At 36.2% G+C, this 142,085-nt stretch overlaps 13 protein-coding genes, 2 long non-coding RNA genes and 1 other non-coding gene across 19 annotated transcripts; 6 read left to right on the top strand and 10 right to left on the bottom strand.

Annotated features, from left to right (window-relative positions):
* Nucleotides 1-12,172: 12,172 nt before the first annotated feature.
* LOC137732058 (uncharacterized) lies at nucleotides 12,173-15,104 on the bottom strand. Of its 2 annotated transcripts, XR_011068301.1 has the most exons (5): nucleotides 14,696-15,104; nucleotides 13,958-14,603; nucleotides 13,751-13,865; nucleotides 13,373-13,498; nucleotides 12,173-13,196 (listed from the first exon to the last, which is right to left on the bottom strand). It is a non-coding gene; the product is annotated as an uncharacterized lncRNA (long non-coding RNA). The 2 variants fall into 2 exon arrangements; XR_011068300.1 differs by having other exon boundaries at nucleotides 13,751-14,603.
* An 11,297-nt stretch (nucleotides 15,105-26,401) lies between these two features.
* LOC137731984 (protein TIFY 9-like) lies at nucleotides 26,402-28,809 on the bottom strand. Its single transcript, XM_068471258.1, has 4 exons — nucleotides 28,271-28,809; nucleotides 27,853-27,991; nucleotides 27,520-27,577; nucleotides 26,402-26,901 (listed from the first exon to the last, which is right to left on the bottom strand). The coding sequence occupies exons 1-4, from the start codon at nucleotides 28,676-28,678 to the stop codon at nucleotides 26,865-26,867; spliced, it is 642 nt and encodes a 213-aa protein (XP_068327359.1). The 5' UTR covers nucleotides 28,679-28,809; the 3' UTR covers nucleotides 26,402-26,864.
* A 6,779-nt stretch (nucleotides 28,810-35,588) lies between these two features.
* On the bottom strand, nucleotides 35,589-37,789 carry LOC137732125 (uncharacterized). Its single transcript, XM_068471424.1, has one exon. It carries the CDS (start codon nucleotides 37,742-37,744, stop codon nucleotides 35,816-35,818), a length of 1,929 nt encoding a protein of 642 aa, XP_068327525.1. The 5' UTR covers nucleotides 37,745-37,789; the 3' UTR covers nucleotides 35,589-35,815.
* Nucleotides 37,790-39,995: 2,206 nt separating this feature from the next.
* On the bottom strand, nucleotides 39,996-41,658 carry LOC137733039 (protein CYSTEINE-RICH TRANSMEMBRANE MODULE 13-like). Its single transcript, XM_068472267.1, has 4 exons — nucleotides 41,517-41,658; nucleotides 41,229-41,324; nucleotides 40,830-41,070; nucleotides 39,996-40,204 (listed from the first exon to the last, which is right to left on the bottom strand). Exons 2-4 carry the CDS (start codon nucleotides 41,278-41,280, stop codon nucleotides 40,156-40,158), a joined length of 342 nt encoding a protein of 113 aa, XP_068328368.1. The 5' UTR covers nucleotides 41,281-41,324; nucleotides 41,517-41,658; the 3' UTR covers nucleotides 39,996-40,155.
* Nucleotides 41,659-44,252: 2,594 nt separating this feature from the next.
* Nucleotides 44,253-45,582, top strand: LOC137731454 (GEM-like protein 5). The gene is made up of 2 exons (XM_068470561.1): nucleotides 44,253-45,020; nucleotides 45,162-45,582. The coding sequence occupies exons 1-2, from the start codon at nucleotides 44,427-44,429 to the stop codon at nucleotides 45,378-45,380; spliced, it is 813 nt and encodes a 270-aa protein (XP_068326662.1). The 5' UTR covers nucleotides 44,253-44,426; the 3' UTR covers nucleotides 45,381-45,582.
* A 276-nt stretch (nucleotides 45,583-45,858) lies between these two features.
* Nucleotides 45,859-47,237, bottom strand: LOC137731455 (protein CYSTEINE-RICH TRANSMEMBRANE MODULE 10-like). The gene is made up of 2 exons (XM_068470562.1): nucleotides 46,741-47,237; nucleotides 45,859-46,133 (listed from the first exon to the last, which is right to left on the bottom strand). The coding sequence occupies exons 1-2, from the start codon at nucleotides 47,091-47,093 to the stop codon at nucleotides 46,085-46,087; spliced, it is 402 nt and encodes a 133-aa protein (XP_068326663.1). The 5' UTR covers nucleotides 47,094-47,237; the 3' UTR covers nucleotides 45,859-46,084.
* A 5,236-nt stretch (nucleotides 47,238-52,473) lies between these two features.
* LOC137730461 (protein CURLY FLAG LEAF 1-like) lies at nucleotides 52,474-54,299 on the bottom strand. The gene is made up of 2 exons (XM_068469450.1): nucleotides 53,912-54,299; nucleotides 52,474-53,221 (listed from the first exon to the last, which is right to left on the bottom strand). Exons 1-2 carry the CDS (start codon nucleotides 54,197-54,199, stop codon nucleotides 52,871-52,873), a joined length of 639 nt encoding a protein of 212 aa, XP_068325551.1. The 5' UTR covers nucleotides 54,200-54,299; the 3' UTR covers nucleotides 52,474-52,870.
* A 7,164-nt stretch (nucleotides 54,300-61,463) lies between these two features.
* On the top strand, nucleotides 61,464-62,737 carry LOC137731972 (GSH-induced LITAF domain protein-like). The gene is made up of 3 exons (XM_068471242.1): nucleotides 61,464-61,794; nucleotides 61,923-62,049; nucleotides 62,418-62,737. The coding sequence occupies exons 1-3, from the start codon at nucleotides 61,601-61,603 to the stop codon at nucleotides 62,499-62,501; spliced, it is 405 nt and encodes a 134-aa protein (XP_068327343.1). The 5' UTR covers nucleotides 61,464-61,600; the 3' UTR covers nucleotides 62,502-62,737.
* A 14,492-nt stretch (nucleotides 62,738-77,229) lies between these two features.
* LOC137731953 (zinc finger protein CONSTANS-LIKE 14-like) lies at nucleotides 77,230-80,205 on the top strand. The gene is made up of 4 exons (XM_068471221.1): nucleotides 77,230-78,366; nucleotides 78,947-79,147; nucleotides 79,637-79,893; nucleotides 79,972-80,205. Exons 1-4 carry the CDS (start codon nucleotides 77,479-77,481, stop codon nucleotides 80,075-80,077), a joined length of 1,452 nt encoding a protein of 483 aa, XP_068327322.1. The 5' UTR covers nucleotides 77,230-77,478; the 3' UTR covers nucleotides 80,078-80,205.
* Nucleotides 80,206-87,137: 6,932 nt separating this feature from the next.
* On the top strand, nucleotides 87,138-90,037 carry LOC137732070 (leucine-rich repeat protein 1-like). The gene is made up of 7 exons (XM_068471367.1): nucleotides 87,138-87,418; nucleotides 87,573-87,705; nucleotides 88,102-88,173; nucleotides 88,775-88,918; nucleotides 89,093-89,164; nucleotides 89,541-89,612; nucleotides 89,723-90,037. The coding sequence occupies exons 1-7, from the start codon at nucleotides 87,340-87,342 to the stop codon at nucleotides 89,802-89,804; spliced, it is 654 nt and encodes a 217-aa protein (XP_068327468.1). The 5' UTR covers nucleotides 87,138-87,339; the 3' UTR covers nucleotides 89,805-90,037.
* Nucleotides 90,038-90,232: 195 nt separating this feature from the next.
* Nucleotides 90,233-94,886, bottom strand: LOC137732069 (uncharacterized protein At2g33490-like). 2 transcript variants are annotated; one of them, XM_068471366.1, is made up of 11 exons: nucleotides 94,479-94,882; nucleotides 94,188-94,260; nucleotides 93,866-93,940; nucleotides 93,633-93,694; nucleotides 93,462-93,530; nucleotides 93,243-93,271; nucleotides 92,964-93,174; nucleotides 92,632-92,877; nucleotides 92,184-92,237; nucleotides 90,693-91,680; nucleotides 90,233-90,475 (listed from the first exon to the last, which is right to left on the bottom strand). In XM_068471366.1, exons 1-11 carry the CDS (start codon nucleotides 94,590-94,592, stop codon nucleotides 90,465-90,467), a joined length of 1,932 nt encoding a protein of 643 aa, XP_068327467.1. In that variant the 5' UTR covers nucleotides 94,593-94,882; the 3' UTR covers nucleotides 90,233-90,464. The 2 variants fall into 2 exon arrangements, with proteins under 2 accessions (XP_068327467.1, XP_068327466.1); XM_068471365.1 differs by lacking the exon at nucleotides 90,233-90,475 and having other exon boundaries at nucleotides 90,503-91,680; nucleotides 94,479-94,886.
* A 4,174-nt stretch (nucleotides 94,887-99,060) lies between these two features.
* On the bottom strand, nucleotides 99,061-103,843 carry LOC137731442 (pyruvate dehydrogenase E1 component subunit beta-1, mitochondrial-like). 2 transcript variants are annotated; one of them, XM_068470546.1, is made up of 16 exons: nucleotides 103,707-103,843; nucleotides 103,451-103,527; nucleotides 103,285-103,350; nucleotides 102,975-103,055; nucleotides 102,839-102,865; nucleotides 102,662-102,724; nucleotides 102,372-102,458; nucleotides 102,035-102,160; nucleotides 101,717-101,850; nucleotides 101,558-101,630; nucleotides 101,373-101,438; nucleotides 100,228-100,266; nucleotides 100,028-100,152; nucleotides 99,831-99,945; nucleotides 99,533-99,638; nucleotides 99,061-99,367 (listed from the first exon to the last, which is right to left on the bottom strand). In XM_068470546.1, the coding sequence occupies exons 2-15, from the start codon at nucleotides 103,499-103,501 to the stop codon at nucleotides 99,570-99,572; spliced, it is 1,122 nt and encodes a 373-aa protein (XP_068326647.1). In that variant the 5' UTR covers nucleotides 103,502-103,527; nucleotides 103,707-103,843; the 3' UTR covers nucleotides 99,061-99,367; nucleotides 99,533-99,569. The 2 variants fall into 2 exon arrangements, with proteins under 2 accessions (XP_068326647.1, XP_068326648.1); XM_068470547.1 differs by having other exon boundaries at nucleotides 103,451-103,536; nucleotides 103,708-103,833.
* A 6,998-nt stretch (nucleotides 103,844-110,841) lies between these two features.
* On the top strand, nucleotides 110,842-110,921 carry TRNAL-UAG (transfer RNA leucine (anticodon UAG)). The gene has a single exon. It is a non-coding gene; the product is annotated as a tRNA-Leu (tRNA).
* Nucleotides 110,922-111,560: 639 nt separating this feature from the next.
* On the top strand, nucleotides 111,561-113,360 carry LOC137732137 (uncharacterized). Its single transcript, XR_011068309.1, has 2 exons — nucleotides 111,561-111,761; nucleotides 113,033-113,360. It is a non-coding gene; the product is annotated as an uncharacterized lncRNA (long non-coding RNA).
* Nucleotides 113,361-120,925: 7,565 nt separating this feature from the next.
* LOC137730875 (NAC domain-containing protein 83-like) lies at nucleotides 120,926-122,593 on the bottom strand. The gene is made up of 3 exons (XM_068469866.1): nucleotides 122,270-122,593; nucleotides 121,678-121,964; nucleotides 120,926-121,428 (listed from the first exon to the last, which is right to left on the bottom strand). Exons 1-3 carry the CDS (start codon nucleotides 122,448-122,450, stop codon nucleotides 121,129-121,131), a joined length of 768 nt encoding a protein of 255 aa, XP_068325967.1. The 5' UTR covers nucleotides 122,451-122,593; the 3' UTR covers nucleotides 120,926-121,128.
* Nucleotides 122,594-134,567: 11,974 nt separating this feature from the next.
* LOC137732697 (glycerophosphodiester phosphodiesterase GDPD2-like) lies at nucleotides 134,568-136,733 on the bottom strand. The gene is made up of 8 exons (XM_068471987.1): nucleotides 136,446-136,733; nucleotides 136,139-136,332; nucleotides 135,892-135,951; nucleotides 135,720-135,800; nucleotides 135,425-135,625; nucleotides 135,263-135,358; nucleotides 134,986-135,182; nucleotides 134,568-134,898 (listed from the first exon to the last, which is right to left on the bottom strand). Exons 1-8 carry the CDS (start codon nucleotides 136,543-136,545, stop codon nucleotides 134,802-134,804), a joined length of 1,026 nt encoding a protein of 341 aa, XP_068328088.1. The 5' UTR covers nucleotides 136,546-136,733; the 3' UTR covers nucleotides 134,568-134,801.
* Between the last annotated feature and the right edge of the window lie 5,352 nt (nucleotides 136,734-142,085).

Genomic DNA, 142,085 nt, shown 5'->3' with positions numbered 1-142,085 from the left:
ATGGTTTTGACGGACGCTTGTGTACATCTGCGTAGCGTTTGTAAAGCACGTGGGGTTGAAAATGAGATTGCTAGGGCCAGGGCCATGGCTTGTGGCACCTTCTACAACTCCTGTACATAAATTAATAAGCTTTCTTTTACTATGTAAAACCTCACACTTCCTTTTCCTTCCTTTATTTTCTCTCTTTCATTTTCTGTGAAACTTTCTTTTACTTGCACATCTCTGGGGAAACCCCAGTTTTGCTTCTTCATCAATTAATGTCTTTGGTTTAGGTCTATCTTGCCCCTGTACATAAAACTGGGAAACACGGAGTGAGGGACAAAGGCTGCTGTACGGCTAAGCATAAATGGGAGGAATATTAACTTTGAGAATTTTAAATATGAAATATATGGTAAAAATTATTTGTTGGAAACTTTATAGTTAACAAGAACCCTAAATCACAACATATGCACATGCATCTGAAAAAGAATTTGGCTCAATTTGACACCAAATCAAATAGTTGGAAAAGAAAGAAATAATAGTTTCTCACCTTAGCCTGCTACATGGCTATTGCGGAAAAGAGGAAAATACAATATTGGATCATCATCCATCTCATTTTGTTCAAGAGCAACTGGGCCATGTCGAAGAATTAACACTAAGAAAAGGAACGATCTTCTGCCCACTATCATCCTTTATGTTCTAAAGGTGATAGACCCAGAATGTAGAACGTATTTTTCATGTGAGCATGGACGCTTCTTTTATATACACAAACATAACCAACTCCCACCTATCATGGGAAAGCCAGCCTGCTTAATTCAGCAGCGCAACATCAGACGTTAATAAGGAAGCGTACAGCAGCAATTGTTGTATCCACGTTCAAAACATGAATGTGGTTTGCCATGTTTCTTTTGTGCCTTGGCTGATTATCTTCACCAACATACAAACCCACAGTTGAATAGTTTAAAATACAAGAAATAAAGACACCGAGAAATTTACGAGGTTCGGCAAAAACCTGCCTACGTCCTCGGAGAGATACTGCTCTTCACTATGAGAAAAACAGTACAAGCTACACATGAGTTAAATCGACATAACCCAATCCCATATTCCTTGTACACCTACTCACAGAATTTTCCCAAGAGCCTCACTCTACCCCAAGAGTTCTTTTACAAGAGACCTTTCACTCTAGCTCTCTTGATTTCTCTCACCCTTGCCCATGGTAGAGCCAAATGCTCTCACCATCTCTTTTTAAGCTTTTCTTCATCCCCTTTCTTCTACCCGAAAGCCAATAATTATGGCTTTGAAAAAGCCACAAAACAAGGAACAAATCAAGCCACAAAACAAGGAAACATAATCCTCATCATGATGTTCCCTCATCAATATTGTTTTGTTTCCTAGCCTAATTTGGCCACTATCCAACAATCTCCACCTTGGCCAAATTGTACCAAAGTCCATTGGCCTTACGTACCAGCATGCACACTCTGAATCAACCTCGTTGGTCCTGTTCCGATTCAGTCACTGCCAATGCATGTGCAGCTGCTGCAAGCAAAAAAAAACATTTAGCTTCAGACAGGATCTCGACACATCCTCGTCTCCTCCAGCAGGTTTTCCTCCTCTTCATTGTCTGCAACTTGGAAACTTGTCAGTGCACCCATTTCCAGCAACACCCGTCGAGCCAGACAAACATTCCTCACACTTCTCATTCTTCAGGACCATCTCATCACCTGTGAATCCCATAGCTCCACCTGCTGCAAAACCCCTGCAACACTTGAGACTATACATCACCAGGAGATGTGTTGCTTCGAGTACCTAGAGGGCATACTCGAAGTCTTCCGCCACAAAATTGCTGCTACCTGGACCAAGATCATCCTTTCTTTTTCTCAAAGGACAATTTATCTTTTTATGCCCGAATTCTTTGCAGTCATAGCATTGTGGTCCCTTGCCTTTGGAGCTTGATTTGAACCTGCTGTCTCTCTCAAATCCTCCTCCCAATTTTCTTCCATGATTCCAACCTTGAACAGCTAAAGCAGTCTCGTGCCCACCATCAACAATGGTCTTCCTCTTTTGTGTATCATAAGACACCAAAGAAGCCTGCACCTGCTCCAAACTTACTGTATCTTTTCCATGCAATAAGGTTGTCACAAGATTCTCATACGAATCTGGAAGTGAGGTAAGAAGTAAGAGGGCTTTATCTTCTTCCTCAACCTTAACATCAACTTTCCTCAATTGATCCAAGTATCCATTGAACACATTCATGTGGTCCATGAGATTCCCGCCTTCATCCATCTTCAGCTTGTACAGCTTCCTCTTCAGATGTAACTTGTTGGTCAAACTCTTAGCAATATAGAGTTTTTCCAACTTCTCCCACAGTGCAGGCGCAGAATCTTCATCCATAACATTGTTGATAATGTTATCAGCTATGCAGTGTTGAGTCAAGACATCCTTTACTCTCATCTGCCAGAGAGTAAAACTGCCCTTCTCATTAAACTTCTTAACTGAAAACGACATGTTTGTAGTCATCATGGTGAATAATAAATCTGAACCTTCAATGAACCAAAGCTTCCAACAAAGCTCTGATACCAATTGTTGTGCCTTGGCTGATTATCTTCACCAACATACAAACCCACAGTTGAATAGTTTAAAATACAAGAAATAAAGACACCGAGAAATTTACGAGATTCGGCAAAAACCTGCCTACGTCCTCGGAGAGATATTGCTCTTCACTATGAGAAAAACAGTACAAGTTACACATGAGTTAAATCGACATAACCCAATCTCATATCCCTTGTACACCTACTCACAGAATTTTCCCAAGAGCATCACTCTACCCCAAGAGTTCTTTCACAAGAGACCTTTCACTCTAGCTCTCTTGATTTCTCTCACCCTTGCCCATGGTAGAGCCAAATGCTCTCACCATCTCTTTTTAAGCTTTTCTTCATCCCCTTTCTTCTACCCGAAAGCCAATAATTATGGCTTTGAAAAAGCCACAAAACAAGGAACAAATCAAGCCACAAAACAAGGAAACATAATCCTCATCATGATGTTCCCTCATCAATATTGTTTTGTTTCCTAGCCTAATTTGGCCACTATCCAACAGTTTCCACGTATCTTTTCACATCAACCTGAATGTCCTCAAAATAAGGGTAGTGTTTTATTTTTCATAATAACTCTTATTACTTCTTATTATCTCATTGTATTTATCCTTAAGAGTAGCTCCACCTCTAGGGGTAGGCCGGCTCAAAGCACAAAAAATGGCTCGGCACTCCCCAAAACTCCTCCAGCCCAACCTAATAGGCTGGCACCCAACTCAAGCTCTCCAGGCCGGCCTAGAATGTCTTGAGCCAAAGGACAGGCTATGTGATGTCAGGCAGACGCCAGCCTAACATCATAGCCCGCTGATATTTTTTTTCCGTTAGACGCGTGGGAAACACGCGCGAGTGGGCGCGCGTTCCCGACAAACAAAAGCGGTGTGGCCTGCCGTTGCAATGCACCAATTTCTAACCCATGAGTGGCCATGTGGCTCGTTATGGGCCATTGGATTTCCAACGGTAAAAAAAATTTGAAATTTGTACCCAACGACTAGTTGACGTGGCGCGTTCTGGACTGTCCAATCCCAAGATCAACGGTCCACGATTTTCGTCCAAAAAATGAAAGATAAAAAAACACCAAACGGATAGAATTATGACCATTGGTCACATGTACACATCTGGGTTGTTGGATTTGAATCTTTTTCAAATCCAACGGTCCAGATTAATTAAATTATTAAAAATTATTAAAAAAATGTTTAAAAATACAGAAAAAATTAAAAAAAAAAATTTCTATAAAGACATAATCATCATCTTTCACCTTACACCACATTTCACTATTTTCAACACTTTCAACCAAAGCTTTCGTATACTTTTTTGTGTGGAAAAAATGGTTACGTGGAAGCTCATCGAAGATGTTATGTTGTGTCAATGTTGGGTTCAAATTACTCATGACCCGCTTACGAGTAATGAGATGGAGTTGCGAGAAATGTGGAGTAGAATTACGGAAGCGTTTTGCGATAGGCTTGGAAAAGACACAAGAAGTAAAGGTTTTCAAGGTTGTTGGAAAAAAAACTCAACATATCCTTTACTTGTTGGAAAAATGCTCTCTCTCATGCTTCCACTAATCTGTGTAGTGGGACAAGTTTAACGGATCAGGTGGCAATATTTTTATTTATTTATATGTATTCCACCCGCATCAATATTTTAATTTATTTATTTATGTTACACCGGCATTTTATATTATTGTCTTATCCCACATTTTATAGACACTACAAGCACAAGAATTCTATAATGCAAAAAACCACAACAAATCATTCACCAAATGGGAATGTTGGGAAATTGTCAAAGATTGTTGGTTTAGAAGTTGTCATGCACGACATCCCTCTACACAGTTCGCCAAAAGCAGACCTGGCAGAACAGGAAGGCGGCACATTTGAAGAGACAGAAGGGACGCCTGAAGAAGTGTCCAAGACGCAGCTGACTCGTCGATCCCTAAGGCCTCAAGGTAAAAAAGCTGCAAAGAAAAAAATGAGTTCTTGAAAAAATGACTACACAAAATATATGGACGAACTTGCGCGCCAAGGTGAATTGAACATGGCACGGGAAGCAGCTCAAGATGATGAGGCAAAAGCTACGACTATGGAAGCAATCTTAATCGAGAAAGCCAGCTGCTTAGAGAAGAAATGACGGCTCAAGTAGATCGTGATACTATGAACAAGCCTCCAGAAGGAATGTCCATTTAGGGTTCCTTAGGGTTCCAACATTATAATCATAGCTTACTACATGACAACTTTTAAGTGCTTGCTAGTGATACTCTAGTGGCATGTTACGCCCCCACACAAGTTTTCCACCACATCAAGTGTTTCGGAGATCTTTCACCAAGTATTTCCTCTGGATTCGTTGTCAGCTTTGGATTTTATCAATTGCATCGTAAGTGGAAAACGTCTCACTTGATGAGAAAAAAAAAAAAAAAAAAAAAAGGGAGTTTTAATGAAACACTCTCGGTATTATTCACTTTTAACGAAAACTCATATTTTTACTTTTCCCTGATACTATTCATTACATATTTATTTGTCATTTTTATTAAAACTAAATTTTTTTGGATTTTTCGTTAGTTTTCCCAAAAAAAAAAAATGCTAATAAGACGATAGTGCTTATTTTCTATGGATCACACACTATAACACTAAAAAGGCGATATAATGCTTATTTTCTATTGATCACACACTATATAGTGTGCAAATTTAATTTAAAAGTTAGTCTAAGTAGCATTACTCTTTGATAATCTCTTTTCAACACTTTCTTTTTCTTTTCTTTTTTTTATTTGTTTTCAGACAGTGAATTTTTTCCCGCAACGGATTTGGAATTCCCCGTCAGATATTCCTGCAAACCCACACCGTCAAATTTCTCTGTCTCTCTTTGCATCCCCGCAACGACCCGCCATTCCTTCCACCCCAAGTCACCATCGTTCCCACCCTGAGCGCACACACCCAACCACCCCAAGCCCACTCGCAACCCCCTTTTCAGACCATATTTTTCAATCTCTTGCCCTCACCGTCCGTCCACAATTGAAAGCACCGGCCTAATTTTTAGAAAAATGGAGATGGAGGTATTGCAGAGGCGGCTGGGGTGTCTTTGGATGCAGTTACGTGCGGCGGGATGGATTGGGGGTGGAAGTCGAAGATCACAGCCTGGACCCGGTGGTTATGGAGGAAAGACAAAGGAGGTGGGGTGGATTCGAAGAAGGAAGGGGGAAGGGAGAAAGAGGAGGAAATAAGGAGGGCTTGCTGCTGGGAAGCGGGAGGTTGAAGATGAATAGTTATGTTAAAAAAAAGAGTAATTATTTATACTATGTTTTTATACCACATTTTCATATCATCTTAGATGACATTTGATTGAATTAATCAGATTTTTAAATTTAGTTTATTATTTAATAAACTAATAATTAAGAAAAACTAGTTAATAAAATGATGATTGTGGTATACGATGAATTTTTCTCCTTCTTTTTCTTGGGTTTTGCAAATTTTTCAAATGATATGGTTGTCACATCAGATATCACCTAAGGTGGTATAGAAATGTGGTATAAAAACATGGTATGAATAACATTACTCCAAAAAAAAAAGAGTAATGTTATTCATACTATGCTTTTGTACCACATTTTCATAACATCTTAGGTAGCATTTGATGTGAATAGCCACATCATTTGAATTAATAAAATTTTTAAATTTAGTTCATTATTTAATAAACTAATAATTAAGAAAAAATAGTTAATTAAATAATGATGGTGGTATACGAAAAGTCTTTATCTTTCATTTCCTTGGTTTTTGCAAAATTTTCAAATGATATGACTGTCTATATCAGATATCACCTAAAGTGGTATAAAAATATGATATGAATATTATTACCCTAAAAAAAATTTAGAAGGGGAATGGGGTAACAGGGAAGGGAGAAAGAGGGAAGAAAATGAGGGTGGGTCCTAGAAGCTTTAAACGACGCGCGGCAACACCTCATAAGGCCACATGTTATTTTTATTTTTTCTACAAATTACTAAAAACACAATAAAAATCCTTAATAATTGCTCCACAAGTTTAAAAAATATGCAACCGTGGTGGTTTCATCCTCTATTATTTGATGATGGTTAGATCATATCGTTTGTATTTTTGACATTCGGGGAAGTCACGACGTTGTTGTTGGTGAATCAATCCCTAGATTCAAGCCGACGCTTACAACCCCAATGTCGTTGTTGGTGAATTAATTCCCAAAAGCAATGAATTTTGAAAGGTGGGTAAAGGCCGCCATTGAAATTGCGAAGTTTGCAAAGTGTGATTGGGAGAGAGTGACGAGGATGTTAGTGGTGTTTTAGTCAAAGTACTTTGATAAAAAAAAAAAATCAAGGACTAATAAAATTTTAGTCAAACAATATTGATAGTTATGACCGAATTCTAACTTTCACATACAAAAATTATCCCAAAAAAAAAAAAAAAAAAATTCTATAAGCTAAAGGATTATTAAAAAAAGAAAAAAATCTCGTTTTCTAATAGAAAGTGAAGTCTCATTGAACGAAATAATAATTACAACTCAGTTTATACAATCATCATTATTTGTTAATTAAACATAACCGACTAACCTAAACAAGGATTAGACGAATAAAAAATTTCTAACTATACTTCTAACTGTACTTCTAACTATACTTCTAACTGTACTTCTAACAAACTTCTAAATATACTTCTTGTACTCAGTGACCTACTTCTCTTTAATTTCTTGTCACTTAACATACATGTTTTTTCCGTTAATCATGGTTTGTGTAAGACTTTAAGTTTTCATGCGTGTTTATGTCTTACCAGATTCTTTTTTTCATGTCTTAGTTGTCCTTCTGGAGTGCATCTAACATGAGTTTGGTAAAAGAGTGCCAGTAAATATGAGTCCTGGAGGATGGAGATGGAGTGTCATTTAATATAATTAGGACTCTACAAATCATATTCTCATGGGAAACAATCTCTACTAATCCTATTTCTTCATTGACTACGAGTTTGATGGTCAACCCTAAACATTGATGGAGGTGTTAGAATATGAGTAGAGAATGTGTGTTATAGCCGACTATTTGGATTCAAATTCGTGCGTATAGAATTCTAATATATAGAGGCTTTGAATTATATGTAGGATTGAAACTCGTAGTCTATGTAATTATTATTGTCCTATATATATAAAAGGTCTCTGCTCTCACAAAACAAACGCTCTACATATTGAATCAAGCAACGAGAAGGTTTGTTATCGAAGTTGAGTCATGGCTTCTTTTCTTCGAGTTCTGCAGGTTAGTTAGTTCTTCTCGTGTATATTTATGATTTGTTAACCTAATCTTGATTACTGAGGTTTATATATGGTTACTCTTAAAGGAGATGGTAGATATACGTCTTTTTGTCTCAAATGCAGTTTGTTGAACTTGTGTTGACACTACTATACCTTCTTGTGTTGCCATTGTTTCATTGTTGCAGGAGATCCGTGTTTTATTGTTGGAAGAGCTCCAGGACCATTTTCAGATTCACCGCCGACTCATTACACTCTAAAAATAGTCATTTTCCTTGCTAAAGAATTGGGCGGATGGATTCAAGTCGGAGGAGTTCAGGGCTGGAGGATACGAGTGGTAGATGTTTTCTCTTTTTTTTTTTTTTTCACGATCTGGATAGTGGACTGGGACACTGGCTAAAATGATCCGTTTTAAAAAATCGATTGTTGAAATTTTTTTGTGTGTGTGTCGTTAACAGCTGATCCTTACGTCATCGATATTTAATTATGATCTGTTCGTATTTGAGTGTTTATCTCTGATGATTTCAGACAGTTTCCCTATAATGCATACCTTATGATTTGAAGGAATATATATTCTTTTTAATTTTCACCACATGAATACATTGTCATGTGTGCTCTCACAGGAAACTGGTGCTTTACCCAAATGGAAACAAGAAGAAGAACGTGAAAGATCACATCTCAATGATCTGAGTCTGCTTAAAAATGGCCGGAGCACATTTACTTCAACCTGGTTGGGAAGTACTTGTTGACTTTGGATTGTTTTTGCTTGATCAGAACAAGGCAATCTACTTGGTCCTTATGGGTATATATGTATATTATACATCCATCCATTTGAATTTAATCACTTCTCATGCATCCATATCAGATGTACCGGTTAATTTTGTGTTGCAATATAATACTCATATTTTTCATTTTGGTCTGGCGTTGCATTGTTCATTTTGGTCTGGTGTTTAGACCATACTAAAAAAAAATCTCTCGTACACTTGGATCAAATTAAAAATGTTATGACTTAAATTGATATTTAATGTGATTTGCAATATGCTTTGGTTGTTGCTCAGCATCTCTACAGGAACACATGCATGAAGAATAACAGGACAAAATTAAAAGGACCAAGAGAACTGGAGGAGGGTTGGGAGGTATTGTACACTCTCTAGACAAAGAGATGGGTGCCACATTGTGTAAGAGTCTTTTTGGGGGGGGGGGGGGGGGGGGCGGCACCACATAGTGTACTTTTTTTCTCTAGACACAGAGCTGGGCTTGCAATCTCTCTAGACTGGGCGCCACTATATAATCCCAGCCTCTCTCACATAGAACGACAACCACCACATAATTTCATAATTTTCATTTTAGTCATGGCAACAACACCACCCAACACCGGAGCCAATAGATCATCCATCCCACCTGAAAACCTAGAAATGAACCCCAAGACATTGGCGACTTCTTTCACCACTCTCCTTGCCCTTGGGGGGTTATTGTTCGCTATCGGTACCAGTGCTCCAGGTGCATTTGTGCACAACTAAGCCCACAAAAAGTTGGTCTGGATTGTGGGTTTCATATTTTATGGATTGTTATTTTTATCAGCTAATTAAAATACCCTATGTACATATGGCTTGCGTTATCTGTGACCTGGATAATGTTCTAGTTTGGCGTTAATGAAAACGTCTATCCCAATAAATATTTCGTCAAGATGGTGTTAATCATTAACTCTACTCTCACAGCCCTAATCTTTTTTAAAACACTCTTCCTTGTTGGAGTGTTTAAAAGCTTCCGGTTTCTGAAGAAAAACCTATCTTTCTGGGGTCAAAAAGCTTTTCTCAACCACCTAGAGAAAGCTAATCCATGGCTTGCCAACTGTGTAGATATGATATTTTATATAATTATTTCTGTAAAAATATTTGAAAATTTCTTTTTATATTAAGATTTTTTTTCATTTATACAAAGCTTTGCTTTTCCTGCTCCCCATGCACCCTCTGCTGCCTTCGCACCCCCTGCTGCCGTTGATCTTGTTACCGTTGCTGCTGCTACTATTATTGCTCCTCGTGGTGGTGGAGGTCAAGCAGGTCATGTTTAGGGTAGGGTTTAAATATTCTATATTTAAAGACTTTTTGGTGGATTACTGTTCAAGTTATCAGTGTCCTGAAATCAGCTGACTTGTAAATTTGTAGAAATAATCTATTTATGTTAACTGATTTCAGGACATTGATAACTTGAACAGTAATCCAACAAAAAGTCTTTAAATATAGCATATTTAAACCCTACCCTAAACATGACATGCTTGACCTTCACCACCACAAGGAGCAGCAACAGCGGTAACAAGATTAACAGCAACAGGGGGTGCGGAGTTAGCAGAGGGTGCAAGGGCAGTAGAAGAAGCAAAGGCTAGTATAAATAATAAAATTCTTAATATAAAAAGAAATTTTCTAATCATTTTACAGAAATAATTATATAAAAGATCATACCTAGACAGTTGGCAAGCCAAGGATTAGTTTTCTCCAGGTGGTTGAGAAAACCTCTTGGACCCTAGAAAGATAGGTTTTTCTTTAGAAACCGGAAGCTTTCAAACACTCCAACAAGGAATAGTGTTTTAAAAAAGATCAAGGCTGAAAGAAAAAAGTTAATGATTATCTCCATCTTGACGAAATATTTCTTAGGATGGACGTTTTCATTGACGCCAAACCAGAACATTATCCTGGTCACGGATAACGCAGCCATACGTACAAAGGGTATTTTAATTTGGCTGATAAAAATATCAATCCATAAAATATGAAACCCATTGAGAAACCCACAATCCATACCAACTTTTTGTGAGCTTTGCTATGCACAAATGTACCTGGAGCACTGGTACCGATAGCGAACAATAACCCTCTAAAGGCAAGGACAGTGGTTAAAGAAACCGCCAATGTCTTGGGGTTCATTTCTGGGTTTTTAGGTGGGATGAATAATCTATTGGCTCCGGTGTTAGGTGGTGCTGTTGCCATGGCTGAAATGAAAATTATGAAATTATGTGGTGGTTGTGGCTCTTTACGAGAAAGGGTGGGATTATATAGTGGTGCCCAGTCTAGAGAGAGTGCACTCCCAGCTCTATGCCTATAGAGAAAGTACAATACGCGACGCCCCCCCCCCAACTCTGTCTCTAGAGTGAGTACAAAACGTGGGACCCAACTCTCTGTCTAAAGAGAGTGTACAGTACCTCCATGCCCTTCTACAGTCCTCTTGGTCCTTTTAATTTTGTCCTGTTATTCTTCCTGACTATGTTCTTGTAGAGATGCTGAGCAACAAATATCAATTTAAGTCATAACATTTTTAATTTGATCTAGTGTACGAAAGATTTTTTTAGTATGGTCTAAACACGAAATGACATATCATATGTTTTTGTATAAATAGTGAAATATGTACGTTAAAAAATAAATAAAATAAATAAAAACTTCACCATTTATATAAAAACATATAGTATACTACTCTTGTTCCAATCAAAATAAAAGACCGGTTGGAAAAATCAACTGGGCTCTAGGCGGTGCTAAGCGGCTAGGCAGTTCCTCACCCTCATACATAAAAAATAAAATAAATAAAACAAAAAAAAGGCATGTGTTAAGTCTCTTTATTTTTTCTGTCTGAAATCATCAAATGGACACATATTCAATAATGGTATGGGCAATGTTTACCTCTGTGGGAAGATTGGAGCTTCAATGTGCCACCATTTCCATAGTAGGACTTGCTGGTTTTGGTTTTTGCAGAGAAGATTTGACTATTGTGAGCGGCTAAAGGTGAGTGGGTGTATTGAAATGAGAAAGGATGGTCAAGCATTGAAGCTAAAATGATAGATGAAGAGCGGCTAGGGTTCTTCATTATAGGGAAGTGAGAGCTTTTTTTTTTATTTTTATCTTAATGAGAGGTTTGAGAGAAATGGGAGACGGCCGAGTGAAATGAGAGAGGTCCTGCTATTATTGAGAGATATTTCTCATATTCTAGAGAGAGGTCTAGGGTTTCTAAAAAGCAATCAGAAGTGAGAGAAATGGGGGCATATCTAAGCCCTTATTTTGGAATCTTAAGAAGTTCACCACATGGATGCATGACACGTGTGCATACCATGTCTGTTGAAAAGGACGTTCTGACACGGAGAGACAAACAAAGAGTGTCGCAAATGCGAGGGATTTTTTTTTTTAAATGAACATGTTGCTGCTAAATTAGCATATATTGTAGCTGTTGCTAAAGATTGACACCGATATGGACTTGGTAGTGTTGGTCAACGCATCCTTACAAGTTACCAGATCTCCAGTTCGAACCCTGCGTCCATCATATTTTTCCTTTTTCTTCTTTTCTTTTTGTTTTATTATTTGTTTATTTTAATTTATTTGTTTCTCTTATGCTTTTCCTTTCTTTTAGTTTATTTATCTTAGGCGTTTTTATTAAAGTATGACATAAAATCAATTATCTCAAATTTTTGTTTTACAATAATTAATTGGAATTTGCTTTGCTTAGCCCTATGGAGAACGACCTTGCGAGATTTGTTTATCATACAATACTCGTTACTATGGTTATATAACATATATGCTTAATGTGTTTTTAAATTTTGGATTTGTTGAATACTTTTTTTGCAGTTTATCATTCTTTTATTATCTTATCCATGGATTTCATACAAGTATAATTTTTTGTTAAGTGTCAATATGCACTTATTTACAAGATATACAAGAAATTTACTTAAATCAGCGTAGGCGCCCGTCTTGACCCCGCCTAGCCGCCTAGGTGTCAAGCGCCAGCCTGCTGCCCGACTAGCGCCTAGTATTTTTTAGAACCTTGGTGCGGACACATAAGAAATCAAATGGGGGGCATATAGGTAAAACTGAAATAGAGTTCATTTGTGATCATGAAGGTGCGAAAGAAATTTTTGTTTTGCTCTATTTTCATATGATGTGGTTAATTTCAGGAAGAAACCATATATAAAGGAATCCAGTGCAAACAATGCAACATATAGTGTTAAAAAGCGGATGAGGAATATATAAAGCCTAAGAGCAACAACATACAAATGAGTAACATGTAAGGAATGTTAAAATAGAGAAGACATTGATGTGCAATGTTGTACTGGAGAAGGGCATACATGTAGAATAATATCCTAGAAGATGGTGGACTCAAGAACCAAATTGTCTTACAGCATGCTTCTCGATAGTTTTAGAAATGGATTCCTATATTTCAACGATTGGCACTTTAAGATAAGACAATTTTATTTAAAAATAAATTATCAGATGCATACATATTACTATGTGAGAAGGGTTGAGACTTTTACCTCAGTACTAAACCTGCCTATTGGTAAAAAGAGAATACAAAATACCCGTGCATGATATTTTCTTCGTTGCTTCATTCCAAGGAGGAAGGCTTATCATAAGCTTCAGGAATCTGTAAAAGAAAGGTAAGTATATGAATTCTCAAAATAAAATTGAAATCAAAATTCTTATTTCTAAAAGAAATTGAAGACAAATTAAGATTAAATTATAAATTGAACATATATTAAGAGTATATTCAACATTACTTTCTCAAGAACTAAATTATTGTGTATCAATGCTGCTTCTCACCTAGGATCAGTTCAATAATTTTAACAAAGAAATGTGCTGCAGATCGTTGCTTTTGATCATCTTGCTCATTTTCTTTAGCTCTATATTGTCATGGTCATCTCAATAGCTGGTGCAACGACGTAGGTCCTACAGTAAGAAACAAAAAAGATACAAAATTAACTCTTAAAATGGCTAGAGGCAGCAACATCTGCAAGTCAACGATGGGGAACAATGTCTCCATATCGTGTCAATACTTCCTCAAAACCATTGCAATACCAGAAAGATAATATCGAGATCAAAACTCTAACCAATACCAAAAAGATATTTCTTTTCATTTCAATTTTAAGAAAAGGCCTAAACTTTACGAAATTAAGGGGAAAAAGAAGTTAAGAAAAACACCAATTTGCAACTATCAAAAGTGAAATCTGAGACTCCAACTGTCTTGAAGAACTCTATCGCCTCATTGATTATGACCAGACGGTGGAGATTGAACTCGTGTGTACACCTGGAGCACCTGATTATACATTGAACGTAAAACAAAATTTAAATCAAGTCGAGCAATAATTATGAGAAAATAAACTAAAAGGGATTTGAGCTGAGAGTTACGATTCGAAGTGCGGGCTGTGGAGGGCGCAGGTTAGCGGCAGCGGAGGAGGGGTTGAGTTAGGGCTCAATGAGAGAGAAGGTAGTGCTGCTGTACTTGTGGAGGTGCGCCGGGGGGTGCACTGTGGTTGGGGAGACGTGGCAGGTGACGAGTGGAGGCGGAGGAGGACAAACGGAAAGGAAGCAGAGAGGCACCAACCCTCACTCATCCACAAATTGAATCAACCATGAAAGAAAATTAATTCGACGAATTAGAATCAAACTAATGAAATTGAACTGAACAAAACCCGAACTCAAATTTATTGGACTGGAATCAAACTAATGAGATATAATAGAACAAAACCCTAACTCAATTGATGCCCCTGTTAAAAACCCATCACTGATGTTAAAATTGTATTTGCGTAAATTGGGTATGAGTGAGTGTACTGACCTTCTCCGCATGTCGTGTTCGAAATGGGAAGAGATTAAGATGTGATTTCATGTTAAAATCATGAAAATGGAAACTTTATATGGAAATTGAAGCTACAAACTTAGAATCGAAAATCAGACCGTTGTTTTAAACATACCCAACTCAGTATAATTTGTTTGCCAACAATCTGAAGAGGCAGCATACCATTAGTCACCAATTTCACAAAAAACTTGTCAAAACCTGCAGATCCGCAGCAGACAGAAAAACAAAGACCTTAAATTTGTTAGCCCAGACATCGTCAAATGAGGATAAATCATTAAAAACAAACTTACCTTAAAGCTGCTGCCCCTACGATCGCAAGATGAGAACAAAACGCCGAACAAGAAAGGATTCGATACTGCCAAAAGACTAGAAACTAAATCCCCAAAAAATTAAACCCAGGATCTCTTCTGAGACTATTTTACAAAACAAAGAGCAAGGATTTGAGAGCAAAAGAGGGGCTGGCGAAGAGGGAGAAATTCGCAGCCTAACGAAGGCGAAAAACCAAGAGGAAAGAGAAAGGTAAAACAAAAAAGATGCGGTCGAAGAAAGAGAAAAGAACGATGAAAGACGCGTGGCCAACGGACTTAATACTGTAGCAAAGCATGAACAGTAAGTAAAGCAAAGAAACCAAGGGCATTTCAACCTTTCACTGTTAATGAACACTACTCTATCTCACATGATGAACAGTATGTTTTTGCTGGCTTTTGGTGTGTATACATATAATTTGTATTATTGACATCTGGGGAAGTCACGAAGTTGTTGTTGGTGAATTAATTCCTAGATCCGAGTCGCCGCTTACAACCTCGATGTCATTACTGGAGAATTAATCCCCAAACCAATGGATTTTGATAGGCGGGTAATGGCTGCCATTGAAATGGCGAAGTTTGCAGGGTATGATATAGAGAGAGTGACGAGGGTGTTATTGGTGTTTTAGTCAAAGTACTTTGATAAAAAAATATTAAAAATTAATAAAGTTTTAGTCAAACAACACCATGACCGAATTCTAATTTTTACACACAAAAATTATCAAAAATAAATAAATAAATACTATAGGCTAAAGGATAATTTTAAAAAGAGGATTACTAAAAAAAATCACGTTTTTTAGTAGAAAGTGAAGTTTCATTGAACGAAATAATAATTACAAGTCAGTTTATATAATTATCATTAGCTGTTAATTAAATATAAACCGACTAAACTAAATAAGTCACCTGAGAAAGCTAATTCATGGCTTGCCAAATATCTACGTATGAATTATATAACTATTTCTGTAAACTAATTAGAAATTTTCATTTTATATTAAGAAATTTTTTTTTTATACAAGGCTTTGCTTCCACTGCTCCTGCTGCCGTTGATCCTGTTGCCGCTGCTGCTGTTCTCCTCGTGGTGGTGGAGGTCAAGCAAGTCATGTTTAGGGGTTTAGAGTAGGGTTTAAATATTCTATATTTAAAAACTTTTTGTTGGATTACTGTAATGATGGTATTTGAATACTATTCAAGTTATCAATGTCATGAAATCAGTTGACATAAATAGATTATTCTACAAATTTACAAGTCAATTAGTTTCTTAGGATCCTCTGACCTTGCAAAGCTAGTAGTAAAGATCTGATATGCTGGCTCAAGCTGGTGCTCGTACTCTGTTTTTCCTAGTAGTTGACTTTAGAGGAACACTGTTGTCCAGCCATGTTAAAATTCTGCCAGTTTATTGATATTTTGTTTATCTGTTCAGCTAACATTATTGAATCGGTAACCAATCACCTAACTCTCATGTAAATGCAAAGATCTTGAGCGCAAGAGTCCTCTAAATTTCTTGTTTTTTTTTTTTTTTTTTTTTTTGTTTATGATTTGGACAAGGCTTTTGTGAAGATTCGTCCCAAGAACAACTCCGAGAAGAAACCAGCAACGAAACGGGCATAATCAATTTCCAGATGTATGAAAACCTTTGCCATTTTATCTTTAACATCACCAAGCTCCCTGCTTGTTCTAAAAGTACATTGTGGTTATTTGTCTAGTTGAAATTTTCTTGGTGTTACACTTGGATATTTACATTAATTGAAGACATTATCGGTGACTTTTAATAGGGCGTCGGTTGGGTTGGGGTTGAGTTTCAACCCGTGGCGCAAACCTGTCTTAAATGTATTTTAGATCTCGTATTGAGTTTTAATACAAGCGATATTAAGAGGAGAGAATGTACTTGGATTGTTCTTGGATTACTAGATTAAATTTAATAGTCGAACATAACAAGAACAAAAGTTCCATAATGAAATTAGGTTGGATTGTGGCCGGTTCAGGAAAATAACTTGCATAATACGATTATACTGTCATATGACATTTTGTGTCAACGAATAAGGATATGTGGACGTAGGATTTGACCATGGAGATGAGAATAAAAAGGTTTGCATGAGTAATTAATTTTCGTAGCAGACTTCTATATAAGGAGTTGATGTTCATATTTGTGTTCGATTCCTAATTTTGCAAAAGAGTTTGTTGTAAGCACAAATGTTTTTAAGAATTATGATTCTTTCTAATATAAATGAAATTTCAACAAAAAAACCCCCCAAAATCATAGAAACAAAATTTTGAACAGAAAAATCATTTCGAAATCCAAATTTACACTTCTAAACACATAATATTCAAACCCAAAAATTAAACGAGCCTTGATTAGTTGCATATACATTGTTCATTTAGTTTTAATTATTTTGTTTTTCCATGAATGACAACCACTTGCCAAACGCACACAAAATAAGACAAAAATATTTGAAGAAAACAAAAGAAATAAGACGGGCCTCAAAATCAAAGGTAAAGAAACATAAATAAAAAAATATTTAAAAATGCGTAACGCCGCGATAATAAAAAAGCCTCCCACATGCATGAAAGTATCCGATTACATTTTAAGTTGATCTTGTGGGTTTTTAATCTCGGGTGATTGTATAGTTTGGAGATGGCATGGGCAATAATCGAGGCATGTCCTTGCACGGTATGGTTTTGGCGGACGCTTGTGTACATCTGCGTAGCGTTTGTATAGCACGTGGGATTGAAAAATGAGATGGCTAGGGCTAGGGCCTGTGGCACCTTCTGCAACTCTTGTACATAAATTAATAAGCTTTCTTTTACCATGTAAAACCTCACAGCTCCTTTTCCTTCATTTATTTTCTCTCTTTCCTTTTCTGTGAAACTTTCTTTTACTTACACGTCTCTGGGGAAAACCCAGTTTTGCTTCTTCCTCAATTAATGTCTTTGATTCAGCTCTATTTTGCCCCTCGACGTAAAACTGGGAAACAGGGAGAAAGGCTGCTGTACGGCTAAGCATAAATGGGAGGAATATTAACTTTGAGAAATTTAAATATGAAATATGTGGTAAAATTATGTGTTGGAAACTTTATAGTTAACAAGAACCCTGAATCACATCACTAATACAAAAAACTTCGCGCGATGTAGGTTCTTCATTGCGTAAAGTCAAAAAACGTCACGCAAAAATTTGCCCAACGAACCTTCGTCCCGTGTCAAGATTATGAAAGCAAGGTTTGCGCGACGAAGAAGTGATCTACATCACGCAAAGTGGGTTTATGTGACATAGGTACGTGCGTCACGCAAACCCACTTTGCATGATGTAAGGTTGTGCGTCACGCAAAACCACTTTGCGTGACGCCGTCCCTACATCACGCAAAGTGTCCTTGCGCGACAAAAAAGTTCCATAGGTCATGCAAAGTGGGTTTGCGCGATACATAACCCTACATCACGCAAAGACACTTTGCGTGACCTATGGAACTTCTTCGTCGCGCAAACTCTTTTTTTTTTTTTACAAAAATATTTTTGATTTAATTTTTAATAAATATTGTAATTAAATTCTAAACGATAAATTAATAAATATTGTAATTAAATTCTAAACAATAAATGATAAACCAAGAAATTTTATTTAATTATAAACTATATGAAAATGTACATACAAAATAAGACAACCACTTGCCAAACGCACACAAAATAAGACAAAAATATTTGAAGAAAACAAAAAAAAATAAGACGGGACTCAAAATCAAAGGTAAAGAAACATAAATAAAAAAATATTTAAAAATGCGTAACGCCGCGATAATAAAAAAGCCTCCCACATGCATGAAAGTATCCGATTACATTTTAAGTTGATCTTGTTGGTTTTTGCTCTCGGGTGATTGTATAGTTTGGAGATGGCATGGGCAATACTCGAGGCATGTCCTTGCACGGTATGGTTTTGGCGGACCCTTTTGTACATCTGCGTAGCGTTTGTATAGCACGTGGGGGTGAAAAATGAGATGGCTAGGGCTAGGGCTAGGGCCCGTGGCACCTTCTGCAACTCTTGTCCATAAATTAATAAGCTTTCTTTTACCATGTAAAACCTCGCAGTGCCTTTTCCTTCATTTATTTTCTCCCTTTCCTTTTCTGTGAAACTTTCTTTTACTTACACATCTCTGGGGAAAACCCAGTTTTGCTTCTTCATCAATTAATGTCTTTGATTCAGGTCTATTTTGCCCCTCGACGTAAAACTGGGAAACAGAGCGAGGGAGAAAGGCTGCTGTACGGCTAGCATAAATGGGAGGAATATTAACTTTGAGAAATTTAAATATGAAATATGTGGTAAAAATTATGTGTAGGAAACTTTATAGTTAACAAGAACCCTGAATCACAACATCACTAATACAAAAAACACTTTGCGTGACGTAGGTTTTTCATCGCGCAAAGTTAAAAAACGTCACGCAAAAATTTGCCCAACAAACCTTCATCGCACGCCAAGGCTGTGAAAGCAGGGTTTGCGCAACGAAGAAGTGACCTACATCACGCAAAGTGAGTTTACGTGACGTAGGTACATGAGTCGCACAAACCCAATTTGCATGACGTAGGGTTGTGCATTGTGCCCACTTTGCGTGACGCCGTCCCTACATCACGCAAAGTGTCCTTGCACGACAAAGAAGTTCCATAGGTCACGCAAAATGGGTTTGCACAATGCATAACCCTACATCATGCAAAGACACTTTGCATGACCTATGGAACTTCTTCGTAGCGCAAACTCTTTTTTTTTTTTTTTACAAAAATATTTTTGATTTAAATTTTTATAAATATTATAATTAAATTCTAAACAAGAAAATTTATTTAATTATAAACTATATGAAAATGTACATACAAGATGTTCGAACAAAAAAAGAAAAAAACTACAATAAGTAGTCTTCTAGGTTTGATACATCAGACTACTGGGTATCGGATGAGTGAAGTGGCTAGGAGGTTGAAGGTGGAGCAAGATCATATGCTGGCATCGGGATTTGGAGACCGGACATCGCTAAGGCCCATACAATCATACTCATCTGCTCGCCCTGGGCCCTCATTTGCTTCCCGAGCTGCTTCATGGGCCGCAATCTTATCTTTTAGGGTTTCCACTTCCTCCGTCAGGGCAATGACCTATCATGTAGTCGGTCTGGAAGAGGAGACACCCGTCTCACAAACCCACACCTTCCCCATACCCCGAACAACCTTGCCATGACGATGACCAAGCTTTTGATCCAGGATCTCAACAGAACATCAATCACCTACAATTTATAACTAAACATTTGGTGGAATTGACAAGTAAACAAGGGAGCCAACTTGCACCCAAATGGCATGATTGTAATCTTAAACACCTTAATTCTGAACGAGGTACTTCACGTCTAGCATCTTGAATTTATTCACATTCAAATTTTCTTTTCAATATGGTAGAACCAGAGTATGGGAAGGGTACTACCTGAAGAATGGCAGCACGGACCGCTCGGGAGCATGCAGCATTTGTGCGCATGTAATGTACAATATCCTAGAGTCAGAACCAAAAACATAGTATTCTAATTAAATCCATCAAAAAGTGACACGATGAGTGCTCTCATTAACTTCAGATGCTCAAGTCTAAATGCAATCAACACAAACCTAACAGAAAGCTTAAACATGTAACAAACTAAACTTGATGAAAAGTCCAGGCCAGTCACCATGGATCCTTAAAACATATAGATACAATACAAGTAAAACTAACTGTCTTGCAACTTGCAAGGATATGTTGTTTACCGTACTCTACAAAAAAACACAGGAAACGGTGCACGAATCAAGAACCTATAAAATAAAGCAAGGGATTGGTTGAATAGTTACTTGTTTCAAGCTGGAAGTGCCATATCCAATGTACGAAGATGACAAGAGTGGTTGAACAAGTGACCATTTCTCTTTGTCCAAAGCAATTGCAAGAGGTTCCAAGTATATGTAAATCGCATAAAAGAAAGATATGAAAGGAATAACACATTATCAAAATTTTCTTTAAGCACCTCCCAACATTATGCAGTGAACTTGCGTTTATTAAATGAAGAAAACTACTGTGAGTGAAAATCATACATATGATACAATCTAGTCACACAAACAAGCATTGGTGATGGAAGACAAAATATCACTTCTCTTCAAAAGAAAGTTAACAAGCAGTGTTACATACTCTGTGCCAGAAAACCATCAGACAGTCCACCAATAAAAATGACTTGATGTCGATAATCACCTGTTTTAAATGCTACCTGCATGGGAAGGATAATTCTCAATCATCATCAAGAAAATTATATGTATAAGCATACAAGATAGACTCCTATAGGTGAGCACAATGAAAGTGAATGAACTACACTCGACAACAATAACAAACAGCATGAACTTTATATTAAATGAAAATTGATGATTTTTCGAAAAAAAAAAATGACTTATAAAAGGCATGAGCTGGAAAAAAGAGAACTAGCCTCTACTACGATAGTAACTTTTTTTGTTTGAATGCTGGGCTTTACTCTAAAATCCAAAATACTTAATTCTATGAGCAATTTAAACAGAAATCTAGTTTACAAGTTTAATCTTGCAAAATGTTAACCAAACCACTGCAACCAAAAGGCATGAAACTTGTGTTCTTGATGCGGCTCACTGAACCTTCCAACATTTTTTACAGGGAGCAATGTGTTTTATTGAACAAAAAGGAATAGGTAGAGTCTACAGAGTAGTAGACACAACCGAACCTTCCAACAACAGAACCAGGTAATTTCTCCTCTTAATTTCATAGATAAATAGCATCGAAACAAGTGACTTTGAAAATCCTATCATTCTTGAAATGTTGTTATCCCTCAATAGCTGCCAGTGCACTACTACACATCTATTTTTCGCATGGTACCAAAACCCATCCTAACCATCTAAGTTCTCACCCAAGCTCCAGCATTTCACCTCAAATCCCAATCTCAGTAATTGGCATAAACTTTATCCACCAAATTCAAATCTTCCCAACATCCGAATAACATAATTCAGACTAGCTAACGGTTAAAAATAGCATTTTTCGATAGCAAAATGGCACCAATTATCCCCATTCTTTCAAAATACCAATCTCAGTAATTGGAAACTGCTCAAAAAATACTTTAACCACCAAATTCAAATCTCCCAACTCACCATTAACATAATTCAGACCACCAAACAGTTAAAAATTTGCATTTTTCAACAACGAAATGTCACCAATAGCCCCAATTATTTCAAATTACCATCTTCCAAACAGAGATCGAGCTCTCGAAACTCAATCACTACTCAAATGCAGCATAATCCAGAAACAAAAAGCATAAACTGACATAAGAAACTGACAGACCTGAATAGGTTTGGGGCCGTAGTTGAATAGCACGCCACGGAACTGATTCTTCCTCACAACGGGGCCGGAATTGTCGCCGGAACTGCCCGAAAGGGAGTCTGCTCCCATCTTGACAGACCCGGACCGTTCCGACCAGCCCCTGATGACGCCGGAGAACCACGAACGGGAGAAGAAGACTTGAACTGACTGAGGGAGGACTTGTGGTCTCTGAAGGGAAGAATGAGAACACCTTAGCCTAGGGTTATACAAAACAAAAGGTCGAAATTTAAAAAAAACCACATTTTTTTCAATCCCGCCAAAATTTTAACACTTTACACGACGTACCAATACGTCGCGCTAAACGCTTTTGCGTGACGTATTAACGGGTACGTCACGCAAATAACCTTTGTGTAACGTATTGGTTCTATGTCACGCAAATAACCTTTGCGTGACGAAGATTGACGTCGCGCAAGGGTTTTTTTTTTTTTTTTAAATATTATAAAATTTACTGAAAATGTGACTTTACTGTAACATCCCACATTGCCCAGGGGAGTGATCTTTATATGTATATTCTCATCCATACCTAGCACGAGGCTTTTTGGGAGCTCACTGGTTTCGGGTTCCGTAGGAACTCCGAAGTTAAGCGAGAAGGGGGCTAGAGCAATCCCATGATGGGTGATCCACTGAGAAGTTGCTCGTGAGTTCCTAAAAATAAAACCGTGAGGGAATGGTAAACCCAATATCGTGCTACTTATATAATTTTTGTCTGGCTTAGGCATGTCTTTGTACTGTGTTCTGTTTGAATTTTTTAGAAACTGAAAGCTTGCTTAATTGTATGTTTATCTAAGATGTGCTTCCCATCTCTTCCCATGAAGCTCTAGCCTTTGATAAGGCCCAAGTAACTCTTTCACTGGCTTGAGATTAGGTCCTATTAATTTTTCAAGTACTGTAATTTTGCCATATATAATAGTTGTGCTTAATTTGCTCATATGAATAATTCGTGCCTTTGCTGAGATATTTGGATAGATGAACGTCCTTATTTCTCAAGGGGGCTTATACCTAGTGAAAAAGTGCTTGGGTGATCTGATCTCCCTGGAAACATCATAGATAATATTCTAGTTGTGCCAATTGGGATGGTAGCGCAAAGAAGTAATATATGACTCAAAGTATGTCTCGCAATTCACCTCCAATGTTTCTTTTTCCGACTTCTTCGAGAGCATGAGCTATCACTTCGCCTAAATAAATAAAGAAACCCAGTATTAAAACCCAAAGAGAAAGAAACTAAAAATATCAATGATGCAGGTAATGGCAAATGTTATACAGAAGTACAAGATTCATATATTCTACTAGGAAACACAAAAATGGCCTTGGTCATTCAATAATTTAGTCAAAATACACACTACGGAAAGTTTGAGCCCTCGTATGGCTACTGGAAATTTCCATAACAACAAAACAATTTTCAGTTTTCCACAAATATTGTGGTGCATGGGTTATGCAAAAAATCAAACGTACCATAACTAGAGTAAATACATAATCAAAACTAGTTTTCGACAACAAAAAACGACGATCCTACAACAAGCACAACATAACAGTGTCAATGACAATCCACTTTCCTCCTTCTTGCCCTTCCACGAGAAAGAAGGCTTTCTCTTTTTTTCCTTTCGAACTAGAACTTGAGAGAAACTTATATGCAAATGCAACCAAAACTTCTATGAGACAGTGTCCTAAGTCGTCAAAAATTTAAATTTCTTCACCTAGCTTGATGTATTTAAGTTGAGATATCACCACTTGGACATTTAATTGAACTTAAATATATATTTTCTGGATATCACTCGCAAAATTATCTGAACATCACTCTCTACTCACCAATAAAATAAAATCAAAATAGAGTAGTGGGTAAAAGAGAAAAGACAAATTTTAGAAATATAATTTTTATAACAAATGATTTTTTTTATGTTTTAACAACTCATTAGTTTTGTATTTCTTCTATTTGGAAAAATGGATTCTCTCCGGATCTCTTCCACCTAATCAATTAATTCGGACCCTTGAAATTTAATCAAATAGCGAAAAACAGGGTGCCCTTGAAATTTAATCCGGGCCCTTGAGTAGATTTGTTGGAAGGGATCCGGAGAGGATCCCTTTCCGTTTCTGTGGTCATTAAAGTATCCTTGTCATCCACTTGATTAAACAATCATTTATTGTGCGGATGTGACATTTTTATGAAACATAAAATGAATTGTATTGTAAATGACGGTTTACGCAGTGACGAAAAATAATTATATTTATGCAACCTGGTGAAGGTACGATTCCTACCGACCTTTTCCCTACTAACAACTAATAATTAATCCACTAACGTTATTGATTGTAAAAAAAATTGTATTAAAGAAGCGTTTGAAACAAGTCCACCATAGTAGTAAAACAGGCATGAGCAGCACTAGCTTTTGATGTTGTCAATACACTATTTACCTAAATTGTGTGCAACTGGCAAACTAGGCGCACAACCCAGCTAGGTGGGTCACGGGTGAGCAAACCTCTTGTGTTTTAAGGTATGGATTCCCTTCAATTGTAAGGCAAGGCATTCCTCTATATTATGATGATGATTGATGGAAACCATAAACGAATGATAGTGTTATTCGCACATTTTTTTTCTTCTCTTACACGCCTTTGTTAAGTTTTGTTCAATGATCTTCAATTCGACGGCTAAAAATTCAAAAATGTGTGTGAGAATTAAAAAATAAATATGTAGATAGCATTATCATCTGAATAGAGAACCTTGGGCCCGTGGGCAAAGCCCAATAATTCTGTTTTTCTAGCACAATTGGGATGCTAATGATAACACTTAACCTACTTGTCCAACCTCTCCCTTTTCACTTACCGTCTCCACGTTCAGTCACTTTATTATTTCACAAAGAAGTTCTCTCTTGCACACCGAGTCGCGTTTGTATAAGTTTCACATGATCCGGTTCATTCTAACAATGTCATAACGATATTTTAACAACAATTTACGATGTTATTAAAACATTATAACGATACTCAAACACCGACGAAACAATGACAACACCATCATAAATTGTGCATAACCTAATTTCAACATGAATTTATTGTTTTTACAATGTCGTTATAGCGTGATTAGACTCAACCGAATTATGCACATCCGATACACACAAAATTGGTGCGCTATGAGAGAAAATTTTATATTTCATATGGGTTCGAAAGTCCAATTTCAGAGAAATATTTTGGAAGGGTAACGTGTCTAGTCATCGTTTACAGACAGCCAAACTAATAAGCACGTGGCCTACCATTACCAACCCAAAAACTCAAAACATTTCAAAATATAATCAAGTTTCCCACAAATAATCATCCCACTTATGCCAAACCAGATAACACCACTGTTTCTCGAGGAGAAGGTTTGTTAATTGTGATGGATACTGTCTCTCGATTGTTTTTGCCCAGCATGTATGAAAACCACGTTCCACGCACAATGGGACGGTGGAGTAAAATGGACAAGGGCAATAATCGTTCCACGCGTTTTGTTTTCCTACTGACAGTATTTGGTATTATCTCCGTGATTGCTGAAACTATCATGTCACTTGTTGTATGCGTTTAGTTTTTTAATGTTTATTTTGAGAAAATTATAACGGTGGTTTCTTTTTAATTTTCGACCGTCAGATCGAATGAATTGAAAAAAATTAACGGACAGAAATTATCAAGGGATGTGTGCGAAGTAAAATGGAATGTGTGGATAGCACATGCCTAATTTTTATCTAATTGGAGCAATGCTCTTTTAATTAAAAATCCGTGAACATTGGTCTCTTAATTCTTTAAAACGTGCATCTGTAGTCTTTTTTATAAACTCTGTCAGAACTTTTGACAAAATGAGTCATGCTAGAGAACCATTGCTACAATTTGGTTAAAGTTAAGTGATCATTGCTCCAAATGGGTTAAAGTTGATGGACTATTGCAACAATTTTCTCATTTGATTTTTCATATTTGCCCCTTAATTTAGTCTCACTTGCGTAACAAGTTTTGACAAGTTAAAGATCAATGGTCACAGTTTTTTATTGAAAAATCATTATTCCAATTGAGTTAAAATTAAAGAATTATTGTTATAATTTTATCGTCTTTTTTCTCATGAATTTTGTGACGATAGAGATGAAAATATATACAACATGTTGTAGGAAAATTATTCTGACCATGACTAAGACAATCATGAGAGAAATCATAAATCAGAAAAGGAATACACCATGTGAACGATATGAACAAGAAGAAGAGCCAAAGCCAAGTTGAAATCTTATATATTTTGTATTGCAGGCAAGGAATAATAAGTGGTAAGTATCATCATATTTTGGTAGCCGTGCGTGAAAAGTAAAGTCGGTCAACCAAACACGTTTTTAAAAAGTTGAATTCAGGTTTCCATTACTTTACAACACAAACAAGGTGAATTGATTCCAATGGAAACCAAAACACATGGTTCCACCAAATTCAACGCTAGCATTAATAAATAATAATAATAATTTACAAATAAAAAATGGTCTCAGATAATCCACATTAGAAGGCCAGCTGAAAGTTCAAGGAAGTACTCCTAGCTAAGCTTAGGTTGCCCTAAAGAGTCACGGCCATCACTAAAACGTGCAAAGAGATTTTAACAAGAAGTGCTTTTCAGATAGGACTAGTGCTTTCGCTATTGCCCCCTTCACGAGGAAAACATTATAGAGAATGCTACTATATTGTCGGTCTTAACTTTCGCTTTCTATCCTAAGGCTAGGAAGTTGGAATCAGTCATCTCCGACACACACGTCTCCTCCTCCTCCTCCCCCTCCTCCCCCTCGTGCTTTTGCTGGTTGTCAATAATTAGGTTTGGCAGGAATATGGAGACCCCGAATTCATCCTGTAATCGTATCAAAAACCAAACGCGTTATTATTTTTACATTTACTATTTATTTACCACTCGATTAATTATGGACTAAGAATTCATTTGGATATATTTTTAAAATGACTAAAAGTATTTCTGATGAAAATGTTTTTTAAACCAATTCTTAGTAAAAATGCAAGTAATTCTGAAAAAGCGCTTAAAGTGAACTTTAAGTGCTTGTGGAACAAAAAAATATTTTCTCTAAAAGTGCTTTCAGTAATTTTAAAAACACATCCAAACGAACCCTAAATATGATACTTGATTAATTATAAACTAAGTATGGTGCCATAATAATTCACAAGTAAAATGATTTCAGTGTCACATGATCTCTATGAGTATGAGATAATGACACAGAATTACATGATTCAAAGTTAATCACTAGGTTTTTTCTTTTTTTTTCTTCAAATTTCTAGTATTCAAATAGTACTTTACGTGTTATTCATTATTGAAGTAATATAAACAAATATATTATTTTTTCTATTTGTATTATGACATATAGAATATTTCTTAAACATCTGGTACTTAAAAACGCTCCTAAAAAGTACTTATACAAATTAAGAACATACAAAACAAGAAATTTGTGTGGAAATTTACCTCTCTTTGCGTTTCTCAAGAAACCTTTGCAATGACTTATTGCGACTAATTGGTAGATCTGCACGATTCATAAAATTAAAATATGTAAGACTCCAACTAAAAATATAACTTGTTAGTGCTTGAGCGTTAATACTGTAGGATATTAGTGATACTAGTACACATAATATATGAACTTTCTTTACCACTTTTTAATTGAAAATTTGCCACTTTACTTACGTAACGGTTTTAGCATAATTCTTAAGGATTAACTTTTAAGAGAAGTTTCCTCAATAGTGAAAAAATATAAGCAGATGCTGTAAAAAGTAAATATTATTAGAAAAAGTGAAGACTAACATCCGCTAAGAGGATCCACAAGCTGCTGAGTCTGATGCTGCTCGCTTGGATGAAAAGCAAGTTTTGGATCGACGGCTACCGATGCCGATGCTGCTTTGCCGGAGTTTCCTTGTAAGGCAAGCTTCAATATGCCATCCACCTGCACAACAAAACCCAGTCATTTAATTAATCAGAATTAGAAACTAAATATCAACAGATTAAAAAAAAATTTCCTATTAATTAGGAAGGGGAGAAAAAGAAGAGCAAATGACATTTTGCAACAGTGATGAAAATGTATTAAACCTTTACATGATGGTATGAGTTCAAATTCTATTAATGACTAATCTAACATCTAATTTAACAAAAACTACCTTTTAATGGAAAAAAAAAAGAAAAAAAAAAGAAAAGAAGAGAGAAGGGGAGAAGAAGAAGAACAAACCTTGTCACGATGGACGTCGAAAACAGAAACGGTACCGTTGTAGAAAATCGTCAGCGGCTTCGTTTCCTGAAGGCTCTCGGAAGCAGCAGCCGTGAAAGAAGAGGCGGAAATGCCGGTGGGAACATAGAGCGGCAACGAGGAAAACGGGACTTGCTCCGCCTTGGGGCTCGACGGCACCGAAAACGATTTCCCCGGATTTGGAACACTGGGGCTGGCATCGCCGGAAGCGATGACGGATTTGAAGGCCTCGGGATTGATCTTGGACATGGCGGTGTGAATGCCTCGGAAGCTTTTGGGGCGGTGGAGAAATTTCTGGAACTGGGATTTGGAGGAGGAGGAGGAGGAGGGGGCATCGCGGTGGTGCTGGTCCATGCCGAAAAAATCAAGCTCAACGGTGGGTCTGGACATGTTTAGAAGGTGTTTGTTGAATTGCTTGAAAGAGTTTGGTTCGGAATTTGAAATTTGGAGGAATGTTGGGGTTGGGGAGGTTTGGATTAGATGAGCAACTTATTAAAATACAAAGGCGGGAGAGAGAGGAGCGACTTTTAAGGGGCACGAGATTCATGCTATGTGAGTGATGAGAGAGAGAGACGGAGAGAGATATATATATATAGAGAGAGAGAGAGAGAGAGAGAGAGAGAGAGAGAGAGAGAGAGAGAGAGAGAGAGAGAGAGAGAGAGAGAGAGAGAGAGAGGATGTTTTTGGAATGCTATGTAAGCACACGTCTTCCACGGGGAGGCGCTATCCATAAAGTAAGGTTTTAATCAATAAATGCAAATAATAAAATATAAATGAATTGGACTTACTGCTGTGCTAGTTGTCTGTGTACCGGGGTTCAAGTGGCCATGGTCAATTTGGCAATTTGGCAGTTGTCGTCGTTCATCACTTGTATGCTGAAGCGTTGGGCAACACGTATTGTCAAGAGAAAAAAACTTACATAAAACTGAGATGGATACGGAATTTGAATTAATTATGTATTGTTATGTGAGAAAGTTAAATTGGAAGTGCGTAATGCATTTGAAAAATTGCTGTTTTATTGTTTACAAATCATGTTCGGGTTCATGTATAATTATATTGTTAAAAGTACTTTTGCTCGTAGTATTGTGATAAAAGTGCTTTCATTATTAACATGTTGAAATTTTTATGCAAACTTAAGTGCTTCCTGAGAGGTTTTTGGACAATTAGCTAGAACGGATCAATTTTTTAGATTTGGTTGCAGAAATGATAAATTTTTACCATGTGATTGTCGTCATTATATCAATGCATCAATATACGATTTATATGTCATCGTTATTAAAAACTGATCATTTTTGCAATCAAGTATTAAAAACTGATTTCAGCTAATTGCCTAAATTCTTTTCCGTTGCAAAAGCACTTTTAACAATTCTAAAAACAAATAAAAACGGTCACTTAGTACTACGATCTAGTGGTAATCCTTTTCACTTGTAAGTGAGAGGTCTTAGGTTCGATTTTTGACAAATGCGAGATTGAACTACATTATTACTAATTCATTGTGAGACTAAGTCCACCCCTCCTCCTTAGCGTATATAATATCGTTTGTTAAAATTAAAAAACAAAACAAATAAAAACAACCCTTGTTCACTGGCTTGCCCGTGTGTTTTGAATCAAACTGTTCTCAATTAATTGATTGGAAAGTTTCACATGTTTTGGGAATGAATTAGCCGGCAAGGTATTGAGACTTGGTCGTCGGCAAAGTAAAACCTTATGGTCTCTCTGCTTTTCTAGATGCCCTCTGGTTTCAGCAATGTTTTTTTAATGCTTTGGAATGGTCTCTTTCTTTTACTTTTCCTTCTGCTTTCCGGGCATAAGAGGTACCTAATGGTGTTTGAGTATGTGAATTGCCTTTTCTTTTATGATAAAAAAGTAAAGAGGCTCAAATGGGAGACTCCCCACTTGATGCTATACATTTTTTCTCTAGCAACTCTTTCTAATACGGCAGTTTGTCGATATTTAATCGATATGTAAAAAATATTGATGAAATCTACCGATTTTAGTTCAAATTTAAGATTTTCTCCGATATTAGATAAAGCTAAACTCCACATCTTCTTACCGTATCTTTCTCTAATTTTTTTTAATATTTTCACAAAAATATTGACCGTATCAAAAAAATTTTAAACATTGCTCACAACCTAACACTGCACAGTCAAACAAGCAACGCTAGATAACATCATTCCCTCAACAACAAGCATCGTCCACATAACCACGAACATGGGCGACAACTACAACAACAAAATTGGCCTTCATGACATAATATAAATTAACAAAATCAACTTGCATGAATTTTTAATTTCTTTTTATTAATCACGTTTATTATTTGGTTAAGGAATTAGATACTTCGGCAGTGACCAGCAAGACAGTGATATCCAAAGGCACATGTACAAATCGAAATTTGGTTCGTCAACAATCTGAGCGAGCACTAATTAATAGAAATTTGACAATTTGGGGTGGCTGTACAAAAAGTAGGTAAAGCATATCGTCCTAATTTTTTTAATTAATTATTGACCTAAAAAATTATTCTCTTTAAAAATTTGGATATCGTTGTCGATTTGCAAATAGCATGAAGTTTCAGGACCAAAAGATAAATAAAATAAACTGGGATGCTGAATTTTCAAGGTACGGTTGGCGAAAGGAAGGTGTAGGGGAAATCGGGAATAGGAACAGGTAATGTCAAAAATCACGTGACTATAATCTCCCGGGAAACTGTAACCACGTGTTCAATTTTGTAGGCCACTTTCGGTTAATTTGCTAACGTGACGGCAAAAGTCGTCGGCCATGTCGTCCTTCGCGAATTGTCTTTTGGTTGTGATGTGATGCGTCAGTGTAACGGGCAACATCAACATTTTTTCCATGTCATTGTGTTTAAGTCGTTTCCAGGGTCCGGATCCTTTTTTTCTTAATTCATTAAATTAGAGAATTTGTGTCGTTGAGATTTAATCCATCGATTGAAGTTATTATAACTTTTAAAGTAGACATCTATTTTTAACCATTTAATCAAATTTCAACAATACAAATTTCTTAATTTTGTGGATTAGAAAGAAAGAATCCAGAGATCCCTTTCCGTTTCGAGGTATTTGATTACCTTCTTCTTGAAATGGTGTTTTAGTTTTATTTTTTTGTTGAAAGAAATGTTTTATTCTTAAATATTATAAGATGGTACAAATTTTAAATGTAAATTTCAATAATTAAAGTTGTATTTAAAAAACATATGTTGCCTAACAATAATATATTTTTAGCCTTATAACTAAAATACAAAACCCTCCAAAATACTTATACTTCAGTAAAAGCTTTGCACATTATTAATGTGGATCTCGTTAAGAACCTTTCTGAAGAAAATTACGCGGGGCAAAATTTCGGGTTAAAGAAAAATAGCAGAGAACATGTAACTATAACTTAGGACAAAGAGATTAGTCAACTTGAAGTAAACAGATATCACAATTCAAAATTACAATTCATCGCCAATTCTGCAAATATAGTTTTGATTTGGATTAGAAAACACCATGATCCAAGCTCGAATCAAAACTGACACCACAACTCAAATCCACAAATTAAGTACTTTCCAATTGGGTTCGAGCTACAAATCAAGCAAAAACACAAGTGATTCTTTGGTTAAAAACTTGAGAAGAATGTATGTCATTTGAGTGTGATCATAAGTGGACTGTAATGTCTTTAGTCTTATGGGCCTTGTTGGATATTAGTCTTGCTTACCCATCAGGATGTGGGATATCTCAGACTTGAACAAAAAAAAAAAAAGTCCTTATTGACTAATCACTTCTCCTTTGTGTTTGTTTGTTTGTTTGTTTTTTTTTTTTTCTTCAGAAATATAAAAACAACATTACTTGCATTATTTACCGGATAGATTTTAACACACGTGGATTCGAACAAGCCACTTGCAATTTCTTGCACTCCTCTTAATTTATTATTATCGATTAGATAAATTGAACAAAATTAACAAATAAAAAATGTGCATGTTTATTATTTCCCTTATTTTATGAATGTAGTTATGTGCTCGTTTTGTTGTGCAGAATGTATTTTAACTGTGAAAATGTTATACGCGAAATTAGTTTCATTTTTTTTAAGACTGTTTAAGACCATTGCAACAAAAAATCACTCAAATTAAAGTTCATATACACTTCAAATGTATGGCACAAATCAAATTTCGGCACAAAGTATAATTATCATGATGAATTGTTCATTTGTTTAAGAGATATGGATGACTAAAAGGTTTAGCAAACTAATAGTTTAAACTACGCTAATCTATATGGAAAATTGAGTGTAAGAGAGCGAACACACATTGTTATGTTTCAAATGATGTGATTAAAAAATAAATGATTATGATTACGACATTTGTACAGCTAAAACACATGCATCACATTTCTGTTGACAATGAAGTGCATAAATGGAGTGAGCACAAGTATTATCAGCTAAAACTGTATACCAACATTAGAGCAGTTCCACCATGGGAAAGGCCCCCCCAGGCAATACACTATGCTATCCACCCCAGTGAACAGTAACTGCCCTTAATAAACAGTAATCGCATTTTGCATCTCCACCGTTGCACTTCAATAGCCCTGACAATAGACAATAAAATATTAATATTTTATTTATTTATAAAATAATACAAAATAATTTTTAATTTTTCTCCTATTCCCTTTTTCCTATTCCTTTTCCTTTTCATTTTTTTTCCAGAACACTCTCTTTGTCCCTTTCATTTGACCGGTTCCCTCACCTGCCCTCTCTCATTTCCCTTACACTTTCTTTCTCTCTCTCTTTCTGTCTCTCTACCGACACCCCTTCTTTCTCATTTCTGAAACCTCTCTCTCTCTCTTTAATCTCTCTCATTCTCTTTCTTCAGCTCCGAGAGCTCTCATCCTTCCTCTTCTTTGAAACCAAAGCAAATCAAACTAACAAACTTTGAAATCTCAATCCCCTGGATGAGAGGAACTCGAATATATCCTTGCATGCATCATCAGAGCACCATTTGGGTGATCCACCATTGAAGTTGAGAGCTTCAAGCTTCCATTGCTCAAACCCAGATGAGGTTATTGCCCTACTTCAATTGCTTGAGTTATTCTCTGGTTTTTTATGTGTTTCGAGTTGAAACCCTTGGGTTTAGTCTCTGCCATTTGTATGTGGGTGTATCATCAGCCTCGGCTACGAACTTCGGCGAAAGCCGTTGAGTTCGAAGCCTAGGTTTTCATTTTTAAAAATTTTATTAATATTTTTAATTTTTATATTGTGGCTAACGTCACCCTTACGTCATACTTCCTTCGGGCGCTTGGGCCTGCTCGGACTCACTTGCCAGCACACGCTAGGCTTCATCACTCAAGCATTCAAGCCCTATTCCTGAGCCTGTCCCTCATGCTGGAGCACACGGTGGAAGTGCTCTTACACACAATTGATTAAAAGCATTAACTCTTACAACTAAAATCCCGCTTGAATTCGCTCCTGTCCTTCTATTGCTTATATCAAAAGAATAAAAGTGTACCAATAGGTAACATTGAAACAACGTGCCTGAGCTCATGGCACGGTCATAGATGTGTGAAGTGCGAAAAGGGGCCTCCTTCATTACTTTTTATATAACACCGTTGGGTGACGGAAGAGAGCCAACAACTGGAAGTGGCAGCGTCTTGTATTTGTCAGACCTGTTCTTATAAACACCATTGCAATTTTAATGTGCTTCATCTATCTGAATGTATAAATATCCACTCACTACTACATATTCATGAAGCTGTATTAACTGATTTTTCGTCGAATTTATAAAGAGCTATCAAATTTTCTTTTAAATTTTAATTTTAGTGGATTACTCTCTTGATTTATTTTAGTTGTCAATTTATTTCTTGAATTTTAATCGATTACCAAAAAACCTTATGTAAACTGCATTACGTAAGAAGTGTCCAAGAGAAATTGATCAAAAGGCATGGATAAAAAAAATGAAGTGTAAGCTAAAAACTACATATATATTTCACAAAGATAACACATATTGTATTTCGTGAACAAACACTGACCTAACCTATTAACGATCATGTCAACTTATTATGAAAACAAGATAAATCAAAGAAAACTTTAACGAAAAGCTTATGGTACTGTTCATTTTAACGAAAAACCACATTTTTACACTAAAAAATCAATCCAGGTACTATTCACTTGACCCTTTATTTTATCCTTATCGTTAAAACTCAAAATTTTCAATTCATTTTCATTAATTTTCCTTAAATCAAATGGTCACATGCACCCAGCTTATGGGCTTTGTTGACAAAAAAGAGAAGCTTATAGGCTGATTCCAAAATCGGTGTACTGACCAGATTCTGGGCTGCTATGAAAATGCCGCCGCGGAGAGGGCCAGGGATTCCCCAGCCAATGGCCCAAAGAAGCAGAAACAAGAAAATGTGTCTCTTTTACTTTTCTATTTTAGGCAAAAGCATCCGTTGCAAAATATCTACAATCCCGGGGAGCATTGAATGCCCCGTCGCATGGAGCCCTTAAATAAATTCAACGATTGTTAGAGAAAATTAAAAAGCAATTCCAGAATCAATTTTCACAACAAAGACTAACATAATCTAAATGATTTGACAAAAGCTATAGTCAGAGATATCTAGACTCCGGAATGTATAAAGCTACGACTGAGCCAATTCCAATCTACAAAAAAAACTCAACAACGAAGACACACATCCACCGAAACACATGATTTCATTTTCATTTCATCGGTCCATGTACAACCAGCTCAACACGACTGAGAATGAATTTCATATTGATGAGAAAGTAAGTCTTGCATATGCTTATAAGTAATTGGGTTACTGTCTATATAGTCATTTGGTTCTATCATGAAACCTCAACTTTCTTCATGGTATCAAAGCAGGTTGTTCCGCGTGTGAAGCCTAATGGCCACAAGTGCTCCACGTTACCCGACTTGTGTTGTTCACGTATTAGGTTTGAAATTTTGTTATACGTGAAGGGGCGTGTTGAGAATGAATCTCACATTGATGAGATAAAGGACCCTGCTTGTGCTTATAAGTAGCAAGGCTACTCTCCATATCGTCAATTGATTTTACGGTGAAACCTCAACTTCTTCAAACTCGTCGGATAATGAATTGCAAATTGCAGGTTTCTACTTCTATTGGTTATCGTGATTAAATGACATGATAAACGGCATGTAATTTGGGGAATACGTTTAGAGGCACTTGTTCCGTTCCTACTAGCTACACGTCAGAACTGAACAAAAACGCTGCAATTACCAAAGGGATTGTAAGATGCCTACCATAAAACTCAATCAAAATATTCATCAGAGAAGACCAACAAATTCAAGCTTATTGGATGATTCTAACATCTCCTAAATTGCATATATCAACATAGAACCCGAACCCAATATACAACTTCACTAAAAACATACAATTTCATTTTTCATTTCTCCTTTTTATCCTTCTACAAAACTCTGCAACAAAACAGAAAGTACCTGCATTGCATCACTTCTATTCCCCCTCTCACTTTTATTAACATGCAAAACTCAACTCATCGTTACTTCATCACTCAATCGACCACAACTAGCTTCTCATACTCTTCTCCCGAGATGGCTAATTCCATGAAAACATCCGGTCGAACTTCCCCGTCATTATCCATGAACAGCTTCAGCAGATTCTTAGAGAAGCCACTCAGCAGAGCCACCCCTGGCTGGTTCCCTGGCACCGGTACAGACCTAGAGTCCCTGAGATTCCAAAACACCAGCTGCGGAATCGCATCACCATACCCGCTCTCCCTAAACTTCTTTTGAATCACGTCATAATCCGTCTCCCAGCTGTTGGGCGAAGCTTGATCAAACTCCATGTCACTAAACACAAAGATCCTCTTTATCATATTCTCCGGTTTCAAATTCCCCTTCACCGCAACGCTCAGTAGCAAATCAAACACCTGCTGGAAATCGGTGTTCATCCCCCAATCCATCTCCCTCATAAACTGGCACTTGGTCATCAGATCATCCCCTTCCACCAAATGCAGCTGAGGATTCTCACTGAATGTGATCACCAGCCCTTTCCACGGGTCCTCGCTCAACTCAGATACCAGCAGCCCCAACGCCACCGACACCTCCATTGGAGTCCCTTCCATGCTCCCGGACACGTCACACACAGCCAAGCAGTTCTTCATCTTCCCCAACTTCAACATGTCGTCCACCATTCTCTTCCACTGAAGATCCGCCACCTGCCCAACATCACGGTCCCCTAGAGACCCAATAATCTCGTGGGGCAGCAGGGCTCCGGCAGCAATCTTCGCCTTGCCCGTCTTCACGTCCTCCAAGTACTTCTTGAACCGCTCTTCGTCATGCTTCAAGAAGGACTTCTTGTAATTCTTCATCGCCACCGACGCCACCCTGTTGTACGGAATTGAACCCCACTCGTTGGCCCCCATGTACACCTCCGGAAGCTCCAGAACCTTCCTCAGGGGCACCAGCACCTCCTTCCTCAGCCGGTCCCTCACTTTGTACGCGTAATGGGCTTCTTCAACGCCGTCGTATTCCTTGTACGATTCGCGCGGGAAAACCTTCCTCGCGATGCTCTCGCAGATCAGAGTGACCTGATCGAAGGAGGAGTCGATCGAAGGGCACCACTTAGCCGCGAGGGTGATCTTGTTGCGCTGATTCGACTTCAAACTCTCCATATCGGCCTTCAGAAACTCGGCGAAAATATCCGAGATGCGCTCGTGCAGGAATCTGAAATCCGGATCGTGCTCGTACCGGGCCACCGCCTTCTTGGCCATGGAGACCTTCTTCTCCTTCCTCAGCCTGCTCGCATTTTCCTTCTCTGATTTTGCCAACTCCCTCAACTTCGCTTGCTTCGCTTTCTTTTCCTCTTCCGTCAGCACCTTTTTGACGGGGTTCTTCTCCCATTTCCCCCCGATTTTCTTGAACGGTCCCCAAGTCCGAATCTTATTTCCAACGCACGATTTTTGGGTCTTCCACACCTCCCTCTGGTTCCTCCGCACGTCCTCGCCTTCCAGAAGCCGGTATAGAATCTCCGGGAGGTCCTTGAAATACCCGAATTCCACAAACGCTTTGAGATTGCAGGCGAGGGTTTTGGGGTGGTGCTTGTGGAGCCAAAACGCTGCCGTGTGGAAGTTCTCCTTGTCGGACTTCCCGGTGCCGCGCACGCCTCGGAGGTTGCAGATAAGCTTGAGCGTGGTCAGAGCGTTTTGGTCCCAGGCCTGTGCGAGTTGCTCGTTCAGGTAATCGGCGGGGGTGTCCGGAACGACGTGGAAGAAAAGATCGAGGCAGGGGTTGCCGGTGGAGACGTAGGTGGCGGATTCGTTCTCCGTCAGGCCCATCTCGGGCTCATCTTCCATCGATTTGTTGTTGAAATCCGAGACCAACAAGTCGACCAAGGGTTCGCCGGTGGGGGGTTCGGGCTCGGATGTGGTCTTGGTGGGGTTGCTGAGCTCTGGAGGACCGAGTAGGCTGGGAGGAGCCATGGTTGTGAGCTGTGTGAAAAATCGCCGATCGACCGAGTCACGGAGGCGAGCGCGTGTGGCGAACTTTCATCCTGAAATGCCGAATTTAAATAGAACGTTACTTGGGTGCCACGTTTTTCGGCTATTTTTGCGAATTTCTAAATTTTTTTGCTGCTTTATATTTTCCTTTTGAGATTTATTAAATTTTATCTATAACAAAAATTAAAAATAAATACGAAAAAGGAAACAAGTATCTCTACAAACGGAAAAGCTGAAATTGATTTCATTAAATTTTCTGTGTGAACTGTCACAGGCTGGTTGAAGAAATATAATTTTCACTTTCTTTTTTATTTGTATTTTTTTATTTTTGGCCAAACGTTTTATTTGAACTGACGCCGTTATGCAAGGGCTTAAACCTTTTCATCCTGTGATAAAAGGCCACTTTTGCAATTTTTACTTTCATATTGTCTAAAATATTTTAATTGTCTAAGTTACCCTAAAAAGGGTTACGTGCGCCACACTTCGACCTTTTTAGGGGCATCTTTAGCTATATGTTTGGTTGTTGGATTTTATTAGACGAAAAACATTTAGAGCTTTTAGTGATTTAATCAAACTTTAGTTAACTTACTAATGAAGTTCAAATGATATAACTTACTAATGAAGTTCAAATGATACAAATTGTAATGGAAGATTCTAGGTTCGATACTTTGTAAGCTGTGAATTTGCTTGATTGTGACCACATGTAGGGTGCAATTTTCAGCTATCATCCTCTGTGCCCATAAATGATGGACAACTATGATTCGTCACCTGTTGCCCCACTTTTACAAAGATCCTAACATAAGATGGGTCACATTTTTTATTTCAAAACATGATTTTAAGGATTTAATTTTTAAGAAAACTAATGAAAAGGGCTTGAAAATTTTGAGTTTTAATGATAAGGACAAAATAAAGGATAAAGTGAATAGTACCATGATTGACTTTTTAGTGTAAAAATATGGTTTTTTGTTAAAGTGAATAGTATCATGGATTTTTCGTTAAAACTCCCTTTATTTTTCAACTGTTTAGGATTTTAAATGTTTATTTTTCAACTGTTTGTTTGACTAAGAAATCATAAACAAACAACAGCCATTTTGTTTATGTTATTGATTGATTAAGAGAAAACTATGTTTGTGCTTAATTTTCTAGATTAAAAGGTTCATAAAAAAAGTGATGAAATTTAACATTGATAGCTTAGAGGTGCAAACCCAAAACATAAACGGATGAAATTTATCTTGTACGATTTCGAAGAATGTGCTAATAAAAAAAATAAACTGACCAAAATAAACCAACAGATAAGATTAAGATACGATAATCCAACCTAATGGTTGTTAATTTGTCATGAAATGAAATCTTATCTTGTTTCATGTCGAAGAATGTGCCAATTAGAGAAATAAACTGACCAAAATAAACCAACATATGAGATTGAGATACGATAATCCAACCTAATGGTTGTTAATTTTGTCATGAAATGAAATCTTATCTTGTTTGATGTCGGAGAATGTGCCAATTAGAGAAATAAATCAACAAATGAGACATAATTTAGGCCAATGACTGTTATGAAATAAAATCTAACGATGAGATTGAAACAATATAACCTAATCCAATGGTGCATAAGTGATGAAATCTATAACCCTATGTAGAGCGCAAAGGTATAAAGCCCTTCATTGGAAGAGACTCTAATTTCAGCACCAAAGATACCTCGGAACTCCAATTGAACTATATCCACTAGTTTTTTAGTTCCATATAGAGCCCCAATCGTTCTCTGCCATCCCTTCAAACTTGTTTACCATTTCATTACCATTAAATTCCAGACCAGCAAGAAAGGCTATGAGCTCCGCCTCAAGACTAACTCCAAGGGCTTTCCAACAAATTGTAGGAGAGAGAGATCAGAAAGAGAGAAACATTACAACTATGTACGTATGGTTTCTATAGGGTCCTCTTATCTCTTCCTTCTTTGAATTCAGATTATAAAACAAAAAGAAGAAAGAACCGAGAAGAAAATATCAGCAACAACCGATTTTATTACGGCACAGCTTGTGGTGTTCATATCGATCTATTATGTGCCTCTGCATTGTAGGAGTGGTGTGGGGTTTTGCAACTTCCCATGTCTTTCTGTTTTTCTCTAACTTAAATAACCTAATGGCTCGTTTACTAATTGTAATTAAATTGAAATGAATTGAGAATGAATATATAGACACATATAATAGATAACAAGAATATGTAATTTGTCAAAAATGTACTTGTTAATATATTATTGAAGTTGAACGTTTAACAACAAAAAGTTTTAACATACAAATTGATGGAATTGGAGCAAAACAGAATCCAATCATACAGATAAGCTGCAGGTTTTTTGGCTTCACAAGCACAATTATATTTATATATACTCGATCGGCCTATAAGCAGCAGTTCTCCAACAGGCAGCAGCAACAAAGTGCAGCGCAACTGCACAAATTGTAAACAACAAGACGGAGACATCAATCAACAAAGCAAAACCGATACTTTTGTTTCAATCATTGAAAGTAAAGCATCAAATTCCCAAGGAAAATACGGCATTTGGCTGCGACAATCTAATTAGAGAAAAACACTTCAAACTCAATATTTTAATCGTTAGAGAAAAGCCCAGTTTACTTTGTAATGGGGCACCAAAGAAATTTAACAAGTAAGAATCAATTGGAGAATGACTAAGGGATAGATAAGAGAAAACACTACTTTATGCGGTTCAAGCACAAAAGATACATCACTTGCTTGAAAGTGATTTTAAAATGATAAAAGTACTTTTAAAAAAAAATGTTTGTGAATTCTAAAGGCATGTGAAGTGCTTTCAACGTCACATACTGGTGTTCATTTGCAAAGTACTTTCAACATTACATAACTGATGTTTTTTTTTAGCAGTACTTCAAATTTTCCACGATTCACTTGTATTTTGTACTTTTACTAAAAATTTGTTTGAAAAACATGTTCATAAAAGTCATTTTAAAAGGTTTGGAATTCACAATCAATTTGATAAATAATTAATAAAAAGTAAATTGGACGGCGTAAAATCGAAGAAGTGGACGGAAAGACTCACAGGCCATTAAGGAGGGAAGAGCAGCCGTCGTATTCGTGGTAGCGATGGTACGGGCGGAGAGGCGGCGGAGCAGCCGAAAGTGGCGGTTGGTAGCCCTCATAGAAGTAACCCTGATATCCATGTTCCTGATGATGGGGTGGCGGAAAAGGTCCCGGAGCAGAAGGATAGGGATCTGAGAATCCCGGCCGTGGCGGAGGAGGTGGAAAGTCATTAGGCGGCGGAGGATACTCTTGCGGATACCCTGAAATTCCATTGTCACAGACTCACAACCACCACCAAAGAATTTTAAAATTAAACCAATTAACTCAGTCAGTTAAACCAAACAAACCACACAAATTAATGGATTAAATCACACAAATAAATGGGGGGAAATTAATTTAGAATTAGCAGGTGACTTGCCTGGTGGAAGATGATGCTGCTCATGTTGAACATGGACAACGTTGTAACTCATTCTTTTGCTTAATCCAACTGTAGAAGATGACTAGATAGGAGGGACTGAAGTTAAAAGTAAAGAATTAGTCCAACGGAAAATTAAAAACAACAAAAATAATAAATCAAAGATTATGGTTTATATAAGCATCAAATCTAAAACCCTAGTAGGAATTCCAAATAGTTAAACCATTGATGAAATTCTATTTGGAATAAGGATCTAATTAATCAAATTAAAAAACTAAGCTGGGATCTTACGTTACGTCGATCCAGTTAATGCAAACGTTTATCCGCGAGCACCATTTATCCTAATCGCCGACTCACTGATATAATAACGCTGGCGTACGTAGAGGAAACTGCCAAGAAGCTTCGTGCTTTGCCCGATCTAATAAAAAAACAACTTTCAGGAAATATCAGTTGGGTTGGAATTTGGAAGGGTTCATTTCATTCCCTGAGGTGTCATCAGTCGGTTGAAAAAAGTTTGACACTTGGCCAAGGCATACTTCTCCAACTGTCACCGTCCTCGCAATGCCATTTTTTTAAAAAAGAACGCAACGTGGCAGCTGCCCAATATATAACGAAAAAAAAAAATACAATTTGATTTAAAAATTTTAAACTCTCTAATATTACGTCTACCGTAAACGTCTAAGATATGGTAAACAGTGGCACAAACCTTTGTCATGATCTTTGCATTATTCTCACTTTTTCTATGATAGGTGTTGTATTACAGGAAAAATTTAAAAAATTAAAAAACCCTTTTTGTACTTTTGAAATTCTATTTTTTGTTTTCATCGTTACTTTCTTGGCAAAAGCATTAAAGATATTATTTTTAGATAATATTTAGAAAAATTTTATTTGAACCCATATAACTTCTTTTTACATCTAACTTAAATTTTAAATGTGAAATGTCTTTATTAACCTATTACATAATTATCAACAAATACAATATGAAATTAACAATAAAAAATAGATTTATCAATAAACTCATATCCAATAGTCGAATCCTAATCATCATGTAATTTTTCTTTTACGTTCTATTCACAAAACTCAATAAATTGGCTTATACCTCTTTAATTTAATTAACACTTTGTTTTCGGGATGAGTTTTGAGATTAGACCGTCAGTAATGATTTTAAACCAAGTTAATTATGGTCACATGCTTTTAATTATCTGACAAGGTTGAATTTTGTGTTGACAATTCCTTGATTAGTTAGAAATCACATGATATTGAAGGTTTTTTTTGGTTGAACTTAATGTGGTGTTCATAAACTCATAATGTTAAAAGAAAATGTGGTTTTTCAATTTACATTTGTGTACTTGTTCATTATTTTTTAATACTTCTTTCTTTGACATCACAATAGTTCTCGTTTCTTCGTCTTTCTAATCTTTCAAGTTTCTCTTAAAAGTGACAACTTACATATAATTCATATAAAATATATGCAGATTGATAAATTGAAAAGATATTAGAAAATCTTTTAAGTTCATTAGTGTTGTTTCTGCGGCCTCCCAAGAACGTTACAACAGTTGGATGAAACTCAAATTCAATGAGGCCTTTCAGTAGTGAACTCCAACTCAAATATGGTCACGCAGAGCAACGTTGTAGTGGGTGATGGAGACTCCATCAAAAGCAATTGTTTTATTTATTTATTTATTTATTTTTACAAACGATATTATCTACACTAAGGGGAGGGGGTGGGCTTAGCCTCATAATGGGCTAGCAATAATGTAGTTCAAATTTGTCTGCGGCAAGAATTGAACATAAGACTTCTCACGTACAGGTGAAGAGGAATATCATCAGACCGTATTACTAAGTGGCCATCAAAAGCAATTGTTGGAAGGAGAGAATGACAAAGGAGAGAATGCTTTGATTTTGGTTTTTTATTTTTCAAATGGGTATAAAAATAAATTTACATATTGAATTGGATGAGGGTAGTTGAGGTAGTAAATTTGGGTTTAAAGAGATATTGATAGTTTAATTAAAACAATATGGGTATAAAGAGTAAGCTGAGTGTAGAAATAAGTTAGATGGGTTCAAATAAAATTTTCCTAATACTTATGTCTCTTCATAGGGACTTACTTGTTTTCTAATGTCCTAATTAAAACTGTTCTTTTTTTAATTATTATTTAAAAATATAATTTTTTTTTAAATTATACCATCTCTACTAATTAATAAAACACTTATTGTCAACCAAAATCCTATAAAATTACCAGTTTAACCCTCTAAATAAAACAGAATATGAATAAGAAATATGGGGTAGAAATGTAATTTTATACGATCAAATTTTACTTTTTTTTCTTCAAAGCCTCACATACCTGTAATCCTAATATATTCTTATTTAAAAAAAAAAAAAAAAAACCTTCCCACTCCCACATTCTCTATCACTCTCTTCCTCTCTCCTTCTATTTCAAAAAAAAAAAAAAAAAATTATCTCACACACTTTGTGGGTGCCCATATGCTAGTTTAAAGAAAAAAAAAATTTCAATTTAAAGATTTTTGACATATGTATAAAATAAATAGACATTTCATTGTAAATATATTACTTGATTAAAACTATTGCCATTTAACACTTATAAATAAATGATTTTCAAATTGAATAAATTTTTTATAAATTTAATTTTTAGATAATGGTAATGAACGTTTCAATTATGATATTCGAATTCAAAGATTCTTTAATTGTAAGTGGCTGTATAACAATAAAACTTAAAATAAATATTAAAAATAAAACTTAAAATTTAGTCTAAAGATTTATTTTAAAATTATGACGAAAGTGAAAATATCCGAATAGAAATATTAGTCTAAAGATTGCTAGCAATAAAACTTAAAATAGGATAAATATAAAAAGATGATCACAAATGCTATATGACGGTGAGTCGGTGACAGAGGACGAACTAATCCTGTAACGGGGAACTCGAAGCATCCTTTGCCCTTTCAAATTACCAAAATAACCCAATAAAAAACGACTGTTTTGAGATTCTTTTCTTCCTAATCCACTCTCCCGCAAGGTTCCCCATCAAAACAGAACGTCTCCTTCCCTCCGGAAGCATCCAAAATCCTCAATCTTCCTCTATAAAAACCTCCTTTCAATCCGCAATCCAAACAAATATCTTCGATTCATCTTTCATCATCTCCACACTACAACTCTACCCTCCAATCTCCGTCCAATTTACCATGGCAGCCACACCTGAACAAACTCACCCCCATTCCGAACAGCCCCCTCAGCAACCACCACCACCACTAGAGGCAGAGGACACTAAGAAATGGGGGACCCACATCATGGGCACCCCAGCAGCCCCGAACGTCCACCCAGACAACCAGCAAGCCGCCCTATGGAAAGCCGCCGACCACCAGCAAATCGCCCAGCAGCAGCCCTACGTCCAGTACTCTCCGATCGACAAACCCACCAACAACCCCCTTGAGCCGGTTATCCAAGCGTTCAATTCCTGGAGCGCTAAGGCAGAGACCATGGCCAGGAACATCTGGTACAACCTCAAAACGGGGTCCTCTGTTCCGGAAGCGGCGTGGGGGAAGGTGAACTTGACGGCGAAAGCCTTATCCGAAGGCGGATTCGAGTCTCTGTTTAAGCAGATTTTCGCGACTGACCCGAACGAGAAGTTGAAGAAGACGTTTGCCTGTTATCTTTCGACGTCGACGGGGCCGGTTGCCGGGACTCAGTATCTGTCGACTGCTAGACTGGCTTTTTGCAGCGATCGTCCTCTGACTTTTACTGCTCCGTCTGGACAAGCAACTTGGAGTTACTACAAGGTAAATAACTTTAAATTAACTGTCCAATCATGGTTTTACTCTATAATTGGAGCCATGTTTTACTATGGTTGTAAAGTTTCAGTTGTCGCGATTTAACATTATGATTTGAGCTGACTGTAAATCTGTATTAATGTTGAACAGGTGACTATACCTTTGGGAAATATAAGCACCGTGAACCCTGTGGTGATGAAAGAGAATCCGCCGGAGAAGTACATTCAGATCGTCACCACAGATGGCCATGAATTCTGGTTTATGGGTTTTGTTAATTTCGACAAGGCATCCCATCACATCTTCGAATCTGTAGCAGATTTCAGAACTGCTGGGAATGCGGTGCAGCAAGTGCAACCGGTTCCTGGCTAGAACAACTAGAAGGAAGATTTCACGTTTTGGATGCTTAAGATCATCATCTTCCTTTCCAGATTTTGTTTACGTAGTTTAGCTTTGATTTGTTTCTTTGTATGTTTAGTAGATGGTTCATTTTCGTCTGTACCTCATGTATTATATATGTTTATAGCGTTTATTTAGTGAAATAGTAATATCACATGACGGTGTTGCGAGTGTTGCGAGTGTTGCGAGTGTTGCGAGTGTTGCGAGTATGGAGTAAGTTTTAAAGTCTCTTATATATAATGTATAACTACTTAAAAGATGCACACTTTTATCCAACGGCGAAACCAGACTTACATATAGACAAGAGGTGATGCATATATCCTCTGCCGACTAGCAGCTAGCGGTTCTCCAACAAGCAGCAGCGACAAGGGGCCATCAATTAGCTAAGTTTTCTTTAACACAGCGATTAATTATACAGGAGTTTCCGCATTCCTCAAATAAGTATTTGAAATCAACAATATAAATTATTATTATTATGATGATAAATAATATATTAAGTATGAACCGGACTGAGGTTATCTAAGATAAGATCCCTAATTTGGGTAGTTTTATTGAGCATAAATAAAGTGAGCACAAGGGTTTCATATCCTAAAAGCGTTCCCTGTTTAATTATCTCCATGCACTTGTTATTGTTAATGTGCTTGCTTGTCGAGCAGATGTATGTAGTATGTAATGGCCTAAGGGCAGCAAGCGTCCAATATCCAGCAGCAACAAATTGCAGCCAAACTGAAAACAATGTATACAAGACAGAAGGGGTCAGTGGAGGTGAAGCAGTGGAACAAGAACAAATTAAGGATGCCAAAACGTAGATTTTGCTGTCCTACAATCTAGAATTTAGGCATTTAAAAGTAGAAGCTTAATTGCAGACGCGAACGTAGTCACACCGGATATCCACCAAAGTTCTAATTCCCCTCTTCATAATTTAGGTTAAGTTAACGTAGTCACACAGGATATCCACCAAAGTTCTAATCCCCCTCTTCATAGTTTAGATTAAGTTAAGGAACTGGATGAAAATAGAAATAAAAATTAATAAAATCTGATTGTCATGACTCATAAGCAATGAGGAAATGAAAACTTGTTATATTGTTGTAATTAATCCTAGTGCCAATTGGAAAAGAATTTCAGTTTTTACCATAAATTATAAGTTTGGAGCTGATTATCATCAAGAAATTAGATTAATTTTGTCCTTAAAAAGTTAAGAAATGCAAAGGAGCAAAAGAGTAAAACACACAATCACTCAGTTCATGACAAACATGATATGATCAAACTATTAATGGAACGAACTGAAAGCTAGCAAGTGAAAGAAGCAGGGAGAGGGAGAGCGTGTACATACCAGCCTTTAAGGACTGAACCGCAGTCAGGGCCATCATTGTCTTGTACTGAAGGCCGCGGTGGTGGGGTCGTGGTTGGCGGCGGCGGAGGATAAAAGTAACCCTGATAGCCAGGTGGTGGAGGGTCAGGAGGAGGAGGACGAGGGGGAGGGTAGTCTGGTGGTGGCGGCAGTGGCGCATACACTGGGGGAGGTGGTGGTCGCCCGTACTCCGGTGGAGGTGGCGGCGGTGGCTCATACTCTGGTGGAGGTGGCGGTGGCGCGAACTCTGGTGGAGGTGGAGGTGGCGGTGGCGGTGGCGGCTGCCCGTACTCTGGGGGAGGCGGAGGTTCACCGGGAACTGGTTGGTACCTCATTGCTTTGCTTATGTACTAATTATCAAGCCCTTTTTCTTTCGGTAACGTTCTTCCACATGCATTCATCTCAACATTACACCTAATTAATTACAGTATCCATCTTCCGTCCCCATGAAAATCCGGGTAATAAATAAAGCTGGTGTTACACCAGGTCGATCAAAGTCAAAGGTCATCCACGAGTTTAACCTAACATCCATCCTCAACAGACTTTCACCTACCAGTCAAGAAACACGGTCACTTTTCTTTGACACCTAACACTCCATCGTTTACCAATTACAAAGAAGAAATAAAAAACAAATCTGTCTTTTTACCAAAACCACAATGGCTCTTTAGTCAAGATTCAAGAGGTGTGTTAGCGATTCACTACTAACTGCACTAATATTATTTTAACTTAATCGCATGTATAATCTGGCATGTGTTTAGGTTTTATCACAAAAAGTTTTGGTTTGATTAGCAGCGAAACCATTTAATATAAAATACAATCTTTTCTGTTAAGTTTTTGACGTGGGAACTGCATTCTTCAACATCTTTTTCCTTTATTTTATTGTACAATAATTAGAAATTTAGATGCTTAAAACAGAGAAATAAGTCTATGAAAAAGAAAACAAAATACGAAGAGCTGACAACATTGCAACATTCCTCAATCAACTTCTCTAAAATTTAATAATGCTCATTTTAGATCTTCTCCTGCTAGTATAGTCAGCTACCCAAAGAGTGTGAGGCATATGAAACTTGTAAATTAGGTTTCTAAATTATTATTATTATTTTTTTAACAAACGATATTATTTACACTAAGAGGGGGCGGTCTTAGCCTCATAATAGGCTGACAATAATGTGGTCCAAATTTGTCTTTAGAAAAAATCGAACCTAAAGCCTTTCATTTACAAGTGAAAAAGAATATCACTAGACTGTAGTACTAAATAACTTTCTTAATATTTAAAATTAAATAGAAAACATGAATTAAAAAACTACGAGGTGGAAAAGCCTACTGGACCTTCGTTGGACTCGTAAAAATTAAGTAGGAAGACCGGCAAATGGACTCATCAAACGTGGGCAAGCCCAATGGACCATCTTTGGTTTTTTCGTCATTCTTGTACATGGCTAGTTGTAGTTTGGAGAGTCACACACTGTAACATAACCCAATATTGTTTTCGTAAACTAATATTGGAAATTGGGGTCCAACATATACTTGAAATGGAAGGATATATGGGACTGGAAGAATGATGGATATTGGAGGGAGTCTCTAAGGTTCGAACAGGCACTGATTGTGGCTAATGAAGTTGAAATTCAATCAAATTTTCTCTTAAAATAATTGCTCTAATAGTTAGGAATATTCATCTTTAAATCACTGCGTTCTAGATTCAAACATCTCATTTTCCTAGTGTAAATTAAAATAATAAAAGCGTAAAATTAACAATTGCATGGCTTGGTCCATGAAAAGGGTTAACAACATTGAAAGTAGCTAAAAGGGTTAACAATATTAAGTAGAATAGATTGAATATATTTGTCCAATTAGTTTAAGTGATGTGTATTAGTAATTGAGGGTTGGGAAAAGATGCAAAATTGAAGAAACAAACGGGGGATAGGGAAAGAGAGAGGGACAGATTGACAGAGATTCCATTTGTGCAGAGAAACGTCTAGATCACAAAGGAAAACATATAGAGAGATGGTAAATAAATAGACAACTGAGCTGTGTATATGTATTATACACTGTCATCTGTGTGGGTTGAATTCATGACCGTTGGATCTTTAATTACACATCTTGATCCAATACCTTATTCAAATCACTGAAGCGTTTGACTATTTGATTGTTGGATCTTTATCTGTACGTCTATTTGATGCCTTATTCAAACGGTGTGCATGTTGTACATTAAAACATAATAGAATTTTCGAGTGAGTTAAGAGGGTCCTTATCAAATTGCCTGCAGTACTTTACTAGTATCAGTCAGTCCTTTTGTCTTTGACCAACTCACCACCAAGACACAAAGGACGATATATCTTTAAAGTCCTCTTTCCTCTAATAATAATTCACCTTTCATCTCCTAGCTGCATAATAATTCATCTCTTTCTTTTTACACAGTCCACACTCCACAGTACTCACTGCATTCTTCGATCGACGCATAGATTCCTTTCTGGTTTCTGGCAACGAAAGCCTGCAGGAAAGGTTCCTTTGTTTGCCCCCACACACCCGCCAGTCTTCAGACCCCGTATGTACCATATATATCACTGGTAGTACTACTCCTCCCTCTTGGACCATACGCATCCATGCATCTTACTTACTTGATCTCTTTCAGTTATACCAATTTGATTAAGCATCACTATCTCTCTCTCTCTCCCTCTCTCTGAAATTCGAATCTTTTAGGACGGAGGGCCTCACGTCCACACATCCAACCGCTAGCTGCACCCTGCACCACCTTGTCACTTGTCACAGCCTCTTCCTTCCGCTTCCACACACCACATATATGTCTATATTTATTCTACACTTTTATGCAGTTCAACTTCTGCTATTCAATTCTACTTCGAAGCTAGAATTTCCAACATAACACCCACATATATGATCACGTAACTAGTATTGCTATTATTAAAAATGAGAACCATATACAGCGTCATATAATTACTTTTTAATCTTGATGGGGTGCGCGAGTTGCTTTTCAATGCTACTTGTTATTTTTAGCATAAACATTACAATAGATATCTCAGTTATACAAAAAAATGTCTCTATTTCCAAAGGCAGTCTTTCTTGTGGTGTGCTTAGCAGCTAGTGGAATCAAAATAAGGACATGGTACCTGACTGTGATTTGCAGCAGGTAAAGTTTTGAAAGAGATATTTGGATTCGCTTCAGATATTTGCTTTTCTTTGTAACTTTTACCTACACCAATTCAAAATTGGTGCAGGATTAGGGTTGCAAGATGTGACATGGAAGTATGCTTATTTAGTGGGCCTTTTGGTTTAATTGGATATGCTTACTTAGTGTGCCTTTTGCTTAATTAGAGTCACTAATTAACTTTGGTTTCTCTCCAACACTGCCGTATTAGGCCAGGTAAACCATGGCTTCACCATCCTCTCTCTCTCTCTCTCTTGCTGTTTGGGCTTAATTTCATCGTTTTGTGCTTGCCAAATTTCATGGGTCAACACAAGCGTTTCAACTTTTAAGATATGACTCCGGCACTTGTTTTATCTTTCAAATAAGCTCGTTCGTTGATGTCATTTGATTTTTCTTTAATTCAGATAAAATTAAGGGCTAACCACCTTTTATATCCTCAAGAGTTGAGGTGATTTTTAGGTCATGAAGTTTTAATTTTCTGACATTGCCTCTTATGGTTTTAAAAACCATATCAATTTACACCTTTTGTATATTTGAATGCCTAATTATTCATTAGATTGATGAAATTTTTAGTCAATGTGATGCAAATGTGACTTATATATCAACCTAGTAACGGCTTTCATGATAACTAGGTTATCAATTCAACGAAAATTCAAATATTTTCAAAACCTAATGGAGCCGTATGAGAAAATTGAAACCTCATGTCCCATTTTAAAATCATCCCAAACATGAAAGATGTAAAATGTAGTTAGCTATAAAATTAATTAAGAATGTCTAGATATGCAGAGATAAAAACAGGAGAAATTATATTCATACACCTCAAATTACTTCTCCCACACCCTTTTAATTTTTTAATATTTTATACACACCACTAACACTTGATAGAAAAATATTAAAAAAATTAAAAGAATATGGAAGAAATAATTTGAGATGTGTGAATATAATCTACAGATGTACGAATATCTCTCTAACATTTTTGTTGGATGATATGTCCAATCTTGTGGATGAAATATAGTTGTTGTCACGTAGGAATACATAAAGACGCAATGACAAGAACAAACCACCTTCCCTCAAATCATCGACCAACACTTACAACATACGGCAGAAAAAAGTGAATGACTCAAATGGCTTGGAGGTCAAAGGGCCCAAATTATTTCTACTAAAGAATTATTGAGTTGATTACAGGGTCAATTAAAAGTTAAAACATCATTGACAAATGGACACATCATGGAGAAGTTGGGAGAGTGGGACCCCCAAAGTTGTCATCTTTTGACAGTGAAAAAAAAAAAAGAAAAGGCAAAGATATTGTGGGACTGAGAATTTTATGTCGACAGGGTTTGTCTTCCGTGCTCCTAATCTCTTCCACAGTACGGTTACATGGTTTTCTTTCTCCTGTGTCAAGCAGTTGACCAAACTAAACATACACAGGCTTTTTCCAAAAAAAAAAAAAAAAGCCTAAACATACACAGCTCGATCGGCAGCATAGGCATTTAGGCATGGTGGCTGGTTAGGCTAACAATTTATTTTTTTGGACAGCCTAAATTTTGACTTTTATTTTAATTTGTGAGATTTTTGGTCACCAGAACTCCAAAAGCTTTTGGTTTGAGCTACATGCCAATGCCATCGCTTTATCCACCTACCTTGGCCACCAAGTCGAACTCCACTCCGCCCCATCCGGTACTTTCACGCGTGCAAATTCAATCCACAACTTTGGAATTGTTGGGCTATATATAGGGTGATCCCAAACTAACAAGGTTTTTTGTTTTGTGAAGGTCGGGAAAGAACGTATATCGTACGCAGTTTTATCTTTACTTTGCAAAGAGACTATTTCTATCTATATATAGAGAGAGAAATACTTATTACTCATGTTGTTTGTTACTTCAATTGGAAAACAAAACATTAACCAATAATTCGAATTAAAGAGTTGTAAGGGAAAATGGAAAGAGGGAGAGATTTTAACTTTGAATTTGGATGTGGGGTGTGGACAAATATTGTTTTGTATGACCAACTTTATTTTGGCCGTTACAAGTATAAAATGGTATTGGAGAGGTGATACAAATGTGGTATGAAAAATATTATAAGTTTAACATTTTTGTTAATCCAGCATGTTATCAAACACTCCACATTCAAACATGCACCGAATTTTGCCATAATTTTATAATCCATCAGTGTATGATAAGCACCAATGTATGAAACGATTAGATTTACATGATTAAAATTTGACAATCACAATTTAGCCGCTGAAATACCTCCTTGTCGGAGAAAACCCTTGTATTTGACACCATAACAGGATGTTCATGAATCTACCCTGATCTAGTATGATAAACTGACATCAAATCAATCGATAAGAAAGAAAAATTACCAAATACAAAAGCGTACGATTGATTAGTACCTGTCCTCTTCCAAAAGGAAAATTCAAAGATATTGGGAGCTTCGCATGACAATTAACGAGTACTTTGATTAATAATAACGAATTAATTTACCAAAAATAAATTATTTAACGAATAAATCGGAGAAAAAAATATAGAAAATTGAGAAGATAAACATAAAATAAAAGAGAGGACCATCATGGATTCATCATTTTCATGGAATAAAAGAGAAGGAAACCTACACGTCGCAATCATTACCAACTATTGTACCATTGACCTTGTTTGTGGTGCTATGCTGGCACTGTAGGACTCCTCTCTTCCTCCACTTCCCATGGCCTCCCTCAATATTCCAAAATAATTAACAAGCAAAAATAAAATAAAATAAAGGAGCTAAGCAATCAACAAATTAAACTACAAAATTACTAAATACTAAAAACTAAAAACCCATTTGTGATTTGTCTGTAGTTTCATATTCTCAGAGCACAAAAGGGTTTGTTCTAGGTGAAAAAAGCCAAAACATGATTAAAAACAAATTAAAATTAACTAAGAAACTAAGAAGAAAATGAATGTGAGCGGGTGATGATCATGGGGAGCCATTTTCGGATCGATCGAAGTGGAGAAGTTGACCGGAGCATTTGGGGCAGTCCTCGAGCTGTTTCGGGACCATGAAATACATGAGACAGACTTTGCAGCCAGCCACTACCAACACATTATTATTATTGTTGTTGTTGCTGTTGAGATTCTCTATCGGCTGCTGGTGCTGCTCGTATCTGCACGAAGATGGCGACGACTCGATCGAAGACTCTTCGCTGTCATACGAGCTGTTTTCATCTTCTTCCGAGTAGTAGAAATCTCCACTGTACTCTCCTCTTGTCCTCGGATCTTCTTTCGCCTTCATCCCGTTCCTCCAGTTTAGGTAGTATACCTCCCCTGTCTGCAAATAATTAATAAACTTTTATATTAAAAACAAACGCCCGAGAACTATAAGTTTTATATAAAAACGCTTCAAGAACACAATTATTTTCTTTGAAGCAATTAATTCACAATACGTAAATTTTATTTCGAAAGCGACTACATGTGATTGAACCCATATTCTTTTTTTCTTGTTTGAGACAATGCAATTATTCAAACAGAAAAAAGTTTTGCCTTTACTCTTCGAAGAAAATGTACTAAATAACGAGGAGACGAAAATCTGACAAAAGATTAAACACAGAAAAGTAAAAAGTTTATATCTTTTTATTGCTGCAACACGAGATGGTCAAACCCAGTAAAGCTTTTCTCTTTTTCCTATCGCCTAAAGTAAAAGTTTGATAAAATAAAAAATAATAAAAAAACCATTTATTCCCTTTCTCTGGATTTTTGGTATGAAAAGTTCTTGATTCTGAGATTTTATAACAAAGGGCATGGAGCATTAAATGTAAAAATGAACGAAATTACAGAGAGCATAAAGCATTAAATACAACAAGGAATTTCATTTAAGGAGTTGCAAGATCTGCTGTGTTTACTGCATTTATTGAAGCTTCAAAAATGGAAAAAAAAAAAACTAACTAATTAATGGATTGTGTTTCTTCCAACAATCAACAGGGAAAAAGAGAGAAATTAAAATTTAAACGAAAAAACCAACCTTTAAATCGAGGCATTGTTCCCAATGGTATGGAAGGGAGACATGGGAGTTGAGCTCTAAAGTGGCGTCTGAGGTTGATGAGGTTGAAGACGATGACCTGCCCTGCATCCCCGTGGCGGCCAATACCCCGTCAGTGAAGCTCGAGCCTTGTCCTTCGCCGTCGACTGTGATGCTGCCGCCGCCGCTGCTGCTGTGGTTGTGGTGGTGGTGGTTGTGGTTGTTTAGGGAGCAATTTTGGAGAGACCTCTCCAGGGAAGCGGCGATCTTCGCCATGTTTGGAGCTGTCATCTGAATCGGCAACAAAATCCCAGGATATGATTGCAAAAATGAGCTTCAACAATCAAAACAAAATCACCGGTCACAAACAATAGAGAGAGAGAGAGAGAGAGAGGGAGAGAGAGATTAGGTGTGATTTTGGAAAGGGAAATATAACAGGGGGAAGGGGGGCAGTCACAAACAGATAGATGGAGTTGGGAATAATAATGATGGAGTTCACGCCCTGTAAATGCGCGTGGGAATCTGTTAGGGAGTACCAGGTGGGACCCGGCTAGAGAACTTCGTTTCACAGTGTGGAGAGATTTCAATGAAACGACGAGACTTACATAACACGCGTGGAAGATAGTTTTACATGTCATATAAAAACTATGAAATGTTTTGTTAAATTCTTTGTTTTATTGGCATGACGCTGTGTGCCGATTTAATTGTAATTGTTGACGTGTAAAATTTTAGTTAGATGAGACTGATTTCAATATATTAAACTAACGAGTGTGATTTTTATACAATAAATGACCGATTATATTGGAGTCATAAATGATAGATATAATTGACTCTTATAAAACTCCCACCACTATGGCAATTGTGTCATGGCCATCAAGCTCAAAATAACTGATTTGTATATATAGAAATCAAAACTCACATAAACGACTGTGAAAAATCTTATGAAAATAAGTGCTTGTTCAACGAGCAAACAAATTCAAAACCCCAAAATTTAACCCTATATACCGTACCAAAGTGATTATTTTTTATTGAAATTAACAAATAGCGAGTATTTTAGTCGGTTCATCTTTAATTTTCTCACTGATTGCTTTCTTGGTTGAAAATCTCACATCCGCAAGCAAGCGAGGCGTGTGATTATTTAATCTTCCGTAATTAATATTATTGAAAAAGCTAATAAGTAAAGCTGACGGAATTATCTCGGGAGGCTTAATTAAATTAAGAAAAGCAAAGACAACTAAGTAAAAACGCAATTACCGAAACTGGATGCCGGAACTTTGTTTTAACAATTAAACAGTTTATGTTTTTCTCTGCTGCAACCGGAAAGAAGAAAAAAAGGAAGAAGAAGAAGGTGGGGTTTTGAAACGGTGGGACGTGGCTCTGGCAGCCCGTCCGACCACGCGCGGACCGCCCATATATTTTAACAAAATCATTCACCTACTATCGAGCTACGCAATTGTTAAAAGACCAGTCGCAATTAAACATCAAATATGTATTTTACTCGCATTTGTATAAATTAGATACTAAGTAATGTATATAAGTAGAGAAAATGATATATTTTTTTTGTTTTTTTTATTTAGCTTATAACATATAGAGTATCCGTTTAAATACGAAACACTTTAAGAAATTTCTCTTTTCCAACAACGTTATTATAATAATTCAGTCGCAATTAAGTATTAAATTCACACAAATATACATATTTTTTTCACTTTTTATATGATTTGAAGACGAACACGTAATTGACCCGAAAAAAACAAGTTGACTGTTATGAAATATATTATTTATGTGCATATAAATATCAACAATGTTAGGACGAGGCCATGAATTAGACTTAAGAAATCATTTTATGTACAATGTATTCATGACATATGCCAGCGATTGAAGTCCAATATATCCTAGTTGCCCTAGAGCAATTCCGTGGGTGTCTCGTCTCACACATGAAGGAGGTTTATTCAATTGAGATTTTGAAGGATTTTATTTCTTTTAATGAATCTAGATGTATTTTACAGGATTTTAAGTAATTTTCTAAAATCCAATGTGTATTCAATCAGGATTTTAAGATAGTTTATTAAAATCCTTAGAAATCTGGATGCATTTAATTAGGATCTTAAAAAAGTTTATAACATTCCAGGTGCATTCAATTAGAATTTGGTTTTAAAAAATTTGAAAAAGTTGAGGAATTAGAGATAATTTGAGAGATTTCATAGTGTATTTTAAGTATCCACAAATCTCACATTCCATGAGATTTCAACAAAATTGAATCAAAATTTTGCATGAAATCCCTATAAATCAATTAAACTCCATAAAAATTCATGGATTTATAAAATTCATTTAAATCTCTCAAATTCTCAATTGAATACACGCCCTAAAGTTTGTAAAGTTTATGAATTTAAAGTCAAAACATAGTATTTAGATTTATTATTCATGACTATTACAGCCAAACCATGAAATCCTTCATGAATAAAAAAGCAAAAGCACTATCCTTTTTCAAAAACAAGTTTAGGGGTAGAGGATGTTACCCTATTTTAGAGTTAGGAAATACCACAAGTTTCTTTGCGGACTTATAAAGAGGGTCCCAATCCCTTTTTTTTCATATTTACAGTTCGCCCACCAAAAGGAGGTTACTAACACCAGAACTCGAACTTAGACGTTAGAGTCGAACCTAGGCATATGGTGTTCAATTAATCAAGGATTATAAACAGTAAATATCATAAGTTCAGGAGTGTAGGACCACATATATTACTTGAGAATTGATAGTCAAATTGTAACGTGAGGGATATCACATATTTATAATACAATAGTGTACCTTGCAAATGATTTATACAATTATTAGTCAATCAGAAGAATTTATTAATTCACGTGTCAAGTATACATTATTTACTACATCAAGTGAGACACCAATGTGGTATAAAAATATAATTTCTCTACCATTTTTCTATTTTTAATGGAATATAAAATTAAGATTCAAATATCAACTCTTCTTTTAATATAATACAAAAATGTAGTTTCTTTAACATTTTTAAAGAGAGAATATTAACAGCTTATTATTTTATTTCAAGACAAATTATTTAATAAACTCGTAGAAAATTTGATGAGAATGTGAAATAGTGGACACAAACAAAAGGACGAGTTCGCATATAAGTAAGAGATCAGAGGACAGAGCGAATGTATTGGGGGAGCTGCAAGCCTGTTCCTCTATATAACTAAGCTAATATTAATAAATAAATGCTGCTTGGTAAAATGGTTGCTATTATTTTTCATTTGTTTACGTGTAAGTGAGATGTTTTAGATTCAATTTTTGTAAAAAATAAGTCTGAACCACATTATTGCTAGTTTATTGTGAGGCTAAACCCACCCTGTAAATAACATTGCTTGTTAAAAAAAATGTTAATAAATAAATAAATAAATATTGTTAAAACTAATTAAGTATGTATACGTGTATTACGTTTAGAAGTAATTTCTGCACATTATTGTTTTATTTTTAAGGAAAACTAATGAAAAATACTTGAAAACTTTGAGTTTTAACTATAAAGACAAAATAAAGGGTAAAATGAATAGTATCATGATTGCCTTTTTAGTCTAAAATGTGATTTTATGTTAGCGTTAACAGTATCATGATATTTTCGTTAAAATTTCCTTATTTTTATACACTCTGCTTATTATATAACTTAATTCTTATTTGTTTTATTTGATTCAGAAGTTTAAAAATAAACCGAAGCGTGAGTCGGTGAGTGGACCTTCAGAGAAAATTAATGTGTAAACATTATTATTTTCATCATGTATGGTGTTGGAAGAAAGGCAGCAATATTACTGGTGCAAGATAGCGATTAGGGTTTTCTGTTGATGTATATGCAAGTTCACGTGATGGCTCATGAGGCTCATGGGTTTTGGGGGGGCCGTTGGCAATATTGCCAGGTAAGTCTGGTCACTTACTGGTGGGAACTTCGACACCCAATATGACTCGGACTTTTCCTCTTTGAGGAATCTATTCACTCAACTTTTACCAGTCCTCCCTCCTCCTCCTGTACCTGACACCATCTCAGCAGCAGCAGTTCACCCCGTCTCTCTCTCTCTCTCCATTAATATTCCCTCTGCTGCTGCGACAAGCGAAGGAGTCCTTGGGATGTTCCACAGCTTTTGTTTTTGTATGCAGATTCAGAAATCCATCACGGATATCATCGCAATCCATTTTTCAAATTCATCCTTTTAAAAAAAATCTACATAATTCATTTCAAATTTCTCTAAACAAGAAGATGAACATATCTTCACAGTTTTCATGATAAAACGCGTCAAATTGAAGAAAATTTCGTAACCCTAAAAAAAAAATCAGCTCCATCTGAATTGGACAAAACAAACAATATACATACACATGTATACAAGAACTATTATTTCAAAATCATTGATACAACTGAGTGTCAATTGTCATACTGCATGTGCATGTGGTACGTACGTATACGGTCAAATAGGGTTTGGTTGTGTTGACCATGTGAGAACTTTAGCTAGACAACGGCTAAATATGTACAACACATGCAGTCCCTCTCTGCTGCAACATCACATTATTTTAATATGGTAAGCGTAACTAGTTAATTGAGTGAAAAAAAAGTTATTAATTAAGGTTAATTGCGATGAAAGCTAAAGGAAGATTATAGAATAATGATGGTATGTTACTATGTTTTATTGAGATTTCCAATTCATTCTCTGCACATATAGCGACGAGTTTTTTTATTTTTATCATTTTTATTTGAGGGTGAAGGGAACATGCCCAAGTGCTAGACTGCTAGTGGCCTTGGCCCATGGGCGTGCCCCTCGCTGCTGCTGCTGCTTCTTCTGGTGGTGTTGGTGGGTGCGCACGCACTATACTGTTTTTTTTTTATATACATATTGTGGAACAAACCTTGTTTTATTGGAAGGGAAGCTCCATAAAGCTTCTTGCACGGCACCTAAACTGCTCTTCTCTATAAATATGCTTTCTTAATCAATTTACATCTGACTACATTTGTATTATTATGGATTATTTTTAGTCCTTTGGCGGGTTTAGGGATTGTGGTTGAATCCAACGTTGAGAAACTATATATGCGTATTACATCACATTTTATCACATTTTTAATAAAACTAGGACTCACCAAATCTCATGCATCACTTTATCATGGTTATGCTCTCCTAAGATCCTCAAAATGAAGACATGTGAGGACTAAATCCATGTTAGCCACAAGATTATAATAGTTTAGATTTAAAGATTTAAAATATTTGACAACTTAATAAAACAAAACCAATTTAAAATCCATGAACCATTAGAAAACTCTTTTTTTGTTTTGCTTTATTAACTTGTCAAATATTTAAGCCTTTGGATCTAAAGTAATATAATCTTATGGCTAATAAAAATTTAGTTCTTACTGATCCATTGATAGACGATCTCTTTACCGCACGCTTTGTGGATTCTCATTTCGATGAGATAGTCTTCCTTTCGTTAGAGGGAGATAAGAATACCATCATTCCTGAAGAATACCTCAAATTGTCATGGATTACCCCTTACTATGTCTCATTTAGATCCCGAAACTGTCTAGTCTGAAATTTAAGTGCGTCGTATTCTAGATCTATAAAGCATTGCTCAGAGCATATTAGATACTTTTAACAATTTAACAATGGTGGCGAGATCATAATACTTGCTGCAAATGCACCTGCAAGGATAAACATACCAACGTACACCATAATATCGTGTGGGAAGGATGAGCCGTTCGGGAATGGAGGTCAACCCAACTGTTGCGTGGCCCGGGACATTGGCGGCTAGTCAATCATATGCTCCTAACCTGAAGTGTGGCAGACCAGTTGCTTCAAATGATTCATAACCCCAAAAAAGGAAATGGGCACAAAGTAATGAGCCAAATGTGGATCCGACCATCGTTTACTCAACTGTTCTACGCATGAGGTTATACTAAATTACGGAGGTTTTGGAGCCCAAAGTTCTATACCTGAGTGCAATTGGTGCTTTATTGTACTTACCTTAGTGCACTAGACCGGATATCTCCTTTGCTGTTAATCTTTTGCCAAGATATAGCAATACGCCTACACGCAGACACTGTACTGGTGTTAAAGACATCTTCTGCTACCTTAAAGGTACGACATATTGGGCGTGTTCTACCTATACAAATCCTTGAGAGGAACCGCCGCCCTTATGGTCCTCTGGTTGATTATCGTCGTGTTGGTTACGTTGTGTAGGTTACTTATCTAACTCGCATAAGCCACACCCTCAAACGGGTTATGTCTTTGCCGTTAGAGACACTGTAATATCTTGGAGGTCTATCAAGCAAACCTTAGTTGCAACTTCTTCAAACCATGCTGAGATTCTTGCCCTGTATGAAGCTACTCATGAACGCTTCTGGATGAGGGTAGTATTGGAACATATTCGAAACACTGAAGATTTTTCTTTAGTCGTTGACATTCCTACAACGATTTATGTAGACAAAGCAACATGTATCGACCAGATTAAGAAGTGATACATCAAATGAGACAACACCAAGCACATTGCATCGAAATTCTTCTTCTCACGTCAGCAACAAAAGTATCAAAACGAAATCAAGCAAATATGTTCTTAGGACAACCTTGCTGATCTCTTGACGAAGTCATAACCAAAATCTACTTTTCAAAAGCTCGTCCAAGGAATATGTATACTTAAATTATCTGATATGAATTGATGTAGTTCTCATTTTTGGAAGTTTTATCAAAAAATATCCAAAAGTATATTTACTCGATTTTAATGTACCTTTTTTCCTACAATTAGAAGGATTTTTTCCAACTGGGTTTGCTACCTTACTAGGTTTTAACAAAGCACCCATATTGGGATGGTTAGACCCTTGTGACGTGTCCTACTTTCATCCCTTAGACGTTTCGTTTTGACATTATGCATGCTTCTCACGTTTCTCCTTAGTTTATAGGTTTTATTCCCATATCGGGTTTTACCATAGCAAGATTTTGTGAGTTTTACTACCAATGCATCCTTTTGTTAATTTGAGACTCATATTCGCCCATTGTGCCGATAACTTCATCAACTAAACTTACTTATCACTGAAGACCTAATGCGACAATTTATTTGAGTGTTTACACACTCAAGGGGGAGTGTTGTTGTCCTAATTAGGTTAGGAATGTAATTGTGTAAATCCTAATAAGATTCTATGATATCTTTTAGATAGTGTCATGATTTAGTTGTAACACCTAAAAGGTAAGCGATTTATAGGCAAAATGACAGTAAGATAATACACATCTCAGAATTCACCAAATTCTCTTTCTCTCCTTGCCGGCACCCCTCTTTCCCTCTCTATAAGTTCTCAGTTAAATAGGCTTACAACAACTAATAAGTAAATTAAAGAATTTGATTCAAGATGATTAAGGGATTTGATAAGAGAGGCAATTAATGCAAGAAAACTTGGAAAGTTCATTGTTGGGGGGTTTGGGCCGCGGGTCTGATTAGTCACTACTCTCTCTAGAAGATATATAGGTCAATGGATCCTGGATCCCATTGATAGATAGAGCCCAAGGACATTCTAGTCACCACAAGAAAACCGAATTTCCATCTGCTCATCACAGCTTTCCCTCGAATCGCTTCTCTTGTAAGATCAGCCAATTCCGATTCCAATCACCAGACCAGACCACAAGATCGCGGGATTTCATCGCACTCATAAGTCACGAACAAAGGCAGAGATGTCGAAGGTGGACGAACCGGTGATGGGAGTTCCAGTCTACACGTTGCAGAATCCGCACCAGGCCGGAATGATCCCGCCAAACGCCGTCTACGGCGACCCTAAGGGCGTCCCTCTCCACCAGACCTTTTACAGAGACACTCCCGCTCCCTTCAACTGCTCTTACTGTGGCGATACCGGACTCACCCAAGTCAGGTAAATAACAAAATTTGATCCTTTTGAGCAATTGGGATTTTGGGTTTGATTTTGTGTTCTTGATTATTCAAAGTTTGAAACTTGAGATATGTTTGGTTGATGTTTATTGGTGTTGAATGAATCGACAGATCAAAGCCGAGTATGGCATCTGTGGTGGCTTGTATGATGCCAATGATGCTTGGATGTTGCTTTCTTATGCCTTCCTGTGACTGCCTCTGGCATAAGTATCATTACTGTCCCAGTTGCCAAGAGAAGGTAAGACAACTCTTTCTATTCAGGACACATTTGGGGCTAATTCGGTAGCAATCACTTTTGCTAGACGTGCTTTTATTAGAAACATGTTAGATTTTTTGCTCATTAGGACTTCTGCTGGATGGGCTTTTATTAGAAACACATCGAAATTTTTATTGAATGTTCAAGTGCTTTCTGGAAAAGTTCAAGTGCTTTCTGGAAGAGTGCGGTGCTTCTTCTGAAAACACTTCTATGACCCATAAGCACTTTCAATTTTTCTACCAAACACGGTTGAAAACCCTCCTATGAGTGCTCTGTGCTGTGCACTCTCAAATTTTTTATGTTGCTTTTTCTCATTTTTGCTTAGAAATTTGACATGGGTTGTATTGTAGGTTGCTGATTTTGAGAAGTCGGATATTTGCATTGTTGCGGATCCTCCACACTGGACAGAGCACAGCTTTGCACTGCCTGCATGATGATCTGTATTTCACACTTTGTATGCGGCTTCTTCTCTGCTTCTTTGAACCCCGTATACCTTTAAAGATGTGTTAGTAGATAAATATAGTTTTAAGATGCTGCATTGAACTACTATTTGGCTATGGCATCTATATGGAGTTTGGAAAAATGGTGGCTTGGCTTCATAATAATGCAGTTTGACTGTAATTTTTAAATATGTGCAAGCTTTTAATAAAATGCTTTTGCTAATTTTGTACGTGCATGCTGTTGTGTTGCAAATGTTTTTATGGGAGTTGTGAGTTGTTTGAGGGACATGCTAGGTTCATCAATAAGGTTCCGAACCAGTCCTCGGAGGTCTAGTGTTTAGGGTCTAGTTCTCGGCAGGGTTATGTTGCACTTCTTGTTCAACCGCGACGGTGCTAATTTTTGAAATGGTTAGGAACTATAGGAATGTTTGAAAGTAGCATTCCTTGAAAAGCAATATTGCAATCATCATGAGCACTGGTTAGTTCACATTAGATGCAATTGGGATGCTGGATTATGTGAAACTTCCTGCCTCGTTCTGATGATTACAACTGCAGTATAAGCTATATTATCAAATTATGCAGTACCTTGTGTCAAAATTTAGTCAATTATCAAAACAGATGTCTTGTTATGGCATGAGATCGGAATGTACATCAGTTGTGATTCAAGTTGCTATCATTGGAACTTGCTTTTCATATGTTCATCGGAGAACGGCATGAGAAAAGGGATTGTACTCGCAGACTTGCAGTGTAGGTGCTTAAACCAAAGGAAATGTGTGTATTAGCTTAGGGTTTGAACCTTGCTTCGGTATCTCAAAATCTCAAATCGACAGTGTCAGGTGTGAAACTAAGCCTAAAACGAAGAATGATGTGAAAGTTGAGAAGTTGGGTAGGACTAGAGAGTTTTGAGTCCCAGTTACTGAAAACGGTGGGAATTCTCTATCTTACTAATTTTCTTAACTTTTATACAAATGATATTGGAGAGGCGCAAATCAAACTCAGGACTTGGAATGCAAGAATGAATGCTCTTACTTAATTGAGTTACAAGCACCTTGCATAAGTTCTTAATACTCAAAGCTTATTCGTTTATATTTATCTCAAACCAAAATTTTTGAAACGAAGAGTTCTTTGAGACCAGACGAACGCTAGCCCATGGGCGTTGTTGAAGGCCCTTGACATCTTATGATGGAGTTCTAATGGACTTTCATAAACTTCATGTGAATTTTTAGTCAATTTCTTCAAAATTGCAAGGGGAGAGACTGAATTTGTTACGGCCTACAATACATTATGAAATCCTCTAAATTCACCAAAACATGATTTTTAAACATCTTTTAACATCGAACTTTGATTGATACACATGAACTTGAATGCTTTAGTAGTATGATTGTTTACACCTTGAACTTGCATGAACTCGTTTGAGAGTTGAGCAAATTAAGTAGGTTTTCTTGTAGGGATAGGTTTTCTACAAGATAGGGATCCAAATTAAAATTCAATTTTTAACTCTTCTTCTAAACCATTTAGGATAATCTTGAGAATCAAATGCTCAAATCATTATTGAATTTAAACCAAATAAATCTTAAGAATCTTAATCTAATTAAGTTTTTCATGAGCAAGTCATAATTGGAATGGTTTTACCGATTCGGTAATTAAAAATTTAATTGAAATGAGACCCTAAAATTTAGCAAAAGATTACAGCAGCCCTAGGAGAGTTGTGTCACACCTCAAACTTCAAATAACCATTTTAGGGCATATGGTATTCTGTTACTGTCATACATTTCATGACAGGAATACAGCTACTGACAAATTAGTCAATTTATGGCTTGTCTCATCTTCACTTGTTTTGCATGTTGCTCCTCCTGTAGAGATTCTTCCGTTTCTACATTCATATTTCTTGGGCATGCTAGCCTACATGTTTATCTACCCTTCTTGATGTATGATTTTCTTTTTTACCTAATCATTTTGGAGTTTCCTTTTGTTTTGCCGCCTGTCTTACAAGTTCTTACGTTTTAGGTTTTATTTTAGAGGGGTTTGGTCCTATGTCCCCCTCTTTTTCTTGTATTTTCTTTTTCAAAAGGGGTAGGATTTATGCTCCCTCCTTTTCTTGTATTTTCTTTTTCAAGAGGGGTAAGATGTATGTCTTTCCTCTTTTTTCTTGTATTTTGCTTTCTACCATATGAGGAGTAAAGTTTATGTCTAGCCTGATTATGTCAATTTTTTTTTTCTTTTTCATATCAATAAATTGCCATCGTATTGCCAAAGTTCTAAAAAAAAGATAAAATTTTGTGTATCATTACAATTCGTATATAAAGAGAAAATAAATGGATTTCAAATGCTCTCGAATTTACTACAAGACCCACCCGTAAAGCAATGACGAAAGTTTCTATAGGATAGCAAGCTGATCTCTCCAAAAACTCACATTAACGAGAAGGTTGGATGCCTCCATGTCGACTCTTCGCTACCTAGGGTTGTGCCGTTGTAGTATGTTCCACAAGTTGGATTGTTTGGCCATCATATTTTTTCAAATAGGCTGGTGCTATTCACACTCCTCTTTTCACATTTCTCATACATTTTTTTTTTAATTTTTGGTTGTTAAATCAAATGAATTGAAGAAAATCAAATAAAAATTAACCAGGAGTATGTGGGAAGCAAAAAAAGGTGTGTGGATATCACCACCCTTTCAAATACATTGAACACAATGTTTTCCAAGTTTTCTCATTCCTTTGTATAGATAATTTAGACCTTTGATCATATTCAAATCCTTTCTTTCAAACTCCTCCAACCGAAGGAAACACGAAACACAACCGAAGTAGAACACAATTCTGACGATTTCTCAAAAATTTAGTTTTATATACCACATCTAATCTATAATCTATGCAACATTGCAACATAAAGCATATATCGGATACCACATTGCTGCTGTTGACCAAAAGATCTCGAACATTAGGATCCATAAGTCACCACAAGCAAAACAAGAATTTAATTAAGCAAATTCCGTATGAAAAATACAAGGAAAGGTCGAGTTGCAGACTACAGCAACCCATGCTCTCATTCACGCGTGGCTTTAGGATTGCAACAAATCTATACGATTTAACTGACTATTACACGCAAAAAGTTAACCAACTAAAAGCGTAAGGTTGTCCTGCATTAGTCTTCGATAAATCAACAAAAATGCTAATTAATTGTTACAACAAATATTAGGAAAACAATCAAATTATGTACCTTCTTCTTCCTTGAGAATTCCTTAAGAAGTTCTTATCCTGGTAGAAAATGGCATGAGACCCATGGAAGAAGAGGCCCAGCATGAGAGAAAAGAACCTGTCTCGATAGCCAAGGAGACTGCCTGTATACCACACAAGGATTCTTAAACCCTAGCAAACTAGCTAGCTAGCTTAGCTAACACTAGCTAAGCTAACCAAGCATATCTCTCACAGTACATATAAATTTTTCAGAGGCCTTTGGGAGGTTGCAGGCAAGTCATCCTTGGCTACAAAACACGGCTCTTTATCCTCATGTAGGACCTTTCTTCCCTCATCAGTTATGATATAATATAAGCATATATATCTATTCGTCTTGGTCCAATGCAAATTCCGACATTTAGTGTCAACCGAAAGCCACAGTACCAGATGTCCACCCCACGAGAAATCAACGAGTCCATGTCTTTGCACCAAAGCATGAAAAGCACGTCTCAGTGGCCCCTTAATCTTTTCAATTTTGGGGTTGCGTCCAAGGGGTATGTGTAATATTGTGATTGGCTGTGAGGTATGATAACTTCTTTTGACTTGTATAAGTGTCACACTCACACACATATATATATATATATATGATTCGAATTCTTCGAAGTTCTTCGGGATTTCAACGCTTAAAAGCTTGAACACTAGCTAAATATATATATATACCAAGCTTTCTCAATAAAAGAACCCTAAAATTCCATTTTATTTTTCTGAACACAATTTCGTCTTTTCATCTTTCTGGATGTCCTTTTTGCCATGGAATAAGAAGAAAAATACAGTGCCTGGAGCCTTGACGTGTCAAGCATATATCTTATGGACATTTACAGGCCAGCTTAGGTATAAGCTTCTTCTTGCCGTGTAAACTTGCTTGTATGGTCAATCAGGTCTTTTTATTCCCACCTTGGTTGCTTGCGGCCTATCAAGATTTGCTTTGTCGCCTACAGTCATGTCTTCGGCAATTAAAGATCACCAAATTCACCCCCAACTAGATTTTCTTCACTCACAAGTGAGTCTTCTCTGCTTTCAGAACCTCGTCAGTACTAGGACATGATCGCTGGACAAATCTTGTTCAATTTTGAAATTTGGTAAGATATATATATATATATATATATATATATATATATATATATAACATGTTCTTCAATAACAATTATATTCCCCATAAGAATGATGATAAATTTTGGGCAAATCCTTTTGAATGCACCCAATGAATATAAGGTGGTCTGTGTCTCATACGTAATCATACTGGTTTGAGATTTCTATGTGTTGTTTTTAACTTTTTTTGGCCCTCCAGCGTTTCAAGACAGGCCCTTACCTATATATGACCATCGTCATTAGGAATTGTGTACCTCTCGTCGTTGTTTATTATTGAGCAAGGAGGAAAATCCTTGCTTTGGATGACAAATTATGATCAACTCTAAAAGGAAGACTTTTGATGTGGTCCCTCGCCACTAACACTTATTGATTAAAACCTTAATCGTTTTAAATTTTTGATCAAAGTTCTTTAACTTTGTACACCTCATCATATTAATATTAATATATTTTCATGTCAAGAATAAAACTTGAGATTTTATGGTATTTAAAATCTCACATCTAATGAGCTATAAAAAAAATAAAAAAAAAAGGGCCAACAAAAAATATGGATTTTTTTTCAAAATTTTGATTGAATAAAAAATCAATATAACAATATAATTCTTTTTGAAAATGTATATTAATAGATGTTAAGTACATGTACGCATATATACACCAAAGGACATATTAATCCATAAATCAAATTACTTTGATATTTATGGGTGTGTATAAATTGGTTTTGGATAGTGGCAGCGAGAATGAGAGAACCAAGCTTTTTGATATCAAGGTTACTCACGATGCGTACAAAGTACTTCTCGTAAGACGCAACCGAACCTTGGGCATGCACTCTTTCTAATGAAGATGGAGACTTTGATGGAGCATTCATTTGTGCACTCTTTCTTTCTCCTTTTTATAGTGAAAAAGATGTATAGCGAGTCTTCAATGAAACACAAAACAATGTTTACATGCAAATGACCATTCCTGCAAACAATACCAAGTGCTTACATATATACATGTTTGTCATAATTGCACTCAGATGTTCGATCTGATAACATAAGCACGTGTCGATATTCTACATACATAAAAATGTCAGGAACTTTCATATAAAACTTTAAATGAACGGGTAAAATTGAGCATCTTCACAAAAAAAAAAAAATGTAATCAAAATTATCTTCTTAAATTAAAAACGAAAAGGTAATACTTAGCAAACAAAATGAACTTTTCCCTGGACGGTTGGACGGTGTGGCACTGCAACGTGGCTGCTTAAGGACAATGGGGCTGGAAATTCTAGGACGGTGGTGGAGGACGACCGCCAAAGACTGACTTAAGAGAAGGCTGCTGGAAATTCTAGGACGGCGGTGGATGCCGACCACCGCAGACTGACATAAGAGAAGGCCGCAAAGCCTCACTTCATCGTCATTCATGATTATTGTAAAATCATTTACACTAACTGACAAAAAAACTTATATGTAAGTATGTAACCAGTACGCTAAAGTGTTATCACTGCAAACAATTTATCCTTCGCGCCAACTGTTGACTACCCCGCATTGGTGAGAGGAAGTAGAGAGAGTTTAAATATAATGTATCTATTCTAATTAATATCGAGCTTTTTTATAATAAAATTTAACATTTGATGAATTAATCAAGTAGTAATTATCAAGTTAGGAATAGTATTGGTGACGTGGAGTTCTAGGCCTGTCAACTTGTTAGAAAAATTCAACATAATATCAGAGCCAAGTTTTCAGGCCGTGCAAGCCAAAATACTTGTCACCAAAAAGTGTGGCCTTTGACTTGTCATCAAGAAGTGTGAGTTTGAAAACAAGCATGGACGGAACGGTGTTATTAAAGTGGACTTTTGGTCCGTCCACCTAAAAAATAAGAAAGGGATCCTCTCTGGATTCCTTCCACCAAGTTTACTGATCCGGACTATTGAAATTTGATCAAACAACTACAAATAGGGACTCCTTTAAAAATTATAATAACCTTAATCATTAAATCAAATTTTAATTATCCGGATGAGTGGATTTTGTGAATTTAGTGAAATGGATTCAAGAGATACCCTTTCCAAAAAAATATTCAACCCCAACACTGTTCAATGGGTCTGCCTATGTGTTCTTGCTGGAGAGAGAATGGTCTGCACTGTTTCGGTGTAGCGCATGCCACCTTAAATCATGCAACGTCATTGATTTTTCCACAGATTTGGAATAAAAAACACAACAACTGATGTCAGCAGTGACATCAGCAGCCGTTATTCTTTTTTTTTAATCATAAAAAGGTAAAAAGTATGAATTGATGGAATCCGAATCTTCTTTATGAAGATTTTAGAAATTTATTCGGAATATTTTAGAAATTTGTGTATTATGTTCATTAAATTATGCGATCAAATATTATTTTAAATTTTTTTTAAAAATTAAATATAAATAATATTTGATGAAAAATGATTGTACATAATACGATAAACAGACATAATTTAAGAATTCTTAAAATTCTTACAAATGGAATGAGAATCATGCTAGGAATTGATGTACCCTAATATTTTTCATATATAAATAATACATTGTAACTGATGCGTGAGTGATGTCCACAATATTTCTCAATATGCTTAAAAGCTATAAAATATAATAAAGTAATGTTAAAAAGACAAAAACTATAAATAAAACTTTAAAAATTAAAGAATATAGAAGTTGATGATTGATTTATTACTTAAACGTTGATAGATATACTTATTTCCATGCTGATACATCATTTAACTTATAAATTTTATCTTTTTAGTATTATCCAATATAAAAATACCATTAGAGATGGTCTAATTATACCACCATTCTAAACAACTATAAGCATTCAGTGACTGATAAGAGCGATAATTCATACATGATTCATATAAAAAACATATTTTTGCAATTAATTTGTCTAAAGTAGTTTTAGTTTTTTTATTTTTTTATTTTTATGAACAAAAAGCAGTTTTAGTTTTGTTTTCGCTAAACATTCAGTAGTTTTCCTATTTGGCACACTTATGTTTTGCATACTTTGATAATTAGGCTTGACTAAATTTTAGGGTAATGTTATTCTCACACTCCATTTTACTTCTCACACTCTTATTAATTTTTGTCTATTGATCTTCTTTCTTTCACATGATCAGATGTCAAAAAATTAAGATAAGTGTGTGAGAGGGAAAAAGAAGTGTGTGGATAGCACCATCCAAATTTAATACTTAGTTAGCATCCCAAATCCGCATAGAATTTTATCTCATTGAATTTCATATAATTTCAAACACAGATGTTAGATTTTTATGCAGACGGTGAGGAAGGCCTTAGGTTTTGCTAGTTTTTTTTTTTTTTTTTTAATTTTTTAATTTTTATTATTTTTAATTTTATGTAGACTTAACAACGTTGAATTAGAGCTAACTATTAATTTTAATGAGTCATGTTTTAATTCATTGCATTATGAAAATGATTGAAATGTAGCTAAATGTACAAAATTAAATATAGAGACTCATGATTCCTAAAATACTTATATACTTTCATGTTTCAATATTTACTTGTACTTATTAGTATATTGTGAATAACATTCTTTGGCAATACTTTCTGGCAGATTTGTTTTCATATATTAAAAAGGGATATAAAACTTAAGGATAGTGTTATTCATACATTGTTTTTAGTTCTCTCACTCTCGGTAATTTGTTATCATTAAACTTCGTCAATTTATCCAATTCGACGATCGAAAATTAAAAAAATAAAAAAAAAGTGTGGAAAGAAAATATTAGTGTGCCAATAGAATTATCAAAACTTAATCTTAAATTAAAGGGGTCCTCGTTCTTCCCACAATGTAGTCACGTGCTTTCCCATACCCGAATCCGTATTAACAGAGATTTTGCCTTTTCATCCGCTGAGTCGCTAACCAATCCAACTCTACGGAAGACTAATCTTCATCGTCCAATCAAATAGTGTTACGAAATATATAAGACACAATTACATTACTGAAACAAAATGGTAACAACAATATTAAGGATCAAAATGTAGAAGATAAAACTTAGCTTGTATTGTAATATGTTAGATTTGTTACAACTGTCAATAGTCAGTTAGATGGTTAGGATCTGTTGTTAGCACAAGTGTGTGCAGCAAGTTGAATATATATATACACTCTGTAAACTTATTATTTTTCAATTAATGGAAAATACTTTTCCCATTATGGTATTAACCGCCTCAGTCTAACGACCTTCTCTCGATGCCCATGCTTCCTCGCTTCCTCTGCTTTCATTCTCAAACCTTAGCTATGGCAACTCAACCTTCTTCGTTCTCCGATTCTGGTTCCCAGGTTCATCTCCTTCCTACTGAGGTTCCGTGCCCTAATTCATCTGGCAATTCTTCGATTTCATCCATCACGATTCAGAATATTGGATCACTTATTCCGATCAAGCTTACTACAACAAATTACCTTACCTGGAGCGCTCTGTTTGTCCGATCTTCCACCGATACAATCTCATTGGAATTATTGATGGATCCATGGCTGCTCCACCGAAGTTTCTTTGTGATTCTACTGGAAATTGCATAACCATACTGAATCCAGAGTATGTCGCCTGGTTTGAAAATGATCAAAACATTCTCATCTGGATCAATTCTACTCTCTCTGAATCGTTGATTCTGTACACCGTTGGAGTCACATCTGCTCGTGATCTTTGGTCTGAACTTGAATTGCGTCTTGCAGCTACTTCTCAATCGCATATTCATGAACTTCGTTCTCGACTTCGCAATATTACAAAAGGTGATTCTCCTGCTACAGTTTATCTTCAGCAAATCAAAGATATTGATGATGCTCATGCAAATGTTGGTGTTTCGGTTAAGGATTCTGAGTTGATTTCAATGACTCTTTATGGTCTTCTTCCTGAATTCGACTCCTTCATCGATGCAATTCAATTTCGGCTTGGATCTACAACAATTGATGAGCTTCATGGACTGTTACTGAGAAAAGAAATTCATTTGGCAAATTGAAAGAAATCAGTATTTCCATCTTTTTTTTAGGCCTTTCATTCGACCTCTAGATCATCTTCTGCTGACCTTCTTCCTACACCATTGCCAAACCCTAATCCTTAGGCATTTGTTGCTCAGAATTTCAACCATGTCAACTCACACCAAGGTTGTGGAATGGATCGCAACTCTTCCAACCCTAGGCAGTTTCAATCTCGTGGAATGTATTGCAATTTCTCCACTTATCGATCCAACAATCAGCGCAGAATTACAATCATCCACACAATCAACGCCAAACCTATAATAGTGGAGGCTGCTATGGAAGAAGGATTTATTGTCAACTCTATCATGAATATAATCATGAAGCAATTCAATGTCCTCAGTGCATGAATCCTAATTTTGGCATCAAATCTTCTCAATCTGCTATGTGTGCCAGCGCCAAGTCTTCTCAATTTGGTTATCCTACTTGGCTCCTTGATTCCGGTGCCAGTTTTCACATGACAAATTCATATGCCAATCTCCAAAATCTAGAGCCATATATTGGTCCAGAACAAGTTTATATTGGTGACGGCAAATGTTTGCCCATACTAAATTATGGTTCTTCTACAATTCATACATATGCTCACACGTTTAATCTCAATAATGTATTACATGTTCCTGATTTGAAACAAGATTTACTCTCTGCCAATCAGTTTACCATTGATAATTGGTGCTCTATTCACATTTATCCATCTCATTTTACTGTAAAGATATTTCTTCAGAAATGATGCTTTTTAAAGGCTTTGTGAGGGATGACTTTATCCTCACTGCATCTCTCATTCTTATTGGAAATCAACATATGTTTGCTGCATCTATCACTACATCTCAGGATGTTTGGCACCAACGCTTGGGATATCCCTCAGTCGAAGTGTTAAATAAGTTGACTTCAACATCTAGCATTCATGTATCTACTAGTATAACCAAGTCTTTCTACTCTAATTGTGCTTTAGTCAGGAGTTCTAAACTCTCTTTTGGGTCTATAACCAGTACTTCTTGAAAACCCTTGGAGTTTTTGCATATAGTTGTGTGGGGACCTTCACTAGTTCCTAGTATCATAAGATATAGGTACTATATCATCTTTGTGGATGATTTCACCAAGTACACTTGGTTCTTTCCTCTCAAGTGTAAATTTGATGGGTTTACTACATTTGTACATTTCAAACTTCTTGTTGAAAACTTGTTGGGAAATAAAATTGTTACTCTTCGATCTGACTCTGGTGGAGAATATCTCAGTTCTATGTTCATTACTTATCTTAAGGATAATGGTATTCATCATCAGTTAAGTTGCCCTCATACCCCAGAACAAAATGGGTGTGCTGAGCGCAAACATGGGAACTTGGTTGAAACTGCTCGAACCCTCTTAACTACTTCTATGGTTCCACATGTGTGTTGGGTTGAGGCTTTCTCCACAACCATCTATCTCATTAATAGATTGCCTACTGTGCATCATCCTTCACCTTATGAGTTACTGTTTAAAAAGTCCTCGAATTATACTTCTCTAAGAGTATTTGGTTACAGCTGTTTTCCATGGTTAAAACCATATACTTCATCTAAATTGGAGCCTAAAAGTAAAGCTTGTGTCTTCATTGGTTATAGCCTCAATCATAAATGGTATATATGTCTTGACTTGCATACTAAGAAAGTCTACATTTCCAGACATGTCCAATTTGATGACTATACATTTCCATTCCATTCCAAAGTTCCAGATTTATCCTCTACTCAAAGTTCTCCATTATTATCTTCACATACTATTCCTACTACCCTTACTTTTCCTCAATTAACTATTTCTCACCCTACACCTCCACCTTCTCTTTCATCTCATTCTGCTATACCTTCACCTTTATCATCTCATTGTCCTTCACCTTCAATCCCAGATACCACTATCCTATATCATCTACTCAACCTATTATATCTCCAACCCCCATCTAATACTCATCCTATGCATACTAAATCCAAAGCAGGAATTTATAAACCTAAAGCCCTTCTTTCCACTAAACATCCTTTACCATCATATGTTTCCCCAAACTATTTACCTTCTACCTATCTTCAAGCTTCCAAATTACCACAATGGAGACAAGCTATGCAAGAAGAATTCAATGCACTTCTCCAAACTGGAGCTTGGAAATTGGTTCCTTTTAACCCATCTCAAAATGTTGTAGGCTGCAAATGGGTATTTCAGATATAAAAAAAAGGCTGATGGCTCTATAGATCGTTATAAAGCTGGGTTGATGGCCAAAGGGGTCTCACCAACAATAGGGTTTGGATTACACAGATACTTTCAGCCCAGTTGCAAAGCCTATTACCATTAGGCTTCTTTTGACCATGGCAGTTCAGTTTGATTGGTTTTTAAACCAACTTGATGTTAGTAATGCTTTTCTCCATGATAATCTTTTTTGAAGATGTATTCATGAAGCAGCCCTCTAGCTTTGAAGATCCAACTAAACCAACTCATGTGTGTCATTTACAAAAGTCTCTATTTGGGTTGAAACAAGCTCCAAGAGCTTGGTATGACAAACTGCATAGTGCTCTACATTCTATGGGTTTCATTAGTTCTATAAATGATCACTATCTGTTTATTAAAAAGGATCATACATTAGTGTTTGTATTAGTGTATGTTGATGACATATTAGTGACAGGGCCCTCTTCTCAAGCTTGTCAAGCTACCATTTCTCATCTCAGTTCCTTGTTTCCTATCAAGGATTTTGGCCCCTTGCACTACTTTCTTGGACTTAAGGTCAAGAGGTCTTCCAAATGGATTCTTCTATCTCAAACAAAGTACATACTCAATTTGCTGCAAAAAGCCAAAATGGATGATGCTAAGCCATCCGCCACACCTTTGAGCACCTTAAAATTGGATCACTCATCTCCATTACTCTCTTATCATACTGAGTATTTAGTTGGTGGTTTGCAATATTTGACTTGGACTAGGCTTGATCTTTCATTTGCAATAAACCTTGTGTGTCAATTTATACACAGTCCAAGACAATCACACCTCCAAGCAGTCAAAAGAATTCTGCGATATCTCAAAGGCTCTTGACTTAGGTTTTGGTTTCCTGAATGCCAAATCTCTCAGTATTCATGCTTATTCTGATGCTGACTGGGCATGGTGTTCTATTGATCGAAGAAGTACCAGTGGTTTATGTATATACTTGGGTAATTATCTCCTTAATTGGAGTGCTAAAAAGTACCCAATAATGGCTAGATCATTTACAGAAGCTGAGTACAGATCATTGGCAAATACAGCTGCAGAAATCACTTGGATTTGTAAGTTGTTATTTGATATTGGTTTGACTCTTCCAGCACCTCCACAACTATGATGTGATAACATCTCTACAATAGGATAACATAGTTAGCTCGTGAAAGTGTTGATGTTACTTAAGGGTACTTAGGTAACATAAGATAAACACAATGTGATGACAAAAAAATGCAGTTGGGGCACATGATGGCAACAAATGCAGTGGGGGCACGTGCCTCCACAGGTCCTTACATAGCTCACCCTTGATATTCTATGTACTGTGAAGGTTGGAGAAGTAATCTAGGCACATAATGTTACATAGTAAATTGTAGCAATTGTATATGAACTAAAAATTCATTATTATAGTAAATTGTAGCAATTGTATATGAATTAAAAATTCATTATTATTGGTTCTTCAACTCATCAAAACATGTAGATATAGTTATTTTCGTCAACTCTGTCAGAATTCTGTCAAAATAAGTTATGTTGGAAGGACTATTGCTACAATTGGGTTAAAGTTGAGGGATTATTGCTACAATTGAGTTAAAGTTGAGAGATTATTGCTTCAATTGGGTTAAAGTTTAGGGATCATTTCTCTAGTTGAATTACAGTTGAGGGACCATTGATATAATTTTTCTTATTTGACTTTTCCTCTTTGCCCCTTGATTTAGCCTGACATGAATGACACATGACTCATTTTGACGAAAGTTTTAATAGAGTTGGTGAAAAAAACCATAGTTGCATGTTTTGTTGAGTTGAAGGACCAATGGTAATGGATTTTTAGTTAAGAGACCATTGCTTCAATTGAGTTAAAGTTGAAGAACCATTGCTACAGTTACACTAATGTTGAATTCACAATAATTGGATATCAAACTTATTATACAACAGTTGAACTCAAAACCTTGTATTTGCAAGTGAGGAGACGGTGTTAGTGATTAAGGCTTGATAAGTTTAAGATTTTATTTTCTCTCGAAGTTTAGGAGTTCTTTCCGCTAAATTTCAAAACACAAGGATCAAAATGTTCAAATTTTATTAAGAGAAAAACTTAGATCAAACAAGAATGTTAAAATAATAGTATATCAAACAAATCATTGAACATCGCGTGAAATACTTATTTTATTGTATTGGCCCAAATTCCCGTCAAGGAACGGTGGACCAGCCCACCTTTTATAGGTGGTGTGGATGAAGCTCTATCTCTAGGCAATTTGCTCATTGTTCAAGGTATTAAACCTTTGATTTGGGACTTTTGCGCCATGATTTGGGGCCTTTCGCTCAAACTCTCCCATAATTTCAAATCAACCCTCCAACCACTTACATCCATCACTGACATCCCCTTCAGATTTGACGGATCTCATTTCAACACTAATTCGCTGCTTTATCCATGGTTCTCTTTGATTAAGGCAACTATATGTTGTCACCCTTACAAATGTCTGGGGTCTCCTTGACTTGGTGTTTCACCACCTGAATTTTTTCATTTTAGCTTGGATTTGAGCATTTAGATGCCAATTATGTGTTTGTTTTCAGTTAAGGACTGGAATTGTGACAATTGGAATGGACATTATTTATTTTGCTCTGCAGATATGGCTCATTTTCACTGGCGTTGAGACGAATAAGCTTGAGTTTTGCTTTCTACATAGATTTTTTTTTTTTTTTGTTCGCTGGTTGTTGCCACCAATTATGCTGCCGAGGAGGCGGCATGTAAATTTTGATTTAGAATTTTTTGGTCTTTCTGTATGGTCACTTTTAGGTCTTTTTGTGTAGTCTTAACTCTTACGTTAAAACACATTCTAGTATAGATAAGAATCTTTACTCATACGTTGAATACATAAATAGAGTCTCATTTGTATATGTCCCATTTATAAAGCAGTTGTCATTTGCCCACCTTCGTCATCGGAGTCTCTATATTATGTTCTTTTCGACTTTGTCTTTAAAAATCCCAATGACCAAGAAAAAAAAATTTCAAGACGGTGCGAAAAAAAATTTACCAAAAAGAAATTTAACAATAATTAACATGCCAATGTAGATGACAGCGCAGCAAAAAGGTCGACGATAGCGATGTTATCACCAGTTTATTCGAATGGGCTCCATCTCTAAGATATTTTTTTTTCCCGGAGGCCTTTTAATAATGACAGAGCATGTCAGCAACCTCCCCATAGATAGTAAAAAAGATTTGCTATTACTCATACTCGTACGATCCACTTCCTATTTCCATCCATTTCCGTTTAAACAACAAATAAAATAGTAAAAAAAATATCGGCATCGCGATCCGAAGCCTAAATGGAAAAACAGACACTCCATTTAGTCATTTTTTGCTCTCATAATTCATTCTGCTCCCTGAATTTTGAGAAAATCTCTCTCAAAGTTTGAAACTCTGAATTTTTCTGCAAATTTTGGAGTCGTTTGATACTGGTAGGTGGGAAATTAGGGATATAGAAATGGTGAGCCCCAAATCTGGAGGTGTAGAAGGGGTGTCCTGCGATTTCTGCAGCGACCAGCCGGCGGTTCTCTACTGCCGGGCAGACTCCGCCAAGCTCTGCTTGTTCTGCGACCAACTCGTCCACTCCGCTAACTTGCTCTCCCGGAAGCACGAGCGCTCTCTGATCTGTGATAATTGCGCCTCGGAGGCCGTCTCAGTCCGCTGCTCCACCGACAACCTCGTTCTCTGCCAGGAGTGCGATTGGGACGCCCACGGTAGCTGCTCTGTCTCCGCGGCGCACGATCGCACCCCTCTCGAGGGATTCTCCGGCTGCCCCTCGGCACTCGAGCTCGCCTCTCTTTTGGGTCTGGATCTCCAGGACAAGACTCTGCCGGCTCGACCCGACCTGCAGTCCCAGAACTGGGATATGGGTTTGCCGTCCATGGATTCGTCTTGGAACGGGTTTGGACTGCAGGACTTGATGGTGCCCAATCGCAACCAGAACTGCGTCGTTTACCCGACTGGTGAAATGAAGAGACAGAATAGTGGGGGCATAGGCGGGAAACAAAAGCACGGGATACAGAAGCAGCTGCTGGAGTTGTTTAAGAGAGACTTGGATGGTGGAGGTGGAGGTGGCAGTGGAAGCGGTGGTGCTGAGAATTTGGTGCCAGGTACGCCAGCAAGGAATGGTTGGCAGGAGGAGAATGGGAGTGAGAATATGGAAGGGCATGCTTCAATTGATGTGAGGAATGAGAATGGAGGTGTTGACGGGGTTGTAGCTCCAGCTGCTGCTCCGCAGCCAGTGTTGCAGCAGCAAACACCCTTTACGACTCTGCTCATGATGCCGGAAGAGAACCGTGACGGTGACATGTTGTGGGATAGCAATCCCCATGGACACAACACTCAGGTATCATCCCGAATTTGCTTTTAGTTTGTTTGATGTCAATTGAACTTAATTCCTGAATTGAGCTTTAGTCAAAACACATTGATAACGAATCTACATAATTAATCGAGATTTCAATCTTACAAGACAATGGAAGCAAGGTTTAACCGAGATTTCACCTGTGCGTATTTAATCTGTGTTTGCGTTTCTCTTCTAGCTTATCGCGCTCCTTCCTTTTATATTGAACAACTCTCACTCTTACTAGTTCCACTATCTGTCTACACCTAACTCTAGAACTTCATATAGTGGAGTATGAGAGCAAAGAGCAAAGAAATTAGTTCCTTTCGTCGATGAGATTTCAGTTGTGAACTCGTTCCTCTTGTGGTTCCCAATTTGATTTTGTTTACTTCCTCTGCAAGTTATCTTTTGGCTTTGATAGGACTGAATTCTTTTCCAGTATTAAGGGTTTTATATGCTATAGTATCTTGTCTTTAATTGTGAAGGCTTTGCATAACTAATGGATTAGCATTAATAGTAAGTTCCCCATTACAATAAGATATGTGTGCGACTATGATAGTCACGCTAACTTGCTACTGGCTCGCAGATATGGGATTTTAATTTAGGACGGTTGAGGGATCATGAAGAGTCAGGTCCATTGGAAGTCACATATGGTTCAAACGATTCAGGATTTATGATCAAGAATTTTAGCGAACTTGTGAAAGAAACATCATTGACTGATACAAAAATGTTCAGAGATATGTACCAGGTGAACTGCCCTATTGGACATGAGGACATAAAATTCAATGTAAGTCCTTTCTGTATTCATTTGTTTGTTCACTGAGGCATTGTAAATACATCAATACCATACTGTCCTCATACGGAACCTTTTGTCATGTTCAAGTATTTCGTACTCCAATCAATCTCGACAGGTTTCTATATGTAGTGGTTGTTGTTGGAAAATGTTATGAAATCAATACACTCTAGAACCCCCTGTATGTGATTTAAACCTCACTTTTGTTTTAGAGATGTATAAGTTCCATATGTGGTAATCCCTCTTGCTTTTTATGCAATCTAACTAGAAATTCAAAATCTTTATGTAGCAAGTAATGAACCAATGTTCTATTACTGAATGGCACAAAATGGTCAATATTGTAAACAAAAGTCTTTATGAGTGTTAAACTTTGCAAGTTGTCTTTTGATGATTGGAACTCGCATATTTTAGACATTGATATTGAAGCATTTATGCGTAACTTCTTGTATGTAAACTTTGGTTCTTTAATTGTGAGGGCTGCAGTTGAATTTTGACGGCCATCATCAGGGTCCAGCAACATCCGCAAGCAGCAACGTCCCTATTGGACAGCCATCATCAGGGTCGGTATTTGGCGAAGACAAATGTTCTGGTTCCTCTACCGACATCAATTTTATGGAACAATCATTTGTTATGAAGGGTGACAGTCTGAGAACAGTAGGAACAAAGGCGGACATGGAGTTGCTTGCACAAAACAGAGGCAACGCCATGCTTCGTTACAAAGAGAAGAAGAAAACCCGAAGGTACATTTCCTTTTTATCTTCTTCTACTTAACCCTTCCCACCACTGTATAACAGGACTTGTGCCATTTTTGTGAACAGATATGAGAAGCACATAAGGTACGAGTCAAGGAAGGCAAGAGCTGATACTAGGAAGCGAGTCAAGGGTCGATTTGTGAAGGCTACTACCGAGGCTCCCGATGGTTAGATCCATGTCGACTTAGGCTTCTCCTAGCTCTTTGTTTGTAAATATTTGTTACTTTCGTCGCAAGGCAAATGTATAATTATGCACTCGTTAACTCCATGAGATCAAATACTATGTGTTTGTTCTGTCTATTTGGCTGCGACGTGTATGCCTGCATATAAACAGCTCCGCTGCTCTCCCAGAACAAAGACAATAGGTGAAAAAAATCAAAGCTATCCAATAAAACAGTACTTTCTACAAAATCAACACTTTGATTCTTGCCAAGGAATCGAAAGAGAAGACAACCCAAGTTGTCATTCTAAAGACAAAGAAACTTCCATTGAACTAGTAAACACCCTCGGAATTTTTACCATATCTTACACATTTTGGTCACAATTTTCTCTATTTTTTTTATTGGTTTACAGTTTATATCTACGGGGTGCCGGCTTCGACTCACAAGTCGAAAACTCACAATGTATTATTTCAGAATTATTTGATATTTCGTTTTCTAAGACTTAAATAAAACGGGGACCTGAGGTTGAGGTGTCCAAAACATATTGTGGGTCGCCAGTTGGGGAAGTTAAAAAACATGGCGACTGTGTTATGTAAAGGATATCATCACCTTGCAATCTTGTTTTATGTACGTCTGTAACGTCTCTCCTCGTTTTCTATGAAAATGAGCATTTTTCATCAATAATCGGCTGCTCTCTCTTTTTTTTTTTTTTTTTTTTTTTTTTTTTTGTGTTTGCTATATATGATTTGCAGTTACCACTAAATGAAAAAAAAAAAAAAAAAAAAAAAAAGAGAAAAGAATACAAAATGCATAAATAATATATCTATGCATTTTAGTTGCAGATTCTCTGATTCTTTTACTGGTTTATGGTCTTATACATCATTGTACATTAACTCATCAATAGGGATCTCGAGGTGATGGCAGTACCTCAAATTTATTATTCGATGCCAATTGAAAAAGTCGAAAGAAATAACGACATGTGATGTGCGATGTGTTCCCTAAACTTTTGAGAGATGACTGTGGACTTTTCCTCCCGTCAACCTTAATTCCTGATGCATTCCAGTGGTCGCCAATTTCATAATCCCAACAACACCGGTGTCCTTAAGGGATCCCCATCTATATATACTAAATTATCAATGTCAATGCTGGTTTATCTTACGTATGAAATCCCAGTTCCTCTATAAAAGGAACAATTCAAGCTCTACTTTGATTACCGCTTAGATTCTATCATTTTGTATAACTGATGTGTTTTCCAGGTTGGCTTGGTTTTCTACTTGCGGTTGCAGTAGCCATTGCATCAGTGGGTTGCAACTCGGAAGGTATGCTCTAATGTCTGGAAAATGAAGTTAGCCGACCCAAAAAATGTCCTCCAGGACTGGAATCCAACGTCGCCAAATCCATGCAGCTGGTACCGTGTTACAAGGGTGTAAGTGGTTTTATTGACATTGAACTCAACACCTTGCTATTGCTGCAAATTCCTTCCACTAATTAGCCTCCCTTGGAAGTTTTGGTAACAAGTAATCAAACAAATTACTACGTATCTTATTACTACGAAGTTATTTTTTATTGATCTTAGTTTAAATTCTATAGCTGAGTCAGTTTGATCTGCTCCTTACTCTTTTCTTCTTCTTTATTGGCATGTATTAATGGGACTACAATTACAAGAATAATACAATATCGTAAAGCTCGGAAATAAACGAAGATGGCGAGTTAGAATACCAACATGAAACTTGGGATTCCGAAAGCCCAATAAACTTAAGCCTATGTTATTTAGAAAGGTCTTATTGAACTAGGTTTGAGTTCAAATTAGTTTAGATCAGTCGTATTGGAAGAGGTTTGGATGTCCTAGTTTACATAGGATTAAAATTGAAATTGAATCCTAAATTACTCACTGATATTAAAACTAGGAGACAAATGTTGGTTTCCTACAAGGATTCTAATGGAAGAATCATAGGAATTGTTTGTCTATATAAAGGTGGCATTTATTTATTATCCCACTCATTCTTGGACTAAAACTTATTGTTAGTTGATTGAAAAACTGATAGAGGGGAGAACGTCAGCTTTGGAAGATCATGGTTTCATAGCTTCTTCATCGGCTTCTAGGTCAGATTTTTAATCCTATGTGTATCGTATGTGTAACCTTGATTATACATATCAGTAACTATATTGACAATAATATAATGGTCATTTTTCTGTTGCAGCTCCAAAATACATACATGTTTGACTATGTGAGTTTGAGTTGTAAATGCAGATCAATATAATTGTGATGGCTGGAACTGGTTGTGTTGTATAGTGTATTCTTAGTTTCTTTTATTATAAAAATAAAAAGAAAAGAAAATTCATTTTTCACTAAATGTGACATAAGATGTGAACTTGATGAATAATAAAAATCGACCTTAATCTGTTTTGCTTTGTTTTATTTTCGTTCTGAAATGTGAACTAAAGAGACCCCATAGACAACTAGCAAAGGTGACTTTGGATGATCAAGCAAGCATTATAATCTAAAGCAAATAAAGTACAAAACTACAAATCAAATTTTGAGTAGGGAAGGTCAAAAGCAGCGGGAAACTGTTTGCCTTTTTCATTAGCATGTCACTCAGTCAAATATGATGCATTATTCAAAACTATTATAAAGATACTTTTTGTTGTTCTTCTTCCTTCTTTTCAATTTAACTAATCAATTGTATCATGCATCATGATCATGACCCTCCACCTCAATCTCAAAAATCAAATCCCTACTGCCAAACGCGTATCTTTACTTCTAGGATGATCCTCTCCGGATCTTCTTTGTTAGGATATTTGAGGATCCTCCAATCACATACGTTCATCATACATCATACGGTTAGAAATTATTGTAAAGTTTTTTTATTTAAAATTGAATATAAACAATACCTAACAAACACTGACCACACGATATACGATGAACGAATATGATCGGAGGATCTGCGGGATGCTCGCAAAAAGAAATTGGCAAGGATCCTCTCTCTCTTTACTTTTGAATCGCGTTGATAAATTACAGACTTATTTGAATGACTACTACTATTTGAATCTTATTTGCTGCTGATGAAAATTTTAATATGTGAATTTCACATATATTAAATTTATTATTTGAATTATATTTATAAATGTGATTCGCAAGATCAGTAAAACCAAATCCTATCTTAATTCATGAGTCTCGCAAAATCACCGGGGACAATGGGGGGAAACTTTGTGACAATTCAAAACTCGTGAGGTAGTGATTATACACTCAATTGTCCATATATATAGAAAGCTTTTTCCGTTTGAAGAAGATTAAGTGGATGGCTTTTTTATAGTTTGTTACTTTGTTCCACCTTTCTCCAATTCTATGATGAAGTGAAAAAATAAAGTGGGGAAGATTTGCGATTTAAGTGCTTTTCGGTTGGTCAAGTCACTTCTTTTAAGGAGAAGGAAGTGACCATGCATGAATCATGTCTAATGTCTATTATACAAGAAGGTCTTTGCCTTGTCCCACTCTCACCCACCCATCTCTATATTACTCTATGTGCATGTAATGAATGGAACCCTACTAAACACACATGCACATGTTGTCGTGGATCAACCAAAAGAAAAGTCAGGGACTCATCATGAAGATAGAATAAGACCGAAAGTTATAATATTCTCCGAAGTATAGTATCCATTGGAATTTTAAGCTGTTGGTGTTTTCGATTATTGAATCTTTGCTATAAAAAAAATCAATGTTTATGAGAATTTTGATATGTACTATACTCCAAATCATACTAAAAAGTTCTAAGAAAAGACTTCTTAATTTAAACTAGAAGATGGACCCCTATTAATATTATCACACTAGCCATTACATTAAAAGACGAGTTTCACATGCATGCCTATAACAATCACCACACCTTTGTAATAATTCTTAGATGCAGAGTGGACCAGATACTCCATATATAATTACTTACTCCAAAACAAATGACTGCCGATTGTGTATTTGTGATCACATAAATGAACCGAAAACTTGGATTGTAAGTATATATGGGTTCTTTCTCTAACAGTGAATATTGGCTCAAAGCTCAATCATCAATATTGTCAATATTGTTAGAATAATTAGCAATTAGGGTTTCTCTACGGTCGACCTGTTGTATAACCATCGTTGCAATTAGGGTTTCTCATTTTTTTGGGGTCACCAATTAGGGTTTCTATAGGGTCTTCCGTCTATGCATATTTATGTGTTATGTCGACTTTTGCAAGATGTAGTATTTTCATATGTTGATGTCTTGCATGTGGCCGATCATATCAATGGTTAGGATATCGCTTTTAATAATAATAAAAAAAATTATACTGATATCTTGTCAACATGCATTATGCAGTATTCTCCTTTCATTTCAGTTAATAGAATATATAAGAATCACAATTTACAATCAGTTTTCTTTGTTTTTTGAAAGATAAAAAAACTTACACATAGAATACGTAGAGGATTCTATTTCCAAAATTATCAAAAAGTAACTTAAAAATTATTAATATGAGAAAAATTAGCAAATCAAATACAAGACTGACTATTGTTATGTGTCAAGAGCAAAAGAATCGGCGGTCATATTGGCTTCTCTAAATATGTGATTAATTGTGTAATGTGGAATTCGTTCCAATATATAAATGTCAAATATCCGTGATAATGAATGAAATCTGTCATAGTATGTATCTCTTTCTTGATTGCAATGAATCAAAATTTTGCAAATCAATTTTCATTGTACCTCTTTCTTTAAGTTGTTTACAGTCACATTATTCTTAACACCTTTTGCATACTTGAGAATCGAAACAGCTTCTTCTAAATTTGAAAATAAACCGAGGTCAAGAACTTTGCTTGGTGCAATTTGGTTGACTTTGGTAGTGCTAATGGAACTATGTTCCTTTAAAAGCAGGCCTCTCAATGCCGAATGTGGGTATAAAATATGTACTTATATTCATCCAAATCTGTACTATATATGCCTACTGTGTACAATAATAAATTAAGCATAGTCTCTGTATAGAGGTATTCCCGACCACCACAGATTTCCAAGTTGCATTATTCCCCAATGCTTATATGTATGCTCTTTATAATTGTCCCTATCTATGCTTTAACCTTGGGGAATAAAACAAAGACCAAAGCATCAGTTTCTAACAAGTCTCCTTCTGTTGCGGCATCAGTAATCTTACATGATATTGATACATCATCATCCTTCAATACTTACGCACTGCACCACTGTAAACATTTTTTTTAACTTTATGGGGACGTCCCTGCAGTTTTGTTGTGTGAGTCCGTCCCACAAGTGTTAAGTCTTGTGTTTGGTTCCGACAGAGGTTCAAAGATATGTCTGGATTCTCCCACCCATCTCTCTTTTCAAAGCTGCCATGCACGCAAACCTCTACCCTGTCCATTTTTATCGTCAGGTTTCACACATAAAAAAAAAAATAGAAAATTAAATTGAACACATTGGGAGGGAATGGTCCGAATGGAACAAAATCATTTCAGGACACTCCTTTTTTCTTATGCCACATTCGTTTTTTAGTGTTTTTTTATACTACTTTGGTTTATTCAATTCAAATGTTACAAATAAATAAAACATGTAGGAAAAATAGTTTGAAAAAATTAAATTAGATTTAACATACGTTTTTGGTTGTGCCACCACACTAAAGTCACCCATAAAATGAGGTACGTATCAAAACTCAGAATCCCTTACATCTGGATAAGTAGAACCCAAATTTTCTCTAAGTAACTATAAACAACTACCACTAGATCAATAGTCCCTTGTCATCTGTAGTATAAGCAATATTTTCAAAATTACATATATCACTTTTTTGTTCGAAGAAGCACTTGAATTAGAAAATTATGCGACTTACAACACGTGATTATAGAAAATTAGAAATTCGGGATCAATTTCGATTGCAAATTGTGGCAAATGGAATGAGACAAAAGGTTAGCTCCAAAACAAAACATAAAAGGAAAAATGAGATGGGCAGATTTGTCGTCTTGAGAAAAAGATAGGGGTATCTAATGAACAATACGAGCAAGAATATAAATACTAACCTTCATGCGAAGGTATTTTTTAAATCATTGTATGATATACGTGATTTGCACGTTTTAAATGTATTTATATACGTAAATTGATAAAAGGAAAGTCAAATATTTGAAGGAAATGAATAATTTTAGATCATGCTAAAAGAAACTCCTTATAAACCAATTAAAGCAGCTGAATCCACCTAATAAAATCGATCTCACTATTGAATTTATATTAAGAATAGGGAAAATAATATTTAATAAACAACTAATTGAATCACATTATTGCTAGCCTATGGTGAGGCTAAGTCCACCCCCTTCCCCTTACTGTAGATAATATCGTTTGTTTAAAAAAAAAATTCATTTGACAACTAATTTAATCACATTATTATTCGCGTGTGAAAGACCTTTATTATAACCGGCATTACACGCCTCTTAAGATATTTTGAAAGTGTTTAAAAATAGAGAAAATAATATTTAATAAACAACTGATTGAATCACATTATTATTAGTCTATTATGAGGTACTAATTATTTAAATAAAAAATTTTAAAAAAAAATGTACAAAAAAATTTATTTATTAAAAAAAATAGTGTTGAAATGATGAAAATACTCATGTCACATTTGATGCATTATTTTGGATTGCTTTTGAAGTTTTTTGTTTGAAGGGCATTTTTATCCAATTCTTTTAAATGAAGCTTGTAACACTAAAAAAACACTGTTTATTGAGCCATTGGCTTTATATATAAAGATATAGAATAAAAAAGAGAAAACCATACAAAGTCCCACGCTACTAAAGCTTTGGTAATTACTTTTCCTTGCACAAAGAAGAGATATTTTTCAATCTGACTCAAGCACGGTACTAAACACCATATGTTATTATATAATTAGAGGAATATTTGAATTTTTTTTCTTCAATTGTATAATGATCTGTGCCGGAACATGAAATGGTACACCATATATTATTATACAATTGAAAAAATAAATTTTTTAATCATTAATCTAATTATATATAATAACATATAGCATACCGTCGGTATTTAAGACACATGAAAAATCTCACCTTCTTAACGGAAACTTTCTCCTTTTTATGGGCTCTATAAATTCCCCCACCAAATTTTGATTCCTTGCTTTGTGCTTTGGAGGAAGAAGTAAAAACTCACTCTCCCATAAATCAGAAATCTCTCTGAATCTTTTTAGGTCCAGTAAGCTCAGCTTTTAAGTTTCAACCCCAACTCTCAAATAGTAAGCTTCTCTGTTGCAAATGGCGATCTGGGTTTTGCTGCTTCATCTTGTTGCTGCTGCCCTTGTTCTACTGTCACCCGCAACTGCAAACCTAGAAGGTAAACATGCAAAACAAGTTTAACTGTTTAAGTTTATTAGTTAATCACTTTCTTAAACACATGTTTTTAGACTATATATTCAGTATATATATTATGTTAACTCCAATTAATTAATGTGTTAAAACCCTTGTAATGTTTGTAATGGAATAATCAGGAGATGCCTTGTATGCTTTGAGACAAGCTGTGAAGGATCCGAACAGTGTTCTGCAGAGCTGGGATCCGACCTTGGTTGATCCCTGCACTTGGTTTCATGTCACCTGCGACGGCGACAATCGGGTTACTCGACTGTAATTCATCTACTCCCTTTCTTCTATTTTATTTTTTCCAATTTTTTGTAAAATTTGATTCAAGTTTTTCTTTATTTTTACTTTTTGGTAATTATAGTTTTGGCTTAGATATGTTGTGTACTTTTATCTGCTTGTTAGATTCTCTAAGGATTTCTACTTGTTTTACATTAATGAGCTAGGTTGTTGCTTTTTTCATCTTTTTATTATTTATTTATTTATTTAAATTTTTTTTTTTAAATTATGTTGGTTTGAACGCAAATTATCATGAACCTATTAAGCTTAATTTCTTGGTTATTTAATTTTTTTGCTTGGGTTGCAATTTTTGTTTGTATTTTAAACTTAATCATGTATTTCTATACAGATGAAGTAATTAGTGCTTAAAATAATGTGTTGCAGAGACCTTGGAAATGCAAACCTGTCGGGCAATCTTGTACCCGAGTTGGGGAGGCTCGAGCGCCTTCAGTACCTGTGAGTCTCGCAATTTTATTCGATACTCGTTATTAGCGTTCGAAAAAAAATCGCCATGCATTCTTCCAAGTGTCGATAGTAGCTCCCTTTCGTTTTTCTTACTTTTCTTGTTTCTTTGGAAGTGAGTCGGTCTGGACTCTGTAGTGTGGACCTGGTGAAGGTTTTATTGATTCATAAAAAAACTTCAATCGATATGAGGTGGAATTTAAGAGATCCTCTCCGGATCTATTCCACCAAGATCTTCGGATCAAGTGATTCAAATTTTTAAAATTTGATCAAACGATTAAAAGCAGAGACCATTTTAAAAGTTATAATAATTTTAACCGTTGGATCAAATTTTAAAGACTCGAATCACTTGATCTGGGACATTGGTGGAAGAGATCAGGAAATAATCTCTTTCCGAATAAATTATCAATGTCACCAACCCCACCAGCCAGACAGTCCATCACCGTCGGATTATGGACCATCATCATGCACCATTAATTTTGGAATTTAATGATATATTTCTAGATTTTCCTGTATTTTGTGATCAGCGAGAGCATTTAGTTTTAGTGACTGATAGGAAGTATTGGTTGGTGTGTGTCTGTTGTATGTATTATAGGGAATTGTACATGAACAACTTGATGGGATCTATACCAAAACAACTTGGAGGATTGAAGAGCCTTGTGAGCTTGGATCTCTACCACAATAACTTCTCTGGGTCCATCCCACCCTCCCTATCCAACCTCTCCAATCTTAAATTCTTGTAAGCAATAATTTATCTGAGACAATGCACTGGTCAGTCGTCCATGCGCAAGTGTTCATTTATGTTATTTCAGCCATTGATCAACGGCTGGAATCTACCCACTCGTACATGGACGACTTTCTATATCAAAAGATACCCTTTGCTTAGTGGCTCATGTAAGTAAGTTGCATGCAGGAGACTGAATGGTAACAGATTGGCTGGAAGCATACCTAGAGAGCTTACCAAACTTCAAAGCCTCAAGATACTGTGAGTCATTTCTCCATGCATTCCCCACATTAACCTTTCATTACTTTCCTTCGAGAGAGGATCCTGGCCGGATCCTCTTTGTGAGGATTTCGAAGATTCTCAAATCACATCTCTTCATCGCAAATCGTGCGGTCAAAAATTATTGTAAATTTTTTATTTAAAATTAAATAAAAACCGTACTTGACGAAAACTAACCGCACGATACACGATGAACGAATATGATTAGAGGATCTCCGGATCCTCACAAAGAGGATCCCCGGATCCTCACAAAGAGGGTCCCCGGATCCTCACAAAGAGGATCCGGCGAGGATCCTTTCTCCTTTCCTTCTCCTTCTAACCTCATTAGGGTTAACATTAAATTAAATGATTTGTGCAGTGATGTATCCAACAACGATTTGTGTGGTACTTTCCCAACCACAGGCTCCTTCTCCAATTTCTCTGAAGAAAGGTGACTAACACACAAACATAATTAATAACCTTTATTTTTCTTTGTTTGTTTGGACTTTGGAGGCTGGATTCTTAGTGGGTTTTGTGTCTTTACTGTTTGTTTGGGTGCAGTTTCAAGAATAACCCAAGATTGGAAGGGCCAGAACTAATGGGATTTGTGAGATATGATAGTACCAGAGGAAGCTGCAAATGATGTGTGCCGCCACCACTACTACTGCTACCCAAAAGGCAACAAAGGGTTGCCATTTAGCAATTGGGAATCTCCACTTGTATTTAGATAATCCGTTAATCTATGGGAAGGGTTTTTGTGTTTCACTAATCAATGTGATTACTACAACTTAATTACTACATCAAGAGAGTCTTCACACTAATTCAGCACAGAAATTCTCCATTTGAGCCTGGTTGCTTGTGGAAATGGTTCAATTTGAGCCTGGTTACTTCTGTCGATGGGTATCTTTTACCCGTCGAAAAATGAAAGTGTTAATCATGTTAGTCATGTCCGGAATTCTCACCCCTATTGTTAATCGTGTTAGTCTCGTCCGAAATTATCACCCCTATTTGTTGCCAAAATGCATGATCATTCTGAACCTACGATTATATAAAAGAATTCCCAATCTACGATTACATAAAAAAATGAGTAAACACTTGATTGCTGGGGATGAATTACAAAATTCCTCAGATATATTTACATCTGTGCAAATAGCTACTAAAACTGACAAATCAACAAATATCATCAATAAAGTTATATTTACATCCGTGCACCTCTAGATGTGGAAGAGAACGCAATCTTTTGAACCTCCCCACAACAGTTTGTTGCCTAGTTAGAAACAAATGTCGCCGCCGGTGAATTTAATCAGTCTCCGCCTGCATTCAACGAATATGTTTCGACTTAGAAACAAGTAATTCGGTGCCACAACAACAGTAATTGAAGAACAAGGTGCATGATAAATTGATAAATATTTAGTCCCAGAAGTTGCTTTTCAGTCATGAAGTGCATAATAGCGTTAGTCTAATAGAACACCACCTCAACGTTCATATTTGGCGGCATAAAAAAGAAAGGGTGTAAGAATGTTCAAATTACCTCTGAATTGAACAGCCCGCGTGACAATCTCAGAGCTGGGTGACAGTGGGTTAGCTGTGTTAGGTAAGGTTATTGGAGTCAAAGGAGGTGAATTGTCTGGCATTTCAGGAACGGGGGTAGGGGAAGCTTCCTGTGGTTCAGTTACATGGAACTCCCCTGCTGTATGATCCCTTGTAGGTATAGAGTAACTACGAGGAAGGAGCCGAGGAGGTTTTGGCAGAGGAGCTGCTTTTGGTGACACCACTGGTTTATTTGTTGTTGATTGCATTTGTCGTCTGGGCACCAAGGGAGCTGAATAACCAACTAAACCCACACGTCTTGAAGCCTTGGAGGCAACCGGTGGCCTAGGAAGCTCATGAAGTTCACTTATTTTAGGAGAGGACATAAAAGTAGGCGAAGTATTTGGAGACACTTTAGGTGAAGTTGACAGAGGTTGAGACCCTGGATTGGGCAAAATAGGTCCAGAAAACATTTGGTGCTGGAACGAGGGGGTAGGTTTGGAAGCCCATGGCTCACTTGTCAATGGACCTGAGAATGCTTGCCTTTTCATTTTTTTTAAGTCAGAAGCAACCAGTGGATCCTGCCCCGAAAACACAACCTGACCTGGGAGAGGAGGGGGTAATCGATAAGGTGCTATATTATTGTTGCTCTCTTTGAGTACCGACGGCACATTTATAAAATTGGTTCCAGCAACTTTCTTCTCTCCCGTCTTTTCATTCCCTGGTTTCAAGGGTGACGAATGCCACAAATTGTGTGTTCGCTCACTTAAAGTTGTCTGTACAGTGTGGGGCACTGGCATACCTGATCCAGTAGAAATTGGTTTCTTATCAATTGGTGTTGGTAGTACATATGAGTGGAACTTCTGTGAGAATGATGGCTGCCTGTGTCTCATTTTTTCAGCTCGATCTAAATTAGTTTCAGCAAAGAGCGGAGCTGATTGGCTGACTCCCCTACGCTTACATGAAAATGAATTCCTGCAGAGTCTGTCCTGGAAGTAGGCAAAACGATACAAGACATGTAAGCTACAACAAATTAGAAATGTGAAGCGTTTTCAAGATAAATAAATAAACAAAAAGTCATCCACATCGGAATTTAGCATAGTAAAAAGTTAAACAGTTTCTACAACTGCATAACAGAAGTTTGACTGTTGTGTATTTAGCATCTGATGGGCAGAGCTGAAAACATGCAAGAACCAAACCAGTCAACAACCGTAGGGGATTACAGTACAGCCTTAAGTTATATAACCAAGACACTGTTGATTAGATAAAAATACATGAACTTCTAAAACTCGTTATCCGCACAGAGATACCACTGCAGGAATTTACCTTCATGCAATCAATCAAAAGGATATGATAGATTAATTCCAATTATAGTCTTATTTTTTATGGGACCAACCCAATCCAACCATGCATTTTAAGTGCATTACAAAGTGCATGACACAAACCTGAAATATTTGCGAATAGATGAATTGATAACAGAGCAGATGTTTACCTTTAGAGCTTCTACATGTCCTACTTTGGGAAAGGTAATGTCCGCCTGATCCAACTGCATTACAGATACGTTTTATGTCAAAATAACATAATAATCATGACAAAATGTTTCAGCAACTTGAAAGTAAAACATGACAACAAGGTCACCACGTCCACAACAATAACTACCAAAGTGGTTCGGAATAAGATTTTTCTAGCTTACACCAATAGAAGCATTCGCCATGACAAAAGACCAAATAGAAAAATCAAACTCTGGTTATTCTTTATACTCTTTCCTTCAATATTCATCTGGTTAATACACCATTATTTGCACAACATATGTCCATGTCTTGCTTATGAGTTGTATGCATGTGCAGCTGGATTTACCAGCTCTATTTTTTATTCCATTTTAAATGCCTTTCAAGGGAACAAATGCAGTTTAGCATAAGTAAATTCCACTGGAGTAATACCTCCATTGAGTTTCTTGAAGTAGAAACATCTTGATCTTGGTCATGTTTTTCAAGGTCAAAGCTCAATTCTCCATCATCATTCACACCAAAGCTATCATTGTCATCACTCTCATCATCATCGTTGTCACCATCCCCTTCATCATCTAGCCCATGGAACTCGTAATCAATATGCTTCTTCTCAGTTACCAATTTCACATGTGGCTCTACTGACTCAACAGACCTAAGTGCTTTCTTGAAAAAGGACAACTGTTTCAAGAGGAAAACTAAAGGAGTAAGAGCACTTTAACTAAGATGAACAACAACAAAAATGGGAGGAAACAAAAAATAAAAACCTGAGCAGCATGATGGCGAGCTGCCTGCGTGAGAAGACTATGAGATTGTCCTTGCTTCAGAGATTTCAACCGGAAAACAAATAATGTTGCCTCCTCATCATATTCATCGCGAGCCAATTGTATTTGCTGCATAGAAAAGCTTTCTCCTTTCCCACCACCTCTTGACCTCCCTTTTTCTTTGTATCTCTTTATCATAAAATCATATACATCTCTGTAGATCATAAGCCATATGAGAACACATTCAACTAAAAACAGATTTGCAAATATTGTTTGGAATACCTTTTTTCATCACATTGTAGTTTCATCTCCTGCATCAACATCAAGGAACAAACATCATCTTAACATTATGTGAATAATATGTGCACCCAGAAGCAATAACCCGTGTAAAATTGTTAATTACATCATAGATTGGATACACTTGTACAGAATTTGTGCATAGAAATGCATATACAACACTTTGTATGAGCTTATTAAATGATTGAGCCCAAGAAAACACACCTCAACTGTTTGAAGTTCATTCAGAAGAGATTCTGATGGAACTGCAATTGTCTGGAATATATGAGAGCGCTGCAGTATGCACAACAATGAAAATTTTAGTAAAGCAAACTCAATGAAAGGTTTCTTAAATTTTTTTTTTTTTTTTTTATACATAAAACGACAAAGCCTCACATAGCTATCAACAAGTTTATGGAGTTCATATTGCAGTTTCCCTAGCTTCAGTAGAACTGAACCTGCAAGAGAATTGACAAGTAAAAATGGGTTTGTTACTTTTCCTCAAATTTGATAGACCAGACAAACATTATAGGTGACCAGGATGCCAGAGGGGAGAAACAAAGTCCAACGGTTTGCTTACTACTTGAAGATAACTCAGAAATATCCGCATAAGGAACTTTTGATCTTACCACTTTCTTCATCATCATTTAGTGCAGTTTTCTGAAGAAGACAAGAACCCATTTCTCGCAGCGACTCCGAAAACTCTATAAACAAATTGGAAATGTATAAGAATACTATTCATCAAATCAGCATTCTAATGATCAAATTTAGAAACCCAATTGGAGGAATGCAGAAACAATTATTATCAGCTAAAATTAATAAATGTTGTTTCATATAGAATACAGTTGATGTGAATTATAAAAGTGTACAAGTCATACAAATAAGTTAAGAAAAATGATAATTTTATACCAACAAAAAACAAACCAAAGAAAAAAACAGAAATGGAAATACCATAAGCGCTATTAGCTGTGGCGGCAGCTGCAGCAAGTAAGCTATCATAGCAGTCCCTCATATCGAACATATCCTGCAATCAAAAACCCAATTTTTAGATTAGGTCAATCCTCAGATCCACCACCAATTCTCAAACCTAACTAACCAACTCCGCCCTGCTTCCAAACCGTACAATTCCAAATTTGATGAAATTTGGGGGTTTACGCATCGAGCGTCGTAAAGTCGGAAGCTTTGGTTTTGGGTTGTCGTAAAATATCCGAGTAAGGAACGAGGAGGGGGACGGCAGCGTACCTTGGAAGCCTGGGCGAGCTCGTCCAAGTGCGGCAGCGGCCGGAGATCACTTCGGTCCTTGGCATCGTGCTTGTGAAGTGCGAAACCTCGCAGCTTTCTGAGAGAGGTTTTCATTTGCCCTTCCTCTTGAATTCACGGAATTGAAATTACCCCACAAGTCTTCCCAAAGCTCTGAGCTTTTCCTGCAAATGCGCGAATTCAATTCAACAGCCGATGGGAAGAAGAAGAAGAAGAAGGAGTTTAATACGAATGAAGGCTAAAATGTTAATCTGGCAAATTAATAGTAAATTGGGAAATGTTTATTAAGTGCTTTATTACATCATCATCACGATTGTAATTGGGTTATGATTAATTAATTAATGTGAAAATTAGAATAATTTGTTGGTCAATTAAGGAAATTAGGACCAACGGAAAGATGAAGAAGAAGAAGAGAAGTTGGTCTATTTCTCTTGGGGTGGCGATAAATTAACTGCTAATCCGAAAATTATGCGAGGTTGACCGGCTTTCCGTTGACTCGTCTTCTTCTACGGAAGAATAATTAAACTGGTACGAATCCTACCGAGTCAGTGCGTCAGCATTTGCGTTCGCTTTCGCTTTCGCTTTCTTCGTTGTTGCTTCTTCCTTTTTCGTTTGTTGCTTCTTCTTTTTTTCGTTGAAAGATGATTTGCACTTTTGGGACTACTATACCATTCTACGATCATCATCAAATACCTATATGTATTTCAATTGTCACGCCAACGTTCAATTATTAATGCATGATATTATACGAATTTAACTTATGAATTAGACTGGCCGTGAAACTGTCATTTAGTCTCAATTTATCTTTTCAAATTTTCGCTTTGTGTCATTTTATTTGTTATAACTATCATTTTTTAACTGACTTGGTCTTACTTCATCCCATTCCATTTAAGAAACCTCAAATTCAAGGGTGTTTTGGATATTTCACTTTTTACACACCTATTTACCTCTAACATGCCTACTAAAACAGTCTCAATTTCAATTTTGATAAGTCTAATTCAACCCATGAGTTTTGGGCTTTTTTTTTTGGATAAATTATTCAATTAATAGAAAAAATTTGGAAACAAAATCATTTTAAAACTATTAAGACATTTAAAATTATAGTGAAGAAAATAAATGATTACAGTGCTTTTAAGAAACACTAAAATGACAACCATTTAATCGAACATTGATATTGTTTTTTACTTGGGTGATTTTTTGCAAAGATGATTATTTAGGAAAGACTTAAAAATAAAAGGTTCATATCGTTGAAATTCAAGTGGACCCGACAAAGTCTCCATTTTTTAGAAAATAGGAATCACTCACCTCAAGCAACCTGGTCTAAGTAATAATATTATTATGTTATTAGTATTATAGTATAGTAGTATGAGATCTGATTTTCACATAACCAATTTAGCCCCAATTCCAACAAAATTAACTTTTAAATTTTATTTCACTTGATTGTAATTGATTCTTATTAATCCGCATAAACAAAATTAGGGACGAAGCAAAATAAGGTGTATAGCCCAAGGGTGTCCTAAAGTGGCGAAAATATTCAATCAACAATGTATAGCTCAAAATAAAACTATTCTTTATTTATGGTCATCATATTAAATGAATCAAATGAAAACAACAAACATATTAGAGTGTGTTGAATAGAAAAATGATGTATGTTTATCATTTTCTTAGCTAGTAGTATCTATCTCCATTTGTATGTGAGAAATTTCATATTTGACCCACATTGATGGCAAATTCGATAACTAATTATTAATACTGACCAATTATGTGACTTAAACTTAAAAGCATCAACCCATAACATAGATTATCGTTGTACTAAAAATATTATTATTTAATACATAATTACAAATGTTAGACGACATGGGCATAAAACCTTCTCGATTTGAAACCAAGGATAGATATATATATATATATATATATATATATATATATAGGGAGTTGCCAAGAAGAACATCAAATTTATTTGTACTATCTTTTGCGTGGAACACCTGTTGAGGGTAAAATTGCGTGCGCGTTTGAAAAAAATAGCGGCGTCAAAGGTGGTGAGGGTGAGCCCGTGAGCGAGTTGAGTACCAAAAGCCAAAGAGAAAGGAATCGGTGGTGGAATTTGGGAAATGCAAAGACCTTTTTTGGGTCAAATATATATGCGCGTTTCTTAAGGGGCAAGTCTCAAGTCTCTCTATCATCTCATCATTCCATGCATGCTTTTGACAACGTGCTGTGGTATTGTGGATGCCATGCACCTTCATATGAAACAACAAAATCAATCATTTTGTGTTTTGCTTTTGGTTATGTAGTGTCAGGGAGATAAATCACCCACATATAGCCAGTGGCGAATCCAAGATTTGAATATCAGGGACCTCAATGTTAAAGATCTCAGTTTTTTAAAAGAAACAGAGTGCAAAGTGCGTAAAAAAATTTTAGTTTATTCACTAAGACATTTCGTTGAACACTTGATGGGCTTGTTGCCATCAACCGAACTATTTTGCGCACATGTCAACAGATATCGACATATACCGAAGCAATTTGAGGAGTGTTATCGAGTGTTTTCGATGCAACCTGCCGAGTGATGTCGAGATATGTCTAAATGGTGAGCACAAAAAGAACCTATACCAAACATTAGAAGGGTTCTCGGAAGACCTTCACATATATATTTTCCGAATCCTGAGTGGTCATGTGACCACCTTTGTCCCATTGCACATCCCCCACTGCATATAAGTTCATAACTACATACATGCGAAAATCATAATTTTTTTCTTCATTTATAAATGGCAGGTCTCAAGTCCGACTATCATGAATAACAAGTTCTTATCTACTTTTAGTTACAGCTCAAATCCTCACATCGTTGTCATTCTATCAAAATTCACTAGTTGGTGTGTGCTTACTAGGCTACATCTCCCCTTCGACGAAAATCATCTACATACCACTATGATTGATCGTTTTCCACACTGTTTTGAATGTAATTCTGGGTCCAATTTACAAATTATCATCACACGCTTTATCGACAAACGATAACTACCCTTAACGAAATTCATTTGCTCGATGCAGTCTTGCAAATCAGCTGGAAATGATGCTATTAGGTTCAGAAAGTCATCGTCGAAAATTCACATTCGAATATATTTAATCACATTCGTATTAATTTAACGACGTATAAAAGAACAGTATTGGTATAAACAACGTATATAAGTAAATAAACATATATTATATGATAATATTTGATTAATAAAGAGTTGATTGGAACTTATTGCGGCATGTAACTATCATGTTACGTGCATGCAGGTTTATATATGTGGAGGAGGAGTTGGTCATCCAGCCAGTCCACCGCCGCCGCCGTCAGCTGTTCCACCATCCCAAGACCTCAAAAACATAGTTAGATTTTGGGAATACACGCGCTTTTTTGAGTCTCACACACATATAAGGTTAGGATTTGGAGACACACAGTTTGACACATGTTTTTTGTGGGGTTCATTTTGTTGTGTATTTCAACAATCTAAAGCATATATCTTTATATGTTACCTCAAAGAGTATGTCCAACAAAAATCAATCAATCTGAAGCCAAATATGATTGTTTGATTAAATTTAGTGTTTTTTTTTTTAGAACCATATTCGTTTATTTTCTTCACTACCAATGAATGTCTTAATGGTTTTGGATTTGTTTAATTTTTTTCAAGGATGATCTACGAATAATGTACTCAAATATAAACAGTTCAGATCGTTGAAATATATTACAAAATTAGTGTCAAAATGCCTGTTAAAAGCATTTCAATATATAAACTATAAATAGGAGTGGGTTACATCACCACCCTCTTTAATTAAACACATACATTTCTATTTAATTCAGTGGGATATTATTGTACTGTAATTTAATTTGGACCCACCACGGTACCAGTACCATACCACCCACCAATATCAACATATATAAATAAACAAATGAAATTGTTAGATCACAAATTGGAGAAATTTTTCCAAGTGACGGGAACACCATGACACGTGGTGTTCCCTCACACATTATGATTTAGTTTTTTATATTTATTGAAATATAAAATTGAAAAATATTCAAGATGTCAAATCCTAATGTGTGAGGGAACACCACGTGTCATGGTGTTCCCGTCACTTGTAAAAATTTCTCCACAAATTGGTCAAATTATGAAACCGGTCTGACAATCAAATTCAGTACAAGCAAAAGGACAGTTACGTGATTTGCAACAATACCGACGTCTTTGTTTTCAAATGTGATTCGATGCATCATAAAAAGCTAAAATATTGGTGAGATGCGCGTCCTCAATTAAAAAAGGGGGAAAGGGGATGCCGTGCACATAATTGCTGCTACTTCTATAGCCATTGGCATCGTGTTTCTAAACATTTTTTATCTGCTCAACAAAAACAAAGAGAAGGCACAAAGCTTGGTGGGTAAAACTAAATCGTACTAACTGCACCATTAATTTCAAAATTCAAATATTTCCTTCTCCTTCCTAACATTTTATATTCACGATTCGTTTCGGTTCTAAAATCATAAACCTCTGCAGTGTACGTCGATCAGGCATAATTAACTGAAACACACCAACTGGGACAAAAGCCACTGGAAGGGAAACACTGAAGCAGCGGACATTGACGTTTGCCGGAACAAAATGGTGTGGTTCAGAAATTCAAGTACATGAAACCCAGAAAATGGCTTCCAAAACACAATCGGTTTAATGTGGATAGCCACGCATATAAACAAAACAGTCAAAAAAATATTCTCGCCCTTGTCAATGTTCACCCAAGTTATTTGACAAGCAGTTCTTCCCCGCACGGGATGCTCTTCTACTGGTTATTTGACAAGCAGTTCCTCCCCACAGAGGATGAGGCGAGAAATAATGTAGTCTCTAAACTTCCTGAAAGAAAGCATAAACAACAAAATCACACATAAGAAACTGGCATAAACTCAAAAAGCCAAAAAATTCTATGAATCCCAGCATAACCTAAAACTTAAGTGAAGAACGGCGGTAGACATGTAGCACCAAATGATTCTATGAACCATAAAATAACTTGTACCTAACCTCGATCTGGAGAAATTTCTGCATTGAAGCGGTAAAATTAAGCACTTGCAGCCAATGAGGAAGCTCTGTAGCATGCTCTCTTTGCTGCACGAACAATATCTTCAACCTGTAAAAACAGATAACCAAGAAGTAAGTGGCACAGCCTATAACCAAGTCAATGGGAAGAAACCAGCAACTGAATGACTGTTGCACCTACTGACCAACTACAACGCAGTACCCTATTTCATTGGAAAACTACATGAATACGCCATACACTTATAATGGATACAAACCATAACAATCTGAAAGGGAAACTAACCTGAGGAACAGCCAGTCGCTCCAAATTGGCTGCATAAGGCATGGGAACATCAGCCCCAGCAATTCTCTCAACCGGTGCATCAAGATAACCAAAGCTATCCTCAACAACAGATGCACTGTTAAGAAGTAAACAGTGTTAGCATACACGGTGTATAAAAATCGCTCAGCAGGGTAACATTTAATAGTAAATGGACGGACCAGATTTCAGCACCAACACCATGCTGAGGAAACCCTTCTTCAACTGTCACCAGTCTGTTGGTTTTCCTGACTGAATCATTGATAGTTTTCCTGTCAAGAGGACGAATTGACCGCAAATTTATGACCTACAATAACACAAATGGTCAACACCGTCTCTATTACTAAAGTACTATCAAAATTGTGCTGTTGCACAAATTTACCTCAGCACTGATTCCTTCCTTAGCGAGTATCTCAGCAGCCTGAATACCAAACAACAGAATTAATCCACTATTGTAAGGGAGGGATAGACACTCTGACCGAAATCCAATGACTATAAATAAGAATTTTGTAAAAGTGGCTAGAAACAACACACTTATAACATCCCTCTAAGGCCTTTTGTTTTTGGTCTGTAAAATAAAAGGAAAGTGGGGGATTACAGACGCTCCCCATTATTCATGAATTAATGGCCATTTTTTTAAAGAGATGAGAAATAGGCAGTCAAAAGACTAAGCAACGATGAACAAATCTAAGCAACAAACCCAGCAACTTGAACAACACAAAAACAAATATTTCAACAACCACAATTAACTCAAATAATCAAGTGACCCAGTACAACTGCGTATGGATAGAGTAGCTACAGCTTTGGTTAGGAAACAAGTATCATCTACAGAGGCCCAAGCCTAAGATCATTCAGCCAACTCTAAAGCTAAAGCCTTTTGGGTCAAGGTTGAAGGTGTGGGTAGTTGCTGAGAGTCAAAATCAAGGTTTATTAGTTTGGTCAAGTATTATCAAGTGTCTAGTTAATTGGGTCTTAGGAAAATGCAATGCCTTCAAAATTTTCTAGGAGTCTTCCTATTATTAGAGTCGTCTAGGATTTTGAATAGTCTTTTCATATTTCTAGAAGTTATTAAGTGTTATGATTGAAGCCTATAAATAAACCTATCTGCTGTAGCCTATAAATCAGTTCGGATTGAATGAAAATTTGAGTGTATCTTGGTACCTTGTCATCTCCTCTATCTTCTTCCAAATTCTTCTCCTCTTCCCTGTTTCTCTAAAGATTACAGCAACCCTAACCTGCTTTGTTCTCTAAATATCCTATTTCTTCAAATTTCTATCATTATCAGCCCACTATACGAAAACCCTGATCACCCACCCCTACTCTGTTCCCCATCACATATTCACAACAGCAGAAAGGTCTTTATTGTCAAAGCTACGTTCAATTTTCCAGGCAACTTCCATTTCAAATTTTCTGTCATTTTATCAAGTACCAATGAGCATGCATATGTCAATCCAGCTCTAACTTAATATCAAATTACGTCCTATTGCATACAACATCCTGGCAAAGAGGGAGTTATAGTAAACAAACCTGTAGAGAATAGCCAACCATTTTTGAGAAAGCTGTAATAGTGACATCCTTTCCTTCTCTCTCAATCTGCGTTTAATTATATAATAATGAGAAGGCAATCATCTATGGTAGAGAACATAAAAGGTTGGAAATCTGAGTGGAAGCAACAATCATTTTCTGATAGCATTCCATTAGCTGATAATCACCTTAGCTTTTCCAATTGGGAGGCAAAAACTCGAATCAAGAACTTCAGCTGAAATGGGAAATGACTCACCATATCTGAAACAGAAAATTGAATCAAGACCTTAACGTTTCACTTGATAACAAACACAAACATCACAATATCCTTGTGGTGGATTACTTACAATATCTCATTTTCAAGGAAAACAACAGGATCAGGGTCCCTGATGGCAGCTTTTAAGAGTCCACGAGCATCTTCAGACGAATAAGGAGTCAAAACTTTCAACCCAGGGCAGGTTGCATACCATGCTGCATAACACTAGACCGACAAGCACATCATAGAATTGTCAAAATTCATTCGCTATTCACTTAGAAATGAAGGCTAAATACGCTGTGGATATGGGTAAATGATAGATCAGTAACAAACAAAAGGTAACATATGAAAGATGGCAATGTAACAAAGTATTAAATAGACTCTAAAGAAAGGGCGTGAGGAACAATACTTGAGAATGCTGGGCACCAACACCAGCAGCAGCACCGTTTGGTCCTCTGAAAACAATGGGCACATTTATTTGGCCAGCAGACATATAATTTGATTTTGCAGCAGAATTGATGATGTGGTCAATTGCCTGCCATAAACACCAGAACAGAGTCCTTTTAAAGAAAAATAAATTCGACCAACTGGTCTAGACAGATGATAAGAATCTTCGGTTAGCATTTGGATGGAACTTTCAGAGAATCCCAAAGAATCTTCAGTGCCAAGACATCAAACACTGACTATAACATTAAAACTAGAGTATAAAAATTTTCCAAAGATTATAACCAAAAAAAATCTCAAACCTGCATTGAGAAGTTAAAGGTCATAAACTCTATAACAGGTCTCAAACCATAGTAAGCAGCACCAACTCCAATCCCTGTAAACCCAGCCTGCAAAAGGTAAAAAAAGAAATGAGATTAGCAACTACTATCAACTACTAACACTAACGTACACAAACGAACCAGCCCAACAAAGCCTCAAGGCCCTCAACCTTAGAAGCCACGTAGATAAAAGGGAAGAACATTCATGATTTTACTCAAGCACAGAAGTAATAAAAGAGAATTAGCACGGCACCATAAGTAATATGACTAACCTCGGTGATTGGGGTATCACGAACCCTGTCAGGGCCATACTTGTCCAGAAGTCCTTTGGTTATCTACATGCAATGGAGGACAAAAGGAAACTGTTAGACACATGTATGCTCACATGAGTTCTTATGAAGATAACACAACAAATAAATAAATGCATTTCTTCAGTAAACAATTCTAACCTTGTAAGCACCTTGATATTCCCCAACCTGCATAACAGAAAGAGCAACTATCAAGGTTATCAAAAATAAATTCTGTTGGTTTCTCAAATCACAAAAAATACAACCTAAACCTTAAACCCTATCCATCCATCCTCACCTCTTCACCCATCAAAAACACTTTTGGGTCCGCGGACATTTCCTCATCGAGCGCAGAGTTTAGAGCATCCCTCACTGTCATCTGTGTGCATAATTTTCATTTAAAAAAATATATTAAATGCCTACGAAAATATAAGCTTCTTTACAGCAACATATAATTAGGGAAAAAAATAGTGAAACTTGAAACTTTAGCATGATTGCAACAAACATGGGCAGAAAACCAATCCCCCAAAAACTGGGAGTTTAATAATACAGGTTTTTCTCAAGTATATGAACAATAAGAACAAGTGAAAATCAAGAACTAACATTACCTCTTTCGCCGAAGATGCGAAACCCCTCATTGCCGACGTGGCAGGGCAGATCCTCTGCCCCAAAATCTGAACCATCACGAAGATTAGGCAGTAAATCACATAATAATAAATTAAACAAGTGTTTTATATAATTAAAGTTCATAAATTGCAGAAGTACAGGGTGTACCATAGCTGACGGGCTTCCAGCTCCCACTTTTTGCCTTAAAATTCCCAACATCTTTGATTCTTTCACACAAAAGTACACTGAACGCCAAAAAAAAAAAAAATTCAGGAAAAAACAAGATTTAAGAACTGAACATTTCAGTGAAAGCATTGAGAGAGATGAGGAGGAATAACAAATGATTTACTGGAATTATGGAAATAAAAAATCAGATCAAAATTCGGACAGAAATAAATATTAGGGATTTGGGAGGAAGGCGAACCTGTTTGGCGGATTGGAGCGGGGATCGGATCGAAGTTGCGATGTGTAAAAAATGAGCGTTGAGGGAGCGCAGCAGCAGTCAAAACTCCCTTTCAATTGCTTAATAGTATTCAATATTTTCGACTTTTTATTTCACTGATTTTTGTTTTTTTTATTCGGAAATTCCGCCAAGTACTGCGGGTTTGGTAAAAAAAAAAAAATATTATGACAGGGCCAACCAGCCACAAATGAAAAAATTAAAAGAAAAATTAATAAAAAAAATTTGAAAACTTTGAGTTATAACGATAAGGATAAAATAAAAGATAAAGTGAATAGTACAGTTTGATTTTTTAGTTTAAAAATATAATTTTTCGTTAAAATGAACAGTATTGTGAACTTTTTGTTAAAACGTTTAAAATTAAATAACACAATTTATCTTGATTTTCCTTGCTGGCATCAAAATTAATTACAAGAGGTAAAGGCGTAATTGTGTAGGAATATAGAGTTATAAATGAACGACAATCTTGGTTGGCGGTTTGAAACCGGACACGTGGAGGCGCAAACAGCCGTGAAAAGCATAGGGAGTGTTTTCAAATTGATTGTTAATGTCAGCTAACAGTAGTACACATGCCAACAAGATCTTTTTCGGATTCTTTTGGTGAGAATTTTGAGAATTTGTGAATTTGTGTATATTTATCGTATATTATACAGTTATTTTTTATTAAATATTATTTATATTTAATTTTAAATTAAAATATTTAAAATATTTTTTAACTATACAATATAAGATAAAAAAACATAATTTATGAATTTCTAAGATTTCCATAAAAAGAATCTGACAAAGATTCGAATTCGTACACATGCATGTTGTACATCTGTACACATGCCGTGCAAGTGCACAATTCAAATTTCTCAAAAATTAATATAAATTGGTTGTTAAAATTGTCTCGAATTCGTACACATGCATGTTGTACATCTGTACACATGCCGTGCAAGTGCACAATTCAAAATTCTCAAAAATTAATATAAAATGGTTGTTAAAATTGTTGGTGACGCGATCTTGAAATAGGATTCTCTTTCTTTTTATTTCATTTCCTTTCTTCATATTTGAATGGTCATGATTAAGTTACGTCCATATCTTATATTAATTTTCTATAAAAAGAGAAAAACAAAATAGAGAATGTGAGAGGAGGGGATGGAAGAGAATGGAAAGATGAAGGGAGAGAATCCTAGTTCCACGACCTTTCAATTTTCGTTGCTAGTTCATATCTTTAGCCATTATTTTTAGAGTAAATTATAACAATTGTCCTTTAACTTTAATCAAATTGGAGTTATGGTCCCTCAACTAAAAATTCATTATCTTTGGTCCATCAACTCATCAAAATGTGTAGCTATGATCATTTTTATCAACTTGGTCGGAATTTTGTCAAAATAAGTTATGTTGGAATGACCATTGCTACAATTGGATCTCTCAACTCATCAAAACGTGTAGTTAAGACCTTTTCCTTCAACTTTGTTAGAATTTTGTTAAAATGAGTTATGTTGGAATGATCATTGCTACAGTTGGGTTAAAACTTGAGAGATCATTGCTACAATTGGGTTAAAGCTCGAGAGACCGTTGCTACAATTGGGTTAAAGCTTGAGAGACCGTTGCTCCAATTGGGTTAAAGTTAAGGGATCATTTCTCTAGTTAGATTAAAGTTGAGAGACCAATGGTAATGAATTTTTAGTTGAGGGACCACAGCTGCACGTTTTGATGAGTTGAGGGACTAATAGTAATGGATTTTTAGTCGAGAGATCATTGCTCCAATTGAGTTAAAGTTAAGGGATCATTACTACAATTTACTCTTATTTCTAAGTAACTATTTCGTCGGTAAAAGTTTATTTTATATAGAAGAAAAACTTAGAAGAGAAAGTTGGGCGATGGATAACTTGGATGGAAGGCTTTGCAAAATATATATATATATATATATATATATATATTCCGTGTTTTAATTTATTATAGTGTTCATAACTTTTATATTGATTATTTTTCTTTAGTTTTAGTGACAAGATTAATTTGGTATATTCATGCTCTTTTAATTAACAAAAACATTTTTGTTAAAAGGTAGTATAGATTAACAACTTCGGACACCTCTCTAATAGATTGGACGTCACTTGGGTAATGACACTGCGTGGACATCAATATCTTGTCGCTTGGTTGAGGGAAGGTAATGCATTTTATATGTGTGCATCATATCTCTTCTAGCAAGACGTATTTTGGGTATAAGACCGAAGACCAAAACTTTGTGAGCTTACCCCGGAGCTAAAAATATCTTGATGGAGAATGAGTTGTGACTCCTTAAATATATGAGACTTACTTGTATTAAATAGGTCATTAACAATACGATTAATAAACACAGTTCAAGTAGCAACGTTCAAATAAATATAATGTACATATTCATTTAGTTTGAATTTCTCCTTTTTCTTAACAAACGATATTATCTAAACTAAGTGGATGAGGTGGTTTTAGCTTCACAATGGGTTATCACTAATGTGTTCAAATTTGTCTTTGTCAATAATCGAGCATAAACATTTTACTTATAAGCGAAAAGGAATACAACTAGACTATAATGCTAACCATCTCCAACAATGACCTAAAACCTAAAATTTCCCCTTTTTCCCCCCCCCCCAAAATCTACTCCAACCCATGACCTAAAATTAACCTAAAACCTAAAACTCATTTGAGGGTCAAATACCAGCCCAGATTTAAGCCACAAACCAAAATGGCCCCCACCAACTGAGATTGAAAATGGGGCTGTGAAGCCCAGTTTCCACTTCCGGACGTGCGCACGCGCTGCACGCGCGATGACAATCTGCCAAACAACAACCCCACGTGGGGCTGTTCCCTCAGGTTTCAAAGGTAAAAGCAGCCTAACGGCTACTTTTTGTAATCCAATGGTGATGTTAAATGGGCTGTTGGTTAATCCAACGGTCCAGGTTCAAATTTTTTTTTTTTTTAGTTTTATATTTATGTATTTATTGAATTCAACGGCTTAGATCAAATATAATTAAATATAACGGTAAAAAAAAGATCTAACGGTCCAAATTTAAATCTAACGGCTAGAATAATTTTAAAAAATTATTTAACTTAAAATTCAACCAAAAACTCTACAAATACCTATGTATTTGTTCAAACATCCACACAAAACTCACTTTTCTCCTACAATTCTTCCAATTTTTCTTTATACCATTTATTCTCATTTCCAGAATTTTCAAGATGGCAAAAGAGCATGTTAGAGGTCGTAATTGGACCTTTGACGAAGATATTGCTTTATGTTTGGCATGGATTTCGATTAGCGAAGATGGTGCCGTCGGCACCAATCAAAATAGAAAGGTTTAATGGGGTAAAATCGTTGATAAGTTCCATGAAAACTCCAACGCCGGTCGAAGGGAAGTTGGTGGTGTTTATGATTGGTGGAAGATTATCAACAAAGCGTGCACTTTGTGGAAAGGAAGTTTGGAGAGAGCCATGGTTGACATGGCTAGTGGAAGGGGCGCCTCATAAATTGTGAGTTTATTTGTTGATATTTTATTTGTCATGCTCATAATAGTATTTTGCAACTAATTGTTTTTATATATTTGTTGCATAGGGTGACAAAGTAATGGCAATTTACAAGACAAGAACTACACCAAAAAATCAAGCTTTTAAGTTGCATCATGCTTGGAACATCCTCAAGGATTGTCCGAGGTGGGGAACCGATGCGAACCAACAATGTGGAAGATTATTTCATAATGAAGCCCCACCCCCAAATGATGTCAATGAAGGTGTGAATTTTGCCGACAATGAAGGTGTCGAACAAATAACCCCAACTTCTTCTTTTGCAAGGCCCCCGGGTAGAGATAAGCAAAAGGAAGCAAAGAGAAAAGGGAAGTCCCAAGATCCGACACGTGCACAATTTGCTAGCGAAATGACAATAATGAACGAAATCCAGTCCCGTCGGCAATAAGAATCGGCCCAAATGCTTTTGGCCATGAAGGAAGAAGGGGATAAGGAGCAAGAAAGGTACGAAACTAATTTGATAATGGAGGACCTCGACAAATACACTCCAAAGAGGAAGAGATACTTACGTGATAAGCAAAAGGAAATTTTACGAAGGAATGCCACAAGGAGTATATTTCAAGATGATGATTCATCTCAAGACTATCACCCAAGTCCATCACCAAGTCAAGATGGTGAATATCATTATTAAGTTTATGTAGTCTATGAGTTTTCGATTGTATTAAGTTTATGTAGTTTATTAATTGTTTTTTTTTTTAAGTTTATGTGGTTTATTAATTGTCTTTTTTATTTTTTAAATTTATGTGGTTTATTAAATGTCGTTGGTATTAAGTTTATGTGGTTTATCTTGATTTTCATGTATTGATTTAGTGATTTTTCAAAATTTATCGGAATTTAAATATTTTTAGGTTAAAATGTTCATAAAATTAATTTAGGATAGTCTACATAAATTTTTTTTTTTTAAAGTTAATTTTAAAAAAATAGCCTTAATTCATTATTTGATAATCTGGGGCTAAAATTTTAAGCCATAAGGGTTGGAGTAGAAAAGCTGTTTCTGGGCTAAAACCTAAATTTTCTGGGCTAAATATTTTTAGGTTTTAGGTCATCATTGGAGATGGTCTAAGTGACCTAAATTTCTACTCGAAGGAAATCTCTTGTTGGACGTACAATGTTGATTGAAAACTGTACACTGTTTCCTAAAAAAAGAACGGAACTTTAACGAAAAGCTTCCGGTACTGTTCACTTTAACGAAAAACCATATTTTTACACTAAAAAGTCAATTATGATACTATTCACTTTACCCTCTATTTTGTTCTTATCGTTAAAACTCAAAGTTTTCAAGCTCTTTTTATTAGTTTTACTAGCAGAGATTGTGTGTGAACAATTTCTCTTAATAAGTGCATATTTTTTCTTAATATTGCATAATTATTGTTTTGTCATAGAAAAATAGGTATATGATTGTTATTTTCTCACAAAATGAGGGTAAAATAGGAAAAATAGGGATATAAATGTCATTTTGTCAAACGGTACAAAATTAAAGCCTTTTCAACCGCCCACCTCCTCTCACTTTCTCCTCAAGCGCAACCATTTCAGTTCATTCAAACTATTCAAAAAACATCATGATTTCATTTACATATATGGAAAAATGATGGTGAGACAATTTCTCTTAATAAGTACGTATTTTTTATTTTATGTAAATATTTTGAAACAAAATTACTATTTTGTCATCCTTATGTAAATATTGTGTATCAAAAATGAGGGCAAAATAGAAAAAAAAAATAAAAAAGTTCAAAAGATACAAAATTACTATTTTACCCTCTGCATGTCAACATTCTGTATAAAAAATGAGAACAAAATAGGAAAAATGGATAAAAAGTTGACGATGCATCTTCTCTTAATAGAATAGAATAGAATAGATTAATATTTGCAATAATAGGGGCATGGGGTAGGCTGAGTTCTTCTGCTAAAGGAAAATGAAGCAAGGTCGGTAGGGACTGTAGGGTGGTGACAACGTGGATTCAACTACCAAGGGAAGCAACTGTTTTATTAATAATAATTGTAAATAAATAAGAAAAATTTAGCCAAACTGATCTATGGAGTTAGTATAATTTCTCATTTTAGTTGTTAAGATTTAAATTGATTGAAGTGGTCCCTAAATTTGTCAACCGTAAATCATTTTGGTCATTAAGTGAAAATCTCTGTTAAATAAGGACCAAAATGACAAAAATGTCCTCAAATTTTGTCAAACGATTTTGTTCTATTGTTTATTAAATTGAGAGTATTTTTGTCATTTAAGTCTTCATTAAATAATTTTTTTTTATGAAATAGCAAAAATGATTGATGATGATAACAAAAATGATTGATGATGAACAAACTTAGGAACCGCTTTTATTTCAAATTTCATAAACCAAAGTGATGAACTATGTCATTCTCAGATACCATTTTAGCGAAAATGTCAAAAAAAAAAGGAATCAAAGAGTTGTTTTGTGGCCATCCAAAGTGGAGCAAATATTTGTCTTCTAACCCTAACTTCACCTAACTGCGGTTTGTTTGGCTCTAAATAAACGATGGAACAGAAGTCCAAGTTTGACATATGAGGAAGGTATGTTGATAAAAATGTGGTCCCTTTAAAATTCACAGCCAATGGTATTTATATAACAATACTTGTTGGCTAGATGTATATGAGGCATGCTAGATCCTAGTAAAAAAAAATTTAAATGAAGACACATTTGGGTCTAAAAATTCTTCGCGTAAATTGGTCGACCTACACCGCAAGGACAAGAACTCTTGAAGATATGAATTCCAAACTCCGAATTTGGAAGAAAAATGTTTTTCATTTTGGTATATGAGACACACTAGATCCCAAGATTAAAACAAAACATAAATGAATTTAGGTTTGGGAAACCAACACAATATCTTTTTGCATCAATTGATCCCCGCCACAAGAATGGCTCTCAAAGGGCGAAGCCACACTATGGTTGGAGTCATTGTAGCCAACCCTTATAGGCATTCCTAGCTCCGCTGTTGATTGCGATTGCAAATATTTTACATGAGAGTTTCTTTGAGGAAGGGAAAATCACATATATACGGACTTATTTGATAAATATTTCATTTTTTGCTTTAATCTTATTATAATGATATGGAACAAAAGTATGTGATATAATTGGAAGAAGTTTGAAGGATATATGGTGGAAGAAATGTGAAATGAATGTTAATGGAATGACACACAAAATAAAATTAAAACCCGAAACTCTTTTAACTTTCAATTAATTGTTTTCATGTATTCTCCTTTATTTCTCCCTCATCACTCCCGCCATGCCCTTTAATTTCATCATTCTTTACTTAAAACTTCTGTCATTTATTTTCCGTCTATATGAAGCATCAAACAATAAAAAATAAATATATGTGAATAAAAACGAAATTTTTATCAACGGAATATTGAATTAAACTTAGAAAGCGTAATCTCCGTGGTTTCATATGTGCGATTGACGAGTAAAATCAAACTCAAGTCAGAGCCCATAACATTTATGAAATGAAGTCACAGGACCCAAGAGCCCAGCTGTTAACAATCTTCAAACAATTACTTATCTAGTAATTAGGGAAAACATTTCCATGCGACGGTTTGGCCGAGTGGTCTAAGGCGCCAGATTTAGGCTCTGGTCCGAAAGGGCGTGGGTTCAAATCCCACAGCCGTCAAAATGTTTTTTATTATTTTTTGTATAACCATAGACTTATGCTGATTCTAACTCACCACTCTATTTTTTATCACCATTTAAGCTAACCGCAAACAATCACTCTCAGCTAAAGAAAATACGGACATTTTAAGTTCAAATTACCTTTCAGTAAAAAATGACGCTCACAAACCTCGTTGCATTTAATTAAGAAAGAACAATTTGTAGTTAAACGATGCAAAACAAATTTCTTTCTTTATTTTTCTTTGACATGAACAAAGATTTTTCTAATTAAATGGGCTAATGTGATATTTTGTTGGTGATACTGTCATAACCGCTACATATCACATGAATCATAATTTCATATTTTTGGGGAAAAATAATTTTCGCACATCATTTTTGTTTTTTTTTTACTCTTATTTAATTCTAGCATTTTGATACAAGAAATAAGAAATAATCATAATATATAAATAAATATGATTGTGCAGAAAGAGAAAAGAGATGTATGTAAATCATATTTCTCAGTATTTGAAAAGATCAGAGCCCTAGTTGGGGTCCAACCTAAATGGGCCAGATTGAACTATATGGAGCCCAATATCCGAAAGAGTAAGTAAGCCCAAATATTGTTTCCAAAGTGTAATGGATCAACGAAAAACCCAACGAATGCAAGAGGAGATCCAAAACGGAGAGCAAAAAGCAGGGGAGGAGGGAGAGGGAGGAGAGAGAGATGGCGGGTGCGTTTTGGGGGACGCGAGTGCTGGAGATAGTGAAGAAGCACGACTCCGGCGGTCTTGTTTGGAAGAGAATAAAGCTGACCACCACCCGTAAAGCCAACGCCAAGAAGCGCCTCCTCCGCGTTTGGCAGGTTCTCTTCTCCTTTCTTACTGTTCCATATCATTGCTGATCTGTCAGCCTCTGATTAGGGTTTTAGGGTTTAGGGTTTTACTGAATACTTGAAATTTTGGAGCTATTAATTGCTTGAAATCGGATTATTTGATGTGAAAAGTTATGTGGCGTGTAAATAGTAGTGCATAAACCTCAGCATTTGGTGAAGGGCTGTTGATTTTAGACATGTGAAAACTGAGAAATTTCCAGTTGGGTTTTCTAAATCATTAGTTTCAACATAAAAATAAGCGGAAGTGATTGAGTTTGGCGACTTTGGTCTCGATAAATGACCATAGTATTGGATTCAATGGAGTAGTGGTATCCTTTCATATTATTCATGTAATCGTAATTTCTGGTAGATTAACCGGGTGTAATAGATGAAATTCCCTACGAAGGAAACTGTGTGATGTATATGCAAAAGCTTGTTTGTTCGTAGTCATTGAGCTTAAACATGATTATCATCTAATGTGATCCCGCTAATACCAGACTGATTGTTTTTCCTTGGAATTCTATTTTCTTCAATCATCTTTTGGATCCTAATTATCAGTCATTGATTCAGTCTAATTCCATTGTGGTGTTTTTGGAGGTACCGAGGATTTATGCTACATTAGTAAGACATGCGTTACAAAACATTATATGGAGGGATTTGAAATGACTAGATGCAGGATTTATTTATGATTACTTGAAAGGAGTCATTTGAAAGTTCTTTGTTTAGCGGCTTTGAAATGATCATGTAGTGCATTTCAAACCCTCTATTTAATAATTTGTTGTGCATTTCTTACTAACGTAGCTTAAATTCCATGGCACTTGGAAATTCCTCATCCAGACACACCATTGTAGTTTTTGCGGGTTATATAATATTTATTCAATGAAAAATGTCAAGTGCAGGTTTTGGCTGCCTGTGGAGTCTATTCTGTACTATACGGGTCTTTTCACCTCTTATAGAATCCTGCCCATTTCAATCATAGTCGGTCTAATCCATGTGCTTATGCCTTTACCATCTCCCTCTAGTATCTGCTTCTGTTTACAAGAACGTCAGGTTGTGGGTTGTTCCATGAAGAGCTACTTCGTATATATACATCTAGATGAAAGCACCGCTAGAATATTGATATTGCAATGTACTTATGGAGTGTGTCTGATACTTGTACACTCAAAATTCTGTGTTGGGATTAATGTTGTGTCACAAAATTGGGTGATCTTCTGTTAGACTAGACTGATATTGAACTTCTGGAAATGCCACTTTCCTTGCAGAATGAAGCTGTCCTGAGGGCATGTGCAGAAACACCTTCACAGTCATCGGGTGCTGCTACTGTTGGAGTGTCTGAGAAAAAAAACACAGGTAGCCAATAATGTGAGTAAGGAAGCTAGGCAAACCTGGATGCATTGGTTCAGGAATAGCAATGCTATAAATGTCAACTATTTGTTATAATCTTCGACTGAATGCTATCGTGAACTTCCATTTTGATCTTTCTATTTCTAGAGTTGAGTGTTTAAGTCCTGGACTGAAAACGATTGTGGTCTTGTATAACGTGGATAACTCCGATGATCAATAAGACTATTCTGTATTGCTTGCTGTCAATGTGTATCTCCAATATGAAGCTTATTGGTTTATGGTAGCTGTATTGCCCGGTAGGAATGTGTCTCTAAGCATGTCATTCAGTAGTCAATGCCAAAACTAAGCTGGCCGTAAACTGAGATTGGCTGTCGGATTTCAGGACATCTTAAGTTACTTTACTTTTAAAACTCATGAAATGACTATTCTTTATGGAGGAAATATCTCTAGGCCTACTGTAATGTTTACGTCCAAATTGTTTGAAGAATTAGGAATTTTATTGTCGAAAGGGATCGTTTAGTGAAATTGCATCAGCAAGTTATCATTGCTAATGAAAAGTCCGCCCTTGGTTTGTAGGGCTGATGGAATTAGGTTATCTTTTAGGGAGGGAATCTTTGCACTCCCAACCATAGGATAATACCGAGCTTTGTCATAGGATGTTGTGTGGTCCATGTTTTTGTGTATATAAGATAACTGATATACCTACTGATGAAATGTGGACACAAAAAAGGCCGAAAAACGGGTTGAAAAATCCTTCACGTTCCCAACCCCTTCTGTAGTATCTAGTACCGTTCAACATCGGAAAACTTAATTAAATTAGTTCATTTTTCGTTGTCTGCATATGTCGCTATCAACTCATAGAATTTGAAGAGAGATGCTTGAGGCCATTCATTGGTGATGAGTTTATGGTTTTTACACGCAACCATATATGATTCCATTACATGAGCTTAATGCTCCTCCATATGTGTGTTCAATATCATATGTGCGTCTTTGTCTTTTATTTATACAAGATTTCTGCAGCAGGGAAATCTAAAGATATTTGACAAGTTAGTGCATCTTTGGATGTTGAAATGTCTCACTTTCTGCTTGCCAAAAAGATGGAAAATTGATCATCTTTTAGTGCAGGGAAGAAAAGGTGAGAAACTAATTGGTCATCGGGGAGGTTGTTGCCGTCCCTTGTTTCCTGTCAAGGAGCTCATCACCTCTAAATCCTTTAATCTTTAGGAAAGAAATAATTTCCGCTCGTTCGGGTTTTTCTTCTGCACACTTATGTTTATTTTTGCTTTTAACGCAAGTGTGCAATGGAGGCATGTGGAGAAGTTACTTCTCCTGAAATAAGCTCAGAGATAAACTTCAGTAGGGTTGCTCTTTTAAGGTGGATTAGCACAGAGTTGATTGGGACAAAAAAAACCCAACCTTTTTTGAGACCCACTCGAGTTTTTTACCCTCTTGAGTAGGAGAGATTTTTTAATGGGTTAGAAACACAGCTTGGTACACCAAGTGTCATAATACTGATGATTGAATGCTTTAAAACAAAATTCTAACTACTTATCTTATGACAATGAATATGCCGATTCGTGTTTTTGACACACTAAAAAATTTCTTAGAGGAAACACAAATATCATCGACCCCCATTTAATTCAATTAGGCCACATAATTTACATCTTTGTGCAACAGTTGGTATTAGCTTTTAAAATCTGTTTGAGGGGTTAGCTGTGGCAAATAGCTGCCGTGTGGGGAGGTATTTCCTTCTGCCATAGGGAACCTACCCACCTACTGAATGCCTCATTTAAATATACCAACAAAAAAATTATCCAACCCTCCCTCTTGAGATTCTCAAACATTGGATTCCTTTTAGCTGTGCAGTTTTAGTTCCATCTCTACTTCCCTTTGTCACAATTTGGGTAGGGACATATTTGTCCTAGTCCTTTGCCTAATTGACAAACTGTCTCTGTAGTTTACTCCATCTTTCTTTTGAACCCTTTAATTTATTACACTTGTATAGTTTTGTTGCGGGTGAATTATCCTGTCGTTCGTTATAAAACGAGCATGAGCCTTACGCTTCCCGTCATCCTATTCATGTAAGTTAAATTGAGGTTTACAATAATTAAGATTCACTGTGCATAACCATCTTGCTCGTTTGGCATGGAGTTCTAGAGAGAACCTTCATTAGCAATGGGAGGTCCACCCTCATTAATTTTAATGTTGGAGATTATTATTTTGATTAGTGTTTGATTTGACCGTGCCATTAGAACTGGTTTAAAAATTGGAGATGTCTCTGTTGCATAGATCCTAAGCAACCCCTCTTAAAACTTAATTTTTTCAAAAAAAAAAAAAAGAGGAAATAATATATAAAAGTGGTTGGTTGTGGAACTGATCAACATACACAAATGGATAAAATACATTCCCTGTCTGCTTGGTAATGTTTTTGAAAATATCAGAATTGCCCTTCCTTTGAGAGATGATAGAGACCACAAACTACCCCCTCACCCCCTCAATTCCTATGCGTTTCGAGGGCAGAAAATCAACTTTCATGACACGACATACTGTCGTTGTATTACTTTGTATCAATAATATAAAATTATATAAAAAAATTTGCCAAAAAACGTATTATTCTAATGAAACAATATAAAAGAATCTCTTTTTAAAATGTATTATTGACATGAAACACTACTGTGATAAGTCCCCGTCATAGACGTCCTTATGCGACGGGGGCAAGTGTATTTCTTTATGTGATTGACCTAATCAGTTTGTAGCTGTAGTGTGTGGTCTACCACGACGGCCCGCCCACGTGATCGACAATTTGAGAACCCAAGTCAGCAATCCACAATCCAATCCAATCCTCTCTCTCTCCCCTCTCTCTCACATACACACAATTTTTTTTATTATTTAATTATTTTTTGTGTGATGAAAATGAAAAGAAATATATAGAAAAAGTGACGTGAAGAACTCCAAAAGGAAAATAGGTGATTCTAAACCAGTGTCAAAGAAACATTGGCCGGCACATATTTTTATTTATTTATTTTCCTAAAATATATTTAATTTTGTAGGTTCTTCCCCTCTGTTCATGGCACGGCAAATTGGCAAATTGGCAAATTGCCCTCTCAATTATGCATTAATCAGGGGAGAAATGATAACGGAGCTCCCTCAAAATTAGACTTTCCATAAATTCTTTATCATCTTATTTTTTTACTTAATATATTTTATAATATTAGTTAGAAAATTAATATTAAACTGTAAAACGACAAATAATTCTAAAAAAAATTCTACTTTTAAAAAAGTTTCCGTAATATTTATGGGGAGTGATAATCAAAGGTTTAATCATATTATTATGCCGTCCTTTGCCCACTTGATGTCCACTTGGCACTGGATGATGGGGTTGTGGCCCATCCTCCTCAAACCTATCCAACCTACGATATCATCATCATCCATGCCTCATGTTTGTATAGGACAACAACCAATCTTGTAGGTTTTGTTCCATCATTTTTTTACAATTTTTTTCTCTTGTTCTTAGAATTGATCATGTTTATAAATTTACCTTTCAACTTCAATGAAAGAAGCTAAATTCAATGAGTTAAAAGCTCGTTTTAGATCGCTCCTTGTATTTTCAAATAGAAAATTAGATGCGTAAGGGGTTTATACTTCTAGATGATTCCTAAATAAAGAATTTTGAATAACTTTGGTCAGATATTGTATTTACACTCCTTTTCTTTCTCTTAGGGCTAGTTTGGTATTTCTGTGTTTTAAAAAAAAAACTGCATATGTTGTGCTGTAAAAATAAGTAGCTGTAAAATAAAGTAGTTATATATTTGGTAAACATTTTATTGTAAAAGTGCTTTTAACAAAAAAAAAATGTTCAAGTGTTTGATAAACTTTATATAAAACTGTTGTGAGTATGTTAAATGACTAAAGGGTATAATTTTTTAAATGGGATTTCTAGGATTTGCCGTGTCCTCCCCCCCCCCCCCCCCCCCCAAACACATGTCCCCCTCAACTTTTCATCACCACCCCACCACCGCCTTTTCTTCCTCCATCCCAAGCAATTGCTAAACAAAAACCGAAAATGAATTGTGAAATTTATGGGATTTTGATGTGGGCAACCTCGTCTTTGAGGATCTATCTTCAAATCGAAAAACCCAGTTGCAGTCGGATCTTTGCCATCGAAACCCGGTCTCGACGATTTGCTAGAGAGCTACACGGCGATGATTCTGGGGTATTTGGAATCGCCGGGAAACCCAGTTCCTCCTCATCCGACTCCAATCTCCTGAGTCCCTTCACCTCTGCCTTATCCCTCACCTCATCTCTCTGATGTCCCATCTCATCCGCCGCCATAACTCCACCACCCTCATGATCAAGACGTCCCTCCCCTTCACCTCCCACAACTATGAGCCACTATCGCACACGCTTGAAACCACTTCCAAGGAGCTTATGACGTTCTTCCACGACATGGCATTGATGCGCCAGATGGAGATCGCGAGAAAGAGAAAGAAGTTATAATTGGGTTTAAGAAAGTTTCATTAAACTTTACTGTTCATCTACCTACTTTGAAAAAAAGGCTGGTTTTGAGAAGCAGCAAAATGCTGCTTCCATTTTTTTGCTTATTTTGGCTGAAACTTTGAAAAGAAGCACTTATTTTTACAATTACCAAACACATTTTACATCCCAACTTTTTTTCATATTTGTTTTTTTATAATTTCAGATGTGCCAAGCTGGTACTTAGTATAACATAACAGTATCAAAGAGTTTTGAAAGTGACATGACTCTTTCATGAAGATGTTGTAATTATTAGCTATAGTGGAAACTGTCAGGGTTAAGAAGTTACAACCTTTCAAATAGGAACTTGCTAATCTATGAGTATACCATGAAGTTATAAAAGTTGTACCTATAAACCAATCCCATAAAATGAAATAGGCACAAGAAAATAGTACGAGCCCAGACCAACCTACAAAAACGAAGTGGTCCCTCCGTAACCAATCATCCATAATATCAATCATTCATCTTTGGTAAATTTACTAGGAGCTATATAGTCATAATGATCCTCCTATTCAACTACTTCAACCATTTTCGAACACCTCACAACATTTTTCGAACATTCAAGGCTATACCCATGTATGAGGTATATTATAAAAAAATATTCAAGCACAAATTTCTTTTTTCAACAATTAAGACTATACGCTCCATCTGTTATGTTAGTTGATTCTTAGTATTGAAAATTGTATAAAAAAATAATGTCACAGATCTATTACCTAAATTTTTTATTTTTTACTTAAAAAACAAATTGATGAGAAATTACGATTATCCGCTACCTCAATTTGGTTATCATTACATATTATGAGGAGGGATTCTATGATGAGTTGTGTGTGTACTTTGTGTCCATGGCATCCATAATATTTTACTGATGATTTTTTTGGGCCAATAATATTTTCTGGTGATGGAATCAACTACGTCAGGCTCGTGGCTCTTGCATGCGCGACAGGTGTGCAAAACATGCAGTAAATATAATTTGTATTAAAGTAATAATTAGGAACTAATTAATGATAAAATTATCAAAAATTAATGCAAGTCAATGTTTTTTTTTTTTGGTAAATAAAATATATTGATGAGAAAAAAAAGAATGCAAGTAGCAAAGAGTAGCTGAAAAAACAAACACGCAACAAAAAGCTGCAGCTAAAAGAAAAATAGACAGCAAAGTTAACAACGCTGCATCAAAGCAGCAAAAAAACACTAACTATTCGAAGTTATATTCCATTCCCGTAAAGTAGAGTCATTAGCAGCGGAATGGGTGATTTTCAAAGAACTCAATCAAAGTCTAATGGTGGACTTAAGTGAGTTGAGAACCACCACAACGGATTGACATGAGTTCTTGAATCTACGGTTGTTCCGCTCCCTTCAAACATAATACATTGTAACAGCAAGACTTAACTTCAAAACTATCAAAGATAGAGATTTTCCCTTGCAACGGCTATTAGCCCACATGACAAAAAGAGGCCAAGGGAGCCTTAGCCAAGGGACACCGCACTTGAATAGCACCGAAGACCAAATACCATCGGTAAAAGGACACTCAAAGAAGAGGTGGCAATGGGACTTCGTAGCACTAGAGCAGAGTACACAAGTGACAAGAAGCAAAAGTTAAAATTCTATCCATGGTAGAAAGCTTGCATTTAATAGCCAACCAAAGAATGAAGCTCATCTTCGAAATATTTTGATTATACCAAACAAGCTTAGACCAACCAATTGTAGGCTTGGATTGCCGAAACGTATCCCAAGTAGAAGCAGCGAGTAGATGCTAGTGGGACTCAGGAGGATTCTGGAGATTCTTTAATCACATATATTCATGCTATATCGTACGGTCATAAATAATTGTAAATTTTTTTATTTAAAATTGAATATAAACGGTATCTGATAAAAATTAGTCGCATGATGTATGATGAACGAATGTAATTAAAGGATCTTCAAGATCTTTACAAAGAAAATCCGACGAGGATGCTTACTCTAGTGGGACAATCTTTCCCCTAATCTGGGCTAATTTGTTGTCTATCAGAGTTATAACTCTGTTTGGATTAAGAATAAGAGGTATCGTTTACGTAAACTAGCAGGAATAAATGCGCAAGAAATCATGTGCTTTTAAGAAATTTAAGGTGTCTGATTGATGGGACGGATCCGTTTTCAAAACTTGGGACCCTCTCCCAACTGGCCAAATCCCATTTTTCTTTTCAATTTGCAGTGCTGGTCCCTGCTAAGCAAACATTCCACTGTATTTTTAGTCGCTTCTCTACTTTCACCAACTGGTCTTTTAGATTCAAAATTTAGTTAGCCCTGTTTCCCTACATCACCAACCTGCATTCGTACGAGAAAAACTTTTGTAAGACTATCTGATTAGATTAGTGTTCATATTGAATGAAATTAGCGTAAAGTTTTGAAACCAAAATACAATAGGTCTTGTGTGTTTCGAGATATACCTTACAAATAAAGATAAATATTGGTAGGATTTGTCACCATGACAGCTCTCACCCTAGACGAGATTAGTGGAGCCGAGTGGAACCCTATAATGATCCCCGGTTGCTCTACATAAGTTCTTGCCCTATAAGACCCCTATTTTTTTGTAAGACACTAAAAATAGTACAAAATTGCAACAAATGTTTGTGGAAAAACTAGGTCAGAATGTCTGTTTCTTGGGAATAAGATTCCGGGGTTTAATCTTCCATGATGCAGATTGGAGTGCATATGAAGATTTGCGAGAGAGAGAGAGAGAGAGAGAGAGAGAGAGAGCCGGCTTGGAATTTGATTCTTGGAGATTTGATTTCGAACCATCTGAAAACAATGTTTCGGAATTGGGTTCCTTTTGAGTGTGAATTTGAACTTTCCACAAAGGGAGAAATGGAACCTCGTGCGAAGGTGACGATCTTTGCAGAGATAAAAATTATTCTAAATTCTTTTGCTCCTCCCCAAATCTAAAGACTCCCTTTAGAAAATTTCAGGTTACATTTTTTACACTTTCACTTTGCTTTTTACTCCTCTTTGGATCACTTTTCAACACTTATTCCTTGAAAATATCATATCTTTCTATAAATAAATTCTGCTGCGTGAAATGCAGAAGAGCATGTTCAGATTACAAGGATTTTTTTTCAATATCTGAAGAGTATCGCATACTACCGAGCATTATGGAATTTTTGGATTATATAATTACCCGAAATCGTTCCAACCACTCAAACAAATAGTGAGAATGGAGAATTGTTAATACGCGAGAGTGCCACTGTTAGTGCTGAAATCGGGTCCAAACAAATGGAAATAGAATGTAAATACATCAGATATTAGAAAACGTGGGATTTGATTACATAAATTATAAAAACCATCCATCACTCTCCAAATTACGGACTACAAGTTACTTGCCGATTTTCTTCCTAAACTTGGATTTTTCCCAGATGTTTATTCTGATAAAGCAACCAGAAGAGCCCAATTACTGGAACATAAACGAACTAATTTAAGCCGATTATAAATTAATTAATTTAAACTGCTACTGTTTTCTTCTAATGAAACCTAAACTATTGCAACTACTGCTTTCTTCGTGATCATTGTCTACTTGCTCACTAGAAACCACATCTGTGATTCCACTCGACCCTGAGGAGGAAGAACAAGGTGCAAGGCTCAAATTTGCCCTGTCTTTCGTCATGAAATCGTAGAAAACAGGCCTCGAGTTCTTTGGTTTTCGAACATCGCAGGAGGGCTGTTGAACTTGCTGCTCCTCATTTTTGCCTCCCCTTTTCTTCAAAAATATGCGGCAAAGAACCCAGTTGTCCATTGGCACCACAGGGCTCTGCAACAACAAAATAGTAAAATAAAAATGTGTTCTTTGTGGTTTGGAGAGCAGAATTGAAGAAATATCTCAAATGGGGTTCTTCAAAATTGGGAGTTTAAGTTGGGGACTCGAAGATAATCAGATACCGTTCTGGCTCCAATCATAAAACATGTGACCAAGGATGACTTTAAAGCCTCCGCTGGGATCTTATGACAAAATAAACTGCTAATCTCATTGAAATAACACTAAATAGAACAAGAAGCTCACTTGGGTTGCATTCTTTTCTGGTGGGGCAATGGAGGCCGGATTTTCGGGCAAAACAAGGCGGTATTCGTGCATAATCCAATCGGTCCTAGTGCCATGGGGAGGCTTTCCTCTATAAAAAACCAGAGTTTTCTTAATTCCCACGACTTGGCCGCCCCTGCAAGTCACAATCTGCTTGTCCAATCCGGTCGCCTTCCAGTAACCAGAGCCCGTCGCTCTGTTCGATCGGTTCCCATTGGGGTACTTGGCCTCCCTAGTGCTGAAGAAGTACCTCTCTTGCGCACAATCACCTAAACCAAAACAAAACAAACCGAGTCTTTCAATTCTCCATCTAATTTCTTTTTAGTAGCGATTTTTGAGCTCCATTTCAAGCTCTCTGCGCTCCAAACTGAATACTTGACGATTTCCGCACTCACAGAACGAGTGCAGAAGCCGAAAAATGGGAGATTCGATACCATTTCCGTCTAAAACACGATTTGGGTTTTGATTGGTAGGCATTTGGCATTGTAGTTTGGTCAAACCAAATCAAAATTAAAGAAAAAAAAAATCGCTTCAAACGGAAGAAGTGAATTGCACGGAAAAGTGAAAAACCAACCTGGCAAATCCCAAGGGTCGGCCTTACAGACATCAACCTCCGGGATGATGGAGGCAGGCAAGGGGCAGGAGTAAACCTTGCGCCGCAAGTACTGCAGAACAAGCTCCTCGTCCGTCGGGTGGAATCGAAAACCGGGAGGCAATCTCAGCACACCATTCTTCACAAAATTAATCCTCTCCATGTCCGAGAAAATCCCAATGAACTGAAAAAGCTAAAGCCTTTTAGTCCGAGAAAGTCCAATGAACTGAAAAGGCTAAAGCCTTTTAGTCCAATCCCAACTCAGAAATCTAATCCTGAGCAAACACAGTCATGACAGGGTCTTATAGTCCGTTGGAGGATTGGATAATATAAACAAACGAGGTGATTGGACAAGAACAAGAGGGAACAAGAACAAGAAGGAACGAAGAGTCCTAACGGAAATAAAAGTTTGGAGAGATTAATGGTGGTGAGTTTCAAGGTGAGAAAGTGTGGCTTCTTTTATAGTAATGGGTGTTAGAGACAATGCGAGGAGAGAGAGAGAGAGAGAAGAGGACGCCCATTTGGCGTAAACAAGACTCAATCTCCTTTTCCTTGGACACAATTTTAACAAAACGTCGAGGGCTCTGCGAAAAGGTGAAAGTTTTTGCCAACTAAACGAAACCCAAAATCCTTTGAGAGAGAGAGGAAGACTTTCTTCTTTTGGTGTTCGACCTTTGTGTGTGTGTGGAAATAACCGAAGCTGTTAAAGCCCTTTTGGGTTTCTTCCCTGCCTTCCAAATCTCAAATTTTGATAAGAGTATGGTTTTGTTTTATCGTTTACCTAAATTGCCATTTTAATCCTTACCCTTCATGTTGCAAACTTGTATATTTTTTTGACGGTGGGGAGGTGCATTTTGGTCATCTCACAAAACAATTATATTGTGTACGTTGATTGGCTTCTTAGTTGTAATAGGTTATTTTAATAACTTCTTAGAATCACCAAAAAAAACTGTTTTTGCATATATGTCAATTTTGTGATTGACATGCGAGTAATTTTATGAAGATGTCATTGTAATTTTACTCCAAAGCAATCACATATTACTACGTAAGAAATCTTACATACAAGCCAATGCCTGATCGGTTTGGGACACTGCAACATTAGCAACGCTATTTTAAGTAGGTTTCTTTTATAGAATTTAGGGAATAAGCAATGCATGGCTCCTTACTTGCAATGAGATGCAGGAAAGCTACTCTCTACTTCCTGACATTGCAACATCTACCCTACCGTTCAACAACAGATGGACGAGATATTTCACTCTCGGTTGTGATTACTTGATTAGGCTTTGTCTAGAAACAAGTAAACTCATTCTATGACTACCCGAAAATCATGTCTTAATTCATTTATTTCGCATGCCCGAAAGTTTAAATGAGGCTTAAAAGTAACATATATTATCTCCAAATCACCATCAGACATATATAAACGTAGAAGCGAGTCTTAGAAGTAGCATACCTTATCTCAAATCCACATTTTAACACAATTATTAAGTTAACTTATTAAACTCAGAAAAGGAAATGTTTATGGACACATATGCAAGTAGTTTTTCTTATATGCTATTGTAACAATAGCAGTATTTCAAACCAGTAACACATTGTCATATATAAAATTTGATATCAGTGCATTATTAATTTAGAATACTGCTAGAATAACACCGTCGTCGTAGGTAGATTTTTCCGTATAATTGAGAGAGGAAATGCTTGAAGGGTATTATGGTCTTTGTACCGAAGACTGATGAGCAAAGGCCAAGCACCAGTAAGAGTAGAAGGTATTGGAGGAGGATTCTCTCCCCTCCTAATATCTCTTCTATTTTCTTTCTTTTTATTTGAATGATTATGGTTTAGCCACGTCAATATTTTATATTAATTTTTTATAAAGACAATAAGATCAAAAATAATATATGAAATAAGAGGAGGAAAAGAGATAAGAATACAAGGGGAGAAAATCGTACTTCAAATTATTAGTTGCAGGCAGCAAAGGGTTGCGGCCTGGTAAGGATGAAGTCACGTTATGTCATGCTGACAGCCGTACTTGACCAAAAGCCTTAAAAGTCATTGGGTGAAATTACGGTTGTAGCCTCTGTCATCAACAAATAGTTATGGTGCCATTTGCCAGGTAAACAAAAGGTCGGACTACGGAATATTTATGTCTGCAGTTTTTTCTTCTTCTTCTTTTTGGAATATTAAAGAACCAACAAAAACAAAACTGCCTAAATTTGTTGAGAAATGAGAATATTAGGCTTTTATTTTTGTAGTTTTTTATTTTTATCTTTCATTCAAGAAAGTAAACCATTGACGACACCGACGGGAAAGACAAATGTTAATAAAAAGCTGATTATTGTATGTTTTTAGAGGCCGTACTTGATTCATCCGCCCCCTTAAATTTACAACTTAGAAAAAAAAAATTAACTATTTTGGACCCTTTTATCATGTCGCTACCAGCCAGATCAGATATGACCGGTTGAAGAAAGAAGAAATGGTCTATGAATGATTAAGCGAGACTTTGCCTTAGAGACTAATGAAATGCGACCTAGAAATTTTATTACACAAAAGTTATTTGAAGACCTCTTGCTTCTGCTTCCCTACTTACTTTTGCTATCACCTCCACAACTTTCAATCTACTTGCTTATATGGAGATCAATAATGGGCAGAAGGGCTTTATACAAGACCGCATAGCGGGAGAGAGGGAGCCTTTCTTACCTGCTTCTTAACAATTTTTTTCCGACGAGAAAACATTTGACTTCTTAACTTTTCGATATCTATGGTGTCGAAAACAAGAAAAATTTTACCAATTTCTTTTTTTAATCCTCATAAAATGGAATTATTTGAAGAACGTTCAGATATCCTTCTTATTTATCGGATGCTTCATAAGCTAAAAATATATGCTCGATCCGACGTGAGGGGGGCTCTTACCAAGTACACAAGGGGGAGTGAGAATAATAGGCTTTCATGTACTTATTTCTACGCAGTTTCGTTTTATTTACAATTTAATATTCTTTCTTAGTTGTGTCTTACACAATTAAAAATATCTTTTTATATCAAATTTAATATTATTAGTCCACTTATTCCTCTTCACTTGTAAAGAGGTTTTAGGTTTAATTCTCGCTACAGATGAATTTGAATCATATTATTGCTAACATATTGTGAGGATAAACTCACCCCCCTCCCCCCCCCCCCCAAGGTAGTGTAGATGTCACATCCCGGCCTGGGCCCCACCACATCCCGGGCTCGACTCAATCTCACGGTTTTGTTTCTGGGAACTCACAATCTCACGGTTTTGTTTCTGGGAACTCACACGAGGGGACTCACACGAGAACTTCCTAGTGGGTCACCCATCTTGGGACCCGAAGCCAATAAGCTCTCAAAAGACCTCGTGTTAGGTAGAGATGGGAAAATACATATAAGGCTTACAGGATCCACTCCCCTGGGGGATGTGGGATCTCACAATCCACCCCCTTAGGGGCCCGACATCCTCGTTTACACACATCCGGCCAGGGATTGGCTATGATACCAAATTGTCATATCTCGGCCCAGGCCCCTACCACATTCCCGGCTCGACTCCACTGTAGCACGATAATGTTCGCTTTGGGCCCCCACCACGCCCTCACGGTTTTGTTTATGGGAACTCACACGAGAACTTCCCAATAGGTCACCCGTCCTGGGATTGCTCTTGCGCGAACTCGCTTAACTTCGGAGTTCTTACGGAACCCGAAGCCAATGAGCTCCCAAAAGGCCTCGTGTTAGGTAGAGATGAGAATATACATATAAGACTTACATGATCCACTCTTCTGGACGATGTGGGATCTCACAGTAGATAATATTGTTTGTTAAAAAAAATATATATATATATATATATTATTAGCCATTTCAAATGTTTAGTATCATGGCAAAAAATAAAAGATAATTATATTAAATTTTTATCTTTTATACAACAATATAGCTTCACTAAATCGTCTGCGATTTGGGTTAAGCCAATGAAATATTCACAATAAATTGAATTAGAACTCGTTGTTCAATCGAATATAAAATTTCTAAATTATAAATAAAAAATTATCATTAAATTATAATATTAGGAAATTGTTATTGGCACTCCAAAAATCTCATTTTGCACTTTAAACTTTATATAATTAGAAAGAAAAAAACACTTGTGAATAGTGTAGAATGAAATTTATGGAGTACTAATAACAGTTTCCTAATATTAAATGATAGTAGTCTATTTATTTGAGGTTAGCCAAGTACTCCCGACTAGAAAGGTTAGCCAATGCTTCAATGAGTACTTAAAAGTTAGAAGTGTAACTCTTTTAACAATCTCTTTGGTTACGTAATAACCAAATACCGTTGATGTTATTCCATATAAAATCCATCATAAGATTTTGGCTTCATTTTTTTCTTTCAAGTTTCTATCAAAGATCTTATTAGGTTGTTTATAATTGTTAATTTTCATTAAGCATGGATCCAGTTATATCGAAACAATAACAACAAAGTCTTATCCTACTAAGCGAGTTGGCATTATGAATCCTAGAACGCCAGTGCGTCAGTTTTGCGCCAAATCTTCTGTTATCTTCAAGTACTTCATGTCTTCTTTAGAGTTTCTTATAAGTTTTCATGAGTCTTCCTCTATCATTTTTGCCTGTAACCTCTATCTCATAATCGTATTTTCTACCCAGAGCATCTTTAGGTATTCGACCACAAAATTTGGGATACTAACATCAAGGCTCATAATCTTATGACATCTTAACTTAAAATAGGTGGATTAAAAGAAAGTTGTAAGTATTTGGTTGGACAATTAAAATGAAGAATATAAGTATGGCATAATATCTTCAGCCACCTAAGTTACTTGCCAAAATAGATCAAACCATAAATAATTGAATTATAAAAAAATTATATATATTAAAAAAAAAAAAGAATCATATCATGCAAGGAATATTTGGCAGCAAATCAATTAATTTCCAAAATATTCATTTCTTTTTATTCCCCTTTACAAAATTTTAGTCAATATTAAATGGGGACCAATATTTGTTTTTTATGGGATTGTAGGCTGCACGCATAGGGATGCGTGTTAAGCTAATTTGAATATTTCATACAAATAAGAGGTGGTTTGACAGTACTTTTAAAATCTTGAAAGCATTTTTGAAATTAATTTTTGATAAATATACATGTAAATCTTGAAAAGGTACTAAAAATGATTTCTGCAAAAAATACATAACTATTACAATGCTTATTACAGATAACATTTCGAATGTTTTTGAAATCTAAAAATATTTTTTAAAAGCACTTTAACCATTTTAAAAACAATTCTAATAAAGTCTTATATCTGTACGTTTCATCTTTTTGTGATTAGGGAAAAAGGATAATTTTGGTTGAGTATGACAAGGGTGTTATAGTAATTATGATGATGTTATGGCTCGTGGTGGGGGGTGGGTGGGTGAGGGAATAAAGTTCAGGGACCTACTTGCCTCCAAGACGAAGGGCACCCACGTCGGATTTAGGGAAACTGACAAAAGTGCCACCTTCAAGCAATGCCCCATTTCAAGATTTCCTCAATCTTCTTGTCTCGCTATTTTCGATCAGTTGGAAATTTTAGGAGAAATCATCTAAACAATCTATTTTCTTGAAAAGACACTCCTCTCCTTCCACCCACAGATTCTAGTCCTATGGTTTTCTTTCTTCTTCTACTACAATAATAAACTTCTTTTGATATAAAACAAAAGAGCTAGATCCACTCACATTTTTTTTTTCACTCACCTTATTATCTTACTCACTACTAAAAATAAAAAACGAAAACATTATTTTCCCACTATTGTTGTTCCCAAAATGACCTTCACATTCCAGCACACGATCTGGTTCTGCCTCTCGTTGCCGTCTTCTATTTGCCCCCACTCTTTCAGTATTGCCTCTGCCTTTGCAAAACCTGGATTGAAGCACTCATGGGTCTCTCTATAGGACAGTTGCTTGCCTGTTTAAAGGGTTTTTTTTTTTTTTTTTTTTTCTTCTATATATATAGGACTGCGCTTAAGGGTGGGCAAGGTCTAGTTCGGCCTTGTTTCACCTTCAAATCAGAATCGGAAAATATTAACGGTTCGATTTGGTTCTGCTTAAATTTATTACTAAAATCATATGGTTCGGTTTATACCGGTTTACGGTTCTAACCAAAATTATAAATATATAATTTATATATTTGTTTTGAATCTTCTACTTTCAATTCCAAACACATATTTCAACCACAAATTCAAACAAATTTGAGTCCCACTACTAGATCTATAACATTTGTGACCGGAAGATAGAAAATTTACATATATATAAATCAAAAGATAAAAAGTCTCAGATCAAGACCAAAGTGTACATCCTAAAATGAAATTAAAGTGTACATAATGCATAAAGATAAATGAGGAAACGAAGAGAGGAGAGAGTGGGATGGAAATAAGAATGTGAACCCACGGCCATAGTTGAATGGATGAGGTGAGATAATTACCAAGGTTTTGGCTTTTGGGCTTGAGAAATTTTTATATAGATTTTTAGTTTGAGCATATAAAATAAGGGCTATAGAATTAGATTTTTTTTAAAAATTAATATAGACGGTCTGGTGCAGTTCTTATGGTTCTTGAGAATTAGAAGCCGAAACTGGAACTGTTTTAAACCGGTTTGGTTTGGTTCAGTTCGGTTCTGATCCAAGTTTAAACGGTTTTGGTCAACCTGGTTTCTTACGGTTTTTTTTTTCATCCGATTCTGTTCGATTTCACAGTTTCTCAGTTTTTAAATCAATATTGAAAATTATCACAATTCTCCGTAGCTTGCACTTTGGATTGCTTCTTTGTCTTTATATGGCATTTTGTTAAGGGGTGAACTTGTAAATACAATTTTGAATAAGAAGCCGGTGAGGACATAAGATACAGGGGTAAACATATCGACACTCTAAAACAAAAGTAAATCAGTATTTTGCACTTATTACAGTAAAATCTCGCTATAGTAATACTTCGTATAAGAATAAAACTACTCTCACCATGCAAATGTTCAAAATAATATCTAACTAGTCATTCAATTTGCCAAACAAGAGCATCATATTATTCTGTAGTAAACCGGATTCTTCAGGGGTAGTTTTGGAATTATAAAACTGGAGTGGGGATAACGTGGGCCGGTTTAGATAGTAGTTAACCGGAGCATCAAACATTGACAAATGAAAGAAAAGCCTGAGTCCGTAGGCGTAGGGAGAAGGGCAACCCTTTTATCACAAAAATTAAACAATTTTGTCGACCGAATTATAAAATAAAAAGCGAGCCTTTTGTAAAAAGAAAGTATTAAATAAAAAAGGGAATATCACAAGAAAATGAAAAAAAAAAAGTTCTTCTCAGCCAACCTGTAAAAATAAATTATAAAAAAAAATATGGAAGGAATAGTTGGAGCTGGATTTCGTAAGCCGAAATGCGGCTGTGATTTTTTATTTGTTATCTATTTTTTAAAATTATTAAATTAATTAATATTAGGTTTTGTTTTTGTGTAGAGTGAGGGTCAAAGGAGGTTGCGTGTGGGTGTCGAAGAGAGTTTTGATGAGAAAAAAAGAGAAACGTCAAAGGCTGCAATTATTGTTTTTTTTGAGTAAAATATGTTGTTCAGTGGAAAATGCCTTTCTCTGCTTCCTTCCTCCTTCTTCGACCCAATCATATTTTCCATTACTCTAATAATCTTTCAATTTAATTCTTTTTAATTTTTTAATTTGGGTCTTGGGGGTTGGCTACTTGGCTTGGTTTTTCTTCCTCTTTGCCTCACTCCTTTTACTTTTAATGGGAAATTTATCTTCTCGGGGTTGCCCCCCATTACAAGCATCCTAATGGCCAACATACACTACATATATGCACACCATGCCATGAATAATGAGTTAGGCATAAACCATCTTTTGAAATTTGAGTTGGAGAAGTCAATAAATAGGGTTACTTGGAAAGAAAAACAGCCCCTATGACATGTGAATTTAGAGAATGTTTGCACGATTTTATAGAGTATGGATCTCTCAAATCTAAATTCTCACATCTCTTTTGTTTTATAGAGAAGTCAACACAAGATCGTGACATCGTTTAATCGTGACAGTTCAAATAGGAGGGGACTAGAGGGAGGGGGCAGAGCCCTACTCTCGATTTTTTTGTCACATGATATTCATTATTCTAGGTTCACGTTATTATATATATAGACGGTAATGTTAAAATATGTTATAGACCAAGTTTAAGTACTAATGAATACATGCATGTTATAATATGAATGAATTGGTAAGAGTACTTATAGGACGGTGGCATTGACGGGTCTAATTGTACCCAAGGTACACGTTATAATATGGATGAATTGGTATGAATACCTATAGGAAGATGGCATTGGCTGATCTAATTTTACCCAAGGTGCACGTTATAATATGAATGAATTGGTATGGGTACTTATGGGACAATGCCATTGACTGGTCTAATTGGACCCAAGGTGATGCATGCCTCTTGTTCTAAAAAGAAGTGTTGCTAATGAAGTGTTTATCTTGGTAATAAACTAGTGGCAAAGTAGCTTTTTAAAGGCCTAATAGTATAATTAAAGAATAATTGACAATTAAACAGTACAAGCAACATATTATATTAGGGTTTAATTATTAGCTGGAAAGAGAGATCACCGCTCATCACCAAGTAGAAGTGCAGTTTGACGGGTAAGAAGAAAATAGTGCTCACTCCCCTTTTACGTCAATGATTTTAGTATTATTTGTGCTCTTCTTCTTCGCAGGGCATCATTTCCCATTTTCTAAGTGCGTCTCTTTACAACGACAGACTTAACTTTCATATTTGTCGCAAGTTTATAATATACATTTTAGGGTTTTGTGGAGTTCAATGAACTTGATAATTAACATATAGTTTTGTCCCAGAAGAAAATGGATGAGTGATGTCATATCATGCTATTTAAAATACTTCCAAACAATCGCTTGTAACATAGACAACTGACACACAAATATATTTTGTGTATATACTCTAGCACTGATTAATTAGTAATTTAATATGTATTAACCGTTTGTTAGGCTTGCTCCACATTAATTAGTTTTCATAATCTAAACCAACCATGGCTTTAGGCTTTTACTTAAAGATCATCTTTATAACATTTCATTGAAATGAGAACAAGTCTAGTTATCTACTTGTGACCTAATAAACAGAGGAACACAACACAGTGTTGTTTATAAACAATGGAACATTTACAATAATAATTAAAGAGCTAGACGATTTCGATTTGAATGAATTTTTACAAGAAAGATTTATGAATGAGTACCTAAAAAATAAACTATTCTAGTCATGAGTTTACTCTGTGAATCAAGTACAAATGATTAATTATCTTCGTGTCATATATTACTATATATAATTAAATGATTATTGCTTGAATACTCCTGTATATTTAGTAATTATAAATTACTCTATACGGCCCTGTTTCATATAAGGCTTCAATGTCAAAATGGTCCCTGTATTTTACTTTATTGGCCAATTTAGTCCATATGTTTTCAATTTGGTCAAATTGGTCCCTGTGTTTACATCCTTAGCCGATTCAAGACAATCCGTTAAAGGACCATTAAAATTGACATGTGCCAAACATGTGAGAGGACAAAAATGTAATTTCATGTACACTCACTAAATATATACGATGCCTACCTTTAAAAATTGTCGCTTCATTCAATTCACTTGAGTACTATGCGATTTAGGACATGTCAATTGTAACTGTCTTTTAACGGATTGTTATGAATTGGCTAACAAATGTAAACACAAAGACCAATTTGGCTAAATTGAATACACATAGACTAAATTGATCGATAGAGTAAAACTCATGGACCATTTTGACATTATACATTCATATAATATATACACCAAATATTGTAACCATGTTTGAGTGAAAATAATATAGGTGTGAATGTGATGCATCAACAAGTAAATAAAATATCCAATGGGAGTCGAATTTCTAGAACAAATTAAGGGTTAAGGGTTAAAATATTCAAAAGTTGCCATTGATTTCAAAGTTGACCAACCTATTGTTTATGTTGTTGACGTAGCTGCCTTCGAGTGGTCATTACGTGTTACACATGCACTGCGCATGCAGTGATCGACTGACCTCATTTTCTTCATTTTCCAGCTAAAATATATTTGTCAACCAACCGAAGCAAGCAATCGATCAGATTAATGTCTGCAAAGACACATATGTAAGCCTCAGGTTAATGGAAAAAAACACTGCCTGATCATAAAATTAATAGCTGTCTTTCTTCACTTACAGGCAAACACGACATAAGATCATTTTCAACCTTTAAGCTAAAATCTAAAATTTTTAGCCTAAAAAATTTAAGTTTTAGCTCTCCAACCCTTCTGATCTAAATTTTTTAGCCTGAAATTATTAAAGATTAAATTTAGGTTAATTTTTTCTTTTAAAGTAATTAAAAAAAAATTATGAACATCTTAACCTACAAATATTTAAATTTCGATAAATATTGAAAAATCACTAAATTTGGGTGAATTTTGAGATAAATATTTTTTTAAATTATTTTAACCGTTGAATTTAAATTTGGACCGTTAGATCTTTTTTTACCGTTAGATTTGATTATACTCGATCTTAGCCGTTGGATTCAATAAATCCTGGGAGACAGGCCTTGTGGGTAGGGTCCCGTTGGTGGTGCTCACACCATTTTTTGAGTTAAATCTTGGTGGGAATTTGGCTTTTAGCTTTTAGTCCAGACATTTAGCATGTGTTGGTTGGGTTTGGGGGGATGAATAAAACCTAAAAAATATCATTTAGCCCAGGATTAAGTTTTGGTCTAACCAACAACAGACATTCTTCGTATACAAGTAGTCGTCGAATTGATGTCTTGAACACATGAATATAGCTCAATAGGGTAAGCTCGAATCTAAGTTAGATTTTGCGTGTGATTAGAATTATCACACGCTTAAAAAAACAGAGGTTGAAGAATTTATTGTTCTCGAGGTTGAAATTTGACAATTAGAAGCCTTGTGCATGGATTTTCGAAGTAAAAGTTGTATTTTGCTTTGTTGGGCTGATTTTTTGCTAGCTTGTTAATTTACAAATGATTACGATACAATTATATAAACGTCGAACAAAGTTTATGAGGTGATGATGGTACAATGATGGTACTAATCCTATATAATGTTGTTGTCCTGACTTTTCTACTTTTTTTTTTTAATTTTAAATTCTTTAAATTTATTATTATTATTATTATTATTTTAATACTTATACGTATCAAACAACGTACACGAACCGTACTTTTCTTTCTTTGAATAAGTACTTTTCCTGAACTGCCAACTTTGGAATCAAATGCTTTGCAGTGCACGCTAGAGAGAAACTTCCTCTCCTCCTGAAAAGGCCCATCAAATGCTAACAAAAAGATGGGCGTCTTTGGGCGTGTCAACAAACTGGCCCACTTGATGATGTGTGTATCACCCTCATTGTAAAGAAAGATCTTTCAATGTATTCGAAACACAAGTAAGACATCATATGTAATTATACAATTGGAATGTCATTTGAATTTTTTTTTTCCACCAATTGTATACTAACGTGTGGCGTACCGCCTCATGTTCTGGGGGCACATAAATATCTCTCCATTGTAAAGTTGCGTCTTTTTTAGACCTCGTTCCAAGAAATTAAGAGGGTATTTGTATTCTTGTTTTAGAAGCAAAGTACTTGGTCACTTTTAACTTTGTTCCATTTTATAGGGGTTATAGGATATTTTTTTTAACCGTAGAGTACGATTATTTAGGGTCTAGACATACAAAATCAATACATTTGTTAACATATAATGATCTAGCTCACCTCAATTAACGAGGGTTGGTTTTGTGTGTGTAAGTGGAATTATTCATATATTGTAATATTTGAAAGAACAAGAGGCACTGAACCTAGAATCTACAACTTTTAATGTAGTATGAGAATTGTTATTAGAATCGAGTGCAAAAGAAGTGCCAAGAATATTTCCTTTAATATTTATTATAACGGAGGTTGAGAGGGGATACAAATAAAATTATTCAGATCAGCAGTTAAGTTTCTCAAGTAGTACTTATGTGTTACGCATGTTCAAAGAAAATTGTATGTCGATTGTAGCTTAGTTGATTAAGCTTGCACCTAAAGTCTCGATTTCAAAATTGGACTAGAGTTGGTAAAACTTGTGTCCAATTTAGCCCAACCCCGTCAAGTTAGACGTGCCCCTCAGATTTGCTAACAAGGCCTGGTATTTTTTTTCCTGCAGGCCTAATCTGCTTAATTATGTCGTTTGAGCACACAATATATTCCAAAATTCATTGTCGATTAAAATTTGAACTCCAAACTCATCTTCCATTTGGGAAACCATTTGGATACAACCAAAAAACAAAAACTAAGGTATGGTCAGTAAAATGTTGCTCTGTACACAATTTTTCATCTGGTTCTGGCCACGTTAATTGGCCCTCAACGTTGTATCTACTATGGCATAACCTTTCCTGCAAAAGTTCCAAGTCTGTCCTTCTGTGACATGAATTCGGGTTCAGTTCTAGTCGGAAACCGCCTCTGTGATCTCTCGGACAAGGTCAACAATCACTCCCTCAACCCCCATTAGAAGTTGCATGTATACAGCATCTGGCACATTGCTGCAAGTTCACAAAGGATATGATCATATCATTAGATGGATAAGTACTTCTGATCTGAAAAGTGCTTTTACCAAAGTGATGGCTTACTTTAATTGTCCATAGGTTATAATGCAAAGTTTGGCCTGTTTAATCTTAGTCACTGCCCCTGGATTTCTCATGATAGCTTTTACTTCTGATACAATTCCTTGCAAACCACCTCCCAAACACACCTTCATGGCCTCTTCCAGCGAATTCCTTCGAACATCCGTGTAAATTTCAGACCCTCCGTTAGTGAGGAAGTAAACCTGGATTGCATCCAATGCTGGTTCAGAAAAGTAGACCATTTTCAATACGCTTCAACATAAAGTTTAGAATGTGATCTTACAGGGTATGTGGTCTGCAATTTTCTCATCAGCAATGCAGCATCAGGCTGAAAGCTCGAAAACAGGATCGGTCTATCTTTCGCGTACTTAGTCACCACCTGTTTAAAGAAATCTTAGTACATATTATGTCCTATAGAACACGCTGAGCAATTAGGCATCCTTACCTGCAAAATTACTTGAAGAACATGTTCGAGTTTTTCTTCTTTGTAGACAATCTGATCATCGAACTTCAATTCAATGTTAAAACCCTTGGAATGCTCAACTTTCTCGAACACCTCTTGCAATGTGCATAGCGAGTCATCCTGTTCTACCTTCCAGTCAAAAATCCTCCCATCTTTTATTTTTCTGACCAAGGGCCTCCCCACCTGCATTTGAATGAATGAAAAAATAGACTTATTAACAGAACATCCACATACATTTTATCGATTTGGAATTGGAAAAAATAACCATTTGTGTTACCTTTCCGGCCTCTTTCTGGGGTCCGTAGGAGAGAAATTGTAGCAGAGTAATGTCTGTAACCCTTTCCTCCTTGAAAACACCCTGAAACAAAATTACATATAACATCAATAGTCAGCAGGAAAATAAAAATCAAGGAATTCAAGGGTCTGTTTGATAATAATTCCAAACTAACCTTGTCCTTGGCGCCAATAAAGTTGTCATGAAAAATGACCGGGTAGTCATCCTTGGTCACCTACAAAAATAGCTTTTGTTTACAATTTTCCCTAATTGTAAAACCAAGAAATTGAAACGAAAAGAAAGAAAAAAGAAGCAGAACAATTAGTACCCTCAAATCAAAGTCTGCTTCTCTTAACTAAGTTTGTGACTTTGATCAAATGTTTTTTTTTGGGTACCCAAAGAAGCACAAAGATGATGCTCACCTGAACGTCGAACTCGACGAAATCGATCGGGAACTGAGCGGCGGCATTGAAGGAGAGAATGGAGTTCTCTTTGATGGATTTGAGTTTTGCGTCAGAAGACTGCAACATGTTCATCCCGCTGCCTCTGTGTCCCATCACCACGAACTTTGGCCATTTGTATCCCCATTTCATTTCTTCACCCTCATCTTTCACACCTATTCACACAAAAAAAGTGGAAAAAAAAAAAAACCCCAATTCCAAAAATCAGATTCCTTTCTTTTTTGTTTCTTGAATTCCAAGTAATTAATTTGATGGCAAATGCCGTGACCTTGAGCCAACCACGGCGAATATACAGCCAATGCGGCAGTATTTTCTGTGACTTGATCGAGGTTTGGAACATTAGAGACATGAACGGCCTTCAGAGCCATTGATTTTTATCTTGCAAATTTGCAGACTTGCAAAAATGCAAGCTTTGGGAATTCAAGAGAAATGAGGACACTAAGAAAAATTGGCACTCGGTTTTGAAGAACACAGAAGCTTGGGACATGTTTGGACAGTTATAGCGGTATTTAAGAAGGTTCAAAATAGTGTGATTGAATCGCTAGAAACTAGAGATAGAATCGCTAGAAACTAGAGATAGAATCTTCCATTCCAAACATGCTAATTTTGTTTTGAGATATTTCATTATGTTCATTGAAAGAACGAGAAATTTGCGGGGGTTTCTAAATTATTTTTGTTCTAAAAGAATATGCTAGTTCATATCTTGTTTGTCAGGTCCGTTTTACGTGTTTATGAGATATCTTTATTTGTGAGGTCAATTTGAACTTTTCAAACAACAAATTAACTTAACTTCATTTAGTATTTTCTATTTGGGCCTAATTAGGAATTGCGCGTTTTTGCCCCAAGTCTACATTGGCCATGCATATCCAAAATATTGCCAAACTGGCAAATTTAATTAGCATTTATCTGCTGACGAGGCAATGCTGATCATATTCTTTGATCTTGTCTATGTTTAGGGTTCAAGGTTTGATTGTTCGTGAGTCGTGACTCGTCCAGATCTCAAGCAATGATCCTCTTTGTGGTTAAGTCGTACGTAAAATGTAAGAGACTTGTAGTTCTAAATATACATTAACACATGTTTCAACTCTTGGAATAAAACTCAAATTTTAAATTCTAAATTTATCCCAACTTGCTCCAACCTTTGGGACAAATATAAGTTTTAACCCAAAACTCATTTATGGGGCAAATTTAGCTTAGGATTCCTCCTGGGTTAGTGGGGCTGACCCACCATATATGTGTAATTTTTTCTTTTTATATTTATAAATTCATTGAATCCAACGGTTAGATCTAATATGATCAAAATTCAATAGTAAAAAAAAGATATATCGGTCAAAATTTGAATCCAATGGCTGAAGTGATTAAAAAAAAAAAAATCTTTTATGTTTCATATTCTTTCATAGTATTTCATAAGTTTCATGGTGTCGGCTAGTAATTTTTCAATATTTGTCGGAATCTATATATTTTTTGGTGAAAATTTTCATAAAATTAAATTAGGATAGTCTGCATAATTTTTTTTCTTTTAAAAAAGTTACTTTAAAAAAAATTAACCTAAACTCATTCTTTAATAATCTGGGACTAAAATTTTAATCCGTAAATATTGGAGCAGAAAAGCTGTTTATAGGTTAAAGCCTAAATTTTATGGGCTAAAAATTTTAAATTTTAACCCAAGAGTTAAAGATGGTCTAAGAATGTTTATTTATGCATTCAACGTATGTATTAAAATGCAAACAAAAATGAGTGAATAACCAAGGGCAAATTCAGTAAGGGACTGGTTGAATCTGGGAACCTTAAGGATGACTAAAAATGCCTTGGAAAGTTCTCTAGGACCCGAGCTATAATAGATACGTGACTCAATAGTGACCAACAAGTGTGCGATAAAATGCCTGCTTGGCAAACGTCGGTAGGGCTCGACGAATGTTGACAGACCTCGGCAACACTACTTGTCAAAAGTCGATAATCCAACAAGTGCTCGAAGAAGTGCCACGCTAAAGAAACTTGACACAAATCAACCGAACTCGTAAAAAATTTGTGCCCCATGCATGCTATTTCTGTCTTACAGATGTTTTGAACCCTTCCATTAAAACCCCTTGAGGTATAATTCATGAATCCGCCACTATAAAACTATAGGGTTTTTTTTTTTATTAACATCCCATATTTTGTTGACTACACCCCACATAATAATTAAATATTAAATTGCTCATAAAACGACTATTTAAACCATAAAATGTTCTAAAAATTAAAAAGAAGATTCTAAATACACCCCGAGTTCTTTCTTTGAGTCATGCCTAAAATTTACTTCTACGCTCTCACATAAGCAATATGACTATTTTTCCAGAAAAGAATGAACAGGTTTTCCGTAAAAGTTTGAAAAGTCAATGTGAAACTTCAATATATACACATACAACTGCAAGACTTAAACCCTTTTGCCCTCGAGTTAGTTTGGGTGATGCTTGTGTCATTTTGTCTTTGCTTTAATGAAAACCCATTTCGACTAAAAGAAGGATTGAAGAATTATATAGGTTACTAATATGAAAATTGAAAAGAAAATTGGAGGAAACAAGTTTGTGAAGACAAATCCGCGGGTTTGATGTGAAGAGTTTAGGGTGTGAGGGTAGCTTGGGAAAGAATGTGGGATGTATTAAAATATTTTTTTAATTTAAAAAGTAGATGTGAGGTGTTTTTAGTCTGTGGAGTGTAATTAACAAAATATGGGGTGCCAATAAAACAACCAAAACTATAAAGATTAATAACGTTTATCCATAGTGCATCAATTTGAATACTGATTTCCAATATAACAAAATAAGGACATACCGTTTATCCTTGATTCCCCAACAAATGTTTATCCTTGGAATATTGAAGTGTAATAGTGTTTGGATCCAAATTTACACCATCGGTCCGTGCAATCAAGGCCGTTGAGTGAGCATAACTCTCAATCGTCAGATGAAAAAAGGGAGAAATTTTTTTATCATTATTAAAGGATAATATTATGGTTTTTGTCATAATAATTATCTTTTAATATGAGTTATCCTAGCATCTTTTTCAACCAGATAAATAGGGTGGGAATTATATCTCGAAGCAAGTGGACTAGTCAGATTTAATTTGGATTTGTTAGCAGTGTACCATGTGGATTAGAGCAACTCGGCTTGGATTATGAACACGTAGCATAGCATGGGATTTGCAAGGCTTGGATAATGGTGAGATGAGAAACCTAGGTAGGCTAGGTTTTTAATGCATGGTGATGGTGATGTCAGATTGAGTACAAGGCCATAAGAATTGGTGATGGGATTAGGCCATATAGTCTGCATGCCGTGTGGATTGGGCTAATTATTAATATATATATATATATATATATATATATATTAATTGGTGGCTATTTATTTGTTCATCTTCAAAGCGTGCGGATTATTTGGAGTTTCGATGTGGTAAGTGATAAGACTAAAAACAAGGATCGAATTTGGTTGTATTTTTGGCTATGTTCAGAGTCTTGGGGGGAGTAAGGCTTATCCGAGACTCAAATCAGTGGAAGAGTTCTAATAACATGGTAGTGTTTACCAGCTTATCAATCAGCGCATACTCGTCCTTATAAATACAAGGCTACAAACAACGGAAAGAGGAGCTCCAATTCAACACACAATTGCCATGCGCAAAACCTTTCAAACATCTTGAGATTTTTTTTATTTTCTTTTTCCCGCCGAAACACCTTCAGTTTGGATAAACAGCACTGTGAAGGTAACCGGCGAACACCTTCAATTTGGATAAACAGCACTGTTGCCGTATAATCAGTCGACCGAGGAGCACCTTCAGTTTGGATAAACAGCACTGCGTCGAGGCCAACTGATTATCTATCCAAGTCTCGGTCGAGAAGGATTTTCGAATCCTTATTGGCAGAGGTCATCTCATTAGCCTTCTTGGCGAAGTGAGGTGTTACGCGTTACGACATTCGGCGCATTAAACGCCGAGTGGTTTTATGATTGGATACTTCCAAGTGAGTTTCAGAGTTCGACATTCTGAGGGCAGAACCACATTTACCATCAAGACATACATCACCTTTGAATACTTGTGTCCGTACAGTCTGGTGTTGATTCGACGTGCTTATACTCTCACGAATATAATCACTGTGACCGAATCTGGCACCGACAATTTGTGAACTTCGCAGAACTAGCAGCTTTGTCTTCAGGCTCGAGAATCCGAAGGTCGAGATTTGTTCCTTCCTCGGCCGCAGTCGCAAGATAAAGAAGTCAGCAACGCGCTCAACGTAACATCAACAAATTTTACTCCTCGGCCGAGCTCGGCCGATGAGTTGGCACGCCCCTCATTCAACTGAATGACGTAGTTAGCTTATTAGTTACTCGGCCTGGGTGCCACGTAGGCTTTGTAATTTTTAGGATCAACATTTTGGCACGCCCAGTGGGAGCCAATGCTAAAACTACAAAGTTCATATGAGCTCCTAGAGGAATTGAAAAAACACAATGAGGACCAAAAAAGATCTTTGGAAGTGGAAAAAATTCTTCGTGGCCATATAGAGATGCAAAAGTCATTCGCTTACATGTTGAGAATAAAAGCTCCTATTACCCTGCAAGAGCAATGGTTAAATGAAGACAGGGCTTGATTTAATACCTGGCTAGATGGAAAATATTTTCCTTACGTTTTCGACTACAAATCGATTCCATTTGAGGAATGGTTGGTTGAAAAGACCGAGGGGGGGCAATTTTCCGCTCTGGCCGTAATCAGACATCAGCCTAAGAAAATTGTTAATTTGGTCGAGGAACAAAGGCCACCTATTTTTTCGGTCGAGACTGAAAGTGTGGTAGGCCTAGAAGAAAATGTTCAAGTTTCTGAGCCAAAAATTGACTCAGAAAATGATTCGTCAGAGGAGTGTTCCAATGATGAACAAGACCGATACACGACTTCGGACCATAAAACCACATTAGTTGATATGGTAATTGGAGACATGGTTTTAGACACCGAAACTACGCCAATCGATATGATTATTGGTGATAAAGCCGATATGGAGAAATCCCGTTTGGCTAAGTTGTTCGAGTTGAAAGCCGAAATTGGCGAAATTATTATGCCTGGGGGCATAATAATTGTCCAACACATTCGGCGGCTGATGGTAAAAAATATTTCACCAAGTCAAAAATATTTGGAGAAAAGTCTTTTCTCGGCCTAGAGCGAAATCAATTTGAGAATTTTGATGTAAAAAGATCTCAGCTCGGAATAAAACATCATTGACCTCCTCCACTTTATGGTTCGGCCACTTTTATTTCCATTTGCTAAATTATTTTCTTAACCATTCGGCCTCTTGGCTGATACTTAAGAAAATTAGGGGGGGCGCAACGAGCATTGAGCCCTTGTACACCCAAAAAAAAAAAGTGGCCTTTCAGGCCAATGCACGAGAAAATAAGGGGGAAACATTGGCGATTTCCAAGATGGGGGGCTGAGACAAACATTATGGCCGAGGTCGAGAATAGGTCGAAAAAGAAGAAGAAAATAAGGGGCCAATGAGTATCTATCCGTTTTCTTTTGGCTGAATTATAAGTCTATCTGGTATAATCGGTGGCTGCTCGCTAAGAAAGATTATTCGCCACATGCTGCGTATAAGAAGATAAAGGCCGTGTCGTAATTTTTGGCACACCACATGATGCCAATTCTGCTTCATTTCCCCAGGTGGGACTTCATGAAGGCCTGCGCACTATATGGCGGGCAAATTGGAATCTCGGCCAAAAAAAAAGTAGCATGCAAAAAGGATACATCATGGCATGCAAAGGTTTTGTTAGCAATGGTCGAAGTCAGCGCATGTGAACTGAAGGACAAGCTCGGTGGAGGCCATTCAAATGCACAATATATATATGCCAACTGAATGCACAGCAGTGTCACATCAGGTATATATATATAGGCAGGTTGAGCT

The sequence above is a fragment of the Pyrus communis genome, chromosome 4 (genome assembly GCF_963583255.1).
Source record: "Pyrus communis chromosome 4, drPyrComm1.1, whole genome shotgun sequence".
NCBI lineage: Eukaryota > Viridiplantae > Streptophyta > Magnoliopsida > Rosales > Rosaceae > Pyrus > Pyrus communis.
This window is presented reverse-complemented; position numbering and strand designations above follow the sequence as displayed.

Bases quoted from the DNA above. Each gene is read 5' to 3' on its own strand.
- LOC137731984 (XM_068471258.1), bottom strand. From the start codon at position 28,678: ATGTCCAGACCCACCGTTGAGCTTGATTTTTTCGGCATGGACCAGCAC. The intron at 27,992-28,270 runs GTTTGTTCTTCT...TTTGTTGTGCAG, and splicing joins TCGACGTCCATCGTGACAAG to GTGGATGGCATATTGAAGCT. The intron at 26,902-27,519 runs GTAAATTTCCAC...ATACGATTACAG, and splicing joins CTTGAGAAACGCAAAGAGAG to GATGAATTCGGGGTCTCCAT.
- LOC137732125 (XM_068471424.1), bottom strand. From the start codon at position 37,744: ATGGCTCCTCCCAGCCTACTCGGTCCTCCAGAGCTCAGCAACCCCACC.
- LOC137733039 (XM_068472267.1), bottom strand. From the start codon at position 41,280: ATGAGTTACAACGTTGTCCATGTTCAACATGAGCAGCATCATCTTCCA. The intron at 41,071-41,228 runs GCAAGTCACCTG...ATGGAATTTCAG, and splicing joins GCAGCATCATCTTCCACCAG to GGTATCCGCAAGAGTATCCT. The intron at 40,205-40,829 runs GTGAGTCTTTCC...CAATTTGTGCAG, and splicing joins TCTTCCCTCCTTAATGGCCT to TTGCGCTGCACTTTGTTGCT.
- LOC137731454 (XM_068470561.1), top strand. From the start codon at position 44,427: ATGGCAGCCACACCTGAACAAACTCACCCCCATTCCGAACAGCCCCCT. The intron at 45,021-45,161 runs GTAAATAACTTT...AATGTTGAACAG, and splicing joins CAACTTGGAGTTACTACAAG to GTGACTATACCTTTGGGAAA.
- LOC137731455 (XM_068470562.1), bottom strand. From the start codon at position 47,093: ATGAGGTACCAACCAGTTCCCGGTGAACCTCCGCCTCCCCCAGAGTAC. The intron at 46,134-46,740 runs GTATGTACACGC...CATTGTTTTCAG, and splicing joins GGTTCAGTCCTTAAAGGCTG to TTTGGCTGCAATTTGTTGCT.
- LOC137730461 (XM_068469450.1), bottom strand. From the start codon at position 54,199: ATGACAGCTCCAAACATGGCGAAGATCGCCGCTTCCCTGGAGAGGTCT. The intron at 53,222-53,911 runs GTTGGTTTTTTC...AATTATTTGCAG, and splicing joins AACAATGCCTCGATTTAAAG to ACAGGGGAGGTATACTACCT.
- LOC137731972 (XM_068471242.1), top strand. From the start codon at position 61,601: ATGTCGAAGGTGGACGAACCGGTGATGGGAGTTCCAGTCTACACGTTG. The intron at 61,795-61,922 runs GTAAATAACAAA...ATGAATCGACAG, and splicing joins ACCGGACTCACCCAAGTCAG to ATCAAAGCCGAGTATGGCAT. The intron at 62,050-62,417 runs GTAAGACAACTC...GTTGTATTGTAG, and splicing joins GTCCCAGTTGCCAAGAGAAG to GTTGCTGATTTTGAGAAGTC.
- LOC137731953 (XM_068471221.1), top strand. From the start codon at position 77,479: ATGGTGAGCCCCAAATCTGGAGGTGTAGAAGGGGTGTCCTGCGATTTC. The intron at 79,148-79,636 runs GTAAGTCCTTTC...TGAGGGCTGCAG, and splicing joins ATGAGGACATAAAATTCAAT to TTGAATTTTGACGGCCATCA. The intron at 79,894-79,971 runs GTACATTTCCTT...TTTTGTGAACAG, and splicing joins GAGAAGAAGAAAACCCGAAG to ATATGAGAAGCACATAAGGT.
- LOC137732070 (XM_068471367.1), top strand. From the start codon at position 87,340: ATGGCGATCTGGGTTTTGCTGCTTCATCTTGTTGCTGCTGCCCTTGTT. The intron at 87,419-87,572 runs GTAAACATGCAA...TGGAATAATCAG, and splicing joins CGCAACTGCAAACCTAGAAG to GAGATGCCTTGTATGCTTTG. The intron at 89,613-89,722 runs GTGACTAACACA...GTTTGGGTGCAG, and splicing joins TCCAATTTCTCTGAAGAAAG to TTTCAAGAATAACCCAAGAT.
- LOC137732069 (XM_068471365.1), bottom strand. From the start codon at position 94,592: ATGAAAACCTCTCTCAGAAAGCTGCGAGGTTTCGCACTTCACAAGCAC. The intron at 93,531-93,632 runs GTGAGGCTTTGT...TGCATACTGCAG, and splicing joins ATAAACTTGTTGATAGCTAT to CGCTCTCATATATTCCAGAC. The intron at 93,272-93,461 runs GTGTGTTTTCTT...ATGTTGATGCAG, and splicing joins ATGAACTTCAAACAGTTGAG to GAGATGAAACTACAATGTGA.
- LOC137731442 (XM_068470546.1), bottom strand. From the start codon at position 103,501: ATGTTGGGAATTTTAAGGCAAAAAGTGGGAGCTGGAAGCCCGTCAGCT. The intron at 103,056-103,284 runs GTAATGTTAGTT...TTATGCACACAG, and splicing joins TCGCATCTTCGGCGAAAGAG to ATGACAGTGAGGGATGCTCT. The intron at 102,161-102,371 runs GTTTGAGATTTT...TGTTTATGGCAG, and splicing joins CCTTTAACTTCTCAATGCAG to GCAATTGACCACATCATCAA.
- LOC137730875 (XM_068469866.1), bottom strand. From the start codon at position 122,450: ATGGAGAGGATTAATTTTGTGAAGAATGGTGTGCTGAGATTGCCTCCC. The intron at 121,965-122,269 runs GTTGGTTTTTCA...GTTTTGGTTTAG, and splicing joins CGACCCTTGGGATTTGCCAG to GTGATTGTGCGCAAGAGAGG. The intron at 121,429-121,677 runs GTGAGCTTCTTG...TTGTTGTTGCAG, and splicing joins CAGAAAAGAATGCAACCCAA to AGCCCTGTGGTGCCAATGGA.
- LOC137732697 (XM_068471987.1), bottom strand. From the start codon at position 136,545: ATGGCTCTGAAGGCCGTTCATGTCTCTAATGTTCCAAACCTCGATCAA. The intron at 135,801-135,891 runs GTTAGTTTGGAA...ATTTTGTTTCAG, and splicing joins TTATTGGCGCCAAGGACAAG to GGTGTTTTCAAGGAGGAAAG. The intron at 135,359-135,424 runs GTAAGGATGCCT...TTCTTTAAACAG, and splicing joins TTCTTCAAGTAATTTTGCAG to GTGGTGACTAAGTACGCGAA.